General features: G+C 36.7%; 5 protein-coding genes, 4 non-coding genes and 1 pseudogene across 9 annotated transcripts; 5 read left to right on the forward strand and 5 right to left on the reverse strand.

Annotated features, from left to right (window-relative positions):
- Positions 1 to 4,702: 4,702 nt before the first annotated feature.
- On the reverse strand, positions 4,703 to 4,810 carry LOC148579635 (small nucleolar RNA R71). The gene has a single exon (XR_015899096.1). It is a non-coding gene; the product is annotated as a small nucleolar RNA R71 (small nucleolar RNA).
- Positions 4,811 to 21,799: 16,989 nt separating this feature from the next.
- LOC148579636 (uncharacterized) lies at positions 21,800 to 23,305 on the reverse strand (annotated as a pseudogene).
- A 643-nt stretch (positions 23,306 to 23,948) lies between these two features.
- Positions 23,949 to 24,052, forward strand: LOC148579637 (small nucleolar RNA R71). Its single transcript, XR_015897912.1, has one exon. It is a non-coding gene; the product is annotated as a small nucleolar RNA R71 (small nucleolar RNA).
- A 19,245-nt stretch (positions 24,053 to 43,297) lies between these two features.
- LOC148579638 (uncharacterized) lies at positions 43,298 to 44,143 on the forward strand. The gene is made up of 2 exons (XM_088490842.1): positions 43,298 to 43,795; positions 43,892 to 44,143. The coding sequence occupies exons 1-2, from the start codon at positions 43,298 to 43,300 to the stop codon at positions 44,141 to 44,143; spliced, it is 750 nt and encodes a 249-aa protein (XP_088346968.1).
- A 10,547-nt stretch (positions 44,144 to 54,690) lies between these two features.
- Positions 54,691 to 57,161, reverse strand: LOC148579639 (uncharacterized). The gene is made up of 3 exons (XM_088490849.1): positions 56,700 to 57,161; positions 54,988 to 55,402; positions 54,691 to 54,827 (listed from the first exon to the last, which is right to left on the reverse strand). Exons 1-3 carry the CDS (start codon positions 57,159 to 57,161, stop codon positions 54,691 to 54,693), a joined length of 1,014 nt encoding a protein of 337 aa, XP_088346975.1.
- Positions 57,162 to 63,156: 5,995 nt separating this feature from the next.
- On the forward strand, positions 63,157 to 66,099 carry LOC107622898 (putative serine/threonine-protein kinase-like protein CCR3). The gene has a single exon (XM_016324972.3). The coding sequence runs from the start codon at positions 63,475 to 63,477 to the stop codon at positions 65,914 to 65,916; it is 2,442 nt and encodes an 813-aa protein (XP_016180458.1). The 5' UTR covers positions 63,157 to 63,474; the 3' UTR covers positions 65,917 to 66,099.
- An 8,491-nt stretch (positions 66,100 to 74,590) lies between these two features.
- Positions 74,591 to 75,191, reverse strand: LOC107622899 (uncharacterized). Its single transcript, XM_021114557.2, has 3 exons — positions 75,003 to 75,191; positions 74,712 to 74,926; positions 74,591 to 74,615 (listed from the first exon to the last, which is right to left on the reverse strand). Exons 1-3 carry the CDS (start codon positions 75,189 to 75,191, stop codon positions 74,591 to 74,593), a joined length of 429 nt encoding a protein of 142 aa, XP_020970216.1.
- Positions 75,192 to 87,853: 12,662 nt separating this feature from the next.
- Positions 87,854 to 87,961, reverse strand: LOC148579640 (small nucleolar RNA R71). Its single transcript, XR_015899727.1, has one exon. It is a non-coding gene; the product is annotated as a small nucleolar RNA R71 (small nucleolar RNA).
- Positions 87,962 to 105,307: 17,346 nt separating this feature from the next.
- LOC148579641 (uncharacterized) lies at positions 105,308 to 111,063 on the forward strand. The gene is made up of 8 exons (XM_088490857.1): positions 105,308 to 105,496; positions 105,578 to 106,059; positions 106,254 to 106,344; positions 106,547 to 106,681; positions 106,847 to 107,010; positions 110,049 to 110,415; positions 110,518 to 110,586; positions 110,761 to 111,063. The coding sequence occupies exons 1-8, from the start codon at positions 105,308 to 105,310 to the stop codon at positions 111,061 to 111,063; spliced, it is 1,800 nt and encodes a 599-aa protein (XP_088346983.1).
- A 29,420-nt stretch (positions 111,064 to 140,483) lies between these two features.
- Positions 140,484 to 140,591, forward strand: LOC148579642 (small nucleolar RNA R71). Its single transcript, XR_015896242.1, has one exon. It is a non-coding gene; the product is annotated as a small nucleolar RNA R71 (small nucleolar RNA).
- Positions 140,592 to 144,179: the final 3,588 nt, after the last annotated feature.

Consider the following 144,179-nt stretch of genomic DNA (forward strand, 5'->3'; position numbering starts at 1 on the left):
TTAACCAAGAACACTAATAAGAGACTCTAGACTAAAAAGAAAAATTTTCCTAATCTAAGCAACAAAATAATCCGTCAGTTGTTCAAACACGAACAATCCCCGGCAACGGCGCCAAAAACTTGGTGCACAAATTGTGAATCACACTTTTCACAACTCGTACAACTAACCAGCAAGTGCACTGGGTCGTCCAAGTAATACCTCACGTGAGTAAGGGTCGAATCCCACGGAGATTGTTGGTTTGAAGCAATCTATGGTTATCTTGTAAATCTTAGTCAGGAAGTCAATTATGTTTATCAGTTGAATTGCAAATAAACAATAGAGCATGGATTAAAGGTTACTTGTTATGCAGTAATGGAGAATATGTTGGAGTTTTGGAGATGCTTTGTCTTCTGAATCTCTGCTTTCCTCTGTCTTCTTGTTCACGCACGCACGTCCTCCTATGGCAAGCTGTGTGTTGGTAGATCACCGTTGTCAATGGCTACCTTCCATCCTTCCAGTGAAAACTACGCTCACGTGCTCTGTCACAGCACGGCTAATCACCGGTTGGTTCTCGATCCGGTTGGAATAGGATTTACTATCCTTTTGCGTCTATCACTAACGCCCAGCCTTCAGGAGTTTGAAGCTCGTCACAGTCATTCAATCCTTGAATCCTACTCGGAATACCACAGACAAGGTTTAGACTTTTCAGATTCTCATGAATGCCACCATCAGTTCTAGCTTATACCACGGAGATTCTGATTAAAGAATCTAAGAGATACTCATTCAATCATATATAGAACGGAGGTGGTTGTCAGGCACTCGTTCATGATTTGAGGAAGGTGATGAGTGTCACAGATCATCACCTCCATCACAGTTAAGCGCGAATGAACATCTTAGATAGGAACAAGCGTGTTTGAATGGAAAACAGAAATACTTGCATTAATCCATTGAGACAAAGCAGAGCTCCTCACCCCCAACAAGGGGTTTAGAGACTCATGCCGTCAGATAATATAAAGTTCAGATCTAAAATGTCATGAGATGCAAAATAAGTCTCTAAAAGTTGTTTAAATACTAAACTAGTAGCCTAGGTTTACAACAAATAAGTAAACTATGATGGATGATGCAGAGGCCCACTTCTGGGGCCCACTTGGTGTGTGCTGGGGCTGAGAATTAAGCAATCTACGTGCAGAGGCCATTTGTGGAGTTGAACGCCAGTTTTTGTGCCAGTTTGGGCGTTCAACTCCAGCTTTTGATCCTTTTCTGGCGCTGGACGCCAGAATTGGGCAGAGAACTGGCGTTGAACGCCAGTTTATGTCGTCTATACTTGTGCAAAGTATGGACTATTATATATTTCTGGAAAGCCCTGGATGTCTACTTTCCAACGCAATTGGAAGCATGCCATTTCGAGTTCTGTAGCTCCAGAAAATCCACTTTGAGTTCAGGGAGGTCAGAATCCAACAGCATCAGCAGTCCTTTTTCAGCCTGAATCAGATTTTTGCTCAGCTCCTTCAATTTCAGCCAGAAAAATACCTGAAATTACAGAAAAACACACAACTCATAGTAAAGTCCAGAAATATGAGTTTTTCCTAAAAACTAATGGAAATAAACTAAAAACTAACTAAAACATACTAAAAACTATATGAAATTAACCCCAAAAAGCGTATAAAATATCCGCTCATCAATCTACGATCAGAGTCTTCGTGGTATAGGCTAGAATTATTGGCGGCCATTCTTTAGATCCGGAAAGTCTAAACCTTGTCTGTGGTATTTCGAGTAGGATCTGGGAAGGGATGGCTGTGACGAGCTTCAAACTCGCGAGTGCTGGGCATAGTGACAGACATAAAAGGATTACTGAATCCTATTCCAGTATGATCGAGAACCGACAGATGATTAGCTGTGCGGTGACAATGCATTTTGGACCATTTTAACTGAGAGGACGGGAAGTAGCCATTGACAACGGTGATGCCCTATATAAAGCTTGCCATGGAAAGGAATAGGAATGATTGGATGAAGACAGCAGGAAAGCAGAGGTTCAGGAGGAACAAAAGCATCTCTATACGCTTATCTGAAATTCTCACCAATGAATTACATAAGTATTTCTATCCTATTTTATATTTTAATTATATTTTAATTATCAATTCACCATAACCATTTGAAATCCGCCTGAATGAGATTTACAAGGTGACCATAGATTGCTTCAAGCCGACAATCTCCGTGGGATCGACCCTTACTCACGTAAGGTTTATTACCTGGACGACCCAGTGCACTTGCTAGTTAGTTGTGCGAAGTTGTGACAAAGAACTAAAATTATGAACGTGCGTATTAAGTTTTTGGCGCCATTTCCAGGGATTGTTCGAGTTTGGTCAACTGACGGTTCATCTTGTTGCTCAGATTAGGTAATTTTATTTTAATTTTACGCTTTTTGTTTTTATTCTTTTCGAAAAAAATAATTAATAAAAATAAATTATTCTATATTCTTCAGAATTTTTAAGAATGAATTCTAGAGTTTCTTCATGATTTGTTGAAGCCTGGCTGGCTGTCAAGCCATGTCTAAATTTTTGGACTGAGGCTTCCACCTATCATGGCAAGAGCCCTTGGACTCTCATCTAATCAGTTGTTATATGCCTGATTTGTATCTGCTGAAGCTTGGCTGGCTAGTGAGCCATGTCTAATTCCTGGACCGAAGCTTTAGACTAACATTGCATGATTCCTGTAATTCTTATTAAAAATTTTGAAATCCTTAATTTTCTTTTTCCAATTAATTTTCGAAAAAAATACAAAAAAAAATTTTAATAAAATCATAAAACCAAAAATAATTTTATGTTTCTTGCTTGAATCTAATGTCAAGTCATAAGTTTGGTGTCAATTGCATGTTTATCTCTTTCTTGCATTTTTCGAAAATTCATGCATTGCATTCTTCATGATCTTCAAGTTGTTCTTGATGAACCCTCTTGTTTGATCTTCATATTTTCTTGTTGTGTGTTGCATCTTGTTTTTCATATGCATTCTTGCATTCATAGTGTCTAAAGTTTGAAAATTTCTAAGTTTAGAGTCTTGCATGTTTTTGTTTTCTAAAAAAAATTCAAAAATAAGTTCTTGGTGTTCATCTTGACATTCAAAGTGTTCTTGGTGTTCATCTTGACATTCAAAGTGTTCTTGCATGCATTGTGTGTTTTGATTCATAATTTTCATGTTTTAAATCTTTTGGTTGTTTTCCTCTTTCTTCATTAAAAAATCAAAAATCAAAAAAATATCTTTCCCTTTTTCATCTCATAAAATTCGAAAATTTGAGTTGACTTTTTCAAAAATTTTTAAAATCTAGTTGTTTCTTATGAGTTAAATCAAATTTTCAATTTAAAAATCCTATCTTTTTCAAATCTTTTTCAAAAATCAAATCTTTTTCATTTTTTCTTTCATATTTTTGAAAATTTCAAATTGATTTTCAAAAATCTTTTTCTTATTTTGTTTCATAATTTCAAAATCTTTACTAACAATTAATGTGATTAATTCAAAAAAATTTTAAGTTTGTTACTTGCCTAGTAAGAAAGGTTCAATCTTTAAATTTTAAAATCATATCTTTTTGTTTCTTATTAGTCAAGTAATCAACTTTAATTTTCAAAATCAAATCTTTTTAAATTTCTTTTTCAAAACTTCTTCAAAATAAATGTCAATCACATCTTTTTCAAAATCAATTTCAAAATATTTTCTAACCTCTTATCTTTTTAAATTGATTTTCAAATCTTTTTCAAATTAATCCTATCTTTTTGTTTCAATCATATCTTTTTCAAAACCACCTAACTACTTTTCTCTCTCTAATTTTCGAAAATTACTAACCCCTTTCTCAAAAATTTATTTTAATTAACTAATTATTTTAAATTCTAATTTAATTTAATTTCATTTTTCTTTTTAAAACTTTTGAATTTTAACTTTAATTTTAAATTAAAAACAAAAACAAAAATATTCTTATTTTATTTATTTAATTTTCGAATTCTTCCCTCTCTCATCTCATTCTAATTATTTATTTATCTGCTCAGACCCCTCTTTCACTCAAAAATTCGAACCCACTCTTCTCTTCTGTGTTTGAATTCTCATCTTTTTCCTCTTCTATTCTTCTCTTCTTATACTTACATAAGGAATCTCTATACTGTGACATAGAGGATTCCATATTTTCTTTTGTGTTCTCTTTTTCATATGTGCAGAAACAAGGATAAGAACATTCTTGTTGAAGCTGATCCCGAAACCTAAAAGGACTCTGAAGAGGAAGCTAAGGGAAGCTAAAGCACAACTCTCTGGAGAAAATCTGACAAAAATTTTCGAAAAAGAAGGAGACATGGCCGAAAATAATAACAATACAAGGAAGATGCTTGGTGACTTTACTGCACCAAATTCCAATTTACATGGAAGAAGCATCTCAATCCCTGCCATTGGAGCAAACAATTTTGAGCTAAAGCCTCAATTAGTTTCTCTGATGCAACAGAACTGCAAGTTTCATGGACTTTCATCAGAAGATCCTTTTCAGTTCTTAACTGAATTCTTGCAAATCTGTGATACTGTTAAGACCAATGGGGTTGATCCCGAGGTCTACAGGCTTATGCTTTTCCCATTTGCTGTAAGAGATAGAGCTAGAATATGGTTGGACTCTCAACCTAAAGATAGCCTGAACTCTTGGGATAAGCTAGTCACGGCTTTCTTAGCCAAGTTCTTTCCTCCTCAAAAGCTTAGCAAGCTTAGAGTGGATGTTTAAACCTTCAAACAGAAAGAAGGTGAATCCCTCTATGAAGCTTGGGAGAGATATAAGCAATTGACTAAAAAGTGTCCTTCTGACATGCTTTCAGAATGGACCATCCTGGATATATTCTATGATGGTCTATCTGAATTATCAAAGATGTCATCGGACCATTCTGCAGGTGGATCTATTCACCTAAAGAAAATTCCTGCAGAAGCTCAGGAACTCATTGACATGGTTGCAAATAACCAGTTCATGTACACTTCTGAAAGGAATCCTGTGAGTAATGGGACGCCTCAGAGGAAGGGAGTTCTTGAAATTGATACTCTGAATGCCATATTGGCTCAGAATAAAATATTGACTCAGCAAGTCAATATGATTTCTCAGAGTCTGAATGGATTGCAAGCTGCATCCAACAGTACTCAAGAGGCATCTTCTGAAGAAGAAGCTTATGATCTTGAGAACCCTGCAATAGCAGAGGTGAATTACATGGGTGAACCCTATGGAAACACCTATAATCCCTCATGGAGAAATCATCCAAATTTCTCATGGAAGGATCAACAAAAGCCTCAACAAGGCTTTAATAATGGTGGAAGAAACAGGTTTAACAATAGCAAGCCTTTTCCATCATCCACTCAGCAACAGACAGAGAATTCTGAGCAGAATCCATCTAGCTTAGCAAATATAGTCTCTGATCTATCTAAGGCCACTCTAAGTTTCATGAATAAAACAAGGTCCTTCATTAGAAATTTGGAGGCACAAGTGGGCTAGCTGAGTAAAAGGGTCACTGAAACTCCTCCTAGTACTCTCCCAAGCAATACAGAAGAGAATCCAAAAAGAGAGTGCAAGGCCATTACCTTACTTGGTGTGGCCAAACTCAAAGAGGAGGAGGAGGACGTCAATCCTAGTGAGGAAGACCTCCTGGGACATTCACTGACCAATAAGGAGTATCCCTTTGAGGAACCAATAAGGAGCAATAAGGAGTATCCCTTTGAGGAACCAAAGGAATCTGAGGCTCATCTAGAGACCATAGAGATTCCATTGAACCTCCTTTTACCATTCATGAGCTCTGATGACTATTCATCTTCTGAAGAAGATGAAGACATTGTTGAAGAGCAAGTTGCTTAATATTTAGGAGCAATCATGAAGCTGAATGCCAAATTATTTGGTAATGAGACTTGGGAGGATGAACCTCCATTGCTCATCAAGGAACTAAATGCCTTGGTTCAGCAAACTCTACCTCAAAAGAAACAAGATCCTGGTAAATTCCTAATTCCCTGTAACATAGGCACCATGACCTTTGAGAAGGCTCTGTGTGACCTGGGGTCAGGAATAAACTTAATGCCACTCTCTGTAATGGAGAAACTTGGGATCTTTGAGGTGCAAGCTGCCAGAATCTCATAAGAGATGGCAGACAACTCAAGAAAACAGGCTTATGGACTGGTAGAGGACGTGCTAGTAAAGGTTGAAGGCCTTTACATCCCTGCTGATTTCATAATCCTAGACACTGGGAAGGATGAGGATGAATCCATCATCCTTGGAAGACCCTTCCTAGCCACAGCAAAAGCTGTGATTGATGTGGACAGAAGAGAGTTGGTCCTTCAACTGAATGAGGACAACCTTGTGTTTAAAACTCAAGGATCTCCTTCTGTAACCATGGAGAGTAAGCATGAAAAGCTTCTCTCACTGCTGAGTCAACCAAAGCCCCCACAGTCAAACTTTAAGTTTGATATTGGGAGGCCACAACCAAACTCTAAGTTTGGTGTTGAACCCCCACATTCAAACTCTAAGTTTGGTGTTGGGAGGTCCCAACAATGCTCTGAATATCTGTGAGGCTCCATGAGAGCTCACTGTCAAGCTATTGACATTAAAGAAGCGCTTGTTGGGAGGCAACCCAATGTTATTTAATTATATCTATTTATTTTCTATTGTTATTTTATGTTTTTTTTAGGTTGATGATCATGTGGAGTCACAAAAACTACTGAAAAATTAAAAACAGAATAAAAAAACAGCAAAAGAAACAGCACACCCTGGAGGAAGAGCACTCTGGTGTTTAAATGCCAGAAACAAGCATCTGTCTGGCGTTTAACGCCAGAAACAAGCACCAAGCTGGCATTTAACGCCAGAAACAAGCATCAACCTAGCGTCAAACGCCAGAAACAGGCTACATATGGGAGTTTAACGCCAAAAACAGGCAGCAGTCTGGCGTTAAACGCCAATATTGCATACAAAGGGCATTTTGCACGCCTAATTGGAGTAGGGATGTTAAGTCCTTGACCCCACAGGATCCCCACCTACCCTAACTCTCTCTTCACACCTTTTCATAACCCTCTTCCCCAAATACCCTTCACCAATCACCTCAATCACTCTTCCCCATCACCTCTTAACCACTCACATCCCTCCACTCTTCCCCATAAACCCCACCTACCTCCAAAATTCAAACTCTTTTTCCTCCCAAACCCAACCCTAATGGCCGAACCCTAAACCTCCCCCCGCTCCTATATAAACCCCTCATTCCTTCTTCATTTTCACCCAACACAACCCTTTCTTCTTCTCCTTGGCCGAATACACACCTCTCTCCCTCTCCTCCATTTTTCTTCTTCTTCTCCTTCTTTCTTTCTTCTTTTGCTCGGGGACGAGCAAACATTTTAAGTTTGGTGTGGTAAAAGCATTGCTTTTTATTTTTCCATAACCATTAATGGCACCTAAGGCCAGAGAAACCTCAAGAAAGAGGAAAGGGAAGGCAATTGCTTCCACCTCTGAGTTATGAGAGATGGAGAGATTCATCTCAAAGGTCCATCAAGACCACTTCTATGAAGTTATGGCCAAGAAGAAAGGGATCCCTGAGGTCCCTTTCAAGCTCAAAAAGAGCGAATATCCGGAGATCCGACAAGAGATTAGAAGAAGAAGATGGGAAGTTTTCTCTAATCCTATTCAACAAGTTGGGATCTTAATGGTTCAAGAGTTCTATGCAAATGCATGGATCACTAGGAACCATGATCAAAGTGTGAACCCGAATCCAAAGAATTGGCTTACCATGGTTCGGGGGAAATACTTAGATTTCAGTCTGGAAAATGTAAGGTTGGCGTTCAACTTGCCAATGATGCAAGAAAACGCATGCCCCTACACTAGAAGGGTTAACTTTGATCAAAGGTTGGACCAAGTCCTCATGGACATATGTGTGGAAGGAGCTCAATGGAAAGTTGACTCAAGAGGCAAGCCGGTTCAATTGAGAAGACCGGACCTTAAGCCTGTAGCTAGAGGATGGTTGGAGTTCATTCAACGCTCAATTATTCCTATTAGCAACCGGTCTGAAGTTACTATAGACCGGGCCATCATGATCAATAGTATCATGATTGGGGAGGAAGTGGAAGTTCATGAGATTATACCTCAAGAACTCTATAAGGTGGCTGACAAGTCTTCCACTTTGGCAAGGTTAGCCTTTTCTCACCTCATTTGCCACCTCTGCAATTCGGCTGGAATTGACATAGAGGGAGACATCCTCATTGATGAGGACAAGCCCATCACTAAGAAAAGGATGGAACAAACAAGAGATCATGGATCTCAACAAGAGCATGAGGAAATTCCTCACCATGAAATCCCAGAGATACCTCAAGGGATGCACTTTCCTCCACAAAACTATTGGGAGCAAATCAACACTTCCCTAGGAGAATTAAGTTCCAACATGGGACAACTAAGGATGGAGCACCAATAGTACTCCATCATTCTCCATGAGATTAGAGAAGATCAAAGAGCTATGAGGAAGGAGCAACAAAGACAAGGAAGAGACATAGAGGAGCTCAAGAGAACCATTGGTTCTTCAAGAAGAGGAAGACGCCACCCTCACTAAGGTGGACCCGTTCCTTAATCTCCTTGTTCTTATTTTCCTGTTTTTCGTTTACTATGCTTCATGTTTATTTATGTTTGTGTCTTTATTACATGATCATTAGTGTTTAAGTGTCTATGTCTTAAAGCTATGAATGTCCTATGAATCCATCACCTCTCTTAATTGAAAATTGTTCTAAAAACAAAAGAACAAGAAGTACATGGTTTCGAATTCATCCTTGAAACTAGTTTAATTATTTTGATATGGTGATAATACTTTTTGTTTTTTGAATGAATGCTTGAACAGTGCATATGTCTTTTGATATTGTTGTTTATGAATGTTAAATATGTTGGCTCTTGAAAGAATGATGAAAAAGGAGAAATGTTATTGATAATCTGAAAAATCATAAAATTGATTCTTGAAGCAAGAAAAAGCAGTGAATACAAAAGCTTGCGAAAGAAAAAAAGAAGAAAAAAAAATGGCGAAAAAAAAGGGGAAGAAAAAGAAAAAGCAAGCAGAAAAAGCCAAAAGCTCTTTAAACCAAAAGGCAAGAGCAAAAAGCCAATAGCCCTTAAAACCAAAAGGCAAGGGTAATAAAAAGGATCCAAGGCTTTGAGCATCAGTGGATAGGAGGGCGTAAAGGAATAAAGTCCTGGCCTAAGCGGCTAAACCAAGCTGTCCCTAACCATGTGCTTGTGGCGTGAAGGTGTCAAGTGAAAACTTGAGACTGAGCAGTTAAAGTCAAGGTGCAAAGCAAAAAAAGAGTGTGCTTAAGAACCCTAGACACCTCTAATTGGGGACTTTAGCAAAGCTGAGTCACAATCTGAAAAGGTTCACCCAGTTATGTGTTTGTGGCATGTATGTATCCGGTGGTAATACTGGAAAACAGAGTGCTTAGGGCCACGGCCAAGACTCATAAAGTAGTTGTGTTCAAGAATCAACATACTGAACTAGAAAAATCAATAACACTATCTGAAATCTAAGTTCCTATAGATGCCAATCATTCTGAACATCAATGGATAAACTGAGATGCCAAAACTATTCAAGAGGCAAAAAGTTACTAGTCCCGCTCATCTGATTGGAGCTAAGTTTCATTGATATTTTGGAATTTATAGTATATTCTCTTCTTTTTATCCTATTTGATTTTCAGTTGCTTGGGGACAAGCAACAATTTAAGTTTGGTGTTGTGATGAGCGGATAATTTATACGCTTTTTGGCAGGGTTTTTACATAGTTTTTAGTATGATTTAGTTAGTTTTTAGTATATTTTTTTTTAGTTTTTAAATAAAATTCACATTTCTGGACTTTACTATGAGTTTGTGTGTTTTTCTATGATTTCAGATAATTTCTGGCTGAAATTAAGGGACTTGAGCAAAAATCAGATTCAGAGGTTGAAAAAGGACTGCAGATGTTGTTGGATTCGGACCTCCCTGCACTCAAAGAGGATTTTTTGGAGCTATAAGAGTCCAAATGGTGCGCTCTTTTTTTTTTAGAAAGTAGACATCCAGGGATTTCCAGAAATATATAATAGTCCATACTTTGCCCGAGTTTAGAAGACGCAAACTGGCGTTCAACGCCAGCTTTCTGCCCTATTCTGGAGTTAAACGCCAGAAACAGGTTGCAAAGCAGAGTTAAATTCTAGAAACAGGTTACAAACTGGCATTAAACTCTACGGAATACCTCTACACATGAAAGCTTCAATGCTTAGCCCAAGCACACACCAAGTGGGCCCGGAAGTGGATTTCTGCATCATTTACTCATTTTTGTAAATCCTAGTAACTAGTTTAGTATAAATAGGACTTTTTACTATTGTATTTATATCTTTGATCAGACTTATGCTATCTTATACCTTTATGGAGGCTGGCCATTCGGCCATTCCTGGACCATTATCACTTATGTATTTTCAACGGTAGAGTTTCTACACACCATAGATTAAGGTGTGGAGCTCTACTGTTCCTCATAAATTAATGCAAAGTACTATTATTTTTCTGTTCAATTCAAGCCTATTTCTTCTTTAAGATATCCATTCGCACACAAGAACATGATGAATGTGATGATTATGTGATGCTCATCACCATTCTCACCTATGAACGCGTGCCTGACAACCACTTCCGTTCTACATGCAAACAAGCTTGAATGTGTATCTCTTAGCCTCCTGATCTATGATCAGAGTCTTCGTGGTATAGGCTAGAATTATTGGCGGCCATTCTTGAGATCTGAAAAGTCTAAACCTTGTCTATGGTATTCCGAGTAAGATCTGGGAAGGGATGGCTGTGACGAGCTTCAAACTCGCGAGTGCTGAGCGTAGTGACAGACGCAAAAGGATTACTGAATCCTATTCCAGTATGATCGAGAACCGACAGATGATTAGCCGTGCAGTGACAGCGCATTTTGGACCATTTTTACTGAGAGGACGGGAAGTAGCCATTGACAACGGTGATGCTATACATAAAGCTTGCCATGGAAAGGAGTAGGAATGATTGGATGAAGACAGCAGGAAAGCAGAGGTTCAGGAGAAACAAAAGCATCTCTATACGCTTATCTGAAATTCTCACCAATGAATTACATAAGTATTTCTATCCTATTTTATATTTTAATTATATTTTAATTATCAATTCACCATAACCATTTGAAATCTGCCTGAATGAGATTTACAAGGTGACCATAGATTGCTTCAAGCCGACAATATCCGTGGGATCGACCCTTACTCACGTAAGGTTTATTACTTGGACGACCCAGTGCACTTGCTGGTTAGTTGTGCGAAGTTGTGACAAAGAACTAAAATTATGAACGTGCGTATTAAGTTTTTGACGCCGTTACCAAGGAATGAACGATCACGATTTTGCATACCACCTAGTTAACCCCTTACATCGAGGAGTAAGTCAATCAAGCATAATTGACCTTAATTCATAAGTCCTAGCTAACTCACCAAACTAGTTGATAAAAAGCTAGCGTCAATGGAAACAAGAGTCAACTAACTACCTAAGAATTACCACTAAATATCGGACATTATGACTCTAGTACCCTAGGAACTCAAATCCCAAGCCAAGGTGTGAAAATCTACTCAAAACTCATAATTGGCATTTTTACAAACACCTTGTGTGCATAAAAGTAAAACATGGAAATTTGTAAGGGAAAATGGAAAACTATAACCAACCATTCACAAAATCAAATATAAACAAGCAATCAAACATAAAGAGAGCATAAAGCATTAAATTCATCAATCAAAACTTCAAGAAACTCAAAATTACAATTATGAACAAGTAACTTGAACCAAAAGGAAATGAAAGTAAAAGTTCTATAATTAAAGAAGAAATTGAGAGTACTTACAATCAAAGAAGCAAAATCCAAAATCAAGCTTGCTATAAAATGCTACAATGGAGATGGAAATGAAACCTTAGGAGAGCAATCTACTCTACTCCTACTCCTACTCCTAATTAACTATGCTAAAAAATGTAAAATATGGCCTTCTACTCTAATGCCTTCATATGGCTTCAATCCCCTTGATATAGCACTTCATTTCAGCCTTTCAGCCTTCCAAAATGGGCCAAGAGGCCTCAGAAATTGCGAAGCACGAGTTTCTTTAATGAAATCAAATGTAGAGTCCTGTGCATACGCACAGATGTGTACATACGCACACTTGGCTGAAAGTTGATCTGTGCGTATGCACAGGTGGTTGTGCGCTTGCACACATGGAAATTCCTTCTTGTGCGCATGCACAGTTGCTTGTGCACACGCACACTTCGCTGTGTGTGCTTTCCTTGTTTTCTTCATATTTTCTCCCTTGTACATGCTTTCTTCCACTTTTGGCTATCCATTCTTGCCTCTAAGGTCTGAAAGCACTCAGCAAATATGTCATGGCATCAAATGGAGTAAAAGTGGAATTAAATTGCTCGTTTCAAGCACAAAATTGCATGTTTTCACATTTATGATCAATTTGGGGACAAAACACAAAAGTATGCTATTTTGATGCTTAAGTGTGAGTTCATGTGCTAGAATCCATCCAAATTGAGTCAAATATATCATCAAATATGGACTCATCAATTCTCCCACACTTAAACAATAGCATGTCCTCATGCTAAACCAACAAGGAGAATGATCAAAAAGGGTAATCAACTTATTAAATGCAACTACCTATATGCATGCAAGTATGTATATACTATCCATACCTATATATCTATCTATGGTATCTATGTTAAATTGGTGAAAACAAACAATCAAATTCCCAAGCAAGTATAGAAAAATAGGGCTAAGCAAAGAATTAGCTCAATGCAATCAAAATCTAAAGAATTGATTCAACTATCAAAATGAAGCAACTTGCAAGAATACATGATAAGAGGTTTGGAAACATAGAGTCGAGTAATTGAACCCTTACTAGATGTGTATACACTCTAATCACTCGGTGTCTAAGGGTCAATTCACTCAAGTCTTCTCTAATCATGTTTCGAGAATTTGCTTTTCATCTAACAATCAACAACAAGTGATACATGAATGCACTTATCATGAGGACTTATTAGGGTTGTAATGGGGTTAGGGTCAAGGTGGGATAGATATGGCCAAGTAGACTAAAATGATTGAATCCTTGATTAGTTTAAGTATCCAACTCAACCTTTAACAATCCAAATCACAAAATATGCAACCTAACTTCCCCTTCTCACTTTTTACACATATTCATGTATGCTCTTTCATTTACATCACATATGCATTTATTATTTGTTTCCTTTCTCTTTGGGATAACTTTTGTCCCCTTTTTTATTGATTTTTTTTAGTAAAGATAAATGCATATGGTTCAATAGCTCATACATGAATGCACCCATTTTCCAAATTTTCAATGAAAATTCCAAAACAATATTTTCATTCACCACCAATGTTTCCCAAAATTCCCCCATACTTAGATAAAACACACTCCTCAACCTAAGCTAATCAAGAATACAATCCAAGGTAAATTCATGATTTTTCGCTTAAGGTTGTGATGTGCTAATATCAAGAACAATGGGGTAGATAAAGCTCAAAAGGGGTTAACAATGGTAGATGCAAAGGGTAGGCTATATGGGTAAAGTAAGCTTTTTATCAAAGATGACCTCAATCATACTCAATGCAATTCAAAACATCAATCATTGGACATAAATAATTAAGCAAAACCAGGATCACAATCATAAAAGGAGTTTATCACACAAGAACAAAATTTGTGGTTGAGAATGTGCAACCACTCAATTGAAGCTCAAATCTCACTTGGTATTTGTTCTTTACTCTTCTATGTTTCATAAAAATCATTCAAGCAAGTTTGAAAACAATTTTCCGATTAATTCAATAGAGTGCCCTTGAAACAAAATTCTTAGAAATCCTTGTTGTTTTTCACCAAAATTATTTCCTATATGTATGTATGTATGTTGTGATGGATGCATTTTTTCAAAAATTTCCTAGTTCTATTCCTAATTTTCAACATCCAAAAACTAACATGAACAATTAGGACAAAATTGAACTAGGTGCTATACTATTTACATCATCCAATCATAACTTCTATCTATAAAATATATACCATGCAAAAGGTGCAAAATGAAATAACTATGGATGAGCTGAGATGTATATATATATACTAGAAGAAAGTGCAATGCAACAATCAAAAACACTCCAAATATCTACAAGAAACATAGTAAGTGCAAAGTGTTCGGGAAAGTAAGTTTACGCCGCAAAATGATGAATCCTCCCCCACACTTAAGCGTTTCACGGTCCTCTGTGCACAAACACGTTTTGAGGAGAATGTCTCTAAGTTCCTCCACCTTCGGTTGGTGGATGTTGGGGCTTGGGTTGTGTGGAAATCGTCAAGTCCATTGTATGCTTGGCATCTCCCTCCTCGATGTCCTTCTCCTCTCCCAACTCCTTGCTTTCACGTCTCATCCTCAAAAAGAATGGATAAAGTATAATTAAGAATCAAAAGGCAAGTGGAACAAAAGGGTAAAGGGGTAAGCAAATAAGAATCTAATTGAGGAAGTTTGTATAGTTGTGTGGTATGATGAAAAGATGAGCCATGTGTGTATTTCAAGTGTGCACGCGGTTAGAATTCACACAACGGTCGATGAAAATGGCATCCACATAATCAAAATTTAAGCATGAGTTCCTCAATTAAATGGTCTAAGTTGAAAGCAATGAATGAGCATCAATTAAATACAAGCAAACCTAGGCAACTACAACAAGAGTGAATTGAATGTAGGACATATTGGATATTGAAATTGTGCAAGTGAAAGGATAAAATTGATATAAAATAGCACAACAAACAATAACCAATGTAATGATGAAGAAAAACTACCTATTCATCCTTAAGAATAAGGCAATAATAACATGGGAAGGTGCTTGCTACAAAAAGTGACAAGTCTTGATAGAATCAAGTTAAGTCAACTCAAATAAATGTAAAGCATTAACAAGGAGCAAATACCTTGTGATGTGATTATATTGACTTAAAGACCATGATGAACAAGGAATTCCATTCAATTTACTAAATTCAATATGTAATTGTTAAAAAATTACACCAAATAAGAGACAAAAAGTCAATTTCTAATCAATTTGGTGCTAGCAACTCAAGATAATGATTAGAATGCCAAACAAAGGTACGGTCTAACACATATGGTCATGACAACATATGAATAAGACAAAAAGTTCATTTAGGAAATATGTCAAATACATGGAGTGCAGTGCACAAATTCAACAAATTCAAGCATCAACGGCCCATAAGTCAAAAATTGAACACTTGCAATGAAAAAACAAATAAAGCATTAAGCAAAACTTAAGCTAAATACCCGAAGTAAAATAAAGAAAATAGAAATCAAGCAAGCAACTAAACATAACAAGAAAATTCAAATAAGAAAATTGAAAATATGAAGAATAGGAAAGAAAGGGATAGGCAACAGTGGCACCTATGTTAGCCACTGCAAGGCTCACGGCGACGGAGCTTCACCGGAGAAGAGAAGAAAGAGAGAAGAAAAAGAAAAAAGGAAGAAGGAATAAAAGAAAGAGGAAGGAGAAGAAGAAAAAGAGAAGAAACAGGGAGAGAGAGAGAGAGAGAGAGATGGTAGTCGTTCTGGCACCAGTGGCGGCGGTCGGACGGCGATGGTGGTGGTCGGCGGAGGATGGCTGGGTTGGGGGTGGTAGAAGAAGAACGGAGGAAAGAAGAGAGGAAGAAAGGGTATGGAAGGGACTGGCGTGACAGGGCACCCTTTTCTCATTATTGCATAGACCGCGACCCGTGCGTATGTACAAAGGTGTGTGCGTACGCACACCAGCAAAGATTTGCGGCGTTCAGATGCACCAGACGTGCGAGCGCTGCTGGCAGAGAGGGTTTAAAGATGTGTGTGTGCGCACAGGCCTGTGCGCAGGCACAGAACACTCTTCTTCTTCCTCTTTTTTTTTGCATAAAATGACTATGTGTGCAGACGCATGAGGAGGTGTGCGTGCACACAGAATGAAAATGTGGTGGGGTGCGCGTGCATAGAGGGTGCGAGCGCTGTGAACAGAGCGTGTGAAAATAGGTGTGTGTACGCACACTTCTGTGCACGTGCACAGATGGGGAAAAGCAGCGGAAGTATGCATATGCACAAGGCTGTGCTCACGCACAAGGCTGTGCTCACGTACAAGGCTGTGCGCACACACAGAACTCTATTTCTACAACATTTTTAAAGCCTCTAAGGCGCCAACCATGATATCAATCAAAGTTTTTCAAGTCCAAAACATCTCATTCATCAAAAACACATGATCAAACATAAAATACTACTAAATTAAACCTAAAATGCAATCAAACTATGCTAATCAAAGAGACGAAATTCAATAAACAAAGATTAAAAGAAATAAGGGTTGAAAGGATATTACCATAGTGGGGTGTCTCCCACCTAGCACTTTGGTTTTAAGTCCTCAAGTTGGACTTTTGATTGGAGCTCACATCAAGGCGGCTTGTGCTTCCATCCATCCTTGAGTTGCCAACCATGCTTGCTCTTCAAAAATCCTCCAGGATCTCACACAAAGTACATCAAGCTCTCAAGCAACCTCAAGCAAGCAATTGGGATCCAAAATTGTTGGTTGTAAAGATGTATGCCCGGATCCCACACTTTGGTTTCTCTATCATCCTCTTGTTGCCTTTCACTTGTGCCTTTGGATGAACAACCTTCCCAAGCACCTTTGAAGCACCCAATTGAACCTTGTGATCTTCCCAAATGGACCTTGCACCATTCATGCTTTGAATTTCTTTGGAACCCAACACCCAATCTTTCACCATGTAACACTCCAAGAAGCACCTTTAGTTGATAATCCGTTTCCAAGAGAGAAAATTGATGCGGGCCTATGAAGCTCATTGAGGATATTGTTACCCACTCAATTTGTCCTTGGGGTGGAGTTATCCTATCAAGCCCTTGCATGTATGCCTCCACTTCTTGGATGATCACCTCTTCCTCACCACCCATATCTCTCTCAAACTCAAAAGGAGAAGGTTCCTCAAGATCATTGAGGGGGTTGACCACGGTGGACAAAAAATCATTGATGATACAATCCACTTCTTGATCAAACTCCTTCAAATCTCCATTTACCTCTTCCGGTTCACTAGCTCTACCTTCCTCCTCTTGTGACTCAAGCCTTGGTTCCTCTTCCTTTCCTTGAGGCTCCATGTTCTCCTCCTCCCTACACTCCTTACTTGATCCTCCATCTTCTTCAAAGGGGATTTCTTGAATGGTTGACCGTAGTGAGGTTAAGCGGTTCACCGCTTCAGCTATGGTAGCCATAAACTCTCCTTGCTTCTTTCGAAACCCTTCTTGCTCTTGGAAGAATACTTGAAGGTCTTGTTCTTCTTGGGAGAAGAGTTGTAAAACTTCATATTGAGATGGAAAAGGAGATTCAAAGGTTGGGAGAAGGGTTGTATATGTGAAAGGTAGTTTATGTGGGTGGGGGTATTGAGGTGGTGTAAAAGGGGGTGATGGTTCATATGGTTGATGGTAAGGTGTATAAGTATCTTGATCCCATGGAGGTGTATAGGGTGGTACTTGAAGGTTTGGTGGTTGAGGATTGTGTATGGGGTATCTCTCATATCTTTGGGGTTGATATTCACAAAGGGAAAAGTTTGGCTTTGATAATGAAAGATTGAGTGTCGGTCTAGAATTTCTCTCATAGAAATAAGAACTTCGTTGTAAGCATAGCTCCAAACCAACAAACAATTCTCACATCAAAAATTTTAGTTGTCACAAGTACAAACCCCACAAGAATTAACCGAAGTATTTAAACCTCGAGTCGTCTCACAAGGAATTGCAATGAAGTGTTTAATTATTGGCTATGAAGATGCAAGGGGGTTTGATTTGGAAATTGACAAGAAAATATAAATGACAAGAAAGTAAAATAACAAAAACTAATAAAAGAAATGGAAAGAACTCTTGGCTAGACATAGGTAATTGAGATCACCATCCTTATCTACAAACCAAATATTGATAATTATGAGGAACCAAGCTCATTAAGTCTACTTCCAAAAGCCTTAAGTACGTTAAATCTACTCCTAGGCTTGAAGTACGTCAAATGGCTTGATCAACATCAATCCATAAGTCCTAACCTATCTACTAATTAGATTAGTAGTGGGTTAGTGTCAATGGGTATCAAATTGATCACCAAGGGTTCTCAACTCACCAATTCAATGAGACCCAATTTAGAAACTAAGAAAAATTATTAGTATTAATTATTTATAAAAAAAAATTTTAATAAAAAATTAAAAAAAGAACGAAAAACTAAACAGGGGAGGGGGGATGTAAACGAAAGGAAAAAGAGAAAAAAAAGTAACGTAAACAAAAGGAAAAAGAAAAAAATTAACGTAAAGAAAAGAAAAAAAATAACGAAAGAAAAAAATGCAAAATAAAAATTAATAATAATAGAAAAAATATAAAAAAAAATTATCTAATCTAAGCAATCAAACAACGAGTAGTTGTTAATCACAATCAATCCCCGGCAACGGCGCCAAAAACTTGATGCGGTATTTTTACAACCACACTTACTAACTGGCAAGTGCACCGGGTCGTACCAAGTAATACCTTACGTGAGTAAGGGTCGATCCCACGAGGATTGATGGACTAAGCAACAATAGTGTTTGATAGGCTTAGTTAGAAAAATAAAAATTGGTGTTGAGATGCAATATAATATCAAAAATATTGAAGAAAGGCAAGTAAATACTTTGAAAAAAAAATATAGAGAAGATAGTTAAGGTTTCAGAGTTATCTATTTTTCCGGATTAACTTTTCTTACTAACTAATTTAATCATGTAGGATTTAATTTATGGCAAACTATATGTGACTAGACCCTAATTCCTTAGACCTTCCTAGTCTCCTCTAAAATTCATCAACAGCCAATTCCTTGGTCAATTAATTCCAATTAGAGGGTGATAATCAAATTCCAGTTTATATGCCACAAAAACTCTAATTACCCAAAAATAAAAGGATTATATGTAACGTATCCCGTTAAGTCCAAATAATTAAAATTTAGGAGAATATGTTTTCAAGCTGTTGTTCAAGTAAAGAGCTTTTCCAAGTTTTACAAGAACTCAAATAGAAAGAGGGTCATACTTCCGTTCCACCCAAATTCATAAAATAAAGAGCGAAAACAATTCTTAAATTATAAATCCATACATAAATTAAAATAGAAAAAGCAATAAAATCAATCCATAGAAATAAACAGAGCTCCTAACCTTAACAGTGGAGGTTTAGTTGCTCATGGAAAAGAGAAAATAAGGATTCAGGTAAAAATGTACAGCGTTCAATCTGATGGCATCAGATCCCTTTTTATAACTAATCCTAATAAATTTAAAATCTAATATTTAAAATTAAACTTAAAATAATATCTTTTCCTAAAATAAGATTTGAATTTGAATTTGAATTAATTAACAGATTTTCAGTTGATGGGTGGGGACCACTTGTTCTGTCCATTCTGCAGCTTCTAATCTGTGTTTTCTGGGCTGAAAATTGAGTTAAAACAGCCCAGAAATCGCCCCCAGCGTTTTTTCTGCATTTTCTGCACGTGGCGCATGTGACGCGTCCGCGTCGTCCACACGTTCGCGTCATTTGTGCAGATTCCAGTCCACGCGATCGCGTCAGGCACGCGATCGCGTCATTGTGATTTCCTCCATTCCGCGCGGTCGCGTGAGCCATGCGTCCGCGTCGGTATTCGCTGGTCATCTCCTTGGCTTCTCTTTTTCTGCAGAAACTCCATCAAATTTCGCCAAATGCTACCTAAAATAAACAGTATTGCACAAAACTCAAAATAGCATCCATAGTGGCTAAAATGTAATTAATTCTTAATTAAACTCAACAAATTAGATGCAAATTCACTAGGAAAAGATAGACAAGATGCTCACGCATCACCCAACACCAAACTTAAACTGTTGCTTGTCCTCAAGCAACCAAAACTAATATAAGCTTAGGATGTGAATTTGCATGAGAATGAGAGTTCGATTAACCCATGTCTTCTCTTATAGTGGGGTTTACAACTGCAATCCTGAACAGTTTTGGCATCTAACTTTATCCTTTGAAGTTCAGAATGATTGGCATCCATAGGAACTCAGAATTCAGATAGTATTATTGACTCTCCTAGTTCAGTATGTTGATTCTTGAACACAGCTACTTTATGAGTCTTGGCTGTGACCCTAAGCATTTTGTTTTCCAGTATTACCACCGGATACATAAATGCCACAGACACATAACTGGGTGAACCTTTTCAGATTGTGACTCAGCTTTGCTAGAGTCCCCAGTTAGAGGTGCCCAGAGTTCTTAAGCACACTCTTTTTGCTTTGGATCACGACTTTAACCGTTCAGTCTCAAGCTTTTCACTTGACACCTTCACGCCACAAGCACATGGTTAGGGACGGCTTGATTTAGCTGCTTAGGCCAGGATTTTATTCCTTAGGGCCCTCCTATCCATTAATGCTCAAAGTCTTGGATCCTTTTTTTTTTCTGCAAGCTTTGTGTTTTTCACTGCTTTTTCTTGCTTCAAGAATCAATTTTATGATTTTTCAGATTATCAATAACATTTTTCTTTTTCATCATTCTTTCAAGAGCCAACAATTTTAACATTCATAAGCTTCACTATCAAAATTATGCACTGTTCAAGCATGCGTTCAGAATCACAGTAAAAAAATACCACCACATCTCAGTAAATCAGACTATTCTTAAAATTAACTCAATTTCTCATGCAACACATCACTTCTTTTTCTTTTCTTTTTAGATTCAAGTTCAGTGAGTGGTACATGAAACATATTTTCAGTCATTAAAGCAATTAAAATAAAACTAAACTAGTCCTAGGATTCTAACTAATAAAGGATCATGCAACAAACAAAGCAAAATAATAGGAAACTGGAACATAACATAGAAAAAGAGGGGAGGAATAAAAAATGAAAGGAACTCAACCACCTTAATTATCCTAGCGGTCACTTTTATTCTTCAGGTTGTGCTCCTTCGCGAAGATGATTCACCTCCCTTTTGTACTAGAAAACCTATAAGCGCAGCGTCAACACCAAACTTAAAGGTTTGCTTGTCCTCAAGAAAATAAGAACTGAAAATAAAGGAGACAAATATTAAAATGAAAGAAAAAAATAAAAGGATAAGAAAATAAGAGAGAATTAGGATTGGGAGAGAGAGAGAAAGAAAACTGGGCGGCGCAAGCGACGCGTTCGCGTGCAGCACGCGATCGCGTACGTCGCGCATTCTTCATAATGACGCGATAGCGTCAGGCACGCGTTCGCGTGGATGGCCATATATGCTACTGACGCGAACGCGTCAGTCACGCGTCCGCGTGACCAAATTTGTGCTTTTAGCACACTTCTTGCCCCAAGCTGGCACAACTCTCTGCCCAAACGCTCTTTTACGTCGAATTTGCAGGTGACGCAACCGCATGAATGACGAAAATCACAAACGACGCGAACGCGTGAGGTACGCGATCACGTGGGATCGTTTGTGCGAAAGGCTCCATTCTAGCGCCACTCCCGCGCAACTCTCTGTAACTTTTTATTTTTTTCTTGCACCCCTAGATGACGCGTTCGCGTCAGCGACGCTGGCGCATCGGGTGCTTTTTTTTATTTTAGCTTGAGGTGTTCGGTTCCTGGAAGAACATAGCTGCAAGATCAGAAAATTAGTAAGAACTCAAAAAAATAAAATAAAATAACTAAGAAAACTACTACTACGAAAAATAGCTAAGGATACGAATTTATCGAGTTGCCTCCCGACAAACGCTTCTTTATCGTCACTAGCTTGACGGTCAGCTCTTCTAAGGAGGAGGATCATAGGGGCTCAGCTCTTCACCCCTTACTTTGAACTTCTTTCCTGTGTCTCCATAACGTAGCTCAATATGCTCCAGAGAGAGGATTTTGATTACTGTATAAACCCATGCTGGATTGCTGGTCAACACCACCTTCATTCCTGGGGAGAAACCTTCAGTGGGGATCTTTTTATTTCTCCATCCTCTGGGTATTTTTTTCTTTTTGGGGACCTCCTCTTTGGTGGATGATGCAGTTTCAACACCAAACTTAGGTTTGATGTCAGGCAAAATTTTATCGGTTGTCACCACAGGAGGTTTGAGTTACAAATTCTGCTGTGCATCATCAGGGGGTTCTTGAAGGTTTGGATCAATAAGCTCAGCCTGCATGCACCTCTCTTCTTCACCTGTTGAATGTACATCTTTGGAGACATGAAAGACCAGTTGCTCATTATGCACTCTAAGCACTAATTCACCCACTTCTACATCAATCAGAGCTCTTTCAGTGGCTAGGAATGGTCTTTCTAGAATTATAGAGGCATTCTCATCCTCCCCTGTATCAAGAATCACAAAATCTGCTGGGAGGAAGAACTTACCCACTTTGACCAAGATATTCTCCACTAATCCGTATGCCGGCTTCATAGATTTGTCCGCCATCTGTAATGCTATCTTTGTGGGTTGTGCCTCTTGGATCTGCAGCTTCTTCATCACAGACAAGGGCATTAAATTGATGCTTGCTCCCAGATCACATAAAGCTTTCTCAATGGTTGTGCTCCCAATAGTGCATGGAATTTGAAAGCTCCCTGGATCTGGCATCTTTCTTGGCAAGTTATTCTGAATTACAGCACTACATTCCTTAGTCAGGACTACTATTTCATCTCCCTTTAAACGCTTTTTCTTTGACAACAGCTCCTTCATGAACTTGACATAGATAGGCATTTGCTCCAAAACCTCAGCAAAAGGAATATTGATTTGTAACTTTCTGAAGATTTCCAAGAACTTTGAGAACTGTTTGTCCTTGGTCTCCTTTTGAAGTCTCTGAGGATATGGCATTTTAGGATTGTATTCAGGAGCCTTTGGCAAAGTAGGATAAGTGTCAAGAGAGTCTGGGAATGGGTTGTCCGCACGCTTTGGAGGGGCGTGTTCAACTTCTTCCTTCTTCTCCTCTGGAGCTTCCTTTTCAACTAGCTCTTCATTGGCCTTGGTCTCAGAGCCAGCTACTTTACCACTTCTTAATTGAATACCCTTGCAATCTTCTCCTGGGTTCACCACTGTATCACCTTGAACTGTACTTGCAGACCTCTCAAGTATTTGCTTGCTCAGTTGGCCCACTAGCACCTCTAAGTTTCTAATGGAGGCCTTGATTTCCTGCATAAATTGTGCTTTCGCACTTGTCACTTGTTCACTTATTATGGTGATAGCCTTGCATTCCTCTCTTGGATTTAGAATTGTGTTACCAGGAAGGCTATTAGTGGTCCTCTAATCAATTTCATTGACCTTTGTGGCTAATTGACCCATTTGAATTTCCAGGTTCTTGATGGATGCTCTGGTTTCCTGTCTAAAACCTGTCAATATTGCTTCCAAATCATTGTTCTGCTGGAAACCACCCTGAGAACTATTGTTGACGTTTTGAGGTCTCTGAGGTTGGTCCCTCCATCCAAAATTTGGGTGATTCCTCCATCCCTGGTTGTATGTCTTAGAATATGGATCATTGTTGGGATTTCTAGGACCACTCCCCATGTAATTTACCTGTTCAGAAGAAGGTTGAGCATAATCATAATTATCATTTTGCATAAAGTTACCTGCCATGTCATAGGAGACTTCCTGTGGTGGATTTTGGGTGTTGATAGCTGAGACTTGCATGCCACCCATCTGTTGAGTAAGTAGATTTATTTGCTGAGACATCAGCTTGTTCTGAGCAAGAAGAGCATTAACAGCTTCTACTTCCAACACACCTCTCTTTTGAGAGGTTTCAGAGTTCACAGGATTCCTGTTAGATGAGTAGAGATATTGGTTGCTTGCAACTAATTCAATCAGCTCAATAGTCTCCTCTGGTGTCTTCTTCTTGAGCAATGAACCGCCTGCAGAGGTATCTAAGCTCATCTTTGACATCTCTCCTAAGCCTTCATAAAAGATATCCAGTTCGGTCCACTTGGAGAACATGTCAGGAGGGCATTGCCTAGTCAGTAGCTTGTATCTCCCCCAAGCTTCATAAAGAGTTTCACCCTCCTTCTGTCTGAAAGTCTGAACCTCCAACCTAAGCTTAGTCAGCTTCTTTGGTGGGAAAAATTTAGTGAGAAATTCAGTAACGACCTTTTCCCAAGTATTCAGACTCTCCTTTGGTTGGGAATCTAGCCATAGCTTTGCTTTATCCCTCAGAGCAAACGGAAAAAGCATGAGTCTGTACACCTCTGGATTCACTCCATTTGTCTTCACAGTATTACATATCTGTAGAAAATCAGATATGAACTGATTTGGATCTTCATGAGGAAGTCCATGATACTGGCAATTTTGCTGCACCAGGGTGACCAGTTGTGGCTTCAACTCAAAGTTGTTTGCAATTATAGGAGGCACCACAATACTTTTTCCATAAAGATCCGCAGTAGGGGCAGAATAAGATCCAAGCACTCTCCTCTGTTGATCATCCCCATTCAGATTTACCACATTGGCATTAGCATTATTATTTGCCATAGTGGATTCTGCAGCCTTGCAAAGTCTTGCTTGTTATAAACGTTGCCTGAAAGTTCTTTCAGATTCAGGATCAAAGTCTAAGAGATGTTCTTTGTCTCTATTCCTGCGCATACACAAGCAGAAAACAAGAAAAAAGGGACTCTCTACGTCAGAGTGCAGAGAAGTCCCTGTGAGGTAACCTGAATAAAGAGATAAAAATATTGAATAAAACAAACAAAAACTAAAATTCAAAAATTACTAAAAAAAGTTATTACTAAAAATTTTCAAAATTATTTGAAAAAATTAAAATAAGACTAACTAAGGGACACCAAACTTAATTTCAGAAATTAAGAAAAATTATTAGTATTAATTATTTATAAAAAATTTTTTTAATAAAAAAATAAAAAAAAGAATGAAAAACTAAACAAGGGAGGGGGGATGTAAACGAAAGGAAAAAGAGAAAAAAAAAGTAACGTAAACGAAAGGAAAAAGAAAAAAAATTAACGTAAAGAAAAGAAAAAAAATAACGAAAGAAAAAAATGCAAAATAAAAATTAATAATAATAGAAAAAAATATAAAAAAAATTATCTAATCTAAGCAATCAAACAACGAGTAGTTGTTAATCACAATCAATCCCCGGCAACGGCGCCAAAAACTTGATGCGGTATTTTTACAACCACACTTACTAACCGGCAAGTGCACCGGGTCGTACCAAGTAATACCTTACGTGAGTAAGGGTTAATCCCACGAGGATTGATGGACTAAGCAACAATAGTGTTTGATAGGCTTAGTTAGACAAACAAAAATTGGTGTTGAGATGCAATATAATATCAAAAATATTGAAGAAAGGCAAGTAAATACTTTGAAAAAAAAATATGGAGAAGATAGTTAAGGTTTCAGAGTTATCTATTTTTCCGGATTAACTTTTCTTACTAACTAATTTAATCATGTAGGATTTAATTTATGGCAAACTATATGTGACTAGACCCTAATTCCTTAGACCTTCCTAGTCTCCTCTAAAATTCATCAACAGCCAATTCCTTGGTCAATTAATTCCAATTAGAGGGTGATAATCAAATTCCAGTTTATATGCCACAAAAACTCTAATTACCCAAAAATAAAAGGATTATATGTAACGTATCCTGTTAAGTCCAAATAATTAAAATTTAGGAGAATATGTTTTCAAGTTGTTGTTCAAGTAAAGAGCTTTTCCAAGTTTTACAAGAACTCAAATAGAAAGAGGGTCATACTTCCGTTCCACCCAAATTCATAAAATAAAGAGCGAAAACAATTCTTAAATTATAAATCCATACATAAATTAAAATAGAAAAAGCAATAAAATCAATCCATAGAAATAGACAGAGCTCCTAACCTTAACAGTGGAGGTTTAGTTGCTCATGGAAAAGAGAAAATAAGGATTCAGGTAAAAATGTACAGCGTTCAATCTGATGGCATCAGATCCCTTTTTATAACTAATCCTAATAAATTTAAAATCTAATATTTAAAATTAAACTTAAAATAATATCTTTTCCTAAAATAAGATTTGAATTTAAATTTGAATTAATTAACAGATTTTCAGTTGATGGGTGGGGACCACTTGTTCTGTCCATTCTGCAGCTTCTAATCTGTGTTTTCTGGGCTGAAAATTGAGTTAAAACAGCCCAGAAATCGCCCCCAGCGTTTTTTCTGCATTTTCTGCACGTGGCGCATGTGACGCGTCCGCGTCGTCCACACGTTCGCGTCATTTGTGCAGATTCCAGTCCACGCGATCGCGTCATTGCGATTTCCTCCATTCCGCGCGGTCGCGTGAGCCATGCGTCCGCGTCGGTATTCGCTGGTCATCTCCTTGGCTTCTCTTTTTCTGTAGAAACTCCATCAAATTTCGCCAAATGCTACCTAAAATAAACAGAATTGCACAAAACTCAAAATAGCATCCATAGTGGCTAAAATATATTTAATTCTTAATTAAACTCAACAAATTAGATGCAAATTCACTAGGAAAAGATAGACAAGATGCTCACGCATCACCCAACACCCAATCTTTCACCATGTAACACTCCATGAAGCACCTTTAGTTGATAATCCGTTTCCAAGAGAGCAAATTGATGCGGGCCTATGAAGCTCATTGAGGATATTGTTACCCAGTCAATTTGTCCTTGGGGTGGAGTTATCCTATCAAGCCCTTGCATGTATGCCTCCACTTCTTGGATGATCACCTCTTCCTCACCACCCATATCTCTCTCAAACTCAAAAGGAGAAGGTTCCTCAAGATCATTGAGGGGGTTGACCACAGTGGACAAAAAATCATTGATGATGCAATCCACTTCTTTATCAAACCCCTTCAAATCTCCATTTACCTCTTCCGGTTCACTAGCTCTACCTTCCTCCTCTTGTGACTCAAGCCTTGGTTCCTCTTCCTTTCCTTGAGGCTCCATGTTCTCCTCCTCTCTACACTCCTTACTTGATCCTCCATCTTCTTCAAAGGGGATTTCTTGAATGGTTGACCGTAGTGAGGTTAAGCGGTTCACCGCTTCGGCTATGGTAGCCATGAACTCTCCTTGCTTCTTTCGAAACCCTTCTTGCTCTTGGAAGAATACTTGAAGGTCTTGTTCTTCTTGGAGGAAGAGTTGTAAAACTTCATATTGAGGTGGAAAAGGAGATTCAAAGGTTGGGAGAAGGGTTGTATATGTGGGAGGTAGTTTATGTGGTTGGGGGTATTGAGGTAGTGTAAAAGGGGGTGATGGTTCATATGGTTGATGGTAAGGTGTATAAGTATCTTGATCCCATGGAGGTGTATAGGGTGGTACTTGAAGGTTTGGTGGTTGAGGATTGTGTATGGGGTATCTCTCATATCTTTGGGGTTGATATTCACAAAGGGGAAAGTTTGGCTCTGATAATGAAAGATTGAGTGTCGGTCTAGAATTTCTCTCATAGAAATAAGAACTTCGTTGTAAGCATAGCTCCAAACCAACAAACAATTATCACATCAAAAATTTTGGTTGTCACAAGTACAAACCCCAACAAGAATTAACCGAAGTATTTAAACCTCGGGTCGTCTCACAAGGAATTGCAATGAAGTGTTTAATTATTGGCTATGAAGATGCAAGGGGTTTGATTTGGAAATTGACAAGAAAATATAAATGACAAGAAAGTAAAATAACAAAAACTAATAAAAGAAATGGAAAGAACTCTTGGCTAAACATAGGTAATTGAGATCACCATCCTTGTCTACAAACCAAACATTGATAATTATGAGGAACCAAGCTCATTAAGTCTACTTCCAAAAGCCTTAAGTATGTTATATCTACTCCTAGGCTTGAAGTACGTCAAATGGCTTGATCAACATCAATCCATAAGTCCTAACCTATCTACTAATAGATTAGTAGTGGGTTAGTGTCAATGGGTATCAAATTGATCACCAAGGGTTCTCAAATCACCAATTCAATGAGACCCAATGACTCAAGGTCACTCAATTCCCTTAGCCTAGGCCAAGAGTAAAGAAAACTACTCAAAAACTAATGGAAACATTTTATCAAACACCTAGTGTGCAAGAAAGGTAAACATCACAAAATGCAAGAATTAAAGAAACCCACAACTAACATAAGCAAGAAATCAATCATAACAATCAAGATCAACATAAAAGAGACATGGAAACATAAAATTGCATTAAAAGAAATCAAGATCCAACAATTGTTCATCAACATAAGAGAGAGCAAAATATGAAATTAACAAGAGAAAATAAGAAGATTAAGACAATAGAACACTAAAATATAAAGAGAATTAAAATCAAAGCAAGAATTGAAAGAGAAATTTGAGAGTGATTAACCTAACTTTACCCTAATTTCTATCCTAAATCTAGAGAGAGGAGAGAGCTTCTTTCTCTAGAATTCTACCCTAAAACATGATGAAAACTAAACTATGACTACTTGGTTCACCCCCCCCCCTCCTCAATCCTTGGGTTCAATAGCATCAGAAATGAGTTGGAATGGGCCCAAAATGCTTCAAAAATCGCTGGCCACGAGTTGCTAAAATGGACCCACGCTGATCCTGCAACGTGTGCGCGTGATGCACGCGTACGCGTCCTTGAACGCCAGGCAACCATAGCAAATTTTATATCATTTTGAAGCCCCGGATGTTAGATTTCTAACGCAACTAGAACCGCCTCATTTGGACCTCTATAGCTCGAGTTATGATTGATTGAGTAGGAAGAGGTCAAGCTTGACAGCTTTGCGATTCCTTCATTTCTTCATGAGTTCTCCCACTTTGCATGCTTTTCCTTCATTCTTTCTATCCAATCTTTGCCTTCTAAACCTGAAATCACCTAACAAACATATCATGGCATCGATGAAATTAAAGTGAGTTAAATTTAGCTATTTTAAGGCCCAAAAAACATGTTTTCACACTTAAGCACAAATTTAGGGAGAATTACAAAACCATGCTATTTCATTGAATAAATGTGAGAAAAGTTGATAAAATCTCCCAAATTAAGCACAAGATAAACCACAAAATTGGGGTTTATCAAACCTCCCCACACTTAAACCAAGCATGTCCTCATACTAAGTATAAAGAAGGACACAAAAAAGGGGTATGAACATTTATTCAATGCAAAGAAACTATATGAACATATCTACATGAATGCAACTAAATGCAAGATGCTTCTACCTACTTGATTAAAAGTAAATCAATCTCCAAGAACATATATGAACAAGTAGGGCTAAGATCATATGACGATTCATGAATCCTACCAATTCAAATATCAAAATGAAGTTCAAATAGACTTGCAAGAAGAAAGCTTATGAAATCCGGGAACAAGGAATTGAGCATCGAACCCTCACCGGAAGTGTATCCGCTCTAATCGCTCAAGTGTATAGGGTCGATCACTCAATTATCTTCTAATCATGCTTTCCATGATTTATTTTTTATCTAACAATCAACAATTATTCAATGCATGCATACCTTTATCATGAGGACTTATTCATTGGTTGTAATGGGACTAAGGTAAAGGTAGGATGTATATGGTCAAGTGAGCTTGAAATTTGAATCTTTAATTAACCTAAACTCTCACCAAACACATGAAACAACCTATACAATTCTAATACAATACATAGCTACCCATGATTCCCACTTTTTTTCACATACTCATGCATTCTCTTTAATTCACATTCCATATGCATTGTTATTGTTACTTTACTTTAGGGCATTTTTGTCCCCTTTTTATTGCATTTTTTTATGTTTTTGTTTCTTTTATTTTTTTTGTTTCTTTTTCTACATTTTTTTTCACATTTTTTTTCAATCTAAAATATATACAAGGGCATCAATGCATATGGTTTTACATATTTAATGCATGAATATGTACCCAATTTCCAATATTTTCAATCAAAAATACAAAATACAATTTTACCGCAACCAATGTCCCAAGTTTTCCATACCCAAATGATACACACCTTCACTAGCCTAAGCTAATCAAAGATCCAAATTAAGGGATATTTATTGTTTTTTCACTTAGGGGTAGTGATGTGCTACAATTAAGAACAAAAGGATTAAATAGGCTCAAAATTGGCTAACAATGGTTAATGAAAGGTAGGATATTTGGGTAAGTAAGCTAAATAAAATGATAGCCTCAATCATATAAATGCACGTATACATGGAATAATGGACATAAAGAATCAAACAAATCAAAGATTACAATCATAAAAGGAGAATGATACACACAAGAATGAAAATAAGTGGTTATATGATGTAACCACACAATTAGGCTCAAAACTCACATGCTTGTGTTCTTAGCTCAAAAACCATGTTCCAAAATGAATTCTTCAAGCAAGTTCAACAGAAAAAAAATTTTTGAATTGGTAGGGTGCCTTAAAACAATTTTTCTTGGAAAAAAAATCATCACCCTAACCAAGTAGTCCTAACATAAAAAGGAGTGGTAAAATATGTACAAATTTTAACTATCATGCAACCTATCATGCAATGAAACAACTAACTAACAAAGGAAATCAAGAATTAGTGTTGAAAGAAAGAGATTGTTACCCATGGAGGTCGGTCGGACAACCTCCCCACACTTAGAAATTTGCACCGTCCTCGGTGCATGCTGGTGCACGAAATTGTGATCATCAACAATGGCGCCAAAGGACTTGGAGCTCTTAAACGTGAATCACACTTTGTCACAATTTCGCACAACTAATCAGCAAGTGCACTAGGTCGTCCAAGTAATAAACCTTACGTGAGTAAGGGTCGATCCCACGGAGACTGTCGGCTTGAGGCAAGCTATGGTCACCTTGTAAATCTCAGTCAGGCGAATTCAGATGGTGATGGAGAATTGATAATTAAAAGATGAATAGAACATAAAATAAAGATAGAGATACTTATGTAATTCTTTGGTTGGAATTTCAGATAAGCGTATGAAGATGCTTTGTTCCTCCTGAACCTCTGCTTTCCTATTGCCTTCTTCCAATCATTCATACTCCTTTCCATGGCAAGCTTTATGTTGGGCATCACCTTTGTCAATGGCTACTTCCCGTCCTCTCAGTGAAAACGTTCTAAATGCGCTGTCACCGCACGGCTAATCATCTGTCGGTTCTCGATCATGTCGGAATAGGATCCATTGATCCTTTTGCGTCTGTCACACACCCCACAATCGCGAGTTTGAAGCTCGTCACAGTCATCCCTTCCCAGATCCTACTCAGAATACCACAGACAAGGTTTAGACATTCCGGATCTCAAGAATGGCCGCCAATAATTCTAGCCTATACCACGAAGGTTCCAATCTTAGATTAGAAACCCAAGAGATACGCATTCAAGCCATTGCTAGTAGAACAGAGGTGGTTGTCAGGCACATGTTCATGGGTGAGAATGATGATGAGTGTCACGGATCATCACATTCATCAAGTTGAAGAACGAATGAATATCTTGGAGAATAAATAGACTTGAGTTGAATAGAAAAACAATAGTACTTTGTATTAATTCATGAAGAACAGCAGAGCTCCACACCTTAATCTATGGTGTGTAGAAACTCCACCGTTGAGAATACATAAGAACATGGTCTAGGCATAGCCGTGAGGCCAGCCGCCAAACGTGTCTAAGATAGCATAAGACTTATCAAAGATGAAAATACAATAGTATAAGGTCCTATTTATAGAGAACTAGTAGCCTAGGGTTTACAGAAATCAGTAATTAATGCAGAAATCTTCTTCCGGGTCCACTTGGTGTGTGCTTGGGCTGAGCATTGAAGCTTCCATGTGTAGAGACTTTTCTTAGAGTTAAACGCCAGCTTTTGTGCCAGTTTGGGCGTTTAACTCCAGCTTTTGTGCCAGTTTTGGAGTTAAACGCCAGAATTCTTGAGCTGACTTGGAACGCCTGTTTGGGCCATCAAATCTCGAGCAAAGTATGGACTATTATATATTGCTGGAAAGCCCAGGATGTCTACTTTTCAACGCAATTGAGAGCGCGCCAATTGGGCTTCTGTAGCTCCATAAAATCCACTTTGAGTGCAGGGAGGTCAGAATCCAACAGCATCTGCAGTCCTTTTTCAGCCTCTGAATCGGATTTTTGCTCAGGTCCCTCAATTTCAGCCAGAAAATACCTGAAATCACAGAAAAATACACAAACTCATAGTAAAGTCCAGAAGAGTGATTTTTATTTAAAAACTAATAAAAATATAATAAAAACTAATTAAAATATACTAAAAATATACTAAAAACAATGCCTAAAAGCGTATAAATTATCCGCTCATCACATGCAAAGAAGAGCAAGGTGGACGGGTTGCTACAATTGATGAGCTCCTTCAAAAGGTTGTGCGGGTGAACTTGTTTGTTGGCCCATTTAGAAGCTTTTCCTTTTCCTCTTTTGGTGGCCAACCTAAAAGAAAAGAAAAAGAAAGAAAATTAAGCCTACAACAAGAATATCAAAGCAAATAGAACATATGCGGGGGCTAATGCCAAATAAGAGTAAGGTTCTCACTACATGTTAGCTACGCATGTAAGTGAGAGAACAATATAGGGAAAGGGCATATCAACTAATACTTGATGCAAGAGTAAAATCAAAGCATGAGGAGCATGTTGAGCATCAAGTTCAAACAAGAATTGACACGAACAAGATTAGTGATAAGCATGAAAGTATTTGGTCCCATCCTAACTCAATAATAATGAAGTACAAAAACAAAGAATAATGAATTAGGAGGGACTAAAGCACTAATCTTGTGTGTGGAACAAATATGACCATTAATGCTAAACAAGTCACGAAGCACCAAAACAATGCAAGAAGTTCTCAACAATTGAGTAAGAGAATTCAACACCATTATTAAAATGAGAAACGTAGAAAATAAAATGAGAACAAGCTATGAAAACAAAATTAAAATACAATTAATGAAAATAAGCAAATCCAATAAAAGAAAATGGAAGAAGAGAAAAAAAAGAAATTTTTTTAATATATTTTTTTATTTAAATATTATTATTATTATTATTATTATTATTATTATTATTATTATTATTATTATTATTATTATTATTATTATTATTATTATTATTATTATTATTATTATTATTATTATTATTAATTTTTAATTTATTTTTTTTTTTTTGGAGAGGAAAAAGAAGAAAGTAAGAAAGGAAGAAGAGAGAAAAAGAAAGGTAGAAAGAAAGAAGTAGACAAGAAAAAGGAAAAAGAAAGGAAGGAGAAAGGAGAAAAACAGGGTGCAATCCACGCATAAGCGCCATGCGTGCTTACGTGTGGATGCAGCAGGGACAATCCACGCGTAAGCATCATGCGTGCCTATGCGTGGATGCAGCAGGGGCAATCCACGCATAAACGTCATGCGTGCGTACACGTGGATTGCGTCAGGGACAATCGGCGCGTAAGCGTCACGCACGCGTACGCGTGGATTGTGCTTTTCGCACAGTGCTCGCACGTTGTTCGCACAACTCTCGGGAAAATGTACCAAGAGTTGCAAATGCGCAATCCACGCGTAAGCGCCATGCGTGCTTAAGCGTGGATTGAAAAAAAAAATTTTAAGGAAGCCTAAAACAGAATTGAACACTCTCCTAACCTATAAACATTCTAAAGTAACTAAAATTCAAATTTAACAAAAATCTTTTAGTTTTTGAAAAAATTTTCGAATACACTACAAACAAAACTTACACTTCAAGCAACCTACTTTAACAACAATCTAAACTAATCAAAACACACTACTACAACCTATTAATCGAAACAAAATGTATAAAAGTACAGAAAAGAAGAAAACTACCTATAATGGCAACTCAAATCACTTATTAACCAAATCTAAAAGAGAGTGGAAAGAGTTTACCATGGTGGGGTGTCTCCCACCTAGCACTTTTAGTTTAAGTCCTTAAGTTGGACATTTGGTGGGGGTCCTTGCTAGGGTGGTTTATGCTTGAATTCATCCTTGAATTCCCACCATTGTTTGCATCTTCAATGTCCACCGGGATCCCAAATTAGGCGCATAGAGCCCTCGAGTAGGCTTAAGTAAATGGGAAGGCCCCATGAGTTTTGATTGTTGAAATGAATTCCAGGGTCCCAAACCTTGTTCTTGCACCCATCTTCTCGTTGACTATCATAGTTAAATTTGGGTGACAAGGCTTGTGAATTCTCAATTAGGCATCCAAACATTCTCCTAGACCCATGCAATTTGGTTCTACACCAACCATTGCTATTCAACATTGAGCATACAACCATCATGAACTTAGAGTGATGTTTCCAACCACTACACAACTCTCTCCTACTCTTAATTCCACAAAGAGCTCTAAGTTGACCATCATTTTCACTCAAACCATATTCAAGGGAGAAGGTAAAGATTAGCGATAAGCATTTTACCCACTTGAATGTTGTGTTGGATGATGGTGACTTAGGGAGGGGTGGTCCCAATTATCTTGCAAGCTCCACTCCCTTGTGCTCTTCCTTGACTATCTCCACCTCTTTACAACTTTCCTCAACTTCAACTTCTTCCTCTTGTTGACTTCGTTCTAATTCAATCTCTTCTTCATTGCTCACCAAGGGTATGAGGGGTGAGGTATCTTCTTCCTTAATCTCCATGTCAAGCCCAATGGGGGAGGATTCAATTGTACATAAGAATTCATCAATGATTGAATCCATCTCTTGATCAACCTCTTCAAAGTTTTCCACCATGATATGCCTTGGAGGTTGTACACCCTCCTCAACATCAATATCAAGCTTATTGAAAAAGGGCTCTCTAATGCCACATTCCCATGGACTTCCAACATCTCCTAGGTCTTCAACCACTTCTTTTTTTCCAATTTCCTCAACTTCCTCTCCTTGTGACAATTCTTGCTTCCACTCTTCTTCTACACCTTGAAGCTCTAAACTCACTCCCTCACTATGCTCCTTGATTGCTTCTCCACATTCAACAATGGGAGTGCCTTGATCGCGTAGGCTAGGCGGGAGGAGACCATGTTGCGAACGGCTTCTGCCACGGTGGCAATCTTGGCTTCTAACTCCTTGAACTCTTTATCCGTCCCCTCTTGTTGCCTTAGGATATGAGATTCAAGAACTCTTAGTTCTTGCGTGAGGGCTTCATCGGGAGGCGATGGTGGAGGAGAGGGTTCATTATTTGAGGAAAAGGCATTATAGTTGGAAGGTGGTTCATATTGGTAGGGATATGGAGATGGTATATATGGAGGTGGTTCTTGGGAGTAGTTGTGTTGGAATTGTGGTGGTTCTATGTATGGTTCATATGGCTCATAAGGTGGTTGGTACGGTGGGTACGGATTAGGGTCATATGGGGGTGTTTGGTGAAAAGGGGCTTGTGAGTAAGGTGGTTCAAAATTATGTTGAGGAGGTGGTTCATAGGCATATGGTGGTGGTTGTTGACAATCACAATAAGGGTCACCACATCCATTAGATTGATATGCATTAGAATTGGAATTATACCTATAAGGAACCGGAGGTTGTTGCCAAGAAGGGTGATCAATCCCTTGAGGCTCCCTCCACCTTTGATTGTTACATCCTTGATGCATGTTATCATTATAGCTTCTATTCCCTACAACATAGTTTGAGCCAAACTCATAGCCAAAGGGGTGAGAATTCATAATAGCAAATAAAAAAAAAGCTAACAAAAATAAGCAACAAAGTCCTAAAGCTAACAAAAACTAACAAATAAGCAAAAGGCAAACATATTTACAATATTCACAATAGCCAATAATATAACACCATTGCAACTCCCCGACAACGGCGCCATTTTGATAATGAAAGATTGAGTGTCGGTCTAGAATTTCTCTCATAGAAATAAAAACTTCGTTGTAAGCATAGCTCCAAACCAACAAACAATTCTCACATCAAAAATTTTGGTTGTCACAAGTACAAACCCCAACAAGAATTAACCGAAGTATTTAAACCTCGAGTCGTCTCACAAGGAATTGTAATGAAGTGTTTAATTATTGGCTATGAAGATGCAAAGGGGTTTGATTTGGAAATTGACAAGAAAATATAAATGACAAGAAAGTAAAATAACAAAAACTAATAAAAGAAATAGAAAGAACTCTTGGCTAGACATAGGTAATTGAGATCACCATATATCCTTGTCTACAAACCAAATATTGATAATTATAAGGAACCAAGCTCATTAAGTCTACTTCCAAAAGCCTTAAGTACGTAATATCTACTCCTAGGCTTGAAGTACGTCAAATGGCTTGATCAACATCAATCCATAAGTCCTAACCTATCTACTAATTAGATTAGTAGTGGGTTAGTGTCAATGGTTATCAAATTGATCACCAAGGATTCTCAAATCACCAATTCAATGAGACCCAATGACTCAAGGTCACTCAATTCCCTTAGCCTAGGCCAAGAGTAAAGAAAACTACTCAAAAACTAATGAAAACATTTTATCAAACACCTAGTGTGCAAGAAAGGTAAACATCACAAAATGCAAGAATTAAAGAAACCCACAACTAACATAAGCAAGAAATTAATAATAACAATCAAGATCAACATAAAAGAGACATGGAAACATAAAATTGCATTAAAAGAAATCAAGATCCAATAATTGTTCATCAACATAAGAGAGAGCAAAATAAGAAATTAACAAGAGAAAATAAGAAGATTAAGACAATAGAACACTAAAATATAAAGAGAATTAAAATCAAAGCAAGAATTAAAAGAGAAATTTGAGAGTGATTAACTTAACTTTACCCTAATTTCTATCCTAAATCTAGAGAGAGGAGAGAGCTTCTCTCTCTAGAATTCTACCCTAAAACATGATGAAAACTAAACTATCACTACTTGGTTCACCCCCCTCCCTCAATCCTTGGGTTCAATAGCATCAGAAATGAGTTGGAATGGGCCCAAAATGCTTTAGAAATCACTGGCCACGAGTTGCTAAAATGGACCCACGCTGATCCTGCAACGCGTGCGCGTGATGCATGTGTACACATTCTTGAACGCCGAGCAACTATAGCAAATTTTATATCATTTTGAAACCCCGGATGTTATCTTTCCAACGCAACTAGAACCGCCTCATTTGGATCTCTGTGGCTCAAGTTATGATCGATTGAGTAGGAAGAGGTCAGGCTTGACAGCTTTGCGATTCCTTCATTTCTTCATGAGTTCTCCCACTTTGCATGCTTTTCCTTCATTCTTTCAATCCAATCTTTGCCTTCTAAACATGAAATCACTTAACAAACATATCAAGGAATCGAATGAAATTAAAGTGAGTTAAATTTAGCTATTTTAAGGCCTAAAAAGCATATTTTCACACTTAAGCACAAATTTAGGGAGAATTACAAAACCATGCTATTTCATTGAATAAATGTGAGAAAAGTTGATAAAATCTCCCAAATCAAGTACAAGATATACCACAAAATTAGGATTTATCAGGCTCGTTGTAGTATAAAGGAGGTGTTTGCCATGAGTGTTGCCCATACACAATTGGTTCCTCCCTAAATTGATTCTCCCACTCCATGAAGCAATCCCAATTTGGATTCATCATACCCTATAAAACATTCACAACCAAGCTCCAAGCAACAAGGGTGATAGCTCATAGAGAATGTAGCAAATAAAAACAAAGGACATTAATAAACAAGAAAAACAAAAACCTAAATATTAACAAAAACAACCAAATAACCAAAAAGTAAACTATTTACACTATCAACATATTCACAATAAAACCAAAAGTAAGCACTCAATTGCATCCCTGGAAACGGCGCCAAATTTGATAAGAGAAGAATTTATCGTCGATCTAGATTTTCACAAAATAGAATTCCGTCCTTGAGAGTATTGTCTAGACCAACAATGAATTCTCCAATCAAATGTTTTAAATTCAAAACGTAATAACCGAGAGTCTTTCAACATCGGGTCGTTCTCCCTAGGATACAATTGGAAGTATTAAACTTTTGGTTGTGAAGGCAAAAAGAGGTTTTGTAGTCAAAGAACGAAATATTAAAAGAACTAAGAAATAAAAGAACTAAGGAATTAGCAAAATTGGGAATTAATGCAAGTAAAGAGAAAACAAGATCAAAACTAGTGAAAATGCTAAGATATATAAAAGAGAGCCTTGGCTTGGGAATGAAAATCCAAGAAATCCTATCATCGCCATAACCACAACTATGATAATTATGATGAGTCAATCTCGCCTAGTTAACCCCTTACATCGAGGAGTAAGTCAAGCAAGCATAATTGACCTTAATTCATAAGTCCTAGCTAACTCACCAAACTAGTTGATAAAAAGCTAGCGTCAATGGAAACAAGAGTCAACTAACTACCCAAGAATTATCACTAAATATCGGACATTATGACTCTAGTACCCTAGGAACTCAAATCCCAAGCCAATGTGTGAAAATATACTCAAAACTCATAATTGGCATTTTCACAAACACCTTGTGTGCATACAAGTAAAACATGAAAAATTGTAAGGGAAAATGGAAAACTATAACCAACCATTCACAAAATCAAATATAAACAAGCAATCAAACATAAAGAGAGCATAAAGCATTAAATTCATCAATCAAAACTTCAAGAAACTCAAAATTGCAATTATGAACAAGTAACTTGAACCAAAAGGAAATGAAAGTAAAAGTGCTATAATTAAAGAAGAAATTGAGAGTACTTAGAAGCAAAATCCAAAATCAAGCTTGCTATAAAATGCTACAATGGAGATGGAAATGAAACCCTAGGAGAGCAATCTACTCTACTCCTACACCTACTCCTAATTAACTATGCTAAGAAAATGTAAAATGTGGCCTTCTACTCTAATGCCTTCATATGGCTTCAATCCCCCTTGATATAGCACTTCATTTCAGCCTTCCAGCCTTCCAAAATGGGCTAAGAGGCCTCAGAAATCGCGAAGTACGTGTTTTTTTAACGAAATCACGTGCAGGGTCCTGTACGTACGCACACATGGAAATTCCTTCTTGTGCGCATGCACAGATGCTTGTGCGCACACACACTTTGCTATGTGTACTTTTCCTTATTTTCTTCATGTTTTCTCTCTTGTACATGCTTCTTCCACTTTTGGCTATCCATTCTTGCCTCTAAGGTTTGAAAGCACTCAACAAACATGTCATGGCATCAAATGGAATAAAAGTGGAATTAAATTGCTCATTTCAAGCACAAAATTGCGTGTTTTCACATTTAGGATCAATTTGGGGACAAAACACAAAATTATACTATTTTGGTGCTTAAGTGTGAGTTCATGTGCTAGAATCCATCGAAATTGAGTCAAAATATATCATCAAATATGGACTCATCAAGTGACTTGTCTGCCATTTCCAATGAGATCTTGGCAGCTTGCACCTCAAAGATTCCCAGCCTCTCCGTTACAGAGAGAGGCATAAAGTTTATGCTTGACCCTAGGTCACATAAAGCCTTCTCAAAGGTAATTGTCCCTATGGTGCAGGCAATTAGGAAGCGTTCGGGATCCGGCAGCTTCTGAGGTAGGTTCTTCTGAACTAAGGCATTGAGTTCCTTGGTGAGCACTGGAGGTTCTTCCTCCAATGTATCTATTCCAAATAATTTGGCATTTAGCTTTATCAGAATTCCTAGGTACCGAGCAACTTGCTCTTCGCTAGTCTCATCTTCCTCATCAGAGGAGGAGTATTCTTCAGAGTCCATAATCTGCAACAAGGCTTTCAAGGAAACTTCTATAGTCTCTCATGAGCCTTGGTTTCTTGTATCCTTCACCTTACACTATACCTTACCCTTACATTTAAATCTTATGGATATTAGGTATTTGAACTTATGTATATATATATATATATATATATGTTGAGATCTCTTGCTTTTCTAAAAGGTTTTTTTTAAGGCTATGTATTATCTTATGTATTATTTTAATTTTCGAGAACGAAAATTTTTATAAGGTGGGTGGAATGTAAGACCCAAGACTTTTGAAAAGTCCTATTTTAAACTAATCTCAAACCATACATTATTTACAGTTTTATTTTCAAGAAATTGTTTTATTGAAAATAATTAAAGGCAGTTTTGATTAATTGGATTTGAGATAAATTAAGATTTTTATCCCAACTCACTACCAGAAATACGGACATTACCAACGGGAAGATACCCACGAACTAAAAAGAGTGGCAAATTTATATGATCGTGGTAATCACTTGCAACGTCTTGTATTTCCGTGGCCGAATTTTATGAAATTTTTCGACGATTTTGTTTGTTCGTGGCTAACTTGAGATGAGTTCTCTCAATGACCACAGACTCAATGATTACCGTAGCAAAATCGAACGATTTTCACTTTTAAATTCCGCGTTTAATTTGGTTTTGTCCTCCATCCCTCTCAAAATATTTTTATGCAGTTTTTACTTTTTCAAAATTTAAACCGTAACTTAAAGGTAAATTCGATTTATCATGTGCAGGCTTTTCCAATTCTTCAATTGTTGAATTCTTCTCCCTCCTTTTGAGTGCTGCCATGAAAAATTAATAAAGTATACTAATGGTTTGATTTTAGATGTTGTTGATGATGTGCAATTTTCTCACTTCGTATGATCCTTGAATTTGGCCATATCTCTGAATCATGTATTTTTTTACTTAGTATTAGCTAGGCGCTGATTTGATTAATTTTTTCTTTTTGATTTAAATGTAGTTTTTTAATGTGGTTGTATTATTCATTACTTGTTACTAAATCAGATTGTAATGTAACCAAAAAGACTAAATTATATACATACAATTTTAATATTTATATTTTAGTTGTTACATTTTTTGTGCGTGTTCTTTTTGGTCAAATGTAGTTTAAATTAGAGACTTTGGTGATAGAATAAAATGATTCAATTGAAAATAAATGTTAAAATTATAAAAAAGAGTACTTATAAAAAGAGTACATATTTATCTTTGATAAAATAGTTCTAACTAATTTTAGAAAGTAAAAGATACTAACTATGATTTTATTGAAATAATAACTAATTTAATTATTAATTATTTAATTACTCACTCTTAATTTATGGCAACATTAATAAACAGAATTTTAACTTTTAAAATTCAGAATATTAGTTTTATACCTATATTTTATTAATTTAATTTAAAAAATAAATTAAAATTATTTTTATGGGAGTTCATTTTTTAATTATGTACAAAAAAAATTTTTCTTCAATTTAAAGGTATCAAATTCTTAAGTTTTAAGTTTATTTATTTTAATTTTTACTGATGTCATTTTTTTTAAATTTAACGAGTAAAAATTTTAAATTCTAATTAATATGTGAAATTTTTTAATATAATTTAAAGTTGTAAATTTTACAATTTGATATTTTTTTATTAAAATTAAATTTTACTCTAAATTAAAAAGTTATAGTTAGTTCACTAAACAAAATTCAAATTAACATCTATAATAAGATGAAGCAATTTTGAGCGGCAATGTTAAGCACAACTTTTATTAAGTAGCCCACTCACCCAGTCTTAACAATAACTTCCTTCCACTATTTTCAAAATCCCTATTTGTTAGCTCCTGCAATTGATTCAAGTTTGATAACATGCAGCCAACCCTTTCGTTAATAACATTTTCTTCCGTTTCTCCCGATCGTAATTTCTTAACTCCTGCACTCAGATCAATTCAGCTAACCTTCAGAGTAATTCGCTCAAGACGTTCCTGTTTAGATTCTAGGTACGATCACATCGGACGTTCTGTGAAAGAGTAGGGACCATGATTTGCAGTTCGAGTACCGTCAGTTTGAGTCGCCGAAGAAGCAAGCAAAATCGGTGGAATCAGAATTCCGAATCGCGAAGAAGATTTTCATGACATCATTTTGTTTTTTATATTTCTTTTAGTTAACAATGAAAGTTAATTTTAGACTTTTTTTTTTTTTTATTCCAACATGCATTCTTTCTTTTGTTACTGGTTGTAGATAGATTCTAAATCACCAATTGGCATTTTGAAAGATGTTATGCAACTGACAATTGAAGGCCGCAAAGCAGCTGCAAATTACATCCGAAAAGTAAGTATTGTACCTTAATTTTTTATCATCTTCGAAGGAGTCAAATCATGACCTATTAATTTTTTAGCTTAATTCTTTATCTCTATTTTGCTTAACAGATTTTATTGGAGTACACAAAGCAACTGGAGTATCGACAGGGTGTATAATTTAGTGGCCGAAGTTATGTGTATTTTTTACTATTTACCTGAAAATATTTTTGCATGTGGATTGTCTGTGTAACAAGAAATGGAGAGCTTGATAAATTCATTATTTTGATACTTTCAAGATTTGTATCATTTTAGCAAAGTTTGATATTTATTTTGTAATAGTTTTATTTGAATATTTTTTTAACATTAAATCCATTAATCTAGGATATTTGCTTTTCAATACTAAGTATTTGTTAATTTTATATTTTTATACTATGGATAATACGTATAGGAATGTGATTAACTTTTTTAATATTATATGATGTAATTTTATATTAAAGAGCATTTTTATTATGATATTTTTTTTAATTTAACTTCTATCGTTAGCCACGGAAAAAAGTATGGCAAAAAAGCCCGGCCTGGTCAATTTTATCACAGGTAAATGTTTTATTTTGCCACAGAAAAGAGTGTGCCTAAACGTGCTAAAGTTGTGGCTAACCAAATGTCTCCACAGGTGTTAAAACCGTGGCTATTGGAGTAAAAAGCGTGGCTAACTAAAAACGCGTCGCCCTCCCTAGCCACGGATGTTCATTTGTTACAAAAGCATAATTGCCACAGTTTTTTTGGAGTTTAACCACGGATTTTTCCGTGGCTAAACCCCTTCTTTTTGGTAGTGACTCTATAATTATGGAGTATTTTACTATTTACAATTTAAAGTTTTAGAAATACGAAAATAATGAGGTTTGGCTATTTAAATCAGAACTTCATCTAATTTATGATTATTGAATTATTTTCTATATTTAAATTATAGAGTTGGTAGTTGTGAAATAATAAAGATTTTTATATGATTTGGACTAAATAATTAATATTTTAAAATATTGATACTACTATTTTGGAAAATAAAGAAATTAACTATATTATTTCTAATTTTTGGATTTGAACATTTTATTGAAAATAATTTGTAAAATTGATGATCGAATAGTATTTCTATATATTATTATTATTGGATTAGAATTTATTTCCAATTACCATATTATCCCTATTTTTATTTGAAATTACAGAACTACCCCTAACCCTAAATCTAACCTAACACCCCCACACACTCACCAAACCCCAGCCACCATAAAACCCAAGGAGCAGCAGCTGCTGCCCCACACCCTCACTCTCATCAAACAGCATAGTTTCCCTGTGAAAGAAAGGAAGGAAGAAAGAAAGGGGACAGAGGGGAAGGGAGCAGCAGGAAAGGGGAAGGGAGAAGAAGAGGAAGGCGGCGCGGTGGGTGTCACTGCCACCGCCGCCGCCGCTGTTGGCAAGGGATGGAGGAGATCCGAGACGGAAGGAGGGCGCCGGTGAAGAGAGGAGCCCGTGCCATCCTCGCGAAACGCCATTGCCGCCGCACCATCGAGAGTCGCGAGGAGAGGAAGGCGTCGCCGTTCCGTGTGGCCGCGCCAACATTGCCGTCAGGGTCTTCTTCGCCGCCGTCCTTGCTCGTCGTTTTCCTTAGAGTCATTGCCGTCGATCCTTGGCCCTGTCGCCGCCGCGAGTCGCTAACAAGGATCGGGGCTGAGGGAGAGGACAGTGTAAGGAGGGGGAGTTGTTGCTGCCGAAGACGCGAGCTGAAGGAGCCGCCTTCAGCCGCCGCCGTTGCGCCAGTCACCGCCGTATGCTGTCACTGCTGCGTGTGCCACCGCCGCCACCTCTGGTCTGTCACCGTTGAGCAGATCCGCGAAGAGAGAGAGAGAACCTGGGAAGAGGCCACTGCCGGAGGAGAAACCAATCTCGCCGCCGTGCCTGGCCGCCGGAAAAACCTCGCCGCCATCGCCGGAAAATTCTGCCGGTAAGGATTTAAGTTGGTCTTCGTTTCCTTTGGATTTCCAGAAGCTTCATTGTCGTTGTATGATTGGTTTCAGTTACCGTCGCCGGAGATCTGGTCGCCGCCACCACTCGAGGTGGTTGCCGGGGCTGCCGGCAAACCAATTCAGCTATCACCGCTGTTTCGTTTTCTTAGTTTGGTAAGTAATTGTGTTTCGAAAATCCCCGCTTTAGTGTTTGGTTATGTTTGGTTAAAGACCTTGAGGTTTGGTAAGGTAGGTTGGGTCCTGATGATTGCGTGTCGCATAAGTGTTGCTGTGACTGCTGTGCCGTTCCTTTTCTTTCTGTAAGTGTCTCGATCTCGAACCTTCGCCTTTAGCTTTCAGTTATGAGTTTTGAGATTTTGCGCAATATTGATGTGTTAGGAATTAGTATCCGAGCTTATATACGTGGCGTTGAGGCTGTTTCTGCTATTGAGAAAAATAAGCGGAGCTAGAATGTTGGTTGTTGGTTTCGGGCCGAGACGAAAGGCTTTCCTGTGACGCGTTTGGTTCATGTATTCGACGAGCCAAGGTAGGGGCTTTTTATACAAACTGATTCATTTTTAAAGTGGAAATTATTATAGATAGATATGCTTTACAAATGTATTTCTGGTGGTTATGTGAGTCTTATGAATTGTCTGGTTTTATCTTGAATGAATACGGGTGCCTGTTTGATTGAGCTAATGTCTGCTTTGGAAAATTGGAGATTTCTGGATTTGGTTGAATTGAAATGCTTTTTGATCATCTGAAAGTTTGAGTTTTTGGTTTTATTGGAAACTGATTTGGTCTTGAACCTGTCAGAAAGAGTTGATGATTGGTTTTGTTGGGACCCGAAAAGGGTGACAAGGTCCAAGTTTTAGGGGAGATGCTGCCGAAATTTCTAGAAAATCTGAGATTTTGATTAGAATTGTTATTTTGGAAAAGAATGAATTATGCTTTGACTTAAATGTTTGAGAAATAAATTATGTTTGAACTTGCCTTTTTAGGAAAATCTCTATATTTTGATGTAATTATTAAGAAAGGAATTATGCCTTAAAAAAAATTAATTTAAATATGAAAATTATGTTTTGGAATTTGATTTACATAAACAGATTTTGGAGGGGTTAAATGGATTTAAAATAAACATGGTTTTTAATTAATCTGTTTCACTTTACGAAATTTAGGAAGAGCTTGAAGTATTTTCGGGAACTTTGATTTATTAAAATTGAAACATTTCTCGAGCCCTTGGAAATAGATTTAAGAATGAAACTGAAATTGGTTTTCGGTTTAGAAATGATTTGGTTTCTACTTAAGTTTGGTTGGTTTTGAAATTGGTTCAGAATAATTGGGAACACGATTTGGTTTTGGGTTCAAACCCTATTCTATTTATCCAACTCAAGAAGTTAAAGTTTCGGAGGTTTTCAAGAAATTTAAGAAATGAGTTAGGTTATTCTCCCCTGAAGTCTTGAGACTCTACTGAGGAATCTTACGACCAAATCTTGATTTAGAAATGAATGATTGAGTCTTTCAAAGAGATTTTGAACTTGGCATGGTTTTGAGATTTTTGGAAGTGTTGGAAAGATGTGGAAAGTGGCTCCGTTTTAAAAAGTGATTCTTGGCTAACTGTGATTTGGCTATATTGTTATTTAAAAGTAAATGGGCCAAGAATAATTTTGAAATAAGATATTGATCCTGATTGATTGTGGATATCATCAAAATTGATGAGTTATTGTTTGGTAGGCATAACGGCCGGGTTCGTCCCGCTTATGCTGCGAGATTTGATAATTGACGAGATTGTTGATAAGTCGCTTGCGCCTGGCAAGGATGGTGGTTAATCCCGCTTGTCGAGGTTGCGACGCCCGCGTAAGGACGGTGGTTAATCCCGCTTACGTGTAGATGTGAGGTCGGAGGCAAAGTATCCCACTCACATCCTTTCGGATCACAGGAGTGTGCAGGCACTGACATCCTGGACCGTGTGACGGGCACGTTATCCCAGAGGGTTCCCATTTATACGTGACCGAAAGGCAACATTCCCATGGGAATGTGTCGGGTTGGCAATTGAACCGACAATGTGATATCACAGCCAGTAGGACATTCATTCATCATTTGCATCTATGTGATATTGTTTGGGTGTGCATATTGTATTTGGTTTGTCTATGTGAATACTTATGTTAACTGCTAACTGTTATACTTGTTGTAATTGCTCTTGATTGTTCTTGAACCACATTAATTGTGATTGTGTTTGAATTGATTGGTTTGTGATGAGTTGGTTGCTGATTGAGCTGTTTGGGCCGGGGGCCGTGTTGGATTGGATGGGCTTGAGGCCGTGATTGGTATATTGAGTCCTAGTTCTGTATAAAGTATCTGATCGGTTCAGCATAGACTTAATCAACCTATGCTTGGAACGGGATGATCATTTATACCGCGTAGGTAACTGCTTTCATGGTTGCGGTCTAGGAAAAACTTTTCAGACATTTTCTTTAAGAAAGGAAAAAGGTTTTGTTTTAGAATATTTGAGAAATTTAGCAAGTTTTCAAAAAGGAATTTTCTGGATTACGAATGTGAACCTATGGTTTTTGGAAAGACTCATAAGACGAGCAATGATCACTGAACTCTAAGAATGATTTTATCTTTACGTATCTTGTTATAGCAATTTCTGTAATCCTATAGTGAGAACAAGTGAGTACGACGTTCTCACTCCCCTACAGGTTATTCCTTTTCAGGATATGGAAGACGAAGTTTCAGGAGAGTTATGTTTATTTTCTGTTTATTCGGTCCTTTTGTATTACCGTAGCTATTGTTTTCCCTCGCCTTTATCTTTATTATGTTTGTAAGAGGGATAGGAAATTATGATATGTATATTTGTAAATTAGTGTGTGTGTGTGTGTGTGTGTATATATATATATATATATATCTTAAAGTTGTATCTGATTTTGCATGTACATGTCTGTTTAGGTTTTCACAAAAAGAGTTATCGAAAGGTTATGCGGTTTTAAGTTTTAAACAGGCTCATATTTTAGTCTTAAATATTATAAGAGTCGTGGTAATACTCGAGCTATCAGAGTGGCGCAGCCGGAAGCGTGACATTCTGATAGTTAGGGTGTTACAAAAAGCATATAAAATATCCGCTCATCAGATATAGAGAGAGATTATGACTTGTATTGGGAAGAACTAAGATTTTTGAGATCACTATAAATAGTTAAGATTTAGTCTGTTTTTCCTGTTTGGTTTAGCAAAATCCTAGGCTTGAACCTTGTGTTGATTGCAGCATAGGATTATCTAGCAGGATCATATATTTTTACATAGTCTCTATTTAGAATTATTACCCTACTGAAAACCTTCAGGTTCTCACCCGTTGTCAGATTTTGTTATTTTTAGATGCAGGACGTGACACACCTTGTTAAGTGTGCCAGACTCTCTTTGGAAAGCAAAGACTCTTTTGCATTTTATATCTAGTATTGTTATTCTCCACTTTTGTATAAGTAATTGTGTATCCCTCTTGAAGGTTTTACTTTGGAGAAACAGGATTGTATTTTGAGTATACTTCTGGTTTGTAATACTTTCTAGCCGACCTTGTCTTCGTAGTCGAGACTAGTATTTGCTATGTATCTCCTTCGAAATCTTATATATATATTTCTTTTGTTTCTATATATCGAGGTTGTATATCCTTGACGTTTTGTGTGAGATGCGCTTGTCATTTTGTTATTCTTTCTGCACAGGCTCCTAGCTATATTACTATCTTTAGAATATATGTATGTATTTTGCTTTTAGGCATCGTAATGCCTCACAGCCTCTGATTTACAACATAGCGTAAGACTTTGTGTGGTAGGGTGTTACATATTTCATCTCAATCACTATATGAAAAACAAGTAAACAAGGGAATCTTTTTACAACCAATCAGAAAAATGAAAGAAAACCAACTATTTGAAGTTGTAAAGTTCATGGCTTCTATTCATACCGAGTTCATTAAAAAAACTCTGAACTTGTCATTACATATCCTCAAAATCATTCTTGATTTTCAACTTTAAAGCCTTGAGATCCTAAAAAAATACAGGATGTTACAAGCATTATCACAGTAAATACAGAAAATCACTAAATCAACAAAACAGGCATAATCTTATTTAGCAATAACAAAACTTAAAATCCCAAAAATCAACAAACAACACAAATTCCAAAAGGACCCAACAACAAAAAAACATGAATTCTAATGTAGATCCACCGTCTGCCACCTTCATCATCATAGTTTATAACAGAAATAACACACAAACTGGAACAACCAAAAAACTTAAAAAAGAAATTGAATTTTAAATTAAATTGCAGGAAAAAGAAGGAAATCGAAAAAAAAAAAGTAAAGAAATATGAATTGGCTCACCAGAAAGGTGATCGGCCGCGCTGCGAATCGTGAGGGGAGAGGGGTTGCGGTGGTCGGGCAGCGCTTCTGCGAATCATGAGGGAAAGGTCGCTGCAGTGGTCGGCCGGCGCAGCTGCCAATGCAAGGGAGAGAGGTTGCGGTGGTTGGGAGACACTACTGCAAATCGCGAAGTGGAGTGGAGCTGCAGCGTTCGGTAGTGGCTGCGGCGCGCGAAGAGGAAGCCGTGATGGTGGACGGCGTTTGGCAGCGCTGCACCTTGCGGTGGTTAAAGCTACGGCGTCGTTTCCATCGTGGCGTGGTGGAAGAAAAAGGCATGAGTGTGATTATGAGGGATCTGTGTGAAGTGAGAGGCACATGGGGGATTGTTTTTGTTTTCGTTTTAGAGTTTTTTATTTTAAATTAAATTTTTAAAAAGTTGTTCAAGTTGGCTGGTTAGTGAATGGGTTTCCTATAACTTTTCCTTCTAAATAAAAAATTTGATTTTTGCTGGGCAGTGGAAATTCCATATTGATTTTCATATTTGGGCATTCCTGCATCTCTCCGGAAGCTACTTAATTGAAGGATGAAAAAATTGGTAGGCTATGTCATAGCCACTAGCCACTGAATATATACCAGATTTCTCCAATCCATAGGTTAGTGAATCTGTTGCTTGGACAATAAGTGTTTGTAAAATTGTTTATGCTACCTCTAAAATGAACATATTTGTGATTGCATGTCTTTTTTATCGTCTGTTCTGGTCGATTAGCTAGTGCACCCATTGAATATCTTCATGATTGTTCCTGATATAATCTATAGTGATAGTTCGATATTTTTTTATCCAAGGGTCAATGTAGACATTCACTGAATTTTCAGCCCCAACCTTCCATAATAGTCTTTTTTCTTGTACTTTGTGCCCCTCTAATAGGCTCCCCAAGTTGAAGAAGGATTTTGCCCAACATTTGCACCCAAAAAAGAAGTGTGTTTGAAATATTTGCTTCTAGAAACGTTAAAAATTAGTGAATTTGTCTTAGCAGTAAGTCTCTAACCCTGCTTTCATAACATAGCCAAGTTGAAAGCTTTTAGATCTTTAAAACCTAAGCATTTCCATATTTTTTTCCTACTGATTATGTCTTATTTGATCCATTGCATTCTATTTTCTACTTCTTTATTGTCCCTACCAGAACTGCATCATTATTTTTTGTAGTTTCTCAAGCAACGAGCCCAAAATTTTAAAACAGCTCAATGTATAGAGAGGTATTGTTATAGCCACTGCTTTAATTAGCAACTCTCTGCCACTGACTCAAAGCAACATCCTTTTCCAATGTTAAAGTTTTTTGCTGACTTTATCTTTGATGTATTTGAAGGTAGAATGTTTTGACTTGTGAGTAATAGATGGCAAACCAAGATATTTATCCTGGTGGCCAATATTAAGAACTTGTAGGATGTCAGCTAACTCTTCCTTAAACTCCTGTGGAGTATTCTTACTATGGAACATTACTTATTTTTGGAGATTTACAACTTGACCACTCACTTCACTATAGGATTGTAGAATATTCATTAGGCATTGACAGTTTTAAGGGTTGGCTTTGCTGAAAAGTATTGAACCATCATCGAAGAAAAGATATCTTATAAAAGGACACCAACAATTCAATTTCAGACTTAAAATTTTCTTTCTCTGTTCTCTTTTGTGGAACAAATAAATTAGACCTTTTGCACAAAACAAAAATAAATATAAAATTAGTGATATTTGATTTTTATTATGAAAAAAAAAATTCCATTAATTTAGTTCAACATAGCTAAAGCCTTATTATGATTCTATGAACCGATAGATTTCCTATGTCTTTAACCTTTTTTGTTAAAAAATAAAAATTATTTTTCAAAACTTAAAATCTTGAATTTAAAACTGTTAAGTAAAAGACCAAAATATTATTGATCACTTTAACTAATACGATGGTAAAAGAGGTGTATAGATTCTTGGAAAATAAATGTTTTGAATAAGATGCATAAAGGACATGAAGAATTGATGATGAGTAGGATAAGAATCAAGAAGCAAAGGAACGTTGGTTGTTTCCCCTAATTAAATGAGCCAAACCTCATCACCATTTGGTCCTCCACAAGCCACAATCCTAAAGAACCAAGCACCCACCCCTCATGTTTCATCTCTTTCAACAGTTTTTTTCCATTCTTGTTTTCTTCATCCAATTACTGACAAATTCTTGTCGTTTAGTTTGACCAATCTTTTATTATCTGGGTCCTGGTCTCAGCTTTGAATTTCAAAGATCAAACCATTCTACACATGGATCACATAAAAAAATAATATAATATAAATAATTAAACAACTCATTAGGTAATTTAGGTGAAAAGTTGAGATAATTGAACATCAAGTGTGAAAGACCAGTATTTTATATTTTCTATTTTAATAATCCACATCACTATGGATTAAGAAAATTAAAGAGGATTCGCAGTCATTTTACGATTTTTTTTTTTAAGAGAAACTTTTATATTTATTACGAGAAAGGATGATTTTTGGTCAAAAATTAATTAATTAATTGTTATAAAATAATTAAAAAAAAAAAGAAAACAATATGGAAAAATATAAGTGAGAGACTAAAATCAAATGTAAAGTAAGAATTTAATATTGATAAAAAACAAAATTTTATTTTTTTTAAAAAAAATTGGAATTATGGTCAAAACTCAAAACAAAACACTCACATTTATCACTATTTAAATCAAATTTGTATGTGATATTGACGAAAATTCCGTTGGAAAAACATTTATTTATTTGAAAGAATTTTAAATATTTGTAGAACATTAGCATTTTAATAGTTTTATTTATTAATTTTAATTATAAAAAATATATAATATATTAATTAAAATTAACAATAAAAATAACTGAAATATCGATATTTTAAAAGTTTTTTCTATTTATTTTAGAAAGTCATTTAAATAAAAACACCTAAAACGTCTTTTTTTAAAGATATTTTTTAATAATTAAATTTTAATATATGTAATCGATTAAACCGTGTTATTTCTATTATAATTAGATCGGACAAATCGATTTAGTTAAAAATTGATAAACTAAATTTTAAACTGGTCTAAATTAATATTTTTTTTATAGAAAATGACTACAATATTTCTATTGTAAAAAATGACTAAAATACTTTTAATATATATATTAATTTTAAAAATTCTAAATTTTAACCCTATCACAACACAAAAAAAATATGAGTAAATAGCCAAATTGGTCCCGAAAGATAGCCCATTCTTCAAACGAGTCCCCGTAAGAAAAAGATAATAAAATTAGTCTCCGAAAAATTTAAAATTGGTAACGTTAGTCCTTCCGTCAGTTGGATGATGACGTGTCACGTTAAGTGCCACGTGGCATGTGATGACGTGGAGGGCTAATGCCACGTGTCACAATATGATTGGTTGACATGTCAGATCGGTGACACGTGGCACTTGACATGTAAAAAAGTTATTTATAATCAAAATAGTCCTTGAAAGTTCAGACGTAAGTCATTTTCATCCCTAAAATTTTAAAAATTAATCAAATTAGTCCTTATATAATTTTTTTTTATTTTTTTTTGATAATATTAAATTTAAAATATTTTTTTATACTACTAATTTTAATAGAAATGTAATTGACAATCAAAAAATTAGTAATTGTATCTTTTCTTCTTAAAAATTTGTTCAATAAAATTATATCTCTTCTTTAATTCTTGTCAAAATCTCTCTATTCTTTTCTATTATAAAACCTTTTTCTTACATTATTACATTTTGTTGGAATATATATATATATATATATATAACCTAAACAAAGTTATATGCTCAAAATCAAAATTTATGTATGTTAATCTAAATGAAAGTAATAACGTAATGAAAAAAAAGATGTATAAATTTTTATTAAATTTGTTTAGGTTAACATACATAAATTTTTATTTTGAGCATATAACTTTATTTAGGGTAACAAATACATACATTTCAATTTTGAGTATATATATATATAGGTTTAATTACTCTGCAGGTCCCTATAGTTTCACCGAATTTTCAATTAGGTCCCTATACTTTTTTTCTTTTCAATTGGGTCCCTGTACCTTTTTTTTTTCAATTAAGTCCCTGTTAACATTTGACGTTAAAAAAAAACGTTAGTGAGCTATAGAATGACTTATTTACCCCCTGTCTTCTCCCTATAAACACTCTCGTTGCAGTATCTGAGGTTTCTCTTCTTCTCCCTTTTCCATTTTCAGTTTTCATATTCTCCAACTTTATGGCTCATAGTCAAGGAACCTCATTCATTCTCTCTTCGGGAAGCTGTGTTTCCAAGAGCTCGTACTCAAAGGAAAGAAGACACCTGTGTTTCTGTGGAGAGGCAGTAACCGTCCGACGTTCCTCAGCCGTTTCTGACCATGGTAGGAGGTATGTTACTTGTGGGAAGATACCAAAATGTAACTTTTTTGAGTGGATTGATGATTTTAATTGGATTGAGGTTGATGACGGTGCAAAGAATGGGTGGCCAAAGGAAAAGGAAAGGCGGGTTCACTGTTTGTGTGGTGACACTCTAAGTCTTCAAATTTCAGGAACAACAAAGAATCCTAATAGAAGATTTATTTCTTACCCTAACAGAAGATGCAAATTTTTTGAGTGGGTTGATGAAGTTGGTGTAAGCAGTAACGTGTCTGCTGCTGCTGTTGGAGTTGTTGGAACACAAAATTCTGCTAAGTTGGAAGCTGAAATGTGGAAATTGGATGCACAAGAAAGAAAGATAGAGAGGCTAAACGTGGAGATGGAGAGATTAATTGTTGAAGCCAAAGAAATAGATGCTTGTGTTGGTAGATTATGTGATGAGTTGAATATTCTCCAAGAACAAGTTGGGAGGTTGGATGACAATATGAAAATTCAATGTAAAATGCAATATATGCTATTTATGTTTTTGCTAGTCTTAATAATTGGAATGTGGTTTGCAAGAGTTTAGAGTTATATGTGCTATGAAGTTGTAATATAAGAGATTGTATGCCTTCAATCCAATTAAAGTTAATTAAGTTTAGTCTGAATCAATTTTGCACTTTGATGTATTTTGTGTGTATAACAAATGATAGTTGGGAAGCAACTTTATCAATGTGAATATTTAAATTTTCACAATTGACAACAACTTGCAGCAAGAAGTGGCCAGAAAGTATGCCACATATATTTTCATTAAGTGTTCCTGTAAACCATACTTACACAAAATATCAAACATAAATGGTCATATAATATGCCACATATAGCTAAGCCAAAATAAAGATTCAAGAAGTGCAACAACTAAAAGTGGTCCAACCTGATTACAAAATATCAAAATAGTGGTCCTATCCACCTAATAAACAGTGGCCACATAGATACAATTCATCACAAGATATACTATTTAACAGCAACGCCAACAACCCTAACTATAAATATAAAGAGACTTCAGTCATCACTTAGGTCTATATGTAGACTAGGTGCTCCTTTTTGCTTCATCACTCCTAACTTCAGCCGCCCATTTCTCCTCACACCAAACACCTTTGTCTTTGGTAAAGGTTGAGAAGATGCTTTAGGTGCTTGGTGAGATTTTGCACTTGCCACAGCTAGGAGAGGCTGGGAGGCTGGCCCTTCAAGAGGTAAGGCTTGTTGTGAGGTGGCTGTGGTTGGAGCCACTGCACCGGTGGATGTGGTTGGAGCCTGAGAAACTGTAGTTGCAAGTATGGGAGGTGGTTGAGTGGAGGCAGCAACAGCAGGTGTGGCGGGTAGCTGTTGGGAAGATGCAGGTGTAGTGGGGAGTGGTTGTGAAGATGCAGCTCTACCCCTTCCTCTACCCCTTCCCCTGCCCCTTCCTCTTCCCCTGCCTACCCCTGTTTGCCTTATTCGCTCAGATCTACGGATATTCACACCAGATCTGTTATCGGCAGGAGGATCAGTGTCAACAGCAGCTGCAGGATTAGCAGCAGCAACAGTAGTAGGCACAGTGTCAGCAGCATTCGGATCTTTTCCGTTGGCAGCAGCAGCAACACCAGGTTCTTAAATCAGGTAAACAGCAGATTGCAACATGAATATTCAGCTCTTTTTTCAATGAATTTATAATCCATTTACAATTTATTTATAACACAGCATAATCAATTGATAATCATCTTATAGTCTATTTATAAGGCAGCATAATCTGTTTGCAATCCAAATCAATTCACAACAATTTATAACACAGCATAATAAATTTTCATACACCTCAAATACCCTATAATTTCAAATTTAAAACAGTAAAACAACAGTTTGTAGGTTCAGATTTGCATGATACCTGACACTATTGGATTGGGACAATGCCTTCTATTATGTCCATATTGGCCGCAGTTGCTACATGTAACAGATGAACCCGTCCTCCTTAGCTTTGTCTGAGAACGGTTCTCATCAGGTTCTCTGATCCTCACCATCTGTGGTCTTCCTGGCTTCACCCTAAAGATGGGAGGTATGATGGTGTCACACTCAACCTTCGGCCACATATTTTTTCCATTGATTGGAGAAACTAAGTTACCATAAGTTGCAACATAGGCTGCTGGGCTATAGAAGTTACTGCAATAATCTTCTGGACTGTCCCCTTTCTCGAATATGGCACAACAAGCATGCGGGCAGGGCATTCCACATAACCCCCAAAATCTGCAGCTACACGTTCCAGCCAACAAGTCAACCACAAACCTCTCAACAATCATCCGGTTCTTATGAGAAACTTCGTATTTCAGTCCTCCAGCCCATCTTGCTTGCCACTCCATAGCTCGCGTAGCAATGACATCAAGCCTCTTTTTGGGTTTAGGCATGATTGTACCCTCATATTTTTCGGCCTTCTTCTTTTTTTCAGCAAACCGAGACATCCAATAACATCGAATCCACTCGAACATAGTAAGTATGGGCTTGTCTCTTGCCTCCAAGATCCTACTATTGAAAGCTTCAGATATGTTATTCATCAACATGTCGCTCTTAGCAAGAAACGTGAAATGGCTCTTGCACCAGAGCTTTGGATCCAATGATGATAACTTTTCATAGCATTGACGGTTGATGTTCATTAGTTGAGTCATCCTCCTCTCCCATTCCTCGACATATGTAGCTTTAGCTATTGATAGAATTAGATCCCGCAAAACAGTCCCACCTCCATATGTTTTCTTGCAATTCGCATACAGATGTCTCAAGCATAGTCGATGCTCTAACGCCGGCATCATCTCTTGAAAAACTTGCATCAAACCCTACAGCACAACATATATAATTCAGATTCATATAGTTGCATTATATCATATATAATAACTTTTTATAGAGCTGCAACATAGCATATATAATTCAGTTATAAAACGCAGCAACATATGAGCTAAATTTCAATTTTTAGCAGCTACAACATATCATATTAAAAGTAAATAAATTAATAAATAAATTAAAAAAAAGGTAAATTCTTATATCAATGTTTTTGTTTTTCCCCATAATAATAACTTTTCAAATTTAGACATAATCAAATGATGAATCGATGTAAAAAAAATGAGACTTGTGCATCTATGATTTAAGGGTCCACCATGATTACTGACAGAACATTTCAATAATCTCAAAAATCAAATAAAGAAACTTGATAAGAAAAGTGACATGCATTATTCTAGTGCTTAATGAGGTCTACATTATAGATATATTTTAACAGCAGTATTTATTGTGTGGCCAATGATAATTTTTGAAGAATAAAAAACTGTTTTAATAAGTCATCCACTATTTCTTGCAAGACCAAAATCCAAACCAAAAGTCACTTGTTAACACTATACAATCATGTTGGGGTCAAAGAAGATTTCCATTCTGGCTATAGATATGAATATTCTTCTGTGTTAAAAACTGTAGCTACATTGCAAGAACATAAAACTATAGCTTTTATAAGAACGATAATTAAGTAAAATTCTTCCACTAATCACCTTAAATAATCAAAACCCTTGAGCTGTACTCGCCCAACCAAAATCCCTTTTTATTTGTGGCTTTCTTTTTCTCATTGCATGCTCTGTTTTGACTTTTGACTATGAAATTGATTTTAAATTTAGGCAAATGTTTTCCATCATTTCCAATTCTTATCTATTCTAATCTGGAAGTTAGGCTGTGTTCCATTTTTTGTTCAAACACAAACAACAAATAATACATCTAATTTTCTGGCATAGACCTTTCTTTGCATTGTTTGCTAACTTATACTATAGCATTCAGCATGGGAGGATATATTTGAATTGTATTAAATGGAAGAAAAGTAAATATTAACAGAAATTTAAGAGGCCAAAGAGACAAGATCTAACATCTTTTGTTTTTTTTTTCTGCACACAAGTTAGAAAAATCACATTTACCAATGGAATTGTCAAAAACAAATAACAACAGGACAAAGATATACAAAGAATATATATATGTGACATTTTGAAAGCTGCTTGCAGCATGTGCCCGCCTACAAGATTTCAAGAACATAAATCATACACATGCTACATTGCAGCTTTTATAAACCTATTAAAATAGATTTAAATAGCAAATGCTAACCTTTTGTTGGTCGGACATGAATACCCACTTCCTTCTACTGACATCTCCAATATCATCCAATAACAGGTTTATAAACCAACCCCAATTGTCTCTAGTCTCAGCCTCTACAGCAGCAATAGCAATTGGAAAATAGTTATCGTTTGGATCTCTTCCGACAGCCACCAACAGTTGTTGACCATGATCACCCTTCAAGTGGCAGCCATCTACTCCTATGATAGGCCTACAACCAGCCAAAAAGCCTTGCTTGACAGAATTTAGACACATGTACATCTTCATAAACCTTGGCTGGTGTGTAATTGAAGGCCTGTCAACCAAAATCTGAGTAGTAGACCCGGGATTTGTCCTCATAATCTCTGCACAATAATCTCTGAGCTTGCCATATTGTAGAATAGCCCTGCCATGTACTTCTTCCCTCCCCTTTCTCCTCGCCCAATAAGCCTTTGTGACTGAAATATTAGCCATGTATTTATCCTGAATAGTCTAAATTACTGTTGCAATCTTCATCTCCTCCCCCCTACTAATATTGGTAACAATCTTCTGAAACACCCAACTACTTGATGCAAGCTTACCGCTGTAATCTCGTCCACAAGTGTGCTTTCCATTAAGGGTCTTCAGCCGAAAGCAATCGGAACCACCAACTTTGGATGCAAACGCCATCCACCTACACTTCCCTTTCTTTCCTCTACAGCCCACTCTACATCTAACCTTATCATTCTTGATATACCTAATATCCCTTCCATTCAACAGAGCATGCTCCCTAATAGCATCCTTAAACTGACCAAGTGACTTGAACTCCAATCCCACCTTAAACACATATTCCCTACTCATCTCAGCCTCATTGTATTTAGGATATCTTCTCTTCTTAATCATATCATCCGAATCTCCCTCATAGCTATCAATATCTTCAGTTTCATAACCCTCGGAAATCTCTCCAACCTCAACATCATCCCTAACGGCGGCGTCATTCACAACAGCATCAACACCACCAGTTTGAGCATTGTCATGTTCATTTAAAGGGTCATCGAATCCCCCAAAAGCATTTCCAACTCCACCATCATTTTCATCTTCAACGTCAAATCCAAAATGATCCTCGTGGTCTCCATCGTCTGCACTGTCATCAAATCTATCCTCCTCACTAGACGCTTTTGATTCACATTCAACCTCTACTTCTACGAAACCACTCTCATTGTACTCAGTTTCAGTTGGCACATAGTCCTTATCATTCGAACATATCTCAACACCGTTACCTTCCCTACAGCCATCAACAACATACACCGAGCAATGCTTAACAGTTTGCGACACTAATAACCTACCCATTCTCATGGCATCTCCATCACTCATCAACTCTCTGAGACCCGAGCTCAATTGACATCCTGGTTCACAGTACCAAATCCTGGCATTCCCTTTGTACCCTAACTTTTGCAACTCACTAACTATTTCTTGCAAACTCCATTCATCGAGCTCATAATGCATATCTTCCAACACCTTTCCCCCCAAATATTCTAGCCCGTTCCCTAAATCATGAAACTTGCCACCATGGTGTATGTCTATGGTAAAATCCTCCTCCCCCATCCCTACAGGTATTAAAAACAGAAACATAATCCATTTAAAGCAATATCGGCACAACCACAATAATCAACATTCAAGAATAAACAAAATTCATCATCCAATGCCATAGTAGCTCTATTCAATCACATAATTTGAAAAAAAGGTCGAGACTTTCATAAGCTGAAACCATCAGCATACATTACACTTTTACAAATCTCCCATTGAAAGCAAAATCTATTTAATAAAAATAGAAGTAGAATCAATTCAAAGCACCACCATCACAGTAACAACAGTCAAACAATGCCATATTTTTTTTTTCAAAAATTTAACATAAATATCAACTTTTAACACTGAAAAAATTAGGGTTTTTTCTTTGTCACTTACTTGCAGAAACTTCGACTGCAGGGAGATGGAGTAGAAGCGTGATCGGAGGCTCGGCAACGTGCGGCACGGTGACTCCAGGCGAGGGCCTTCACCGCGACGGAAGGAAGACGCCTTGGCCGGACAAATCGTGGAGAAGACCTCAGAGAAGAACAACGAACAAGGGCCCAGCGCAGAGAGAAGGCAACGGAGGGGATACCAGCAACCGTCTGTCGCAGTCGATGGCAGACACACACGCCGTCAACGGAGGCAGGAGACGGAGAAGATAGGAGAAACTTAGGGTTTCTTTTTTTCTTAGGAATGAAATGTGAGGGATTATTTGGGTATTAGGAAAAAATTCAGATTACTTCACCAAGCCTCTACAGCTAATTGCCAAGAATATTCCTTTTTTATGAAGAATATTCTGTTATCTCAAACGGTACACTGACGACAGGGACTTAATTGAAAAAAAAAATAAGGTACAGGGACCCAATTGAAAAAAAAAAAGTATAGGGACCTAATTGAAAATTCGGTGAAACTATAGGGACCTGCAGAGTAATTAAACCATATATATATATATATATATATATATATTCCAGCAAAATGTAATAATGTAAGAAAAATGTTTTAGAATAGAAAAGAATAAGAGAGATTTTGACAAGAATTAGAGGAGAGAGATAATTTTATTGAACAAATTTTTAAGAAGAAAAGATACAATTACTAATTTTTTTATTGTCAATTACATTTCTATTAAAATTAGTAGTATCAAAAAATATTTTAAATTTAATATTGTCAAAAAAAATAAAAAAAATTATATAAGGACTAATTTGATTAATTTTTAAAATTTTAGGGATGAAAATGACTTACGTCTGAACTTTCAAGGACTATTTTGATTATAAATAACTTTTTTACATGTCAAGTGCCACGTGTCACTGACCTGACACGTGGCATGCCACATGTCACCGATCTGACATGTCAACCAATCATATTGTGACACGTGGCATTAGCCCTCCACGTCATCATATGCCACGTGGCACTTAACGTGACACATCATCATCCAACTGACGGAAGGACTAACGTTACCAATTTTAAATTTTTCGGGGACAAATTTTATTATCTTTTTCTTACGGAAACTCGTTTGAAAAATGGGCTATCTTTCGGGGACCAATTTAGCTATTTACTCAAAAAAATATTGTAGTCAACTTTTATAAAAAAAAATATTAATTTAAATCGACTTAAAATTTAATTCACTAATTTTTTAACTAAATTAATTTATCTAATCTAATTTTAATAAAATATAATATAATTTATTTTATTATATATATTAAATTTTAATTACGAAAAAATATCTTAAAAAAAACATTTTAAGTCAATTTTTTTCTAAGTGTCCCCTTATTTTATTGTACACGTGGTCGACGTGGATGTGGGCGGTAGCGGTACATCGTTTGGTGAAACTTACGACTTTATGAATTATGATTCTCTTCCTTCCTCGAAGTCCTTTTTTTTTTTTATCCATTCTCTTTATGTCCATAAGGCCATGTTTGGTTCATTCATCACTCATCTCCCAGTGCACAATAATTAATTTACTAATTTAAAATTTAAAAGTAAAATAGAGCTATTTTTGGATGCTAGGTTAAAAGTTAAAACACTTTGATTTAGCAGTGCTTATAAACTACGTTGTTTTGTTAAGTTTAATTTTATATAAGCTAATAGTCTAGTCCTTTAAAAGATCAAATTTGCATCAATTGGTTATTGAAAAATTAGACACTTTAAATTAGTTTATTAAAAATATAATTTTTAAGTCAAATAATTAATTATTCTGTCAATTAGATAATAATACGTGATATAAATTATTTTATGATATGTTACTATTTTATTGAAAAGGAACCAACTTAATTTACTATTGCATTTTTTGAAAGTTAATTATGAAATATTTGTAGACCAAAATAACTCACGTGTAATCTTTTGAAATAATTTTAATATAATCATTAGCTCAATTTTGTATATATTGTTGATTTAGATTGATATTCATTTAAGTGTGTGATTGACTCTCATAATTATTCTTTCAAAAATAAACTATTTTTCCCCTTTTCTTGTTTGATTGAATAATGTTAACTTTAAAAAATTTGTACTAATAATTGTCAGTCACCTTTATTATATAGAATACATAAAAGTATTTATTTTTCTAAATGCCGGAAAAGTCAATCTTTTTTAAAAATACATAACGAATATCAATATAAATTTATCGATTCAGTCACCAAAAATATAAAGAGAATTATTTAGATAAAGACGCTTAAAATATTTTTTTTAAAGATATTTTTAAATAATTAAAATTTAATACATATAATTAATTAAACTATGTTATTTTAATCAAAATTAGATCAGATAAATTAATTTGACTAAAAAATTGATAAATTATATCTTGAACCGGTCTAAATTAATATTTTTTATAAAAGATAATTACAATATTTTTATTATAAAAAATGACTAAAATATTCTTTTATATATATATATATATCCTAAATTCTAATTCTTTTTTTTTCTTTGTGTTGTTATAGGGGTAGAATTTAAGATTTTTAAAATTAAAAAAATATATAATAAAAATATTTTACTCATTTTTTATAATAAGATTATTGTAGTTATTTTCTATTAAAAAGAATATTAATTTAAATCGATTCAAGGTTTGGTTTATCAATTTTTTGACCAAATAAATTTGTCTGATCTATTTTGACAAAAATAATATAATTTTTAATCAATTATATGTATTAAATGTTAGTTAATAAGAAACATCTTTAAAAAAAGACATTTTAAACATCTTTATCAAAATGTCTCCCAAATATAAATTTATCAATAAAGGTAATACATAAAAATAAAAATAAAAATCCTTCGGTTGTAATGGATAACTGAATTGAAGGTGTACATGAGTTTGAGTATGTTATCTATCTACTAGTCAACAAAATTAAATGGAGAAAAAATCCAGAATTTACGTAAAATTAAAAAAATAAATTAAGTTTATAAAATGTAAAATTCTATTCAGATTTAAATTATAAAATTGTTAAATTTAATATAAATTTTATAAAATTAATTAATTAATTTAAAATTGTAATATAAAAAATTTTAAAAATTAAATCAAAATTTCACTTGCTATTATTCATCTGCTTTATATTTTCATCGTCTCTGAATATAAAACTTGTTTACTCTCTTCTCTTAAACAGCTAAATGATTACAATCATCCATGAAACAAGGAGTATTATAAAAATTGAGATTTGAAGAAGTTGGTCAAGGATGATAAAAATGTCTCCCCAATTAATCAAATTGATTTTCTAAATTTTTAATCTATTAAATTAGATTTTAAATTTTTTTAATAATAATTTCGTTCATCCTTATTTAACTTTTTTGTAAATATACGTTATTTTTAACTCATTTATGAGATTCTCAAATTCACAAAAAATTATGATTGTATTTTAAGATTTGAAATCACACAAATTTGTGGTACAATTTAAAAAATAAATTAAAAATCCTCATAAAATTACGTAATTCCAAATTTCCAATTTTCTCTGAAAGTGTAAATTTATGAACTCCCAAAATTAAATAAAAAATGAAACGGAAGGAAAAAAGTACGATGTAAAAAATTTAATAAGTGTGATAGTAGAAAGAACATGAGAATAAGAAGTAGAGGAACTAATAAAAATAATTTAAAAATTATAATTCACAAAAATATTTACAGAAATTAATTAATATATTAGGAAGCAAGATGTGATGGGCAAGGCCATAGAAAGTTAACCGAAGTTAAATTGGTCTCCTAGTTAGTTTATTAGCTGACTTAAATACATATTAGAGGTTTGAATTTTGCCTTTTGCATGTAACAATTTATTAGTCAATAATAAATCTTTAAACAAAAAATATCATAAAAAAAAGTTAAAAATTAAATGCATTTTCTCCGCATATGCTATAAATAAATCTGATGGTTCGATTTATTTGATTACATGTAAAATTGATATTTATATATTAATAATCTAATTATTTAATTTGTAATTCAAAAAATTTTAAAAATTATATTTTATGAAATTTGATCTCTTCATTTGTATATTCTAAAATTTTAAAATTCAGCTTTTATTTTATAAATTTTATTATCACTCAAGTCTGATGATTTGATTTATTAATTATAATTAAAAAAATTATACTTCATATTAAAAAAAAAATACGCAAGCTAACTATTCTAATAGATAATATAAAATTTTCATCGATTTCAAAAAATTAGCCAAATATTTAATCGAGGTTGATTTAAAATGGTCACAATTCAAAAAAAAATGAGTGAAAATAAAGAGTGTGATAGTTGGAAGTCAATTATTCTTTTCAAGACTTGCATTAAGTTGAGTTGAAATAATTAAATTCTTAATAATTAAAATTTAGTAGAAACCAATAATTTCATTCAAAACTCAAATAAAAATAGAAAGAGATAGCTAAATAAGTAGTAAATAATAACAGAAAAAGAAAAGTTGTCTTTGTGTATAAAGGAGAAGCAAACAAGTCTTATAAAGGCAAACAGTAAGCAGCTTTGATCAGAGATTAGAGAGGCTGAAAAGCCACCTTCACTTCTCTCTCTCTCTCTCTCTCTCTCTCTAAATTCAACATTCCACAACTAACAAACATTTAAAACTCTTTTTTCTTCTCACATTCTCTTTTCCTCATTCCTTTTCTTCCAGAGCCCCAAAGAGAGAAGGAAAAAAAAAAAGACATCACAACTTCAATTCGTTTCTTTCTTTCTTTCTTTCAGAAAACACCACCTGCAAATGAGGCACCTGAAACCGCCGCCAACCACCGCCGCCGCCGCCGCCACCTCTCACTTAAAAATCCGTTCTTTTCGATGATGACACCACTTTCCTCCTCCGAAATCCTTCGTCTCTCCGCCGCGGTGATATTCACGCTCTCTCTACTGATTCCCACTTCCCATGCTCTCGGCTCCGGCGCTACCCTTGCCGTCACCGACGCCTCCGACACCGTCTGCGGCGTCGTCGCCGGGGAATCCACCCAACGCATTGAGTGCTCCCGCCTCGGTAGTCAGCTTGTCCCCGCCGTTCCCCCTAACATCTCATTCTCCACCGTCTCCGGCGGCGCCACCTTCTTCTGCGGCCTCAGGTCCGGCAACCGCACCTTGCTCTGTTGGAACACCATCACCACCACCAACGGAACCTTCACACCAAAGAGACTCTACAACAACGACACTGTTCTATTGGAGAATCTCGCCGTCGGAGAAACCCACGTTTGCGCCACCGTGGTCGGCGCCGGAACCGTTACGTGCTGGAGAACCAGCAAAACGTTCAAGTCCCCATCTAGGTCTCTTCAATTCTCTTCAATCTCATCTGGGTCAGGATTCTCTTGCGGGATTCTGAAGAACAGTTCTCAAGTTCGATGTTGGGGTGAAACGGTAATTTCAAGAGTGATTGAAAATGGGTTTAAGAACATGTCTATGTGGAGCATTGTCGCTGGTGGTTCACACGTTTGTGGGTTGAATTCAACTGGATTTCTGGTTTGTATAGGGAACAACGACAATTTTGGGCAACTTGATGTTCCAAAAAATGAAGCTTGGGAATTTGGTGAATTAGCACTTGGTGCTAGCCATGGATGTGCTTTGAGAAAGTTGAATGGAACTGGAAGCGTTGTTTGTTGGGGTGGTGATGGTAATTTCACATCGGAAGTAACAAAAGGTGTTTCCTTCGAGGTAATTGTTTCTGGGTCTAACTTCACTTGTGGATTAGTGACACGTAATCTTAGTGTTCTTTGTTGGGGTCCTGGTTGGCCTAATAATAATGGTTCAAGATTTGAACTTCCATTGCCTAGTGTTCTTCCGGGTCCTTGTGTTCAATCCTCTTGTGATAGTTGTGGTCCATATCCTGATTCTCAATCTCTGTGTTCCGATTCTGATAGCAACATTTGCAAGCCTTGTTGGCCTCCAATTCAAGCTCCAGCAGCGGCAATGGTTCCATCTTCGCTGCCACCGGGGCCTGCTCCTCGGCAGAGGTCGCGGTCGAGGACATTGACTAGGGGTTTATTGGCATTTGCTATTGTTGGATCAGTTGGTGCTGTTGCTGGAATTTGCACAATTGTTTATTGTTTGTGGAATGGTGTTTGTTTTGGGAAGAAGAAAGTGCACAATTCTGTGCAGCCAACAATCACAAGAGGTAGTAGTACTTCAAGTGGTGTTTCCAACAATAGTAGGAACAATAGCAGGCCTCTTTCGAGGACTTCCACAATTATGCGACAAGGTTCGAGGATAATGCGGCGCCAGAGGAGTGGCACCTCATCCACAAAACACCCTGATAGGGCTGAGGAATTCGCCTTGGCCGAGCTAATAGCTGCAACGGACAATTTCTCGCCTGAGAACAAGATTGGGGCTGGAAGCTTTGGAGTTGTGTACAGGGGAAAGCTTGTGGACGGCCGTGAGGTGGCGATCAAGAGGGGCGAGATTGGCTCTAAATTGAAGAAGTTTCAAGAGAAAGAAAGCGCGTTTCAGTCCGAATTGTCCTTTTTGTCGCGGCTACACCACAAGCACTTGGTTAGGCTAGTTGGTTTCTGTGAGGAGAAAGAGGAGAGGCTCTTGGTTTATGATTACATGAAGAATGGTGCATTGTATGATCATTTGCACGCCAAGAACAATGTGGAGAAGAGTAGCAGTGTCTTGAATTCGTGGAAAATGAGGATCAAAATTGCCTTGGACGCCTCCCGGGGGATAGAATATCTCCACAATTATGCGGTTCCATCCATAATCCATAGAGATATCAAGTCTTCCAACATCCTCCTCGATGCGAATTGGACTGCTAGGGTATCTGATTTTGGATTGTCTTTGATGAGTCCAGAGCCAGACCGTGATCATCGGCCGATGAAGGCAGCCGGAACGGTTGGATATATTGATCCTGAGTACTATGGCCTAAATGTGATAACAGCAAAGAGTGATGTCTACGGCTTTGGAGTAGTTCTTTTAGAACTATTAACCGGAAAGCGAGCGATATTCAAGAATGGTGAAGATGGCGACACACCAATGAGTGTGGTGGACTTCGCGGTGCCTGCAATTTTGAGTGAGGAATTGGCGAAGATTTTGGACCCTAGGGTTGGACCACCAGATGCAAATGAAGCTGAGGCAGTGGAATTGATGGCAAAGATTGCAATGCTTTGTGTGAATTTGGAAGGAAAAGATAGACCAACCATTTCTGATATTGTTACCAATTTAGAGCGTGCATTGCTTCTTTGTGAAGGTTCTCATCATCATGATAGCAATTCCAGTGGTATAATCTCCATTGTCTCAGATTGAGATTACAGTTTATGTTCAAAGTTTCAAACCCCATTAATTAAAGAGACTAAAAGAGGGGAAAAAGCATATTGAATTCTTTTGTCAATTTTTCATTGATTCTTTTTGATAAATTATATGAATATAGTGTTCTGCTGTAAAAATTGTCCCTTGATTCTCAATGTATTAGTTAGCGTTCGCATCTAACGTGTAGCGTAGATTGTAGAATTTTTGCTATATTACTAATAACCAAACTAAAAATGGTTAATTTTACCTTTTTTTAATTTAATTTTAATACACTATTAATGTAAAAAAATAGTTTTACATATATATCTAATTACATAACGCTATATTAATGAAAATAACTATATTTTACATTAATAGTATGAATGATCAAAATTACATAACGCTATATTAACGAAAATAATAGATGAGATGGATGATTATGTAAAATATTTTATATTAATATATCAAAATTAAACTCTTTTTTATAATGTAGCATTATTTGATTGTAAAAATAATTTTTTTTTAATATTTTTAATATATTAAATACATAAAAAAATTTTAATGCACGATCAGTGTAACGCAGTTTTACAAGTATATTTACTAAAAAATAATTGTTATTTTTATTGATCATATTAATGGTAATTCAAAAAGACAGATGTAATTATACGACTTTATAAAATATTTTACACTATTAATATATTAAAATTAAACTTTAAAACGAATTTAAAAAACATTTAACATTATTTTTTTAACAACTGTCATAAAATACTTAAATCTTTGCATAAATAATGATCATCACTGGATCTATCAATATATTCTATCTTAAAATGAAATAATAAGTGGGTTGTGAATTATTTTATTTGCATTAAAAAATAAACTTTATTCAACAATGAGTGAGTTGTATGCCAATCCAACACACAACGATGATTATGTTATGGAAAGTATTTTCAGGGTCATGGCAATTAAAAATTTAAATGTGAATAAAACAATTTGCAACCCTTGTATAAAATAAAGGTATTCACACATGGCATGAAAATATAAATATTCACACACGGTGTGATATATATTTTAGTATATGGTGCATGTGTACGTGTACATATATTTATGGAGTGATTATTGATATAAAGATGTTTATATATGAAAATGATAATTAAAAATGATTAGATAATTTAATATAATTTATATCTACATTTTAATTATTTTTACATAAAAGGATTCTATATAAATAATTATTATTTATTGTGCCAAAAGGGATAAGGGGGAGGGGAAATAAAAATAAAGAATGCGGGGTTGATTAGGAAAGAATTTTAAGTATTAAAAATTGTAAGCATTGTTTAGTCGCGTTCATACGGAGGAAGCTACTTAGAGTTTACTAAGTCAACTACGACCCCATTGATGGGCACGTAAGAAAAAGGTTGATAAGAGTGTGAACCAAGTTTGACGTTTACACCATGAAAATACAATGCGCAATTATGGCCTCATTCATCATATGGCCCCAAACCAAAGAGGTGATAAGGCTAGTGTAAAATATTGTATATACACTATAGCATAGTAGTTAGTTACATGAATTAGACATAAAAGACAGTTACAGTAGTATGTACACAAGTTAGTTAGGATAGGTTTTAGTCCTTACCACAATTGGCACTCTCACTACATCACTCTTCTAGGAGAAGTTAAGTTTCTAGCTTCCTCTTTGATCAAATGCAAGAATAACAACTCTCCCTTCTATTCTATGATCATATGCAAGAATATATCCTTCTCCTATTGTTTGTGTAATTGTGTTTATAATAAAACTTTTAAGTTTATAGGTAATTAAAGAATTAAAACCAAACATTTTTACCAAGGGGGCATACTATGCCGTTTATAGTCACAGTAGTTATACAATTTTAGCAATTCGTAGAATTAAAGTAATAATTTTTTATTATTTAATAATTTTTAATTTAAAAAATAGTTTTTTTTTATCGAAATATAAAAAATATTATTTTAATTTTAGCATTATTTAACGTTTAGCCAATAGCCAAAGATACCATAGAGTCCATCTTTTATTAATACATTAATATATAATTAAATATTTGTATAACTATTTTTAAATTTATTTCATTTTTGCTTACATAATTTGACACGTGAAAAATAAATGTCGAAATTTATTAAAGAAGTATAAAGTATGTGTTGAGTTTTTTTCTCTCCTTTGTGAGGCCCCAAGCCCAATATTTTGAGGGTTTTTCTTTGCACCCATTATGTCACAATCCTAATCAGATTTTGGGGTTATTATGAGGTAGAGAGTATAGCCACCAAGTGAGAGAGAAGAGGGAAAAACAGAATTCCCGTTTTTATGCAAAACAGTAAATTTCAAATGACAGTTTCTCATTTGTTCACCGTTGGATTGCCTTAAAATTTTAACTGCGTGTTTTTATCATCTTGTTCTTCATTCTGGTCGGTGGAGATATTGATTGGAAGTTTGCAGTGGGAGAAATTGGCTTCACAAAAGAGAAATTATGTTTTTCATTTTTACACAGAGTAGTAATCTTTGAACAGCAATTTCTCATGCTTTCACTGTTGGATCGACGTGAAATTTGTACTGTAGATTCTTCACATCTTGTTCTTCATTCTGAACGGTGAAGATTTTAATTGGAGGTCTGCAGAGGGAGAAATTGGCTTCGACAGCAGCTCTATTTTTTTGGATATATTTCATCTTCTTGCTTCTCATTTGAAAGCTTTGGTGCTTTGATGTTTTGGTTGGTTATATGCACATTTTTGTGCTTTATTTGAGATTCTCTTGTACCTCATTTGATTATAGTGGGGCTATTTCATTGGTCTAGACGACCCGTGGTTTTTACCTCTCACATTGAGAGGGTTTTCCACGTTAATATCTCGGTGTGTTCTTGTTATTGCTTTACTTGCTATATTTGCTTGTTATAGTTGCTGCCATATTATGTTGTGAGTGCTTCCGTATTATTCTTGTGTTGGATATTTGTGTTGTTTCCGCTGTTAGGCTCTTTCATGCTGGCATCAGAGCTTGTTGGTATTTTTTCGCTGTTAGGCTCTTTGAATGATACCTATGAGTTGGTGAAGCTACCGAAGGGTATGCGAGTTTTGAAGAACAAATGGGTATTCAGAATCAAGAATGAAGAACACAATTCTAAGCCTCGGTATAAGGCTAGATTGGTTGGTAGAGGCTTTAGCTAGAGAAAAGGTGTTGATTATGAGGAGATCTTTTCTCCTGTTGTGAGGATGTCATCCATTCGTGCTGTGCTTGGATTAGCAGCGTCTCTTGATATGGAGATTGAGCAAATATATGTGAAGACAGATTTTCTTCATGGTGATTTAGACAAGGAGATCTACATGGAGCAACCGGAGGAATTTGTTGTTAAAGGAAAGGAAGATTTTATGTGCAAGCTTAAGAAGAGTCTTTATGGGTTGAAGCAAGCTCCAAGACAGTGGTACAAGAAGTTTGAATCTGTTATGGGGAAGCATGGTTACCGTAAGACAACTTCAGATCATTCTGTATTATGCAAAAATTTTCTGAAAATGATTTTATTATTCTTTTGCTTTTATGTGGATGATATTTTGATTGTAGGTAAGAATGCTTTGAGGATTAATGAGTTAAAGAAACAGTTGAACAAGTTCTTTGCTATGAAGAACTTGGGTCCTGCCAAACAAATTTTGGGCATGACTATTACTCGTTATAGAGATTCCAAGAAGCTTTATTTGTCACAGAAAAAGTACATAAAGGAGGTGCTTCAAAGATTTGGCATGAATGATGCCAAATGTGTTGCTAGTTCTTTTGCTCCTCATTTTAAGTTGAGCACCAAGTAGTGTCCAACCACTGATGAGGAGAAACAAGCAATGGATGAAATTCCTTATGCCTCAGCTGTTGGAAGCTTGATGTATGCTATGGTGTGTACTAGACCAGACATTGCTCATGCGGTTGATACTGTGAGTCGTTTTCTCTCTAATCCAGGTAAAGAATATTGCAATGCTGTTAAATGGATTATGAGATATCTCAAAGGTACAACTAACTTGAGTTTGAGTTTTGGTGGTGAGAAACTTTTGCTAGTTGGCTTTACTGATGGAGACATGGCAGGAGATATTGATTCTCGAAAGTCTACTTCAGGTTATTTGGTCAAGTTTGCAGGGGAAGCTATTTCATGGCAGTCAAGGCTACAAAAGTGTGTTGCACTTTCTACCACAGAGGCAGAGTTTCTTGTAGCAAATGAGGCATATAAAGAGTTGTTGTGGATGAAGAAGTTTCTTGCAGCACTTGGTTTTAAGCAAGACCGTTATGTGTTATTGTGTGATAGCCAAAGTGCTATTCATCTTGCCAAGAATTCTACTTTTCATGCAAGATCTAAACATATTGATGTTAGGCATCACTGGATACGAGACATGTTAGATTCCAAGTTGTTGGAACTTGAGAAAATTCACAGTGATGACAATGGTGCTGATATGATGACAAAAGCATTGTCAAGAGAAAAGTTTGAAACATGTTGTTTGATCGCCGGAATGGCGAGAGCCTCCACCTAGTCGAGAAGGGGGAGATTTGTTGGGTTTTTTTCTCTCCTTTGTGAGGCCCAAGCCTAACATTTTGAGGTTTTTTCTTTGCATCCATTGTGCCACAACCCTAATAAGATTTTGGAGTTATTGTGAGGTAGAGAGTATAGCCACCAAGTGAGAGAGAAGAGGAAAAAACAGAATTTTCGTTTTTATGCAAAGCAGTAAATTTCAAATGGCAGTTTCTCATTTGTTCACCGTTGGATCGGCTTGAAATTTTAACTACGTGTTTCTATCATCTTGTTCTTTATTCTGGTTGGTGGAGATGTTGATTGGAGGTTTGCAGTGGGAGAAATTGGCTTCACAAGAGAGAAATTAGGTTTCCCGTTTTTACATAGAGCAGTAATCTTTGAACGGAGATTTCTCATTCTTTCACCGTTGGATCGATGTGAATTTTGGACTGTGGATTATTCACATCTGTTTCTGCATTCTGAACGGTGGAGATTTTAATTAGAGGTCTGCAGTGGGAGAAATTGGCTTCGACATCAGCTCTATTTTTTTGGGTATATTTCATCTTCTTGCTTCTCATTTGAAAGCTTTGGTGCTTTGATGTTTTGGCTGGTTATATGCACATTTTTGTGCTTTATTTGAGACTCTCTTTTACCTCATTTGATTATAGTGGAGCTATTTCATTGGTCTAGACGATCCATGGTTTTTACCTCTCACATTGAGAGGATTTTCCACGTTAAAATCTCGGTGTGTTCTTGTTATTGCTTTACTTGCTATATTTGCTTGTTATAGTTGTTGCCATATTATGTTGTGAGTGCTTCCATATTATTCTTATGTTGGATATTTGTGTTGTTTCCGCTGTTAGGCTCTTTCTGTATGTACACTTTATTGAGTTGTCGGATTCGCATAACGGACACATTCAGACACGATATTCATTGATACTCATTTGACACGTGTGTCTTAATAAAAAATAAAAAATTCTTTTTCAAATATTTTTGGACACATCTAAATATAATTACATGTCAGAGTATTCAGTTTTATTCTTAAAATATATTTTTGAAATAAGTTTAAAAATAATTTATATTATTAAAAAATATTAAAAATAGTTAAAAAATTAATTTATATTTGATATTAATAAAATATTAAAATATCATTATAATTTATCTAAAAATACTTTATATATATATATAATGTCTTCATGTCGTATAAGAATCTAAAATTCATATATCTGTGTATTCCGTGTCGTATTCTATCTCATATCTGTATTAAAAAATACTTCTTGTCTTTTAAAGTTTAGTTTTTGGTCTGTCTTAAAATTTAATAATATATTATTTTAATTTTTTAATTAATTATGTCTCCTATTTTTAAGAATTTATTATTATTTAATTAATTTAAATACTCACTTTTACGGTACTAATTATTTAAAAATTCAAAAAATATTTGTTTTTTAATTTTTTTCTCTTCTAAAAATTAAATAAAAAATAATATTTAAAAGATATCTAATTGTACTTATCTGTATTAGTATTTGTGCATTATCGATAAAAAAAAAATAACAATAATAATGGTAATAATTGTATGTGTGTGGAAAGTTCTGAAATGGAAATTTTCCTCGTGAGGTTCTTGTGTTACTTAGTCGTTAGTCATTACCCATCCCTAACACGATAACATCATACCATAATTTAAATAAAATTTTCCTTTTGTGGACCATTTTAAACGGTCCGCAGCACATGTTAGAGACTTGTCTAATAAAATGTAATGTAATCTAATCAATTTGATTTTTATTTTTTGGAAAAAATAGATACATATATTTTGTGGCTTCCATGATGGGGACGAGTTTGACCAAAAGTGAAACGAGGAAAGAAACACCATCAAATAATTAAGCAGTGTATTGGATTATTGGATAATGCATTGCATAGTGTTATTTCATTATTTATTTTCGGCTTCTTTATTTATTACACGGCATGGAGGGTTGGGAGAATAAGGTGCAATCTAATGACCCACACAAAGGTTTTGAATTGTCAATTTTGATGCGATTGCTAATCTTAAAGGACTTGGTCTCATAGCCTCCCTTGTTCACAAAATGAAGACTTGTATGATTTTCATTTTAGTTTTCTTTTTTAAACGTAACATCAGGTAATGTATTAGTTTTATGATTTATCAGCACTCTAATACTTTTTTTTTTTTTTTTATCTAGTGTAGAAGTATTTTATATAGGTATTAATCTATGTATTACTAGCAATTTATCCGCACGATGCACGGACAAAATAAGCGAAGAACATAATGAGATAAATAAAAAATATAATTTGGATATTATTTGGTGTAAAAAATAAAAGAAAATTGATATTGTTTGAAATTTATTTTTATGGTTAAGATTTGTGAAGAATATTTCGAAATATAAATAAAGTCTAATAAATTTAACAGAGAAAAAAATAGTTTAAGCGTTACAATAAGAGTATAATGTATATGAAATTGTTAGTGAAGTACTAACACATAGACACTAACAAATAGAATGGAATTCTTAGAGTTTAATACATACGAAAATGACATAAGTTTGATATGGATATGAACGAAAAATTGAAAAAGAATTATTGAAATGAGGAATATAATTATTAATGGTTTGTGAGAGTAAACTATTTTATGTGGCAAAATGTATAGCATTTAGCATTGAAGTTGTGGATCTTGCAGTTGAATCTGTGACATTGAGAAAATTATAAGAAAGTTAAACACTATGATATAAATTTTCCATGAAGAAAAGATGTTTGTGAAATGTAATATGATGACTGATAACAAAATCAAAACAATAACAATGAAAAAAATATAAGTTTATTGAACAAGCTAATTGATGTTTCAATATATGAGATAATTGTAAAGAAATATCTCATGTTGAAGACTTTATCACAAATTTCGGAAGATTTTCACTACAAGAGAAGTGGAATTTAGCAGCGATTTATATAAGGATTAGTGGCGGTTTTTAACCGCTGCAAAACGAGTTATCAGCGGTTCGAAAACCATTGTAGTATAGGACGTGGAGATTGGATTTGGCGGAGGTTTTCTTGAACCGCTGGCATAACTGCCGCGGAACCTCTTGAATGGCGTCGATGGATTTAGCGGCGGTTTGAAACCGCCGCTATTTCGCCAACATTAAATTCGGTCACACTTTCTCGCGGTTTTGAACCACTGCTGTTCTGTTGACCGTTGCCTTTTTTAAAATGTATTTTGCGGTGGTTTCAAACCGCCCCTATCTGATGTTCCAAAAATTTAAATTTATCATCGGCCATTTTGTAACCACCGCTATTTTTTCGTCTAAATGGCTGCAAAAATACTCATATTAATCCAAATAATAATAAAGTATATTCCTTACTAAGAGTTGCATAGTCAACATTAAAAAAGTGTATATTTAAATTACAGAATAAATTTCAAATCCTTGGTTCTACTCTCTATTCTGTCCCTCCAATGAATTCATCCATGCAGCCACGTCTGGTGATAGCTCCCCACCTTACCTTTGAACTGGACATATCAGAGTACTCTCCATTGCCTGCCTTTTCGTCTTCTCGACTGCTACTTCATCCTCCATTGCCTTCCTTTTTAATTTCTCAGCCACTAGCTCTGTTTGTAGTTCAAACAATACCCTTTGGGTCTCCTCCCTTTGAGTTCCAATACTCGGCTGATGTGAATTCGTACCGAACACTTGACTAGTAGTCGGTTCGATACCCATGCCACGCACTCTACTCGGGTGCTCCTTTCCAAGAGCTGGAGCAAGTGAATCATTCTGAGACAACAGTCTAGATGATTCATCATGTTGCTCAATCTCCGTAATTCTTTCCTACACAGTTAGATAAGCGAACATAAGCATTTATTAGCTAATTGCTAACCGAACAAACTTTTAACACAATTTTAACAAACAAAACCTATGGGAAATAACATCGCGATTCTCAACACATTATTTACACCAATAGCCTTAGCTGCATCATGGAGATAGGAACCATTAGACCATTTGTGCGTTAAGACAAACAACTCCCCTCTAGTAACTGGACGCCTTTGTCGTTCTGACTGCAATAATATAGCTTAAATAGTGAATAGGTATACGTAGAGAAGGTTCAAAAAGTGAGTCAACCGTAAATTACCTTTTCTTCTGTGAGCCTTGCCAAACTTTTCGATCCGCCAGTATGAGTGTATAATTGTTTCGATCGATTCACAGCATTTTTCCTACACTTCTCCTGTTATGCCATCAAAAGTAAGAGCTATTACACTATTTCTGACTAACTCAATGTAACATAAATAGAATTTTTTAAGTATGACAAAAAATATATTACCTTTGTTTCTTCACTGTTGCATAATCAAGGTTCCATCTCCAATGATCCGCAGTAATTCCCGGTGGATGACCTTTAATATTTTGTTCAAGAGTTAATTCTGAATCGTAAAAGTGATGGTACAAATGGTTCCTCGTGTCCTTCCAAGCCCTTCCTAGCATTTTCAATATTGTACGCTTGATAATTCCTCTATTATCTTCTTCAAAATGGAACAATTCCTGCAAGAGTAAAATTAAATTGTTAGTAGGTGTCGAATTAAGGATTCTGGGACTCTACCAAAATATATCGTTTTACCTTTACACATTCATTATAGATCTTGTCCCTAGAGCAAACCTTTCTCCAGTCCTTCTCGCAGATTGGGAATTTGGTGTAGTTAGATCCTAGCATTCTGAGAACGCCGCTCAGTATACCAGCTTCATTTTCAACTGGTTGCAGTCTATCGTTGAACCTGAGTACGATATTTCTACCGTTAGGTGGCTTCATAGCATCTTTCACACTTAAATGAAGTTTCTTGATTGTCCCATCGGACTCTGTTTTTCATAGTTAGTCTGTGTGAGTAACCACTATGGCCAATATGCGATGAGATCATAGAAAAATTACTCGTAAGAAAATACATGGGATAAATTCTTGTATACCAATTGTTTTAACATCCCAAAATTCGGTGGTCTTGCGTCCCTTGCGCTTTGAAGCCTCCGATGCAGCAAACAGGTTGTCAACGTGTTACTCAAAAGAATCTACCTCATCTACCTCTGGGTCTAAGTCTTCATCGCTTGGCTCCAAGTGTTGAGCACCATTCGTACAAGTCTATGGAGCAGGCAGTGGTTCGGTACGGGATGGTCGAAAGGGGCATAAAGCAAGGTTCGGAAAACCGGACCGGTCATTAAACCGCTCTAACTACTGGTTCACTGGTTTACTGGTCCAACCGGTCTAACCGGTGGTTCAACCGAAAAATTGTTTTAAAATAAAATAATAAATAAATTATAAATAAACATCCTAAAATATAATTATAGTATAATATAAATATTAAAATAGTTTTAAAATTTAAAAAACTACATTAAATGTCATCAATCAAATTCATATAATCTTATTAATATACAAACTCAAGTTAAATAGTATAAAGAAATATCAAATATTAAATGTCAACATAAAGATTTATCAATTATCAAAACCTCAAGATGTTCTTGTGAGTTTTTTTTTGGGATAATTATTTAAACATATTATGTAATTATGATTGTGATTTCAACTATTATGCTAAAAAAACCTTCAAGTAACAAGGGTATGTTGATGGTGGTGGTGTCTTCTGAGGCATCAATGTCTCCTCATCCAGCCCCTCCAATTTCTTCGGCTAAAGCCATAACAAAAGGAATGGTACCAGAAAATGAGGTAGTTAATGGATCATCAAATGAGATGCTTTTTGTTATGCAAGTGAAGATGAACAGGCCAATGTACAGGTTTGAATGTAGCAACTTAACAGAGCCAGAAAGAAAAAAGAAACAGCAACAAAAGTTAAATACCAGCAACAAATAATCACTCTAAACCTTGAAATCAATAACTATTTCAACAAAAATTCAGAAACATCATACTTAAAAATTAAAAAACGGCAACAGCAGCATAACAAATTCATTTTAATCAACAATTTCAATAACACAAAATCAATGATTTAATTAATTTCAGATTCAGAAATCATAAATCAGAGTATCAGACATTCAAAACACTAAAACAGACTCATCAGTGATGACACTAAATTAAACAGAGCATTAGCAAAGAAGAAGAAGAAGAACATTAGCAACATTATTTGAACAAAAAATTCAGAAATTAAAAGTAAGAAGAAGAACCGAGCATTTAGAAACTAAACAGAGCCATCAGTAACTAGAGAAAAATTAAAAGAACCATCAGAGTAACAAAACTTCAAACATTCACAGCAAACTTCAAACCAACAGAGTAACAGATCCAGAACCAAACTTTCAGAGTAACAAAATTTTAAACATTCACAGCAATTAGAAAACAGAGTAACAAAACATTCAGAACCAAACTTCAAGGACCATCAACAACAGCAACAGATCCAGAACCAACCTTCAAAAATTTAGAATAAAACTTCAAACCATCGGCAAATACAAGACAGATTTGAATAAAACTTCAAAAATTGAAGAAGACTTGAACCAAGACCGAAGCAGACTTGAACAAAAATTGAAGCAGAGTTGAACAAAAATTGAAGCAGACTTGATCCAAGACCGAAGCAAACTTGAAGAAAAATCAGAAATGGAACAAAAATTGAAGAAGAAGACCAAAGTGAAGATGAAGAAGAGAAGCCACTAACCTGGGTCCGTGCCGAGAAGCCAGCGAAGATGAAGAGCCGAAGAGGAGCTGGGTTAGGCAGCGACGATGGAGGGCTAGGCGGAGGGCAACGCAGCTAGGGTTTCTTTCATTCAGAGTTCTCCAGAACATGGATGAATGAATGATTGGGGGAAGAGCGGGAGGGGGTGGGTCACTAGGGATCACTGGATTGGTGGATTCGTTTCTTCTTTTTTTTACAAGTTTAAAAATGGCGCCATTTTTTCCGAACCGGTCAGTTACCGGTCCAGCCCAACCGACCAGTTCTCGGTCGGTTCGCCGATTTTCCACCGATTTTTCTTCGAACGGTTATAAGGAGAGAACCAGACCGCTTGCACTGTCGGTTCCCAGGTGAACCGGTTCAACTGGCCGGTCCGATTCAGTTTTCAGATCCATGGCATAAAGATGAGATTGCGGGGGCACTATTACCACCGGAGGGGAGAATTAGGCCATCCACTTGGGACACGGATGAAGCTGCAGCGGATCCTATTTGAGATTACTGACATGCTGAGTCTAACTTTGATTTCTTCGTGTAACGACCTATCCTGGGCATCTTTTTAAACTGGGTACCACCAAGGGTATCACTTATACTATTATCAAAATGTAAAAAATAAACAAAAATTCTAAAGCATTAAATATAAGTAAATAATTTGACACGTACAGCAAAAAATATCTCAACTTATACTTGGTAAAAGAAATAGTAATAGGCTTAATATTTTTAATTGGGAGCAATATGCCTTTTCAATAACGAAGTCAATTATATTTCTCTGAACAAACAGCCTCAATATAAATTAATAATAAATTGGGGTTCAAATAAAATAAAATAAAATACCTCTTTGGTGGCCTTCTCAATTTTGAAATATATAAAGCATATAGAACTTTATAAAATTCCTATAAGCAACTATATATGCATGGACATTCGAATGTACATGTAAAAGCAATAGTTACGACTTTGTTGCATAAACACAATAGAAGCATTATCAAATTTCAAATCAAAACCAAAGACATGATTAAAAAAAATTATATGCAAGTTAATAACTCAAAACTTTTCACTAAGAGCCTAAGTATTAATTATCTTTTGAAACCCAAATCAAGCAAACAATAATTGCCTTCAGCGAGTAATACATTCCTCAAATTAAGCATATACCCTGTTTACATTTGAGAATGATCAATATATGTTAAGTCTCTAACCCTTCATATAATAATGTCTATACTTAGTCAACAAGTCAATTACAATCTATGCAAATAAACAAATTTAACTACATTGAAGAAATCATTAAGTTAAAATTCTGTAATTCACTGTAGAATCTTAATTTGACCTCAAATATAAAAACACATGTTTTTTCTTTTAATTATTTAAACTACTCAGTAATAATATCTTAAACTTGTGTTTTATTTGATAACTTGAGATACGAATGTATAAATAAACTCCTCTCTTTGACCTATATTAATATATCATTTCATATTATAATTTTCTTTTTTCTACCTACATTAAAGAGGAAATTTAGACATGGTTTGACTTTGTAAATATTTTGAGAAAAAGGAGAATGCTGTTTATTTTTTCTGCCCTTGTCATAGTTAAAGCTATCACAAAACCCACTGAAATAAAGTGGGTAAAGAACGTGTAAATTTAAAATTCTGGAAATTGAAAAATCATAGACAAATTATATGCACAGTTACAACAATCACATTTAAAGCTATGAACTGACTAAATAGTTAGGGGGAAAACAGGGCAAAGAGACCCTTTTCTCATAATCCTAAACTGTTCAAAAGTGTAAAAGCATATTACATAAATGAACTCCTAAATTATAGTAAAAACAATTCAGATCAGAACACAACAATTGTTGATATGAAAACAACATATAACCTTCTTACTAATGATAATCAAATGGTTAGTAGAATAATAGGAACAAAAAACACTACTAATAGCGGCAAACCAAAGTTAAACCAAATTAATGGAGAATCAAATATGTTATACGAGTGCAGTATGGCAACAATACTTTCTTGAAGTTGAATTTTTTAATTAGTGTTTTCAAACTAATGTCACAGCAAAAAGGGAGGAAATTGATCATGGAGACACAAATCAAAATCCATAACTAAGGGTTAAGTAACTTGATTACTCTCAATGGGCAAATTAAATACCACACAAGTCAACTAGTGGTGCTTACTGGCAGCAGGAGGAAGGTTATCGCCGACAAATTAGGAGCACCTCACGATGCAGCTGCTTGACGGATGGGTGGACACATCTCTACGACATTGATGAATTTTGGCCTCACGACGTCCACGGATACTCCAACGTGATGATATCTGAAGACTGCTTAGAGGAGGAAATTGGGTCCAACGGCAACGGATGGAGGTGCTTCTCGTGGAAGGCTTTAGCGGTGAAAGAAATTAAGATTAGAAAAGTGGTGGGGTTTATGGCTTTTGAACATTAAAAGAGTGAATTTCTAATTCTCCTGATAGTGATAACAATAATAAAGGGCTTCACTCAGTGTAAATATATAAGCCTCAGAAGAATAATAATAAACAATATATATTTTTTTTATATGCGTAAGCCTAATAACAAATTATTGGAGTATATATCACTGCTAACAGTATTAATAAAATTCATCGATAAAAAATAAATTATTTAGGGGTTAAAAGAATGCGAATAATAATAATAATAATAATAATAATAATAACAAAAAAGCATCTAACCGTAATAGTAACGATAATAAAAATAATTGTGTTGTCACATACGAGATATCAATAATGTCGCGCCTAATAATAAATATAAAATTTACTATTATAAAAAAACAAATATATTTATTAAAACATTGCCAATGAATCTCAAAAATATTTATAAAAGACACATATTATTAGTTTAAATATGAAAAATATATTATACGTCTTAACTATGGTACACAATACAATCACCGAGAGATAAAATTATATATGTAAATATTTTGAAGAAAAGGAGAATGGTGTGTACTTGTTCTACCCTTGTCACAAGTAAAGCTATCACAATACCCATTAAAATAAAGAGATGAAAGAACTTGTAAATTCACCACTGTGGTACACAATACAGTCACCCAGAGATAAAATTATATATGTAAATATTTTGAAGAAAAGGAGAATGGTGTGTACTTGTCCTACCTTTCTCACAAATAAAGCTATCATAATACTCATTAAAATAAAGAGATGAAAGAACTTGTAAATTCACAATTTTGGATATTGAAAAACCAAAGACAAATTATAGACCCTATTCTGGAAAAATAAAAATCATAAAATTCTAATTAGACATAGAAAAAGAAAAACACAAATGAGTGATAAAAAGAAAGATGGACTAAATCAAATTAAAATATGTGAAAGAAAGAAAGAGAGAAGAAATGTTATGTCTTAACTCTTAAGTGTATGATATTGTTATGCAATACTAGGTATTTTATAGTGATTTTTTTGTCCCAAGAACTTAATAGTGATAAAATGTTGTGCTTATGAAAATTTTGATAGATACATGTGCTCATTACTTTGATAGAATGATATGAGCCTAGCAGTCAACAACTAGTAATCCATTGTACTATCTTATAGCAGATTCATTTAACGGGGACTATATTTCTATTTTTTTAATACCATTATTTCATACTAAGAAAATTTATGAAAGAATAGGCTTGGCTATCAATTGAATCGTGTCTCAGAACAATTTCAGATAACAAAAGACTAAGTGGGAGATTTAACTTTTAACATATTCATTCAATCTTGAACGTGTTCCTTGTAAGAACTGCAATTAATCAACCGATTAATTAAGTAATTAATATTGCCCAAATTAGATTTCGAAAATTTAGAGAGAGAATTTGAGGATTTAAAGGTGATTTTTGGACTCAATGGATTTTTCTGAGTCAGAAAATGTGCCTTCTGCGAAAAATCGCAAACCGGCAGTTGAACCGATTCAAGTCTGCCCGGTATCGCACAAGAAAAAGTGAAAACCGTCAAAAATCTTAGAAAAACATTAGAAATAGAAAACCGGGCGTTAATTTTAAAGGTTTGGCCCGAAGTTGGGCCAAACGGGCTAAAAATGCTAACGAGTTTGACCGGGCCCAAGTTGGGCCCAAGCCCAACATATAAAAGGGTTCATAAGTAAACCTATTTTAGCATAACACACATAAACACAACACCACACCAGCTGGGAAGAAGAAGGAGAGAACTTCCATTTTCACTATTCATTTCAATCTTCCAAAACTCATATCTTGAGCTAGAGAGCTCCGATCGCCGAACCGTTTGCGGCTCTGCGTTCCTCGTGAAGAGCTCTACAAAACCCATACAAGAGACTGGAGAGATAACCACGAAATCCTTTCTATTCTTCTCTCCAAAATTTCGGTTCATAGGGTTTGTGATTAAGTGAGTTTTTGTGATTTTGGATGTTTAGGTTCACTATAATCTTTGCTTAGCTTTGGGTTTTGATATCCAAATCGGTTGGAAAAGGTAAGAGCCACTAAATCCTTATGAATTTATGTTTAATTGGAACCCTAGGTTGATTTGAAGTGATTTATATGCGTATAGTTTGATTATTGTAGCTTTGGGAGCTATTGGAACTTAATTGTTCTTATTGGAGTGGAATTGAAAGCTTGGATTGTGGTTGGGAGCTTGTTTGTAAATTGGAGTTTTGGTGCATATAGGGAATCGGCCAAGGTATGGTTTCGGTTTCCTCTATATAGTATATAATATTCATGGACACTTAGGCTATTGACCTATAGGATAAGTATGAATTTTAATGATTAATGAGTTTGTGAATATTGATGTATCATGCATTATTGTGAATTAGTGAGGATATGGTGATGATGATTGATTATGTGAATTTGAAAAGTGAATTGTGATAATATGTGTGATGTTGGAATTGATGAATTGGTAAAGTGGTTGAAAAATGTGAAGGAAGTTTGATTAGAATGTGTTATATGTGATATATTGATGTTGAGAAGGAGGAGGATGAAATGTGAAGGAAAATGTGATAAGATAGGTGTAGAATGACAAAGAGGGTAGATATTGATGAGGAATGGAATTTGGAATTATTTGGTATGGTTTTGATTGTGTTTTATGAGGAGTTGGGGAAATTGTGAAGTTTGGTAAAAATTAGGTTTTTGGTAAACTTTGTTCGATCATAACTTCTTCCTCGGTTTTTGAAATTGATTGAAATTTGTTTAGAATTAAAGATCTTTGAAAACCCTTTAAATCGATTTAAAGTTTGTGAAAATTGGAATTTTGTAGAGGAAGTTATGCTCATTCAAAGTTTGTGTTAAAAATATGAAATTTTGCAAAGTTGCAGAATTTCATGATTTCTGATATGTGCGAGCGCACACCCTTGTGCGGACGCACACCCTTCAAAAATTTTGACCTGTGCAGACGCACAGGCAAGGAAATACGTTCTGTTTGTAGCGCTAACACAGCTTGTGCGCGCACATATCTAAGGATGAATTGCAACCTGTGCGTCCACACACACCTGTGCGCACACACACATTGGGAAGGCCAGTCTATAAGTTTTGCCACCTGTGCGAACGCACACCTCTGTGCGCATGCACACATTTTAAAATTTTTTGGAGCATGCGCACGCACACACCCTTGTGCAGCTGCACACGACCTGTTTCTCAAAATTTTCTTTGTTTTCAATTATTCCACCTTCCCAACAAGGTTGTAAGCTCCTTTAACACTATTTTTAGACTCTTGGGCCTAGTTTTGGATATTTAAAACATGGGAAAGAATTTAATGGATCTAGGTGATATTATTTGGAAAACTTAGAAAACGGAGGCCTAGGTTTCTGGCGTGCTGAGAATGGTTTGACGTTAGGTGGAGGATGAGTGATATATGAGATGAGGAATGATGAACTACTGATATTTGGAAACTGAGTTATGAATGGGCAGTGGTTGAGATGAGTCAAGGACTCTGAATGAGATGATGGATCCATGTATACTAAAAAAAATTTCTGAAAACCATTGAAATATTGTTTTTACTGAGATTATGAGACGCTATGCGCCCGGTAGGGACGGCGGTTGGATCCCGCCTGTCGAGGTAGCGGCAGTGGCGTAAGGGCAGTGGTTTGTCCGGTTTGCGTTGAGATGTGAGGTCTGTAGCAAGAGTATCTCGCTCGCATCCCTTCGAATCTATAGAGCGTGCAGGCGCCGGTACCTGGACAGTGATCCGAGCACTATATCTCGGGGGTTCCCATATGAGAATTCCGAAGGGAGACGTCTCTATGGAGATGTGCCAGGTTGGTAGTTGAACCGACAATGTGATATCACAGCTAGTAGGGCAGGCAGTCATCATATGCATTTCCTATCTGTTTGCATGCTTTGACTATTTGAAATGGTTTGCCTATTTGTATAACATGCCTATTTGCTATTTGAATTATTGCCTTATATGCTTCTACTTGTGTTTTACTTGCATTGTATATTACCTGTGTTTTCTACTGGGATTGAGGAGGTTCAGAAGGCGGTGGCGATGGGATCGCATGGAGGATCGATTGGTGAAGGCTGTGGGACAGCGGTGTTTGGTTAGAGTAGAAATCCCCTAAGATAGATTACCCGGTTTATTTAAGTTAATGTTGATATAATTATGCTTATTTGTTTTAGAATGTTTAAGTTTGAATCTTGTGATGGATATGGAGCTTAGGATTGCCTTTGGCGTCCCGGGGTCTTATATCCTATATCACTGGGCACTGTTACCATACTGAGAACCTCCGGTTCTCATACCATATTTCTGTTGTGTTTTTTAGATGCAGGTCGCAACCCACCTCGGTGAGTTACTTTGGATGGTGACAGAAGCAGAGGATCTTGGATTTTTTTGGAGTCTTTTTGGTTTATTTTGTTTATAGATCTCTCCTTTTGTATTTTGTTTTGCCTAGAGGCTTACATTTGAGAGAACAAAACTTGTATAAGCTGTTTTCACTGTATGATTCTGTATACCTGTATATGGCTAGCCAACTTAAACTCTGCAAGCCATGGCTATTTTCCTATGATATTATATACTTATCTTATGTTATATCTTATTTGTTTTTTGTGCCTTGATGAGCGGATAATTTATGCGCTTTTTGGCATTGTTTTTACATAGTTTTCAGTATAATTTAGTTAGTTTTTAGTATATTTTTATTAGTTTTTAAATAAAAATCACATTTCTGGACTTTAATATGAGTTTGTGTGTTTTTCTGTAATTTCAGATATTTTCTGGCTGAAATTGAGGGACTTGAGCAAAAATCAGATTCAGAGGTTGAAGAAGGACTGCAGATGCTGCTGGATTCTGACCTCCCTGCACTCAAAGTGGATTTTCTGGAGCTACAGAACTCCAAATGGTGCGCTCTTAATTGCGTTGGAAAGTAGATATCCAGGGCTTTCCAGCAATGTATAATAGTTTATACTTTGCCCGAGTTTAGATGACGCAAACTGGCGTTCAACGCCAGTTCCATGCTGCATTCTAGAGTTAAACGCCAGAAACAGGTTGCAAAGTGGAGTTAAGCGCCAGAAACAGGTTACAAACTGGCGTTCAACTCCAAGAGAAGCCTCTACACGTATAAAGTTCAATGCTCAGCCCAAGCACACACCAAGTGGGCCCCGGAAGTGGATTTCTACATCATTTACTCATTTCTGTAAACCCTAGTAACTAGTTTAGCATAAATAGGACTTTTTACTATTGTATTTACATCTTTTGGACATCTTTGGATATCTTTGGATTATCTTTTGATCCTTTGATCACGTTTAGGGGGCTGGCCATTCGGCCATGCCTGGACCTTATCACTTATGTATTTTCAACGGTAGAGTTTCTACACTCCATAGATTAAGGTGTGGAGCTCTACTGTTTCTCATAAATTAATACAAAGTACTACTATTTTTCTATTCAATTCAAGCTTATTCCTTCTCTAAGATATCCATTCGCACCCAAGAACATGATGAATGTGATGATTATGTGACGCTCATCATCATTCTCACCTATGAACGCGTGCCTGACAAACACTTCCGTTCTACATGCAAACAAGCTAGAATGAGTATCTCTTAGATATCTAATACAGAGGACCGAGTCCAAGATATTAGAATCTTCGTGGTTAGAACCCATGGACGGCCATTCCTGAGATCTGGAAAGTCTAAACCTTGTCTGTGGTATTCCGAGTAGGATCTGGGAAGGGATGGCTGTGACGAGCTTCAAACTCATGAGTGCTGGGCGTAGTGACAGACGCAAAAGGATAGTAAATCCTATTCCAGTATGATCGAGAACCGACAGATGATTAGCCATGCAGTGACAGCGCATTGGACCATTTTCACAGAGAGGATGGGATGTAGCCATTGACAACGGTGGTGCCCTACATAAAGCTTGCCATGAAAAGGAGTAGGAATGATTGGATGAAGACAGCAGGAAAGCAGAGGTTCAAAGGAACGAAAGGCATCTCTATACGCTTATATGAAATTCTCATCAATGAATTACATAAGTATCTCTATCCTAGTTTATATTTCAATTATGTTTTAATTATCAAATCTCCATAACTATCTGAATCCGCCTGACTGAGATTTACAAGGTGACCATAGCTTGCTTCAAGCTGACAATCTCCGTGGGATCGACCCTTACTCACGTAAGGTTTATTACTTGGACGACCCAGTGCACTTGCTGGTTAGCTGTGCGGAATTGTGACAAAGTGTGATTCACGTTTGAGAGCACCAAGCCATTGGCGCCATTGTTGAAGATCACGATTTCGCATACCAAGTTTTTGGCGCCGTTGCCGGGGATTGTTCGAGTTTGGACAACTGACGGTTCATCTTGTTGCGCAGATTAGGTAATTTTATTTTATTTTTAAGCTTTTTATTTCTTATTTTCGAAAATAATACAAGAAAAAAAATTTCTTATTTTTCTTTTTCCAATTAATTTTCGAAAAAATCCAAAAAAAAAAATTTTATAAAATCATAAAATCAAAAATATTTTTGTGTTTTTTGTTTGAGTCTAGAGTCAAGTTTTAAGTTTGGTGTCAATTGCATCTTTTTTAATTTTCTAAAAAAAAATTATTTTTGAAAATTTCATGCATTGCATTCTTCATGATCTTCAAGTCGTTCTTGGCCAGTTTTCTTGTTTGATCTTCATATTTTCTTGTTTTGTGTCTTTCCTTGTTTTTCATATGCATTCTTGAATTATTAATGTCTAAAGAATAAAAATTTTTAAGTTTGGTGTCTTGCATGTTTTCTTTTCTTGAAAATTTTTCAAAAATAAGTCTTGATGTTCATCTTGACATTCAAAGTGTTCTTGGTGTTCATCTTGATATTCAAAGTATTCTTGCATGCATCATGTGTTTTGATCCAAAATTTTCATGCATTGAGTCTTTTTGATGTTTTTCTCTTTCTTTATTAAAATTCAAAAATCAAAAAAATATCTTTCCCTTTTTCACTCATAAATTTTCGAAAATTTGAGTTGACTTTTTCAAAACTTTTTAAAATTTAGTTGTTTCTTATGAGTCAAATCAAATTTTCAATTTAAAAATTCTATCTTTTTCAATTCTTTTTCAAAAATCAAATCTTTTTCAATTTTTCTTTCATATTTTCGAAAATTTCAAATTAATTTTCAAAATCTTTTTCTTATTTTTATTCATATTTTCGAATTCAATGCTAACAATTAATGTGATTGATTCAAAAATATTAAGTTTGTTACTTGCCTAATAAGAAATGTTCAATCTTTAAATTTTAAAATAAAATCTTTTTGTTTCTTGTTAGTCAAGTAATCAACTTTAATTTTCAAAATCAAATCTTTTTAAAATTCTTTTTCAAATCTTTTTCAAATTAAATTTCAATCACATCTTTTTCAAAATTTAATTTCAAATCTTTTCTAACTTTTTATCTTTTCAAATTTGATTTTCAAATCTTTTTCAATTAACCATTTTACTTTTTATTTGATTCTTATCTTTTTCAAAACTACCTAACTAACTCCCTCTCTAATTTTCGAAAATCCCTTCCCTCTTTCTCAAATTTCCTTTTTAATTAACTAATTATTTTGATTTTAATTTAATTTGATTTCAATTTTAATTTTCGAATTTTAACTTTAATTTTAAAATATTTTTATTTTATTTTATTTAAATTTTCGAATTCTTCTCTTCCTCACCTCCTTCTATTTATTTATTCATCTACTAACACTTCTCCTCCACCCAAAAATTTGAACCCCATCCCCCTCTCTGTGTTCGAATTTTTCCTCTTCTCCTTCTTACATTCTTCTCTTCTTATACTTGCATAAGGAATCTCTATACTGTGACATAGAGGATTCCATATTTTCTTTTATGTTCTCTTCTTTTTCATATGAGCAGGAACAAGGATAAGAACATTCTTGTTGATGCTGATCCTGAACCTGAAAGGACTCTGAAGAGGAAGCTAAGGGAAGCTAAAGCTCAACTCTCTGGAGAAAATCTGACAGAAATTTTCGAAAAGGAAGGAGACATGGCCGAAAATAATAACAATGCAAGGAAGATGCTTGGTGACTTTACTGCACCAAATTCCAATTTACATGGAAGAAGCATCTCAATTCCTGCCATTGGAGTAAACAACTTTGAGCTTAAACCTCAATTAGTTTCTCTGATGGAACAGAACTGCAAGTTTTATGGACTTCTATCAGAAGATCCTTTTCAGTTCTTAACTAAATTCTTGCAGATCTGTGATACTGTTAAGACCAATGGGGTTGATACCGAGGTCTACAGGCTTATGCTTTTCCCATTTGCTGTAAGAGACAGAGCTAGAATATGGTTGGACTCTCAACCTAAAGACAGCCTGAACTCTTGGGATAAGCTGGTCACGGCTTTCTTAGCCAAGTTCTTTCCTCCTCAAAAGCTTAGCAAGCTGAGAGTGGATGTTCAAACCTTCAGACAAAAGGAAGGTGAATCCCTCTTTGAAGCTTGGGAGAGATACAAGGAACTGACCAAAAAGTGTCCTTCTGATATGCTTTCAGAATGGACCATCCTGGATATATTCTATGATGGTCTGTCTGAATTATCAAAGATGTCATTGGACCATTCTGCAGGTGGATCCATTCACCTAAAGAAAACGCCTGCAGAAGCTCAAGAATTCATTGACATGGTTGCAAATAACAAGTTCATGTACACTTCTGAAAGGAATCCTGTGAATAATGGGACGCCTATGAGGAAGGGAATTCTTGAAATTGATACTCTGAATGCCATATTGGCTCAGAATAAAATATTGACTCAGCAAGTCAATATGATCTCTCAGAGTCTGAATGGATTGAAGGAATCATCCAACAGTACTAAAGAGGCATCTTCTGAAGAAGAAGCTTATGATCCTGAGAACCCTGCAATAGCAGAGGTGAATTACATGGGTGAACCCTATGGAAACACCTATAATTCCTCATGGAGAAATCATCCAAATTTCTCATGGAAGGATCAACAAAAGCCTCAACAAGGCTTTAATAATGGTGGAAGAAACATGTTTGGCAATAGCAAGCCTTTTCCATTATCCACTCAGCAACAGACAGAGAATTCTGAGCAGAATCCATCTAGCTTAGCAAATATAGTCTCTGATCTATCTAAGGCCACTGTAAGTTTCATGAATGAAACAAGGTCCTCCATTAGAAATTTGGAGGCACAAGTGGGCCAACTGAGTAAAAGAGTCACTGAAACTCCTCCTAGTACTCTCCCGAGCAATACAGAAGAAAATCCAAAGAGAGAGTGCAAGGCCATTGATTTAACCATCATGGCCGAACCTACAAGGGAGGAGGAGGACGCGAATCCTAGTGAGGAAGACCTCCTGGGACGTCCAGTGACCAATAAGGAGTTTCCCTTTGAGGAACCAAAGGAATCTGAGGCTTGATTAGAGACCATAGATATTCCATTGAACCTCCTTCTACCCTTCATGAGCTCTGATGAGTATTATTCTTCTGAAGAGAATGAGGATGTTACTGAAGAGCAAGTTGCCAAGTACCTTGGTGCAATCATGAAGCTGAATGCCAAGTTATTTGGTAATGAGACTTGGGAAGATGTACTTCCCTTGCTCATCCATGAACTGAGTGATCTGGATCAACTGACATTGCATCAGAAGAAACAGGATCCTTGAAAGTTCTTAATTCCCTGTAACATTGGCACCATGAACTTTGAGAAAGCTCTGTGTGACCTGGGGGTCAGGAATAAACTTAATGCCACTCTCTGTAATGGAGAAACTTGGGATCTTTGAGGTGTAAGCTGCCAGAATCTCATTAGAGATGACAGACAACTCAAGAAAACAGGCTTATGGACTAGTAGAGGACGTGTTAGTAAAGGTTGAAGGCCTTTACATCCCTGCTGATTTCATAATCCTAGACACTGGGAAGGAAGAGGATGAATCCATCATCCTTGGAAGACCCTTCCTAGCCACAACAAGAGCTGTGATTGATGTGGACAGAGGAGAGTGATGCCAGGGCATTTTGGCCAGTTTCACTGACCTTTTCTTTACAGTTTTTAAGGTAGTTTCATGCATTTTCTTAGGAAATAAGCTAGTTTTGGGTGGATATTCACTTACATCTTGATTCAAGCATACATTGTGCATTTTACATGATTTCATCAGGATTTTGCATGAATTATATGATAAATTGGATGATGCATGATCCATGATTAAGAGCAAGACTTTGATGCACTTTGTTTGATTGATTTCAGGCCAAAAGAAGAAGAGAAGAGCCACGTTAGTTACACTAACGTGGGCACTAACGTGGAAGGAAGGAAAGCCACAACGTTAGTGAGAAAAGTTAGTGGCATTAACTTTGAAGAAAGGAAATGGAGCCAACGTTAGTGACACTTAACATTATCACTAACGTTGGCCAATGCTCACAAGTGGCCACGTTAGAGTCCACGTTAACTTAGTTAACGTGGCCTCTAACGTTAAAAGGGGGAAAGGAAGCAAACGTTAGTGACATTCAACATTGTCACTAACGTTGGCCTAAGTGCACAATGCCATGTTAACTCCCACGTTAACTTGGTTAACGTGGAAGCTAACATGAAGAGGCAAGAGTGGTCGACAACGTTAGTGACACCCAACATTGTCACTAACGTTGGAAGCAACCACATATCCCTAAGAAGCCACGTTAACTCCCACGTTAACCTAGTTAACGTGGAAGTTAACGTGAAGAAGAAAAAGTTGTCGACAACGTTAGTGACACCAAACATTGTCACTAACGTTGCCAACACAAGCCACAAAGAGCCACGTTAACTCCCACGTTAACTTAGTTAACGTGGTAGTTAACGTGGGCAAAAGTCCCACCTAGCAGCTTGACCATGCCTTCTTCAAACAAGAATAACTTGAGCCACAAAACTCCAAATGAGGTGATTCCAGTGGCATTGAAAAGTAGGATTCCAGAGCTTTCCAAGCATATATGGCATTACATAGTTGACACTAAATTTGAGGGAGAAAACCTGCCCCGAAAGTATAATGATGAACATGGTATCAGCCTGTATTTTGGCCAACTGACCTCTTCACCTTCCAAGAAGTATAAATCGAGTTGTAGAGCTCCAAATGATGCGCTTCCAAAGGCATTGGAAAGTAGACATCCAGGGCTTTCCAACAATATATAATAGTATGGGGTGGACACTAAGTTTGAGCTTCAGAAACATGAAAATCGCTGGCGTTATTGGCAATCAACATTTCCAGTAACGTTGGCATATATGCCAGCGACCATGTCCACTTCAAAGGAGCATAACTTGAGTTACACAGGTCCAATTGAGGTGATTCCAGTTGCGTTAGAAAGCTGACATTCAGAGCTTTCCAACGATATATAATACTCTATAGTGGGCATGAAATTGGAGCACAAACAAGAGGCATCTTTTAAGCCATAAAAACACCAACTGGGCAGCAAGTGCAACGTTAGCCACAATAACTTTAACACTAACGCCACACTTGTAGCGTTAGTTTGGCTAACTTTGGCACTAACTTTAGCACCTAGACCTCAACTTGACTCACTTCTCTCTCAAGCCCACTTCAAAACTCAAGCAAGCAAGCCCACAATTGTCAACCAATCAAGGCCACAAGAAGCATCTAGAATAGGAATTTTCATTTAATTGTAATTTGCTTTCATTTTGTAATTTAGGAGAGCCTATATAAAGGCCTTTGTTTTTACATTGAAATCATCTTAGGCTAGACAAGGCTGGGAATTCTGGAAGGAGGGATTAGAGAGGGGTCTTCGGACTCCCTTCCCTCACACACTTTTCCTTTTCTTTCTTTGTACTTTTTATTTATGAATGTTGAAGTTTTATTTTCAGTTTTTATCTTCATCTTTACTTTTCTGCACTTTCTTTCTTTTCTATTTTTGTAGAGCAATGATCAACTAACTCTTTACATTGGGTTAGAGAGCTCTATTGTGATTCAATGGATCAATTGTAGTTCTTAGTCTTCTTCTTCTTTCTTTTCTCTTGATTTTACTTGAAAGCTTTCGGTCTTCATCCAATTGGGTAGTTATCTTGGAAAAGAAACTATTCATACTTGGATCTCTTCTGAACCTTGGAAGAGGAATGAAGAGATCAAGCTAGAAATGCTTTCTCATGCTGGACCAAATTGGGTTTGGATGGATATGTGACTATAATCCTCTAAATACTTGATTTGAGAAATGCATGTGGTATAATCAGTGACCATACTTCATCTCTTCTCATGAGTAATTGACCAAGGAATTGGCTATTGATCAAGATTTGAGAGATTGAATTACAAGAAATTGTAATTCAATCACTTAAGATTGCCAAGGAGATCAATGAGTGCATTGATTGAGGAAGAGATGGGAATGAACTTGATCCGGAGGATTGCAATATCTCTTGATCCCAATGTTCATTTTATTTTTAGTTCTTACATTTACTTTTCTTGCCATTTTACTTTTGTGCACTTTATTGCTTTCTTTACTTTTCTGTCAAATTACATTTCCTTGTTACTTATCACTCCATTATGATTTGTCTAACTAGGAGAATCAATTAACCATTGATTGCTTAATCCGTTAATCTCTGTGGGATTCGACCTCACTCTATTGTGAGTTTTACTTGACGACAATTCGGTATACTTGCCGAAGGGAGATTTGTTGAGAGACAAGTTTTCCATGCATTAGAGAGTTGGTCCTTCAACTGAATGAGGACAACCTTGTGTTTAAAACTCAAGGATCTCCTTCTGTAACCATGGAGAGGAAGCATGAAAAGCTTCTCTCACTGTAGAGTCAACCAAAGCCCCCTCTGTCAAACTCTAAGTTTGGTGTTGGGAGGTTGATGAGAGAACTTTTGCGTGGCCTAGAATTTTGTGGATAAATCCTCGTTGCAAGTATAGTTTCTAAACCTTCAAAAGTTCTTTCATACAAACGTTTTTGGTTGTCACAAGTAACAAACCCCTTTAAAATTGATAACCGAGTATTTAAACCTCGGGTCGTCTTCTCAAGGAACTGCAGGGAAGTATGTTCTTATTATTGGTTATGGAGGTTGTAAAATCGGGGTTGAGAGTGAAGAGTAGATATGACAAATAATTTAAATGGCAATTAAAATAAATAAATATTGTAAAGCAAACTTTTGGCAAGGTAAGAGAAATTGGAAGTCCAACTTAGTTATTCCTCTCAACAATAGTGAAAGTTGAATCTTAATTCCACTTATTTAACCTTTACTAAAGTAAAGGAAAGTCAATGGACTAATTAGTTTGACCTTCGAATCCTATTTATTTCCTAAGAAAAAGTTGGGATTATTGAAGTTCAGTTCAATTAGCAAGATAACGATTATCAATTATGCTGAGTTTAATAATGTTGAGTTACTGATTTCTTAACCAAGACCAAAAAGGGAAAAAGTAAAATTGTTGTAATAAAAATGTCCTTAGATGGGAAGCAATAATAACTTAAATTAAAGAGAACAATAATGAACTGAAATACCTCAAATAATCATTAATTCAAATAATAATCTGTAACATGGAATAATTCATAAGCCAATTGGGCAACATCTGTAGATACAAATAAAAGAATTAAAGTAAAAGTAGCATAGAAACATAAATTAAAGTAAATATTAAACCTAGATCGAGAGTCACTCTTAAAAACTAAGAGAAGTCCTAAATCCTAATCCTAAGAGAGAGAGGAGAGAATCTCCCTCTCAAACTAAATCTAAATCATGGAAAGTAAAAATTGGCGAGCTCCTCTATGAATGAATGCAATCTCGCACTTTATAGCCTCTAATCTGTGTTTTTTGGGCCGCGAACTGGGTCAAAAACAGCCCGGAAATCGCTGGAGAAGAATTCAAACACGCTGATTTCCGTCACTGCGACGTGGCTGCATGGAGCACGTGGTCGCGTCGCCTAGCGTCAGGGCAACTATGGCATATTATATATCAAATCGAAGCCCCAAACGTTAGATTTCCAACACAACTGGAACCGCTTCGTTTGGACTTCTGTAGCTAACGTTATAGCCATTTAAGTGCGAAGAGGTCAGGCTGGACAGCTTAGCAATTTCTCCAACTTCTTGTATTCCTTCCACTTTTGCATGCTTCTTTTCCATCCTCCAAGCCATTCCTGCCCTATAATCTCTGAAAGCACTTAACACACATGTCAAGGCATCTAATGGTAATAAGAGAGGATTAATAATAAGCAATTATAAGATCAAAGAAGCATGTTTTCAATCATAGCACAAAATCAGGAAGAAAATATAAAACCATGCAAATATTATGAATAAGTGGGTAAAGAGTTGATAAAATCTACTCAATTGAGCACAAGATAAACCATAAAATAGTGGTTTATCAACCTCCCCACACTTAAACACTAGCATGTTCTCATGCTAAACTCAAGAGAAGTTATAAAGATGAAAAGGAATGGTAGAATGCATGAAATGCAACCTATCTGTATGAATGCAACTATATGCAAAATGTTTCTACCTACTTGGTTAAAAGTAAACAAATATTTTAAGAACATACATGAACTGGATTTCACTAATTCAAATCATAAAAATGAAGTACAAATAGACTTGCAGAAGAAAATAGCTCATGAAAGCTGGGAACAAAGAATTGAGCATCGAACCCTCACTGGTAGTGTATACACTCTAATCACTCAAGTGTTTAAGGTTCGATTCTCTCAATTCTCTACTAACCTTGCTTTCTAAGTCTTGCTCTTCATCTAACAATCCGCATAAATTTAATGCACAATACACAAATCAAGAGGTCTTTTAAGGGTTGTAATGGGGTTAAGGTCAAGGTAGGATTGTATTTGGCCAAGTGGACTAAAATCTGAATCCTTAATTAACTTAAACTTGCCACCTAACTTTAGACAATCCATGTAATCATAATATAATATCTAACTATCCATTAACCATGTTTTCCACATATTCATGCATTCTAATTTCGAGTACAATACATATGCATTGCTTTCACTTACTTTGGGGCATTTTGTCCCCTTTTTACTTATTTGCACTTTTTTTTTCTTTTCTTTTTCTCTTTTTTTTTTCAATGCATATGATTAAGATATTGAATGCACGAATCATGTTCTAAACATTTCTTTCACATTTTCATAAAGATATATAATACCCAATTCTTAAACCAATTGGTTCCAAACCCAATTTTCCCACACTTAAATCATAAGCACTCTCACTAGTCTAAGCTAACCAAGGATTCAAATTAAGGACATTATTGTTTTTCACTTAGAGTTAATGATGTGCTAAATAAAAAGAACAAAGGGGTAAAATAGGCTCAAAATTGGTTTGCAAGGGATAATGAAAGGTAAGGCTATATGGGTATGTAAGCTCAGTGAAACAAAGGTCTCAATCATGTAAGTGTATGCATACATCAAATTATGGAAATATAGAATTAAGAAAGACAAAGATCACAATTTTAGAGAGAAAAACACACATCAAAAATAAAATATTGGTTGAAAAATGCAACCAATTCAAATAGGCTCAAAATCTCACAGGTTTTGTGTGTTCGAGTTCTAAATCATGTTCCAGTATAATATCTCTTTAAACAAGTGTAACATTAAATTTTATTCAAATTAGTGAAATACTCTTAAAAGGTTTCTTGAAAAAGAAAATATTACTTTAACCAAGTGGTAAAATATGCAAAAAAAAAAAAATCAAATAATCATGCAATTAAATATGCAAATGCAGCAATTAACAAAGAAAATATTGGTGTTGAAAAGAAGGTAACTAACCCCTGGAAGTCGGTATCGACCTCCCCACACTTAAAAATTACACCGTCCTCGGTGCATGCTGAGATATGCAGGTGGAAGGGTTGTTCCAACTAATGCTTTTCTTCAAAGAATGTGCAGATGGACTTGTTTGTCTCCCCTTTTAGAAGTGTCTCCCTTTTGCCGTCTTCGGTGGCCAGCCTAAAAGAAGAGAAAAAGAAGAAAAGTAACCCAAAAGATAGAAAATAAATAAAATATGGGTGTTAATGCCAAATGATAAGGGTCTCATTTACATGGAAGCTACAACATGTACGTGAGAAAACAATAGAAGCCATGGCATGCCAGTGGTATAAAATTTGTATAGGAGATGAGTGTGGGTAATGGAAGTATCAATACAAGCTCATGTCAATGCAAATGGAGTGCAAGTATCATAAAAGATTGGCATTGGCAGATAATTAATATAATCCCACAGTGTAAAACAAGTTACCAAAATAAATTCAAGAAAAGATGCAACAGTTGAATAAAAATTTTTTAACACCAATAGAAAAATAAAAAATTCAGAAAAGAAAATAAAAATATGCACAAATTTAAAATACAATGAAAGAATATATGTAAATAAATTAAATAAAATAAAATAGAGGTGAAAGAAAATAAGAAAGGAAGAAGAAAGAAATAAGAAAAGATAAGAAAAATAAGGATTAGAGAAGAAAAGATAAGAAATTTGGCTGATCTGGATATTCTGTGCGCTGCTTGTGACGCGGACGCGTGAGTGACGCGGTCGCGTGGTGCGTGATAAGGTCAGGTGACGCGGACGCGTGGGTCACGCGATCGCGTGGCCTGTTTTGTGCGATTGGCACGAGTGCAGCCTCGCGGTCGCACAACTCTCTGTTCGAAACTCTTTTTGCCAAAAATCTGGGTGACGCGATCGCGTGGTTGACGCGGTCGCGTGGGTGACCATCTTTTGAAAACGACGCAAACGCGTGGGGCACACGTTCGCGTGGGAGGGCTTGGGCTTCCAGCACGAGTCCAGCCCAACTCCAGCTCAACTTTCTGCCATGCACCCATTTACGTCGACTTCTCAGAGCCACGCAGTCGCGTGGGTGACGCGATCGCGTGGATCAATTTGTGCCATTAGCGCACCTCCAGCCACGCTTTCGCGTGACTCTCTATTCAATTCTTTTCTTCCCAACGCACACACGACGCGGACGCGTCGGCGACGCTGTCGCGTCGCGTGCGAAAAATCCTTTTTTTTTTAATAATCTGAAAAATGAAGAATGCAGTGTTAATATGAATGTGATGCAAAACTCCAAGTTCAATATAATAAAATAAAATAAAATAAAACTAGAAAATAAATAAAACTAAATAAAAATGAAAAAGGAACGATCCTACCATGGTGGGTTGTCTCCCACCTAGCACTTTTAGTTAAAGTCCTTAAGTTGGACATTTGGTGAGCTCCCTGTTATGGTGGCTTGTGCTTGAACTCATCCAGGAATCTCCACCAATGTTTGTAATTTCAATGGCCTCCGGGATCCCAAACTTGGCGCAGAAAGCCTTCAAGTAAGTTAAAGCAAGTGACAAGGCCCAAGAGTGCTGATTTCTAGATTGAATTCCGGGGTCCCAGACCTTGCCTTTGCACCCATCTTCTTGTTGATCATCATCATTTTTCCACTTGGGTGGTGAACAATCAGAATTCTCACTGAGACATCCAAACAGCTTCTTAGACCCATTCAGTTGAGCTTTATACCAACCTTTGCATTTAAACTTTGAGCACACAACCATGTTGAACCTTGCCTGACAATTCTTACCACTGGCCATCTTCCTCTTACTCTTAATGCCACAAAGAGCTCTAAGTTGACCATCCGTCTCCAGTAGCCCATATTCAAGTGGGATTAGAAAGCTAAGGGATATGAATTTTACCCACTTGAATGTTGTGAAGGATGATGGTAACTTAGGGGGAGGCATCTTTAATGGAATTGCAAGCTCCACTCCCTTGTGCTCTTCTCTGATAACTACCACCTCTTTGCAAGCTTCTTTAATTTCAACCTCTTCCTCTTGGTAGCTCTCTTCCAATTCAATCTCCTCTTCATTGCTTTCCAAGGGCATGGGAGGTTGTGCTTCTTCTTCTTGAATCTCCATCACTTGATCAACCTCTTCCAAGTCTTCAACTGTGATATGCCTTGGAGGTTGTACACCCTCTTCAACATCAAATGCAACCGTCTTGGAAGGAGGCTCTATGTCTTGACTTTCCCATGGAGGTTCAGCATCTCGCAAGTCCTCAACCACTTTTTCCTCTTTAATAATTACTGCTTTGTCCAGTAGTTTTAATATAAAATCGTACTCATCCTTGATGATTTGCTTTCCATGACAACTCCTTTCAATTGTTCTTTCATCTTCAAGGGTATTTACTACCTTCACCTTTAGGGCCTCTTCTAGCTCCTTATGAAGTATGGATTCGCGAAGATGATCCCTTCTCTCTTGTTCCATGTCACTAGCATCATTGGGATCATGTTGCTCTTGGATTGATGGATGTGGGTGCTCTTCCATGGATGGTGGTGATGGGATGGAGAGATCATTCTATGGTTGAAAAGGAAGTACACTAGAGCTTGAGGGTTGATTGTTGAAGGTATTTGGTGGTCTGATTTGGGCGACGAGAGCTTGTATAGTAGAGTTTAGATTGGCAAGTGCTTTCTCCATGGAGGTTTGGAGTGGATCTATGTATGGTTCATTTGGTTCATAAGATGGTTGGTATGGTGGATGTGGGTTAGGGTCATATGGAGGTGAATGGTGGAAAGGGGCTTGTGAGTATGGTGGTCCAAAGTCATGTTGAGAAAAGGGTTCATAGGCATATGGTGGTGGTTGTTGATAGTCCACTGGAGGTGGTTGTTGCCATGAGGGTTGATCAAATCCTTGTGGCTCCTCCCATCTTTGATTGTTCCAACCTTGATGCCTGTTCTCATTGTAATTTCTTCTTCCTGCAACATAATTGTAACCAGACTCATAGCCAAAGGGGTGAGAGTTCATAGTAGCAAAATAAAATTAAAAATGAAAATAAAAACAAATTTAAATTAAAAGGTTATTTAAATTTTGAATTTGAAAATTAAATTTTGAAATTTGAATTTCTGAAATTTGAATTTTTGAAATAAGATAAGATAAAATAAAAAGTTTAAAATAAAAACCAATAACCTCTTAACTTAAGAAAAAGTAAAAATAAAAACGAAAATAAAAATAAATAAACAAGCAAAAATAAAATATTTACAATAACCAATAATAAGGCACACGTTTGCAATTCCCCGGCAACGGCGCCATTTTGATGAGAGAACTTTTGCGTGGTCTAGAAATTTGCGGATAAATCCTCCTTGCAAGTATAGTTTCTAAACCTTCAAAAGTCCTTTCATATAAACATTTTTGGTTGTCACAAGTAATAAACCCCTTTAAAATTGATAACTGAGTAATTAAACCTCGGGTCGTCTTCTCAAGGAACTGCATGGAAGTATGTTCTTATTATTGGTTATGGAGGTTGTAAAATCGGGGTTGAGAGTGAAGAGTAGATATGACAAATAATTTAAATGGCAATTAAAATAAATAAATACTGTAAAGTAAACTTTTGGGAAGGTAAGAGACATTGGAAGTCCAACTTAGTTATTCCTCTCAACAATAGTGAAAGTTGAATCTTAATTCTACTTAGTTAACCTTTACTAAAGTAAAGAAAAGTCAAGGGACTAATTAGTTTGACCTTCGAATCCTATTTATTTCCTAAGAAAAAGTTGGGATTATTGAAGTTCAGTTCAATTAGCAAGATAACGATTATCAATTATGCTGAGTTTAATAATGTTGAGTTACTGATTTCTTAACCAAGACCAAAAAGGGAAAAAGTAAAATTGTTGGAATAAAAATGTCCTTAGATGGTAAGCAATAATAACTTAAATTAAAGAGAACAATAATGAACTGAAATACCTCAAATAATCATTAATTCAAATAATAATTTGTAACATGGAATAATTCATAAGCCAATTGGGCAACATCTGTAGATACGAATAAAAGCATTAAAGTAAAAGTAGCATAGAAACATAAATTAAAGTAAATATTAAACCTGGATCGAGAGTCACTCTTAAAAACTAAGAGAAGTCCTAAATCCTAATCCTAAGAGAGAGAGAGAGGAGAGAATCTCCCTCTCAAACTAAATCTAAATCATGGAAAGTGAAAATTGGCGAGCTCCTCTATGAATGGATGCAATCTCCCACTTTATAGCCTCTAATCTGTGTTTTCTGGGCCGCGAACTGGGTCGAAAACAGCCCGGAAATCGCTGGAGAAGAATTCAAACACGCTGATTTTCGTCACTGCGACGCGGCCGCATGGAGCACGCGGTCGCGTCACCTAGTGTCAGGGCAACTATGGCATATTATATATCAAATCGAAGCCCCGGACGTTAACTTTCCAACGCAACTGGAACCGCGTCGTTTGGACCTTTGTAACTAAAGTTATAGCCGTTTGAGTGCGAAGAGGTCAGGCTGGACAGCTTAGCAATTTCTCCAACTTCTTGTATTCTTTCCACTTTTGCATGCTTCTTTTCCATCCTCCAAGCCATTCCTGCCCTATAATCTCTGAAAGCACTTAACACACATATCAAGACATCTAATGGTAATAAGAGAGGATTAATAATAAGCAATTATAAGATCAAAGAAGCATGTTTTCAATCATAGCACAAAATCAGGAAGGAAATATAAAACCATGCAAATATTATGAATAAGTGGGTAAAGAGTTGATAAAATCCACTCAATTGAGCACAAGATAAACCATAAAATAGTGGTTTATCAGAGGTTCCAACCTTGCTCTGATTATCTGTGAGGCTCCATGAGAGCTCACTGTCAAGCTATTGACATTAAAGAAGCACTTGTTGGGAGGCAACCCAATGTTATTTAATTATATCTATTTTATTTTCTCTTTGTTATTTCATGTTTTATTAGGTTTATAATCATGTGGAGTCACAAAAACTACTGAAAAATCAAAAACAGAATGAAAAACAGCATTAAAAACAGCACACCCTGGAGGAGAGGCATGCTGGCGTTTAACGCCAGAAACAAGCACCAAGCTGGTGTTTAACGCTAGAACCAAGCATCTACCTTGCGTTAAATGCCAGAAACAAGCTGCATTTGGGCATTTAACGCCAGAAACAGACAGCAGTCTGGCGTTAAACACCAGGATTGCACAGCAAGGGCGTTTTACACGCCTAATTGGGGCAGGGATGTTAAGTCCTATGGACCCCACAGGATCCCCTCAGAATCTGTAGACCCCACAGGATCCCCACTTTTTTTTCTCTCCTCTTCACACCTTTTCATAATTCTCTTCCCCAAATACCCTTTACCAATCAACTCAATCACTCTTCTCCATCACCTCTTCACCACTCACATCCATCCTCTCTTCCCCAAAACCCCCACCTACCTTCAAAATTCAAACTATTTTCCCTCCCAAACCCAACCCTAATGGCCGAACCTTATCCCTCCCCCACTCCTATACAAACCCCTCATTCTTTCTTCATTTTCACACAACACAAACCTCTCTTCTCCCCCTTGGCCGAAACAACCTCTCTCTCCCTCTCCTCCATTTCTCTTCTTCTCCTTCTTCTTTCTTTCTTCTTTTGCTCGGAGACGAGCAAATATTTTAAGTTTGGTGTGGTAAAAAGCATTGATTTTTGTTTTCCATAACCATCAATGGCACCTAAGGCCAGAGAAACCTCAAGAAAGAGGAAAGGAAAGGCAATTGCTTCCACCTCTGAGCCATGGGAGATGGAGAGATTCATCTCAAAGGTCCATCAAGACCACTTTTATGAAGTTGTGGCCAAGAAGAAAGTGATCCTTGAGGTTCCTTTCAAGCTCAAAAAGAATGAGTATCCGGAGATCCGACTTGAGATCCAAAGAAGAGGTTGGGAAGTTCTCACCAACCCCATTCAACAAGTCGGGATCCTAATGGTTCAAGAGTTCTATGCAAACGGATGGATCACTAGAAACCATGATCAAAGTGTGAACCCGAATCCAAAGCATTGGCTTACCATGGTTCGGGGGAAATACTTAGATTTCAGTCCGAAAAATGTAAGGCTGGCGTTCAACTTGCCAATGATTGAAGAGAACGCATGCCCCTACATAAGAAGGGTTAACTTTGATCAAAGGTTGGACCAAGTCCTCATAGATATATGTGAGGAAGGATCTCAATGGAAAATTGACTCAAGAGGCAAGCCGGTTCAACTAAGAAGGCATGACCTTAAACCAGTGGCTAAGGGATGGCTAGAGTTCATTCAATGCTCAATCATTCCTACTAGTAACCGGTCTGAAGTTACTATAGACTGGGCCATCATGATCCATAGTATCATGATTGGAGAGGAGGTGGAAGTTCATGAGATTATACCTTAAGAACTTTACAAGGTGGCTGACAAGTCCTCCACTTGGGCAAGGTTAGCCTTTCCTCACCTCATATGCCACCTCTGCAATTCGGCTGGAATTGACATAGAGGGAGACATCCTCATTGAAGAGGATAAGCCCATCACTAAGAAAAGGATGGAGCAAACAAGAGATCATGGACCTCAACAAGAGTATGAGGAAATTCCTCACCATGAAATCCCTAAGATGCCTCAGGGGATGCACTTTCCTCCACAAAACTATTGGGAGCAAATCAACACCTCCCTAGGAGAATTAAGTTCCAATATGGGACAACTAAGGGTGGAGCACCAAGAGCATTCCATCATCCTCCATGAAATTAGAGAAGATCAAAGAGCTATGAGAGAGGAGCAACAAAGACAAGGAAGAGACATAGAGGAGCTCAAAAGCACCATTGGTTCTTCAAGAAGAGGAAGACGCCACCCTCACTAAGGTGGACTCATTCCTTAATCTCCTTGCCTATTTATTTTCTGTTTTTGGTTTCCATGCTTCATGTTTAATTATGTTTGTGTCTTTACTATATGATCATTAGTGTCTAAGTGTCTATGCCTTAAAGTTATGAATATGAATCCATCACCTCTCTTAAATGAAAACTGTTCTAAAAACAAAAGAACAATAAGTACATGGTTTCGAATTCATCCTTGAAACTAGTTAATTATTTTGATGTGGTAGCAATACTTTTTATTTTCTGAATGTATGCTTGAACAGTGCATATGTCTTTTGAAGTTGTTGTTTATGAATGTTAAATATGTTGGCTCTTGAAAGAATGATGAAAAGAAGAAATGTTATTTAATAATCTAAAAAATCATAAAAATGATTCTTGAAGCAAGAAAAAGCAGTGAATACAAAAGCTTGCAGAAAAAAAATTGACGAAAATAAAAGAAAAAGAAAAAGAAAAAGCAAGCAGAAAAAACCAAAAGGTTTTTAAACCAAAAGGCAAGAGCAAAAAGCCAATAGCCCTTAAAACCAAAAGGCAAGGGTAAATAAAAAGGATCCAAGGCTTTGAGCATCAGTGGATAGGAGGTCCTAAAGGAATAAAATCCTGGCATAAGTGGCTGAACCAAGCTGTCCCTAACCATATGCTTGTGGCGTGAAGGTGTCAAGTGAAAACTTGAGACTGAGCGGTTAAAGTCAAGGTCCAAAGCAAAAAAAAAAAGAGTGTGCTTAAGAACCCTGGACACCTCTAATTGGGGACTTTAGCAAAGCTGAGTCACAATCTGAAAAGGTTCACCCAATTATGTGTCTGTGGCATTTATGTATCCGGTGGTAATACTGGAAAACAAAGTGCTGAGGGCCACGGCCAAGACTCATAAAGTAGCTGTGTTCAAGAATCAACATACTGAACTAGGAGAATCAATAACACTATCTGAACTCTGAGTTCCTATAGATGCCAATCATTTTGAATCTCAATGGATAAAGCGAGATGCCAAAACTATTCAAGAGGCAAAAAGCTACAAGTCCCGCTCATCTGATTGGAGCTAAGTTTCATTGATATTTTGGAATTTATAGTATATTCTCTTCTTTTTATCCTATTTGATTTTCAGTTGCTTGGGGACAAGCAACAATTTAAGTTTGGTGTTGTGATGAGCGGATAATTTATACGCTTTTTGGCATTGTTTTTACATAGTTTTCAGTATAATTTTGTTAGTTTTTAGTATATTTTTATTACTTTTTAAATAAAAATTACATTTCTGGACTTTACTATGAGTTTGTGTGTTTTTCAGTGATTTCAGGTATTTTCTGGCTGAAATTGAGGGACTTGAGTAAAAATCAGATTCAGAGGTTGAAGAAGGACTGCAGATGCTGTTGGATTCTGACCTCCCTGCACTCAAAGTGGATTTTCTACAGAACTCCAAATGGTGCGCTCTCAATTGCATTGGAAAGTAGACATCCAGGGCTTTCCAGCATTATATAATAGTCCATACTTTGCCCAAGTTTAGATGACGCAAATTGGCATTCAACGCCAATTCCATGCTGCATTCTGGAGTTAAACGCCAGAAACAGGTTGCAAAGTGGAGTTAAACGCCAGAAACAGGTTACAAACTGGCGTTCAACTCCAAGAGAAGCCTCTACACGTGTAAAGCTCAATGCTCAGCCCAAGCACACACCAAGTGGGTCCTGGAAGTGGATTTCTGCATCATTTACTCATTTCTGTAAACCCTAGTAACTAGTTTAGCATAAATAGGACTTTTTACTATTGTATTTACATCTTTTGGACATCTTTGGATATCTTTTGATTAACTTTTGATCCTTTGATTACGTTTAGAGGGCTGGCCATTCGGCCATGCCTGGACCTTATCATTTATGTATTTTCAACGGTAGAGTTTCTACACTCCATAGATTAAGGTGTGGAGCTCTGCTGTTCCTCATGAATTAATACAAAGTACTACTCTTTTTCTATTCAATTCAAGCTTATTCCTTCTCTAAGATATCCATTCGCACCCAAGAACATGATGAATGTGATGATTATGTGACGCTCACCATCATTCTCACCTATGAACGCGTGCCTGATAAACACTTCCGTTCTACATGCAAACAAGCTAGAATGAGTATCTCTTAGATATCTAATACAGAGGACCGAGTCTGAGATATTAGAATCTTCGTGGTATAAGTTAGAACCCATGGACGGCCATTCCTGAGATCTGAAAAGTTTAAACCTTGTCTGTGGTATTCCGAGTAGGATCTGGGAAGGGATGGCTGTGACGAGCTTCAAACTCGCGAGTGCTGGGCGTAGTGACAGACGCAAAAGGATAGTAAATCCTATTCCAGTATGATCGAGAACTGACAGATGATTAGCCATGCAGTGACAGTGCATTAGACCATTTTCACAGAGAGGATGGGATGTATCTATTGACAACGGTGATGCCCTACATAAAGCTTGCCATGGAAAGGAGTAGGAATAATTGGATGAAGACAGCAGGAAAGCAAAGGTTCAGAGGAACGAAAGGCATCTCTATACGCTTATCTGAAATTCTCACCAATGAATTACATAAGTATCTCTATCCTAGTTTATATTTCAATTATGTTTTAATTATCAAATCTCCATAACTATCTGAATCCGCCTGACTGAGATTTACAAGGTGACCATAGCTTGCTTCAAGCTGACAATCTCCGTGGGATCGACCCTTACTCAAGTAAGGTTTATTACTTGGATGACCCAGTGCACTTGCTGGTTAGCTGTGCAGAATTGTGACAAAGTGTGATTCACGTTTGAGAGCACCTAGCCATTGGCGCCATTGTTGAAGATCATGATTTCGCATACCATGCCTTAAGATAATATCTTCGTTAATACGTTTTGAGCTTTTGAAATCCTGTTTTTGAGCTATATCATTCATCGGGCTTCTAGATTATACTATTCTTTCTATATATGTATTATGTATGAGCTTAGAACTGTCATAATCTTTGATTAACCTTTGCTTTACGACACGAGGTAAAGCTTAGGCTAATTAGGGTATTACATTTAGTGGTATCAGAGCGGTTCATCCTCGTGAGCCTGAGGAATGGACTGATTGTGCTTCATTGCATACTCTGTGTGTCTTTTTATTTGATGCTATTAGGTTATCAGTTTGATATATGCATAGCATGCTTGTTTGTGAGTGCCTGTTTGGGATAATTGAAGCACTAGACTTTTGATATTGAGACTGATCACCTTGATATCGATTGTTTGGTGTAGACAAAAACCCTACCTGGCCACTCGCGGACGAGGTTGAACACGTACACGGGAAAGTAGGAAAGTAGGAATGAGCAACCCACTGACAATCATGCGGAATTCATGGCGGCAATGGCAAATCTCGCTAATACCATGGAAGTTAATGCTGCTGCGACTCTGCAAGCTGTGCAGAGGTTAGGCCAATCGGTGGGGAATGGCAATGGGAACAGAGAAGGAAATGCCAATGATAATGCTGAGGGAAATGGCAATAACACGGGAGGAGTTTCGATGACCTTGGCGACGTTCCTCAAGGCTCATCTGCCAACTTTCCGAGGATCCACTAACCCTACTGAAGCGGATCACTGGTTTCAGGCTATGGAGCGTGCTCTATAGGTGCAGCATGTTCCCCTCAATCAATATGTCGAGTTTGCCGCTTATCAGCTAGCCGGAGAGGCCCAGCCCTGGTGGCAAGCAAAGTGTCGCTTGCTACAACTTCATAATGCCGACATTTCATGGGAGGTGTTCCAAACGGTATTTTACAAGAAATACTTTCCTGAGTCTACAGGGGAAGCAAAGGAGACGGAACTAATGCAGCTGAAGCAAGGTTCCCTATCTGTGGCAGATTACACCAACAAGTTTGAGGAATTATGTAGGTTTTCAAGGGTATGTCAGGGTGCCCCGGAGGCTTATGAAAGTTGGAAGTGTATTAAATACCAAAGGGGGCTAAAGGACAACATTATGACGGCTGTGGCGCCTATGGAGATCCGTGTCTTCTCAGACTTGGTGAATAAGACTAGAGTAGTGGAGGAGTACGCCAAGACCGTGGCGGCGTCTAAGGACAATCATGGAAGGAGCTCTAATCGGGGGTGTGGCAAGTATTTTCATACTAGAGGGCAAAGCTTCAAGAGAGGAGGATATGCGCCTCAAGGTCAAGGAGGCTTTAGAAAGAACATCCATGATTAGATTCAGCGTGGCAAAGGGAGAGGAAATCAGAGTAAGAGTTCTTCAGATTTAGCTTGTGATCGTTGTGGACGTTTTCATCCATATGAATTTTGCAAGATTGGTATAGGTGGGTGCTTCAACTGTGGCTTGCCTGGTCATTTTGCGAGGGATTGCACACGTGGGAAGAACTAAAGTGCAGGTCAGAGTCAGCACCAGGGGTGAGTTTTTGCTGTGAACGCCAAGGATGCTTCCAAGACGGATCCGTTGATGAGAGGTATATGTCTAATTGGTGATAAATCCTTAGTTGCATTATATGATACTGGGGCTTCGCATTCGTTTATTTCGTTTGCTAAAGTTGAGGAATTAGTCTTGAAAGTGTCATAGTTACCTTTTGATATGCATGTACATACTCCGTATCAGACGGTTATGACTAGGTCAGGGTGTAGGCAAGTAGGTTTCAAACTTGAGGATAGAGACTTTGTGCATGACTTGATCTATTTGCCAATGGTTGGATTGGAGATGATTTTAGGGTTTGATTGGTTGTCGAAGAATCAGGTATTGTTAGATTGCTTTGAGCGGTCAATTCGGTTTATGCCGGAGGGAGAGAATGGAGCAGTAGTAGCTACGGGGTATTACTTGAACTCTGTAATGGTGCATTGTAGTGGGAAGGAGTGTCAGGGTTATATCCTGTTGGATGCTAATGCGTTGGGTGATGCTTAGAACTTGGATCAAATTCCGATGGTTAGAGATTTTCCAGAAGTGTTCCCAGAAGATATCCCTGAGTTCCCACCTCAAAGGGAAATTGAATTTGCGATTGAATTGGTGCCGGGAGCCGGACCAGTGTCGATTGTGCCATATAGAATGGCTCCGATAGAGCTGGCAGAGTTAAAGACTCAGTTGGAAGAGCTTCTAAACAAGAGGTTCATTTGTCTGAGTGTATCACCGTGGGGAGCACCAGTTTTATTGGTGAAGAAGAAGGATGGAGGAATGCGATTGTGTGTGGATTACAAACAGTTGAATAAAGTGACTATAAAGAACAAGTACCCGCTGCCAAGGATAGATGACTTGATGGATCAATTGCAAGGAGCTGGAGTGTTTTCTAAGATTGATTTGAGATCCGGTTACCATCAGATAAGGGTGAAGGAGGACTGATGATTTGACTTTTGTGTGGTTTAGAATTCACAAATGAAAGCTCGTTGCAATATAGTTTCTAAACCAACAATAGTCCTTTCATACAAAAATTTGGTTGTCACAAGTAACAAACCCCTAAAATTTATAAACCGAAGTATTGGAACCTCGGGTCGTTCTCCCTAGGAATTGCAATAAAGTGTTCTTGTTATTGGTTATGAAGTATGTTTGGGGTTTTGAGATTTTAGACAAGAAACATAAATGGCAATGAAAATTAACTAACAACTAACAAGGCTCTTGGCAAGGTATCAGAAGTAGAAGTCCTATCCTAGTTATCCTCCTCAATTGTGACCACAAATTATCTATTGCTACCACTTAGTTAACCTCTAACCATGGAGGAAAGTCAAGTGGATGAATCAACTTGATTCCACAAGTCCTAGCCAACTCCCAAGGGAAAAACTAACGTTAGTGGTATCCAAATTAATTAGCAACTTCTAATTATCAATCGACAAAGGAATTAGATAATTCAAGCATCACTGATTACTCTACCATAGCCAAGAGGAACAAAATCTACACTAAAATCCAACCAAGCATTTCATCAAACACTTGGAGGGTAATAAAGGAAAGCAAGGTAAATCGATCAACAACAATGAAATCTAACAACTACTTATTGCAAGGAATTAATAACAACAATCAAAGGAAACAAGATCTACATGAATTACCTCAAATTGCATTAAAAGAAAATATAATGAACAAGAGTAGATCTACAAACAAAATAGAAGAAAGAAATAACAACAATAGAAGAATGATGAATGTAACAACATAAAATTGAAAGGTAGAAGAAGAGGAAAGCATGAATTGAAACCTAGATCTAAATGTTGATGATTGGACTTTTGTGTGGTTTAGAATTCACAATAAATTCTCATTGCAAGTATAGTTTCTAAACCAACAATAATCCTTTCATACAAAAATTTGTTTGTCACAAGTACAAACCCCTAAATTTATAAACTGAAGTATTGAACCTCGGGTCGTTCTCCCTAGAAATTACAATAAAGTGCCTTGTTATTGGTTATGAGGTATGTTTTGGGGTTTTTGATAAGGGACATGAAAGATAAATGACAATGAAAATAAACTAACAACTAAAAAGGTCTTGGCAAAGGTTGGTGGTCAAGGATCTCTATCCTAATCACTAACCACAACATGAGAATTGGCAAGGATCAACCCCACTAAGTCATCCTCTAACTAATAAAGGAAAGTCAAGTGAGCTATGTCAATCCAAGACCATAAGTCCTAGTTCTCCACCAAATCAATTAGTGAGATCTAGCGTTAATGGCTCCCAATCGTCAATCACTTGGACATTAATAACTCAAGAGTTCCTAAGTTACCTTCCTAAGCCAAGAACATAAAATTCTACTCTAAAATCCAACCAAGCATTTTATCAAACACTTGGAAGGCACAAAAGAAAAGCATAGTAAAAAGTGCAAGGAAAGTAAATCTACACTACTCAATTGCAAAAAATTAAACAACAACAAATCAAATGAACAATAAAGGAACATGAAAACATAAATTGCATTGAAATGAAAATAGAAGAAACAAAAGTGCATGAACATAAAAGTAGAGAATCACAAGAATGAAATACAAAATTAGAGAGAGGAGAAGAAGAGGAACTAGAAATTGTAAAAGGAAAAGTAAATCAAAGCATGAATTAAACATAGATCTAAGAATTCCTAATCTAGATCTAACCTAATTCTAATTCTAGAGAGAAGTGAGAGCTTCTCTCTCTAAAACTAACTTTTCCTCCAAAAATTAAACTAAACTAAACTAATGTGTGAAAGTATCTAAAAGTATATTGATTCCCCTTCAATCCGTGGCTTAAATAGCATCAGAAATGAGTTGGATTGGGCCCACAAGGCTTTAGAATTCGCTAGCCACGTATTACATTAAGTGGATCATATGGCAGCAATAATGCGTGCCCGTACAGTGCACGTACGCATCACCATACGTGTAGAAACTATGGCAAATCTTATATCGTTTCGAAGCCCCGGATGTTAGCTTTCCAACGCAACTGAAACCGCATCATTTGGACCTCTGTAGCTCAAGTTATGGCCGATTAAGTGCGAAGAGGTCGGCTTGACAGCTTTTGCGATTCCTTCATTTCCTCATGAGTTCTCCATTTTTACATGTTTTTCCTTCATTCCATTGATCTAATCTTTGCCTCCTAAATCTGAAATCACTTAACAAACATATCAAGGCATCTAATGGAATCAAGGTGAATTAGATTTAGCTATTTTAAGACCTAAAAACATGTTTTCACCCTTAAACATAATTAAAGGAGAAGTTATAAAACCATGCTATTTCATTGGATAAATGTGGGTTAAAAGGTTATAAAATCCTCTAAATTCAACACAAGATAAACCCTCCAAATGGGGTTTATCAAGGACGATATCCCCAAGACTGCGTTTAGGACGCACTATGGACACTACGAGTTTGCGGTAATGTCCTTTGGGTTAACGAATGCACCTGCTGTTTTTCATGAAATACATGAACAGAGTCTTTCGTCCCTTTTTGGACAAATTCATTGTGGTTTTCATAGACAAGTAGGTAAGAGACTTTGTGCATGATTTGATCTGTTTACCAATGATGGGCTAGAGATGATTTTGGGGTTTAATTGGTTGTTGAAGAATCGGGTTTTATTGGATTGCTTTGAACGGACAATTCGGTTTATGCCAGAAGGAGAGAATGGAGCAGTGGTAGCTACGAGGTATTACCTGAACTCTGTAATGGTGCATTGTAGTGGGAAAGAATGTAAGGGTTATATCCTGTTTGCTGCTAATACGTTGGGTGATGCCCAGAACTTAGATCAGATACCGGTGGTTAAAGATTTTCCAGAAGTGTTCCTGGAAGATATCCCTGAGTTCCCACCTCAAAGGGAAATTGAATTTGCGATTGAATTGGTGTCAGGAGCCGGACCAGTGTCGACTGTATCATATAGAAAGGCTCCGATAGAGCTGGCAGAGTTAAAGACTCAGTTGGAAGAGCTTCTAAACAAGAGGTTCATTTGTCCAAGTGTATCACTGTGGGGAGCGCTAGTTTTATTGGTGAAGAAGAAGGATGGAGGAATGCGATTGTGTGTGGATTACAGACAATTGAATAAAATGACTGTAAAGAACAAGTACCCGCTGCCAATGATAGATGACTTGATGGATCAATTGCAAGGAGCTGGAGTGTTTTCCAAGATTGATTTGAGATCCGGTTACCATCAGATAAGGGTGAAGGAGGATGATATCCCTAAGACTTCATTTAGGACACGCTATGGACACTACGAGTTTGTGGTAATGTCCTTCGGGTTATTAAATGCACCTGCTATTTTCATGGATTACATGAACAGAGTCTTTCGTCCCTTTTTGGACAAATTCGTGGTGGTTTTCATAGATGACATCTTGGTCTATTCTAAGACGGTGAAAGAGCATGAGGAGCACTTGAGGATTGTGCTGCAAATCCTATAGGAGCGAAAGTTGTACGCTAAGTTGTCGAAGTGTGAGTTTTGGAAGGAGGAAATAAAGTTCTTACGCCACGTGGTGAGCAAAGGAGGAATAGTTGTAGATCCTTCTAAGGTAGAAGCGGTGATGGAATGGGAAAAACCGACGACCGTGACGGAAGTGAGGAGCTTTTTGGGTTTAGCTGGATATTACCGAAGATTTATCCAAGGATTCTCCCGGATTGCACTACCTATGACGAAATTGACAAGGAAGGAAGTGCCATTTGTGTGGACGTCAGAGTGTGAAGAGAGTTTTCAAACCTTGAAGTAGAAGTTAACTTCAGCGCCAGTTTTGATTTTTCCGGAACCGCATGAACCATTCGAAGTGTATTGTGATGCGTCACTGAAGGGTTTGGGTTGCGTGTTGATGCAACATCGGAATGTGGTGGCTTACGCATCGCATCAGCTGAGATCGCATGACGTGAATTACCCCACTCATGACTTGAAATTAGCAGCGATTGTGTTTGCATTGAAGAGTTGGAGACACCATTTGTACGGAGTAAGGTTTAATGTCTTTTCTGATCATAAGAGTCTCAAGTACATCTTTGATTAGAAAGAGCTTAATATGCAACAGAGGAGATGGACAGAGTTGCTTAAGAACTACGATTTTGAATTGAGTTATCATCCTGGAAAGGCGAACGTGGTAGCAGATGCATTGAGTTGTAAATCGTTAACAATTGCTTGGATAAGGATCAAGGAGGAGGAGTTAGTGGATAGGTTTGTAGACCATAAGTTGGATATTGGTGAAGTTACCGGAAGAGCTTGTTTGAACCAGTTACAGATCTCAAGCATGTTTAAGACAGAGACTCAGAAGGCTCAGCAAGATGAGCAAAAGCTTCAGCAATTGTTTCAACCAGTTGGTGAGAAGAGGCGTGAAGAATTCGCTAAGGAGGTGAAGGGTTGTGGAGATATAAGGGGAGAATTTGTGTACGAGACGTTGGGAGTTTGAGGCGAGACTTATTGTCAGAAGCTCACATCAGTGGGTTTTCCATTCATCCTGGAAGCACGAAGATGTATTATGACTTGAAGAGGATGTTCTGGTGGCCGGGGATGAAAGGTGATGTAGCAACAATGGTAGCCAAGTGCCTCACATGTCAGAAAGTGAAGATAGAGCATCCAAAACTATCGGGAATGTTACAGCCACTTGAGATTCCTCAGTGGAAGTGGGAAGGAATTGCGGTGGATTTTCTGACCGGTTTACCGAGGACTAGGTCGGGATTTGATGCGATTTGGGTGATCGTAGATCGCTTAACCAAGTCCGCTCATTTTCTACCTATTCGAGTGAAATGTTCTATGGAGGAGTTAGCAAGATTGTACATCAAAGAGATAGTAAGGTTGCATGGTGTACCATCGAGCATAGTGTCGGACCGTGATCCCCGATTCACTTCAAGGTTTTGGGGAGCTTTCCAAAGAGCTTTCGGTACGAAGCTATGTCCCAGTACCGTATATCATCCGCAAACTGATGGACAGTCGGAAAGGACTATTCAAATCTTGGAGGATATGCTGAGAGCATGTGTTTTAGATCAACCCGGAAGTTGGGACCGATACATGCCATTGGTGGAGTTTGCGTACAACAACAGCTTTCATGCGAGCATTGGGATGGCTCCGTATGAAGCCTTGTTTGGACGAAAATGCCAATCTCCACTTTGTTGGTATGAATCTGGTGAAGCAAGTGTTTTGGGTCCTGATTTAATAGCAGAGACTACTGAGAACATTAAGAAGATTCGTGCAAGAATTCTAACTGCTCAGAGTCGACAGAAAAGTTATGCGGACCAGAGGAGCAAACCATTAGAGTTTGAAGTGGGAGAGCACATATTCCTCAGGGTCACACCGACAATTGGGATTGGAAGGGTGATTAAGACCAAGAAGTTGAACCTAAGATATATAGGACCGTTTGAGATTTTGAAGAGATTCAGGCCGGTGGCGTATCAAGTCGCTTTGCCACCTCATCTGTCTAACTTGCATGACGTATTCCAAGTGTCACAACTCCGTAAGTATACATCGGATGCGGCTCATGTGTTGGAGCCTGAATCGATCGAGTTGAAAGAGAACTTGACTTTTCAAGTAACGCCAGTGAAGATCGATGACACTAGTGTGAAGAAGCTGCGAGGAAAGGATGTTCCATTGGTTAAAGTTGCTTGGGAGCGAGCAGGAGTTGAAGAGCACACTTCGAAATTGGAGTCCGAGATGCAAAAGGATTATCCCGAGCTTTTCTCAGGTAATTCAAATTTTGAGGGCAAAATTTCTTATTTGGTGGGGAGAATGTAAGAACCGCAATTAATCAACCAATTAATTAAGTAATTAATATTGCTCAAATTAGATTTCGAAAAGTTAGAGAGAGAATTTGAGGATTTAAAGGTGATTTTTGGACTCAGTGGGTTTTTCTGAGTTAGAAAATGTGCTTTCTGTAAAAAACCGTGAACTGGCAGTTGAACCGGTTAAACCGGTTCAAGTCTGCTTGGTACCGCACAAGAAAAAGTAAAAACCGTCAAAAACCTTAGAAACGAAAAACAGGCGTTAATTTTAAAGGTTTGGCCCGAAGTTGGGCCAAACGGGCTAAAAATGCTAACGAGTTAGACCGGGCCCAAGTTGGGCCCAAGCCCAACATATAAAAGGGTTCATAAGTGAACCCATTTCAGCATAACACACATAAACACAACATCACACCAGCTGGGAAGAAGAAGGTGAGAACCTCCATTTTCACTATTCATTTCAATCATCCAAAACTCATATCTTGAGCTAGAGAGCTCCGATCACCGGACCGTTTGCGGCTATGCGTTCCTCGTAAAGAGCTCTACAAAACTCATACAAGAGACTGGAGAGGTAACCACTAAATACTTTCTATTCTTCTCTCCAAAATTTCGGTTCATAGGTTTGTGATTAAGTGAGTTTTTGTGATTTTGGATGTTTAGGTTCACTATAATCTTTGCTTAGCTTTGGGTTTTGACATCCAAATCGGTTGGAAAAGGTAAGGGCCACTAAACCCTTGTGAATTTATATTTAATTAGAACCCTAGGTTGATTTAAGGTGATTTATATGCGTATAGTTTGATTGTTGTAGCTTTGGGAGCTATTGGAACTTAATTGTGCTTATTGGAGTGGAATTGAAAGCTTGGATTGTGGTTGGGAGCTTGTTTGTGCTAAATTAGAGTTTTGGTTCATATAGAGAATCGACCAAGGTATGGTTTTGGTTTCCTCTATGTAGTATATAATATTTATGGACACTTAGGCTAGTGACCTATAGGATAAGTATGAATTTTAATGATTAATGAGTTTGTGAATATTGATGTATGATGCATTATTGTGAATTGGTGAGGATATGGTGATAATGATTGATTATGTGAATTTGAAAAGTGAATTGTGATAATATGTGTGATATTGGAATTGATGAATTGGTAAAGTGGTTGGAAAATGTGAAGGAAGTTTGATTAGAATGTGTTATATGTGATATATTGATGTTGAAAAGGAGGAGGATGAAATGTGAAGAAAAATATGGTAAGATAGGTGTAGTATGACAAAGAGGGTAGATATTGATGAGGAATGGAATTTGGAATGATTTGGTATGGTTTTGATTGTGTTTTATGAGGAGTTGGGGAAATTATGAAGTTTGGTAAAAATTGGATTTTTGGTGAACTTTGTTCGATCATAACTTTTGCCTCGGTTTTTGAAATTGATTGAAATTTATTTAGAATTAAAGATTTTTGAAAACCCTTTAAATTGATATAAAGTTTGTGAAAATTGGAATTTTGTAGAGGAAGTTATGATCATTCAAATTTTGTGTTAAAAATATGAAATTTTGTTAATTTGCAGAATTTCATGATTTCTGATATGTGCGAGCGCACACCCTTCGAAAATTTTGACATGTGCGGACGCACAGGCAGGGAAATGCGTTCTATTTGCAGCACTAGCACAGCTTGTGCGCGCACATATCTAAGGATGAATTGCAACCTGTGCGTCCGCACACACCTATGCGCATGCACACGTTGGAAAGGCTAGTCTGTAAGTTTTGCCACCTGTGCATATGTACACCTCTGTGCGCGCGCACACATTTTAAAAATTTTCGGAGCGTGCGCTCACACACACCCCTGTGTGGCCGCACACGCCCTGTTTCTCAAAATTTTCTTTGTTTTCAATATTCCACCTTCCCAACAAGGTTGTAAGCTCCTTTAACACTATTTTTAGACTCTTGGGCCTAGTTTTGGATATTTAAAACATGGGAAAGAATTTAATGGATCTAGGTGATATTATTTGGAAAACTTAGAAAACGGAGGCCTATGTTTCTGGCGTGCTGAGAATGGTTTGACGTTAGGTGGAGGATGAGTGATATATGAGATGAGGAATGATGAACTGCTGATATTTGAAAACTGAGTTATGAATGGGCAGTGGTTGAGATGAGTCGAGGACTCTGAATGAGATCATGGATCCATGTATACTGAAAATGTTTTCTGAAAACCATTGAAATATTGTTTTTACTGAGATTATGAGATGCTATGCGTTCGGCAGGGATGGCGGTTGGATCTTGCCTGTTGAGGTAGCGGCGGTGGTGTAAGGGCGGTGGTTCATCCCGCTTGCGTTGAGATGTGAGGTTTGTGGCAAGAGTATCCCGCTCGCATCCCTTCAGATCTATAGGGCGTGCAGGCGCCGGTACTTGGACAGTGATCCGAGCACTATATCTCAGGGTTCCCATATGAGAATTTCGAAGGGCGACATCTCCATGGAGATGTGTCGGGTTGGCAGTTGAACCGACAATGTGATATAACAGCTAGTAGGGCAGGCATTCATCATATGCATTTCCTATCTGTTTGCATGCTTTGACTATTTGAAATGGTTTGCCTATTTGTATAACATGCCTATTTGCTATTTGAGTTATTACCTTATATGCTTCTACTTGTGTTTTACTTACATTGTATATTACTTGTGTTTTTTGTTGGGATTGAGGAGGTTCGGAAGGCGGTGGCGATGGGATCGCATGGAGGATCGGTTGGTGAAGGCTGTGGGACAGCGGTGTTTGATTAGAGTAGAAATCCCCTAAAATAGATTACCCGGTTTATTTAAGTTAAGGTTGATATAATTATGCTTATTTGTTTTAGAATGTTTAAGTTTGAATCTTGTGATGGATATGGAGCTTAGGATTGCCTTTGGCGTCCCGGGGTCTTATATCCTACATCACTGGGCACTGTTACCATACTGAGAACCTCCGGTTCTCATACCGTATTTCTGTTGTGTTTTTCAGATGCAGGTCGCAACCCACCTCGGTGAGTTGCTTTGGATGGTAACAGAAGCGGAGGATCTTGGATTCTTTTGGAGTCTTTTTAGTTTATTTTGTTTATACATCTCTCCTTTTGTATTTTGTTTTGCCTAGAGGCTTACATTTGAGAGAACAAAACTTGTATAAGCTGTTTTCACTGTATGGTTCTGTATACCTGTATATGGCTAGCCGGCTTAAACTCCGCGAGCCATGGCTATTTTCCTATGATATTATATACTTATCCTATGTTATATCTTATTTGTTTCTTGTGCCTTAAGATAGTATCTTCGTTAATATGTTTTGAGCTTTTGAAATCCTATTTTTGAGCTATATCATTCATCGGGCTTCTAGATTATACTATTCTTTCTATATATGTATCATGTATGAGCTTAGAACTGTCGTAAGCTCTGATTAACTTTTGCTTTACGATGCGAGGTAAAGCTTAGGCTAATAAGGGTGTTACATTCCTTGCTACTTCATTAAGTACACATCAATGAAAGAGACACATCATTCAAGCCAAGTATATCAATTACATGCCAATTTTACAATAACCAGATCCACTCAGAGTCCGCAAAAAATCAGATGTATCTAACAAAATCAAATTAACAAGTCCAACCAACATGACTCAAATGACCCCATTCTCTGCTGGTGTTTTATTGAGGTCAAAAGTAAGCATTGGAGCATTCTTTACAGTAGAAACAACCTCCTCAGAACTATTGTCATTCATATCGTCTTCTTCCTGCATCGAGTCTTGAACCACCTCCCCTGTTTCTTCTGGAGTCTCTCGAACATTCTCTCGAGATAAACCTGAAATTACATCAGCGCCAAGTAAATCCAATGTGTGGTCTACCAATTGTACAAAAAAACATGGTTAAGCATAACACTGTAAGTTTATTGTTTGTGTTACGGTCCCAAAGTTGTGCAAGCCTTCTCTCTATAAGAATGAATTCCTCCCGAGACGTAATATCAAGTTCAACAGAAAGAGGATTCTCATAACGTGTCTGCACGGTGTCCAACAGTACATACATAGTTATTGATAAGTTATTGTCTAACTAATAATAACAGTATCACAAGTCTTGATATTTATTTCATTAATAACTAATATAATGGTGAAGAGATTAAAAAAATATTGAGGAATCAGGTACGAGTGTTAAGAACACAAATCTTACCAACACCTCATCCAGTATGGAATAAAATAAGATACTTAACAAAGATATAAAAGGATAAAGACACAAAGAATTTGATCAAAGGGGATATGGATTTAGTGAATGAATATTATTGAATTGCATTTGTTACAATACATGCAGCCACTGTGTAATTGGGTTCAGTCTACGTTTTACTTTAGGTGATTAATTATTAATAATTAATCACTGATGTATGGTGTTGACCGTTGATACAAAGTTCTCTATTATAAGCCATCAAGACATCAACCCACGAGCTGTCAAATATTTGAGTTCAAGACTTATAACCCAAGAAAATAGAATTAAAGGTACAATGTATCTGCAGCCTAATCAAATAAAGGTTTAAGACTTAAAATGATTGATTGATAGTATATGAACAAATTAAAACACTTCCTCTCTGTACATGTTCCATCACTCTCATATAATGTTATTAAGTTGTACAGTATTGCAATGTAGTTTTTTTTTTGAATTCCATTTAGGTATACTGATATAATTACCTAATCAGAAAATTCAGATAATTAACCGTGTTTTAACTAATATATATATATATATATATATATATATATATATATATATATATAAAGATAGACTATTATAAACATGATAGATAGATAATTAACTATGTGATGGAAATTAAGGTCTCATCATAGCAGCAAAGGTTCTACAGAGGGAGAAATGATGATTTCTCTATTTGTTTTTATTCCTTTTTATCAATCATACTATTTAGCTCCCTTTTGTTTTATGCTATTATCAGATGATGAACTATAAAAATGAGTCAAAATTCAAGTCCTAGGTATGAAGAGAAATCTTACACCTTTATCAAAACTAACCATTATATATATATATATATATATATATATATATATATATATATATATATAGAAAAGTATTATTTCTTATTTCATACTATTACTATTTGTCAAAATTCATGATGATTAATTGTGGTTATATAAATGTGGATTCCAAACCTAGTGTACTATAATTGATTCTTGAATCTAAATCTTACCTTCACCTCCTCCAGTATTTGGTGCGACAGCTTCTTGTCTGTACTTGTTATGAATACAAAGCCAAATTTCCTCCGGTACTTTCTTCCGAATTGCTCCAATTTCTGCAGTATTAAGAGACTCGAACAATGTAAGATCTTGGGTAGTGTCCTATGTTTATAGGATAATAAATTCACTCAAATTACTGTTGCAGTTTGAAAAAGTAAAAGGACCAAACTGTTATCAGACATATCAGAGCGTACCAACATAATGGGCCCAGGCGCAAACTTAGTAGCTTGGTCTATGTGCAGGTGTACAGAGAATACATTCAGCCATGATTGAATAGGTGACTTGTTGAACCATAAGTCCCTTGAAAATGATGTTGCATGCTCCAGCGAGGAGAACGGAGATGCTTGAATCATTGCCCTGAAAAACCAGATGTTAGTGCCGCAAAGAAAGAAGTCTCTCTCTTCCAATTTCCCTGATAAGTCCCATCATGAAACAAGTGAGCTAAATAGTAGAGAAATAAAAAACTAGGATCATATATATCACACCGTATTATATAAATGAACCCCTTTGCAAAAAATATTTAATTATGAACTACCAAGCTCGGCAAATAAATTTAATTAGGAGCAAATATTCTACAAGAGAATTATTAACAACCAGCCAATTCTAGAGGCAAATTAATTCGCATAATCTTAATAGCACTTAGAAAAATAGTTTTCTAGTCTTCTTCGTTGGTAAAGGGATCAGCCTCATCGCAAGTATCGAAGACATCATTGGTGGATTCTTCTACTTCGCCCTCCCTTATGAGCGACAAACCTTCCACAGTTCCACGTCACACTCAGCCAACCCAGTTATACTCGGTTGGGGGGAGAATTCTACCTCACAGTGTTCATATATATCACCCATGTCGAACAAATCTCTTGGTTTCACATGGACCATTACACTCCATTCCTTGTCAACTTCATCATCCACATAGTATACAAGGCGAGCCTCTGATGCAAGAATGTATCGTTCGTCATCCTCTCAGTCACCAGTATGTATCAGATTAGAGAAATTGACAAATGTGTGGCCTAAAACATCTTGTTTTATGCTTCTACCAGATGTTGTGTTTGACCAGATACATGTAAACAAAATGACTGTGAATTGACTACTGTAATTCAACTCAATGATGTCCACTAGTTTTCCATAATATGAGACGTCACCAACCGCAACATTACTGTCACGCTTGCTTGCATAACTTCTAGTATCGGAAATGACATGAACCCCGCTATTCTAAGTTTTCAACCCTTCTTCTCTCGACAGGGTCCTAAACCTAAATCCATTTATGTTGTAAGCTGTAAAGCGGCTAGCTTGAACATTGGGGCCACATGCAAGCCACTGTAATTTGCTCGAATGCCTGATGCTTCCCAAGGGAACCTGGTAGGGAACAATTACACGTTTCATCAGTTTTGGTTAAAAACAACAGGATACCATCGACTACAGGATTGATCATAACAGGCTTTACCTCACGCTTGAATCACTTGGGAAATTCTCTGTGCACAACACTATCTATGTGAGACTGGGACCTTGTCTTGCTTCGCAAACTCCTCTTTGTGATGGCCCTGAAATCACTGGATAGATCACAGCAGTTTCATGTCAAATCTCCATCTAGAGCTTGTAATTTTTGTATTCCATAATCTCAATTGAACTTACTTTATGAACTTTTCCACAACTGGGGAGTTGACCAAGACGTGACGGTGAGCTTGAAACTTTTCAGTTGGTGTGAGATTGTAAAATGAAGTAGCCTCCACAGCCTTTCCTAACCCTGGGAACATGGCTGCACTTTCACTATCCATATGTTCACACGGTCGATCGTCAAGACGCATTGGTCAATTGATCCTACTCTCAATGTTATCGAGGTATCTTGAATAGAATATGAGAATCTCCTCAGATAAGTATCCCCTTGCGATTGAGCCCTCTGGTTGTGATCTATTACGCACGTACTGCTTGAGACGACATAGGTACCTTTGAGAATATAACACGTGACTTAGTCTGTACGGGTTATCGGAGTAACAAACATAAACGATAAATTGTTTGATGATTACCTTTCAATTGGTTACATCCACCGATAATGAACTGGGCCACCGAGTTGCACCTCCTCGACTAGATGCACTATCAAGTGAACCATGACAGTGAAGAAAGAAGGAGGGAAAATCATCTCCATGCGGCACAAAGTATGGACCACATGATCCTGAAGGATAGGAAGTTGTTGAGGGTCAATGGATTTGCTGCATATTCGACGAAAAAAGGATGATAACTCCGCTAGGACAGAGGACACGGGTAGGCAAAGCATTCTTTAACGCAATTGGCAATAGATGCTCCATCAGAATGTGACAGTCGTGGCTTTTCAATCCCGACATCTTGCGCTGACTTAAGTCGACACAACGGGAAATGTTGCTAGAGCACCCATCTGGAAAGACCACATTCTTGATGGTCCTAAAAAAGACATCCTTCTGTTGATTGGTCATAGTAAAGATGGCGAGTGGGTACTTTCCATCTTCCCGTGGCCACAGATCCTGCTTGATTCCCATCAATTGGAGGTCTTTTCTTGCCTTAAGGTGGTCTTTAGATTTACCTTTCTCGTTCAGTATGGTGAAAACTATGTTGTTGCATACATTCTTCTCTATGTGCATCACATCAAGATTGTGACATAATCCATTATTTTCCCAGTATGGGAGCTCAAAGAATATACTTCTCTTCTTCCAAGGAGACTCATGATGTACGGCGGTTTGCTGTCCGCATGTCCTTTTCCCAGTAACCGATTGCACCTTGCCAAGGTGGACATGCATATCCTGTAGTTGTCTCGCAATGTCTCCACCAAAGAGCTTGACAGGTGGACCTCTATCCTCTATCTTTCCATCAAATCTATCCTGGTCCTTTCTATATCTGTGGTCAGGATTCAGAAAGCAACGATGACCTATGAAACACCATTTCTGACTGTGTGTGAGCCGGTTAGTCTCAGCATCTAAATTGCACGTAGGACAAGCTCTCCCACCGTACGTGTTCCACCCAGATAAGTTGTCCAAGCCTGGAAAATCAATGATTGTCCATATTAACGCAGCATACATCTTGAAGATTTTTTTTTCGCAAGTATCGTACGTTTCAACACCGACCCATAGCTGCTTCAACTCATCAATCAAGGGCTGCAAGTAGACATCTATATCATTTCCAGGCATTTTAGGCACATGGATAATCATGGAGAGGATAAAAGAGGTGGGTTTCATGCAACTCCAAGGGGGCAGGTTGTACGAAATAAGAACCACGGGCCATATTGAGTACTTCGTGCTCATGTTTCCATAAAACCATCGCTAGCCAAGGCTAAGCGAACACTGCGCGGATTGCAAGAGAAGTCAGAATACGTTCTGTCAAATGCCTTCCATGCCTCGCCATCCCATGGAAGCCGATAAATACCATCACCACTATGACCTCTCTTATGCCACAGCATATCAAGGGCTGTCTTACTAGACATGTATAACCGCTGCAATTGTGGAATAAGGGGGAAGTAGCGAAGAGTCTTTGCCACTTGCGATTTTCCGTTCTTCTTAACAACCCTGTTGATCTTCACTCTGGAGTTCTTATTAGTCTTTTGCTTCCATCTCGATGTCCCACATCGCTTGCATTTAGACAGATCTTGGTCGCTGTCCTGATATAGCATGCAGTCATTTAGACATGCATCTATCTTCTTGTACGCAATACCGAGCTTTCTTATGATCGTCTTGGCATCGTGCATAGTGCTCGAAATCATTGCATGCTCAAAGGCATCCGCCAGCAACTCTAGTATCATTCCGAAGGCCTTGTCGCTCCCTTCACACATGGACTTTATATGATAGAGCCTCACCAAGAAAGATAGCTTAGAGAAATTTGAACATCCTAGGTATAGCTCTTGCGCTCCATCTTCGAGCAGGTCATGCAAGTTGCAGGACTCGCGACTACTTTTATTAGATAAGTACGGAAACTCCTCTAGATCCATGCTAGCATGTTCATTCACTGAATCTTCTTCGTCGCCATGAAGTCCTGAGAAGTTGAATGCCTCTTGAACCATGTCAAGCATTAGGGCATTGATGTTTCTATCAGGTTCTACTTCATGTCCTTCACTAGAGCTCTCTAGCACCCGTCTCTCACCGTGATGTACCCAAAATACATAACTAGAGGGGAAGGGTTTTATCATCCAATGATCGTACGCATCCTCTCTAGTTTGGAAAAGGTGAAACCTGCACTTCGTACATGGACAATGTATCATCCCATCAGATGATGCATTGGCAAATGCAAAATCTAAGAATCTGTTCAAACCATCCCTATAATCTGGACCATCTCGTGGCTTTGAAATCCAACTCTTATCTATGTCTAAGTAAATGATATAATAGAACAACAAAAAATCAACTAATAAAGTTAGACTACCAGAAAGAGAAAAAAATAATAACTCATAAATATAACAAGAGAGTAACTAATATGATATGGTCATACTGTTTGAAATAAATTGGGAGAATAACTCTTAAAATGAAAAACAGAAAACACAGTTACTAGCATCAAAGATAATACACACTGACAATATTATTCAAGAAAGTTGCTTACTCATTCTTTGAAATTCTGCACTTTCAAAAGAAAGTACTGGAAGAAAGAAACTCTGGGTCCAATGCCAAAAATTGAAATGGAAAATAAAAACCTTCATTAAAAAAAATGAAACGGGGACTGTAAGTTAGATATAAGAAAATAATTAAGTAATGGGCATTATGGCCTTATATAGATGAAAGAAAATATATACAAGAGGACTGCAAAACTGCATTTTCTATATAGAAGAAAAAGGCATTTTGGTCTTATGTTCTAATTTGGTTTGGCATAGTTTATGAACCTTTTTATTAACATATGTACTAGAAATATACAATATAGAACTATAAATAAGTGCATCAAAAGGATAAATTAGATAACATGGAGGATAGTTTTATGCTTGGAAACACCCAATATAAAAGTATCAAAATTTTTTGAAATGCTAAACTAATTAATGTTCTCTGTCTTTGTTATTCTATAGCAGAAAGATCACATATGTAAATGCGAAGTTCATAATTGCATGTAAGACTCTATTCTTTGTAGCATTTAAGTTTGCTCAGCTGGTCCTACTGGAGAAGGCCACACAGTATAACGAGAGAAACCACAACTAAGCCATGTTTTACTTGCACAATTTAGCAATAACTTGCACCCTTGAACATTATGGATAGATAGTAGTGTAAGATGATCCAACTCAAATATGTATTTTTTTTTCAGTAAAAAGGATAAATACTAATGCTTAAAAAATAGTGCAGTATAAGTTAAAAGGATATTTATTTCAACAAACAAAAGAAGGATTAAGTATAAACCTCACAATTTTCTACATAAACTTACGAGGACCAATCGTAACCTGGCTTTGCGCATTCAAGATTCACTCTCACAAAGTTATCCAACACTATCTGAAATGCCTACATCATCATCATGCAAGAAGGAGAAAATGAATATTCTCAATTTCATGCACTTTAAAGTAACACATTGCCTAAAGTTATGCAACATGTGATGTAATTGGATTTGACTGGTTTAGTTAACAAACTATAGATTTGAAGGACCATACAGTAGCCTGAAATTAGACTAAGAAATCTCATTAACCCAACTTCATATATTCTCTCTCGTGATGCATGAAATTGAACTAAAGACTCAACACACATGCAGGGTAACAAATGCCTGAAACTCATGCACTAAAATAATTATAAGGATAGAGACTTAGAAAAAAAAAGATGTGGTCATCAAAGTATATTTGGAAAATCTGTCCTTCTTGAGGAAGGAAAACTAAAAATTATAAAGTACATCTAAATGAAACAGGACCGTCAAGATTGTTTTAATCGCTTGATACCAACAAATGGAAAAAGAGCTTGTTCAGTCAGAAAATCATAATGAGGTTCAATCCAAACTAAAGAATGACCCATAGTAGAAAATACAAATACTAAATTAGAAATAAATTCTCATCATGTAACTTGTGGAATGCAAATTTGAGCAAAATTAATCAACCTTGTTCGTACCAACACTCAGAAGACACAGGGATGAAATTTGATGCAAAAATTAATTGATCAAAACCAAACGAATTAAATTGGGGCAGGGGTTCAAACCATACAGGCAAACAAATTGGAAACAAGCAACCCTCAACTAAATTGGTATAAATTATGATACATAAGAAGAGACAAATATATGATTATGTTCTCATGATAGTAAGTGTATCCATCCTAACATTCTGTATTATGTGATGAGAATAGGGTATTTCCCAAGCACACCCACAATTGCAAGGAAGAAGATGCCAACCGAGGAACCAACTTAAAAGGAAAGGGAAGAATTCATGAAGAAGCCAGAGATGGCATTGATAAAGTGCTTTCCGTCACAGATCCAAGCGACAATAGTGATGGCAGTGTTAGACATATTGTCAAGCCACTCGAGGAAGTGTATTTGGGTGAAACCATAGAGCCATCATAATAAGAGGACCCACATTGTAAAAGGAGCGTTTAAGAAGTTTAAAGGGAACTTGAAGGAGAGATTGATAGGAGGAATGCCGATAGACAGAAAAAGAACATAAATGGTGCTTCTCCTGTTGCCGTATCAGCTTCTCATAAGTTACATATAACTTAACAAGTATTTGACTTGAGAAACTTAACTAAATTATGTTCCTCCAATTCAGTTCTATGAGGATGCAGGGTTTCCTTGTCCAACAAGAAAGAACCCTTCTGAGCACTTCCTTCGTTACGTCACCCCCGAATTCGATAGTGTTCTAACTTTGATACAGTCTAAGAATGCCAATAATGTTAGTCACTAGTCACATGAATTTCATCTGTGTATCAATATTTTCTTCTATTCGTTATTAGTATTAGGAAGCACCATCATCAAGGAATTCTCTAATGAATATGACAACAAAGGAGATTAAATGGAAACTTATAAAATGTTTCAAGAATTCTAGGCAGTTAGCAAATGCAATGGAAAAGATAAGAGAAATCAAACTAAGAGTAAGCCATAACTCTTTTGTCCTTTTTAAATTGGTTCTATTTTTTAGTGAAATAATTAAATAAATTCCATCTGATTGCAGAAAGAACCGTCATTAGAGAGGACATATGATACTAGTACACTGAAGCAGCTATGCACATTGACTCATAGTATATTGTAGGTTTCTAGGCATGCCAACCCTTCAAGTCACTCACTCACTATTAAGACTTCTTATGCTGCCAACTACTTTGGCCTTACCTCTTCTTTTGAAAGTATTTCATTATTGTAATAATGATCCTCTGCTCACCCCCATTAACTTCCCATAGCAATTATGGTTAAACGGAGCTTCTCTATAATTCCTAAGAAGAAATTTTTTAAATGATAAAAAGGTGTTAATGACTTCTTATTCTGTATATATAAAAAAAACTATATGCCTAGGATTTTAAAAATTTATGAACATTTATCTAAAACTTTATCAATGGTGAGGTTCTTATTTGGGACCATGGTGGGCTGGAGCAGTACAAATCAAGTAACATATTTGTGTACACTAGCTATAGTTTGTTTCACTATGGGAATTTAAATATTTAAAGGGAATATGTTGGAGATATATATCAATTTATATATCTCTGCTATTCTTTTAAAAATAAATACTTAAAATATATGTCATTTTTTAAGTTCAAATCCCTTGTTTGACAAAAAAAAAAAAGCTGCAGTAGCAATGAGTCAATTTAAGAAGACATTTTTGGGATATAATTGAAAAGGTTTAAAAACCATAAATGGAATACTTCTTACAAACAAGTATATATAGCATAAAGCTATTAGTATTTGGAAAAGTTTCAAACACTCGGAATCATCATGATTATCATTGGTATAATTCATAACTTAGATAATGAGCTAGATTAAATAATATTTAGTTGCAAAGCAGAAAAGAGAAGTGAAATTTGTCTATCTATGCAAGCCATATCTTTAAGATTTCTCTAAGGAGATTATTGGTCTAGTTTTAGTTTTGCTTATTCTGTTTTTTATGAGATTTATTATTTTATATCAGTGTATGTAAAAGCATATTTACTTTTAAATTCTCTATGAAATTTAATTTTTTCTTAGTATAACTAAGAATGTTATATTTTAAGCTAAAAATTGCAGAAAAATATACTCAATTCACAGCCAGAATTATAGTTATGTGGACACAATTCAAAGTCACACTGCATACAAGGAAAACACACTTACATCCATAAATTTAGCCATGGTGGAATTTTGCTACGAATGTTAACAAAGTTCACACATGATCTTAGATATTAGATAACATTTAGATATAGCTCATTGCAAATCTTATGCATTTTAACAATTAAATCAACCCAATCATGGTTGTATCTAACAGTTTCATGTGATTGAAAACACAATCAGCAGGAAAAAAAGAGAACATAGAACTCTGTTTTATAACTCTCTCATTCTTTATTATTTTTTTTGTATCTTTTCTAGTAAAAATTTCTGACTTGGTTTCTTGCTCCATTGACCTACCACAGAGGGAAAACCTGAGAGTGCTCTTGGATAATTGGTACTAATCACATGGCTTTGGGTGGTTTTAATTATCAATTCAAACTATATAGCTAGCCTAACATCCATCCTCACAGTGTAGCAGTTATCATCCATATATTTTTCAGCAAGGAATTGGGAACAATTACATTGGGATTAGGGTTCAAACCAGATTAATAACCGAACTTGGAACAAGTAATATAACTAAATTGGTGGAAATAGATTCGATCAACAATAAAAATTATTCAATTCAAACAAGGGTACGAGGACAAAAGATGAAATTGGAATAGCAAGAAAAAGGGGAGAAAGCCAACCAGGACACAGAGAGAGGATGCGTTCGAACGACGCACAACAGGGTAGGGAGAAGGTTGAGGATGACGACACGGGGGCGGTTGGGAAGCCACGTGACGACACCGGGACGTGCACGGTGGAGGAACAAACAATGGACGTGCCTTTCCACCTTCCTTTTGCGTACGGGAGATATGCGGCAACTTGGGGAGATCTGTGACCTGGAACATGTAGCGGCTGTAGCTGATCGACTGAATGTATACTGCGGGAGTGAGTCTTGGACCGAGTGATTGGCGCCTTTGCCCCCTTTTGGGTTCGCGCGTAACCGAGGAAAAGTGGATCTGGCTTCCTCCAATTTTGGGTCTTTTGTCAATCTGAGCTTTATGTTTTTTGGAGCGGTTGGGGCACAAAACCACAGCTACTGTGACCGGTCTTTGACGGACACAATATCCGCTACAAGAACCACAGCTTCTCCATCACTTTGTGGCGGTCTGGCGAGACGCAGGCAATTCGCTGCTGCTAAGCGCCGGTTCTCTTGTAGTGTTTTGGGTAGACAACATTCTCTGTTTCAGTAGTATTTTCATCATGAGCAATAAGAATCTTCAACAGTATTTTGTTTGTGACTCGGCAACATAAAGTTGGCCATGCTGAAGACAATTTTTTTCAGTAACAATCCTACGTTGTCCAGTGATTGTCCTTGACTTTTGTTTATGCTTATTGTGCAACATCCCAATTACCCTAAGTCTTACTTCATGCCATAAAGCAAATGTTAATTAAAGGTAACAACAATTCAAAGGCTTATACATAATATATTTAGAAAGAAATAGTAATTCTAGAAGCCCAATTAAGATATAAGCTCAAAAACAGAGTTACAAAAAACACGAAACGTTCACACGAAACGTTCACACGAAACTATAAACTTAAGGCACAAGGTATAGATACAACATAAGGAAGCATAAATAGATATATGAGTATAATAGTCATAAGAGACTAGCATCAGCCCGCGGAGTTTAGGCCGACTAGTTATATACAGACATACAGAGTTTTGAAAATTAAAATAGCTTATACAATATCTTTTTCAAGTAAGCCTCTAATAAAAATATAAATATAAAAGTGAGAGAATTAAAACAAAAGTAATAAAAAGATTTCAAAAGACCATCAAGATCCTCCGCTCTGTGAAAGAAGGTTACCGTCGGTTAGGAATTTCACATAAATTAATTCTGTTGCAAGTATAGTCCAAACTAGCAAACAACCTTCAATCAAAGTTTAATTTTGTTTGTCACGAGTGCAAACCAATAAAAATAACCGAGAGTATTATATCTCGGGTTGTCTCTCAAAGAAATTGCAGTGAGGTATGCACATTATTGGTTATGAGGTTCAAAGGGTGGTTTGAAATAAGAGGACTACAATCTAAATAACAAGAAATTTAAATGACAATAAAAGTGAATCAACAACTAAAGATAACAATTACTAAAAAGAGGCATTCATGACAAGGATTGAGAATCAAGAATTTCTATCATTATCATTAATTATCATACAATAGTTGTCAAGAGCTAATTCTGTTTCGTCATCTCCAGCATCGGAAGAAGGTATAATGTTATCTTCACATTGAGAGAAAGTCAAATAGGACTAGTTAATCCCAATTCATAAGTAGTGTTAACAGATACAAGACTAACTAATCACTCTAGATCACCAATCTAAATTGGGTATTAATGACTCAAGATTGCCCAATTTCTCTTTCCAAGCCAAGAAATCTCAAAAACTACTCTAAAGTCCAACCAAGCATTTTGTCAAACACTTGGAAGGTATAAAAGAAAAGCATAGTAAATTGAAAGAAATAGTAAATTCTACAACTATCCAATGTAAGAAAATAACAACAATAACTCAATTAAGCAACAATAGACAAAGAAACATCAAATTGCATTAAAGAAAAGTGAAATTAACAAGAGTTCATATAACATAAAAAGTGGTAAGATAAAGGAAATAACAAGAGAAATTAAGAAGATTAAAGCAAATCAACAAGGAAAAGTAAAGGAAACTAAATCAAACAAGTAATTAAACCTAAATCTAAGAGAAGACTAAACTATAAACCCTAATTTCTAGAGAGAAGTGGGAGTTTCTCATTCTAGAACTAACCTAAGGCATGTTTCCTACACAACACTAATTGCTCCCCCTTTCTCCCTCTGATTTCTACATCAAATAACTTCAGAAATGAGTTGGACTTGGGCCTGGATGGCTTAGAAATCGCCCCAGCGTATTCACTTTAATAAGGTCATGTGACCAACGTCACACGTGCGCGTGCGCGTCGCCTGGCAAATCCCCTCCTTACGCATACGTGTGGATGATGTGTGCGTGTGGCCTTGAATTCAGCAAATCCTCATTTCTTTATAAATTCTCCACTTTGCATGCTTTTCTCTTCACTTCTTTGATCCAATCCTTGCCTCTTAAACCTGAAATCACTCAATAAACATATCAAGGCATCGAGTGGAATCAAAGTAAATTAAAATTATCAATTTAGAGGTCTAAAAAGCATGTTTTCACTCTTAAGCACAAATTAGAGAGAATTACAAAAGCATGCCATTTTATTGAATAAATGTGAGATAAGTTGATAAAATCTCCTAAATTAAGCACAAGATAAACCACAAAATTGGGGTTTATCAAACCTCCCTACACTTAAACTAAGCATGTCCTCATGCTAAACTCAAGAAAGAGACAAGGAGTATCAAAATTTATTCAATGCAAACTATCTATATGCACTCTATCTAAATACAATCTATCTAAATGAAGGCATACAACTACTTGGTCAAAATAAATCAATTCCCTAGAAAGCATATATGAACATGAGGGCTAAAGGTATTAACAACCAAGTCAAATCCACAATTGAGTTGAGTTATTAAAAAGAATTATAAACTTGCAAGATAAGAGATGATCATGGGTGAAAACATGCAATTGAGCAATCGAACCCTCACCGGATGTGTATCCGCTCTAGTCGCTCAAGTGTATAGGGTTGGTTCACTCAATTCTCCTCTAATCATGCTTTCTAAGATTTGTTTTTCATCTAACAATCAACAATTATTCAATGCATGAATACAAATACCACGAGGACTTATCCATGAGTTGTAATGGGGCTAGGGTCAAGGTAAGATTGTATTTGGTCAAGTGGACTAGAATTTGAATCTTTGATTAACTTAAACTTCCCACCAACCTACAACAACCTATTCAATTCTAATGCAACCTAACTACCCGTTCTTCACTTTTTCACACACTCATGCATTCTCTTTTTTTTATCACATCCCATATGCATTGATATTATTACTTTACTTTGGGGCATTTTTTCCCCTTTTTATTGGTTCTTTTTTCTTTTTCTTTTCTTTTTTCTTTTTTTTTCTTTTTTTTTTTCTACATTTTTTTTTATTTTTTTTGTTTTTCTCTTTTTCTTATATAAATAGGCATTATGCCTATAGAAGTACTCTAGCTCTCACCGATTCTTCTTCAATTGCAGACCCCTCCCACTCCACAAACTGACAACCAAACCATGCACTCTAAATTGGACAGTCTCGAGGGTAAAGTAGAGCAACTCTCTGAGAAGTTTTCACAAATCCTGAAACACTTGGGTAAGCGCCCTGTAGGATAGAGCTAAGCTCGACCCCTTCCTAACTAAGAGGGATAGGGGAAGAGAACAAAGACATGACCTGACTCCCGAGCTTTCTTCTTTAAATGAATCCTATCACCGGTCTTGTCTTAAGGCAGTTGGAGAGCGAAGAGCTGCACCTATTTCTAAGCCAGTTTCAGCTGTAGTTTTCACTTCTGCTTTAACTGAATTGGAAAGGAGAGTTAATGTTTAGATGAATTATATACAAAGGTACCAATGCATATGGTTTAAATATTTAATGCATGAGTATGTATCTAATTCCCAAGATCTTCAACAAAATACAAAAACACACTTTTGTCCCAACCAATGTTCCTAAATTTCCCACAATTGATTGATAAACACTCTCACTAGTCTAAGCTAATCAAAGATCCAAACAAGGGACATTTATTGTTTTTCAGTTTAAGGCTTGTAATGTGCTAAAATTAAGAATAAAATGGGATTAAAATAGGTTCAAAGTTGGCTAACAATGGTAGATAAAATGCAAGGCCATTTGGGTAAGTGAGCTAATGAAATGAAGGCCTCAATCATATAAATGCATTCATACACAAAATAATGGACATAAAGAATCAAACAAATCAAAGATTACAATCATAGAAAGAGAATAATACACACAAGAAGGAAAATAGTGGTTAACATGATGTAACCACACAATTAGGCTCAAAACTCACATGCTTATGTGTTCTTAGCTCAAAAACATGTTCCACAATATATAATTCAAGCAAGTTCAATGAAAAATTTTTTTTTTACTCAAATCAATTGGGATCTCAATGCCCTATTGAGAATGTTTTTCTCGAAAAATTTTATTATTTTGACTAAACTTATTATATATATATGCAAACTAAGGGAATGAAACTAAAAATTCCAAATGACCTAAAAATTTAATACGAAAGTGTTGGGATTAGAAATTTGTTACCAAAAAATGGCTGATTTGTCGGACAACCTCCGTACACTTAAAAGTTTGCACTGTCCTTGGTGCATTTAAAGATGAGCAAGGGGGTATGACGACTTTTCGTATTGCCACCTTCAGCTGGTGGATCAGCCGGTTGCTGCGTGTTCTTTCTTCTGCTTCCATTTTTGCTTATGACAAATCATCTGAAAGATAGAAAATAGGAGAGTAAGACAAGTAAATGCAAAAGCAAGGAAGCATATCTCGTTGGAATGAGGTGATGATCACTAAAATGAAGTGAGTGAATCAATATGTGACATTAAGGAAAATAATGTGTGAGTTCTAAGTTACATGCGATTTAGAACACATACACACTAGTTTTTAAAAGCTATGCTACATTTGTACAAAAGAGGTGTACCTTCACTCATTCTAGTGTGCTTGAGATACTCTAAAGAAAACTGGTAGGTCAAGACAACCAAACAAGTAGTGAAGAAGCATGAAAGCATGAAAGCAAAAATTAAGCGATTGTGAAATGGATGATGAATGGATATTGATTGATGTGCAAGGAAGCTTAATGAACAAAATAAAATATGAAACTTACACATCAATCAATGACACACTTTGAATTTTGGTTTACATCACCTAGTGGACATAGAATGGGAAACATGGTTGCTATGCAATGTAGTAAAAGAGAACTAGAAGGGAGAATCAATCACACAGGAAGCAGGGTCCATATAGCTTGAAAATTTCAAAAGGATGTCCCTAGTTGAGCTTACAATCCAATTTCACAACTGAAGCATTATGCCAAAATGACTAGTGTTAAGTATGTGTAGAGCACATAGTTAGACAATTAATGGTCAACATGTTATTAAGGCATAAGCATACATATGGATGTATATGATCAAGCAACACAATGCATTAAGGTAAATGCACAACATCTAACAAGAATTTTCCTAGTCAAAGTAGAGAATTCAAATCACATAGTGGCCAAATCAGGAAATTCCAAAGATATAGAAAGCTTTGAAGGCAATTCATAAGTGCTTGGTATGCACAAATATTAAGCATGAAAAACTCAAAGCTAAGTAACAAAACCTCAATAAAGAAATCCAATAATGAATGTTAACAACAATGATGCTAAAATAGCATCCTATCAGTAATCAGTAGCAACAAACAGTAAACAAGATTAATAATCCAATACTTAGCACCAAAAATAAAAATTAAACCAACTAACTAACTAATTGACTAATTAATTAACTAATTAACTAAAGAAAATAATGGTCAATGGTGGTGGTAGATGATGGTTGAAGGATGGAAAGAAAAGAAGAGAAGAGAGAAGAAAAAAAGAAATGGGAAGAAGAGAAGAAAAGAAGAGTGGTGAAACAGAGGTGGGGGTCACGCGTACGCGTCACGTCACGCATATGCATGAGTGGCAGAATTGGGATGCGACACGTATGCGTTAGTCATGCGTACACGTGAAAGGAATGAAAATGGCAGTGACGCGTACGCTTGGATGATGCGTACGCGTGGGAGGTAGAAAAGAGAAGGTGATGCATAAGCGTCGGTCAAGCGTGCGCGTGGAAGCTTTTCGTGCTCAATGCACGATACCTGTATGGTACCATCACAACTCTCTGGATTTTGTACTATGCAGCAGCAGCAGCATTGTGACACGTAGGCGTCGCTCACGCACATGTGTGGGCTAGGAAAAACACCTAATGACGCCTACGCGTCAGGCACGCGCACGTGTGAGATGCCTCTCTCTTTTTTTTCAAAAGAAGCATAAAAACAGAATTTGATACTCTCCTAACTTATAAACACTCTAAACCACCCAAAATTCAAATTTAACAAAAAATCTTTTAGTTTTTGAAAAATTTTCAAATACAGTGCACACAAATCTTACACTTAAAGTAAGATGCAATTCGAAAACAACTATTCTAAGCAAAGCATGAACCTAACAAGCAACCTAGCAATCAAAGCAAGATATACAAAAGCATGAAAAGAAGAAAACTACCTAATAATGATAACCCAATTCATTCATTGATTATATGTACAAGAGAATGGAAAGAGTTTACTATGGTGGGGTGTCTCCCGACTCCCACCTAGCACTTTTATTTATTGTTCTTAAGTTGGACAATCGACGGGGTCCTTGTTATGGTGGATTATGCTTGAATTCTTCTTTGAATCCCACCAATGTTTACATATCCAATGTCCACCGGGATCCCAAATTAGGCGCATAAAGCCTTCAAGCGAATTGAAACAAGTGACAAGGCCCCAATTTTGTTGATTACCAAATTGTATTTCGGGGTCCCAAACCTTGTTTTTGCACCTGTCTTCTTGTTGACTACTGGTGCACGAAATTGTGATCATCAATGGTGCCAACAACTTGGTACACACAATTGTAATCTCAACTCTTTGCCACAACTCCGCACAACTAACCAGCAAGTGTACTGGGTCATCCAAGTAATAAACCTTACGTGAGTAAGGTTCAATCCCACAGAGATTGTCGGCTTGAAGCAAGCTATGGTCATCTTGTAAATCTCAGTCAGGCGGATTCAAATGGTTATGGAGAATTGATAATTAAAAGATGAATAAAATATAAAATAAGATAGAGATACTTATGTAATTCATTGGTGAGAATTTCGGATAAGCGTATGAAAATGCTTTGTTCTTCCTGAACTTCTGCTTTCCTATTGTCTTCATCCAATCATTCATACTCCTTTCCATGGCAAGCTGTATGTTGGGTATCACCATTGTCAATGGCTACCTCCTGTCCTCTCAGTGAAAATAGTCCAAATGCACTGTCACCGCACGGCTAATCATCTGTCGATTCTCGATCATGTTGGAATAGGATCCATTGATCCTTTTGCGTCTGTCACTATGCCCATCACTCGCGAGTTTGAAGCTCGTCACAGTCATCCCTTCCTAGATCCTACTCAGAATACCACAGACAAGGTTTAAACTTTCCGGATCTCAAGAATGGCCACCAATAATTCTAGCCTATACCACGAAGGTTTTAATCTTAGATTAGAAACCCAAGAGATATACATTCAAGCTTGTTTGCATGTAGAACGGAAGTTGTTGTCAGGCACGCGTTCACAGGTGAGAATGGTGATGAGTGTCACATAATCATCATATTCATCATATTCTTGAGTGCGAATGAATATCTTGGAGAAGAAATAGACTTGAGTTGAATAGAAAAACAATAGTACTTTGCATTAATTCATGAAGAACAGCAGAGCTCCACACCTTAATCTATGGGGTGTAGAAACTCCACCGTTGAAAATATATAAGAACAAAAGGTCTAGGCATGGCCGAATGGCCAGCCCCGAAACGTGAAAATATAAGTTCCAAAGATGAAAAGTATTCCAAGATGTAAAAGTATGAAAATACAATAGCAAAAGGTCCTATTTATAGAAAACTAGTAGCCTAGGGTTACAGAAATAAGTAATTAATACAGAAATCTTCTTCCGGGCCCACATGGTATGTGCTTGGGCTGAGCATTAAAGCTTTCACATGTAGAGACTTTTTTTGGAGTTAAACGGCAGCTTTTGTGCCAGTTTGGGTGTTTAACTCCAGCTTTTATGCCAGTTCTGGCGTTTTGACGCCAGGAATTTTATGCTGACTTGGAACGCCACTTTGAGCCATCAAATCTCGGGCAAAGTAAGAACTATTATATATTTCTGGAAAACCCAGGATGTCTGCTTTCCAACGCAATTGAGAGCGCGCCAATTGAGCTTTTGTAGCTCCAGAAAATCCACTTCGAGTGCAGTGAGGTCAGAATCCAACAACATCTGCAGTCCTTTTTCAGCCTCTGAATCAGATTTTTGCTCAGGTCCCTCAATTTCAGCCAGAAAATACCTGAAATCATAGAAAAACACACAAACTCATAGTAAAGTCCAGAAATGTAATTTTTATTTAAAAACTAATAAAAATACAATAAAAACTAACTAAAACATACTAAAAACTACCTAAAAACAATGCCAAAAAGCGTATAAATTATCCGCTCATCACAACACCAAACTTAAATTGTTGCTTGTCCCCAAGCAACTAAAAATCAAATAGGATAAAAAGAAGAGAATATACAATGAATTCCAAAAATATCTATGAAGATCAGTCTTAATTGGATGAGCGGGGCTATTAGCTTTTTGCTTCTGAATAGTTTTGGCATCTCGCTTTATCCTTTAAAGTTTAGAATGATTGGCATCTATAGGAACTCAGAATTTAGATAGTGTTATTGATTCTCCTAGTTCAGTATGTTGATTCTTGAACACAGTTACTTTATGAGTCTTGGTCGTGACCCTAAGCATTTTGTTTTCCAGTATTACCACCGGATACATAAATGCCACAGACACATAAATGGGTGAACCTTTTGAGATTGTGACTCAGCTTTGCTAGAGTCCCCAATTAGAGGTGTCCAGAGCTATTAAGCACACTCTTATTGTTTTGGACCACGACTTTAACCGCTCAGTCTCAAGCTTTTCACTTGACACCTTCACGCCACAAGCACATAGTTAGGGACAGTTTAGTTTAGCCGCTTAGGCCAGGATTTTATTTCTGTGGGCCCTCCTATCTACTGATGCTCAAAGCCTTGGATCCTTTTTTTTTACCCTTTCCTTTTGGTTTAAAGGGCTATTGACTTTTTCTGCTTGCTTTTTCTCTTTTTTCTTCTTTTTTTTCGCATATATTTTTTCTGCAAGCTTTTCATTGCTTTTTCTTGCTTCAAGAATCATTTTTATGATTTTTCAGATTATCAATAGCATTTCTCCTTTTTTCATCATTCTTTCAAGAGCCAACAATTTTAACATTCATGAACAACAAATTCAAAAATATGCACTGTTCAAGCATTCATTCAGAAAAACAAAAAGTATTGCCACCACATCAAAATAATTAATCTATTTTAAAATTCGAAATTCATGTACTTCTTTTTCTTTTTGCAATTAAAAGCACTTTTTTTTTAAGAAAGGTGATGGATTCATAGGACATTCATAGCTTTAAGGCATAGACACTTAGACACTAGTGATCATGTAATAAGACACAAACATAAATAAAACATAAGCATAAAAATCGAAGAACAGAAAAATAAGAACAAGGAAATTAAAGAACGGGTCCACCTTAGTGATGGCGGCTTGTTCTCCCTCTTGAAGATCTTATGGAGTCTTTGAGCTCCTCAATGTCTCTTCCTTGCCTTTGTTGCTCCTCCCTCATGACTCTTTGGTCTTCTCTAATTTCATGGAGGAGGATGGAATGCTCTTGGTGCTCCACCCTTAGTTGTCCCATGTTGGAACTTAATTCTCCTAGGGATGTGTTGATTTGCTCCCAATAGTTTTGTGGAGGAAAATGCAACCCTTGAGGCATCTCAGGGATTTCATGATGAGGAATTTCCTCATGCTCTTGTCCATGAGTGGGCTCTCTTGTTTGCTCCATCTTTTTCTTAGTGATGGGCTTGTCCTCATCAATGAGGATGTCTTTCTCTATGTCAATTATAGCTGAATTGCAGAGGTGACAAATGAGATGAGGGAAGGCTAACCTTGCCAAAGTAGAGGACTTGTCTGCCACCTTGTAGAGTTCTAGGGATATAACCTCATAAACTTCTACTTCCTCTCCAATATGATGCTATGGATCATGATAGCCCGGTCTATAGTAACTTCAGACCGGTTGCTAGTAGGAATGATTGAGCGTTGGATGAACTCCAACCATCCGCTAGCCACAGACTTGAGGTCATGCATTCTTAGTTGAACCGGCTTCTCTCTTGAATTTCTCTTCCATTGAGCGCCCTCTTCACAAATGTCTATGAGGACTTGGTCCAACCTTTGATCAAAGTTGACTCTTCTAGTGTAGGGACGTGCATCTCCTTGCATCCTGGGCAAGTTGAATGCCAACCTTACATTTTCTGGACTAAAATCTAAGCATTTCCCCCGGACTATTGTAAGCCAATTCTTTGGGTCCGGGTTCACACTTTGATCATGGTTCTTGGTTTTCCATGCATTGGCATAAAACTCTTGAACCATTAAGATTCTGACTTATTGAATGGGGTTGGTGAGAACTTCCCAACCTCTTCTTTGAATCTCATGTCGGATCTCCGGATATTCACCCTTTTTGAGTTTGAAAGGGACTTCAGGAATCACCTTCTTCTTGGCCACAACTTCATAGAAGTGGTCTTGATGAATCTTTGAGATGAATCTCTCAATCTCCCATGACTCGGAGGCGGAAGCTTTTGCCTTCCCTTTCCTCTTTCTTGAGGTTTCTCTGGCCTTTGGTGCCATAAATGGTTATGGAAAAACAAAAAGCTTTAGCTTTTGCCACACAAAACTTAGAAGGTTTGTTCGTCCTCGAGCAAAAGAAGAAAGAAGATAGTAGAAGAAGAAGAATTTAGGGGAGATGTAGGGTAGTGGAGGTTCGGCCAAGGGGGAGAAATAGTGTGTATGTTGTGTGAAAATGAAGGAGTGAAGATTGGTTTATATAGGAGTGGAGAGAGGGGTAGGGTTCGGCCATGTATGGGTGGGTTTAGGAGGAAAAGTGGTTTGAATTTGAATGGTGAGGTAGGTGGGATTTTATGATGGATGGATGTGGATTGGTGAAGAGATTATGGAGAAGAGGGTAGAATTTGATAGGTGAGGGGTTTTTGGGGAAGAGGTATTAAGGTGATTGGTGAAGGGTAATTGGGGAAGGGTGTTATGGGAAGGTGTGAAGAAGAGAGAGAGAGAGAGAGAGGAGGTAGGTGGAGATCCTGTGGGGTCCACAAATCCTGAGGTGTCAAGAATTTCTCATCCCTGCACCATATTGGCGTGTAAACGCCCCTTCCTGTGCCTATCCTGACGTTAAATGCCAGGTTGCTGCCCATTTCTGGCGTTTAACGCCAGCTTTTTTCCCATTTCTGGCATTAAACGCCAGCTTTTCTCCCTTTTTTGGCATTAAACGCCAGCTCTATGCCCATTTCTGGCATTAAACGCTAGTCTGGTGCCCATTTCTGGCATTAAACGCCCAGAATGGTGCTAGACTGGGCGTTTAATGCCCATTCTGCTACCCTTACTAGCGTTTAAACGCCAGTAGGCTTCTCCTCCAGGGTGTGCTGTTTTTAATACTATTTTTCATTCTATTTTTGCTTTTTCAGTTGTTTTTGTGGCTTTACATGATCATCAACCTACAGAAAACATAAAATAACAATGGAAAATAAATAGATATGATTAAATAAAATTGGGTTGCCTCCCAACAAGCGCTTCTTTAATGTCAATAGCTTGACAGTGGGCTCTCATAGAGCCTCACAGATACTCAAAGCATGATGATGGCCTCCCAACACCAAACTTAGAGTTTGAATGTGGGGGCTCTATTTGACTCTGCATTGAGAGAAGCTTTTCATGCTTCCTCTCCATGGTTACAGAGGGAGATCCTTGAGCTTTAAACACAAGGGAATCCTCATTCACTTGAAGGACCAATTCTCCTCTGTCAACATCAATCATAGCTTTTGCTGTGGCTAGGAAAGGTCTGCCAAGGATGATAGATTCATCCATACACTTCCCAGTGTCTAGGATTATGAAATCAGCAGGGATGTAGTGGACTTCAACCTTTACCAAGACATCCTCTACAAGTCCATAAGCCTGTTTCCTTGAATTGTCTGCCATCTCTAGTAAGATTCTTGCAACTTGTACCTCAAGAATCCCTAGCTTCTCCATCACAAAGAGTGGCATGAGGTTTATACTAGACCCCAGGTCACACAGAGCCTTCTCAAAGGTCATGGTGCCTATGGTACAAGGTATTGAGAACTTGCTAAGATCCTGTCTCTTCTGAGGTAATCTCTGCCTAGTCAAATCATCCAGTTATTTGGTGAGCAAGGGGGGGTTCATCCTCCCAAGTCTCATTACCAAATAACTTGGCATTTAGCTTCATGATTGCTCCAAGGTACTTAGCAACTTGCTCTTCAGTAACATCTTCATCCTCTTCAGAGGAAGAATACTTATCAGAGTTCATGAATGACAGAAGTAAATTCAATGGAACCTCTATGGTCTCTGTATGAGCCTCAAATTCCTATGGTTCCTCATTAGGGAACCCCTTGGAGGCCAGTGGATGTCCATTGAGGTCTTCATCAGTGGAAATTACTGCCTTTCCCTCCTCTATGCATTTAGCCATGTGGGACGTGTTTATGGCCTTGCATTTTCTCTTTGGATTTTCTTCTGTATTGCTTGGGAGAGTACTAGGAGGGAGTTTAGTAATTTTGTTTCTCAGCTGACCCACTTGTGCCTCCAAATTTCTAATAGAGGACCTTGTTTCAGTTATGAAACTTTGAGTGGTCTTAGATAGATCAGAGACTACAGTTGCTAAGTCAGAGTGGCTTTGCTTAGAATTCTCTGTCTGTTGCTGAGAAGATGATGGAAAAGGCTTACTATTATTAAACCTATTTCTTCCACTATTACTGTTGTTGAAGCCTTGTTGAGGCCTCTGTTGGTCCTTCCATGAGAGATTTGGGTGATTTCTCCATGAAGGATTATAGGTGTTTTCATAGGGTTCTCCCATGTAATTCACCTCTTCTATTGCTAGGTTCTCAGGATCATAAGCTTCTTCTTCGGATGAAGCTTCTTTGGTACTGCCTGTTGCTGCTTGCATGCCAGACAGACTCTGAGAGATCATATTGACTTGCTGAGTCAACATTTTATTCTGAGCCAATATGGCATTCAGAGTATCAATCTCAAGAACTCCTTTCTTCTGATTTGTCCCATTATTCACAGGGTTCCTTTCAGAAGTGTACATGAATTGGTTATTTGCAACCATCTCAATGAATTCCTGAGCTTCTGCAGGCGTCTTCTTCAGATGAAGAGATCCTCCAGCAGAGCTGTCCAATGACATCTTGGATAGTTCAGACAGACCATCATAGAAGATACCTATGATGCTCCATTCAGAAAGCATGTCAGAAGGACAACTTCTGATCAATTGCTTGTATCTTTCCCAAGCTTCATAGAGGGATTCACCTTCTTTCTGTTTGAAGGTCTGGACCTCCACTCTTAGCTTACTCAATTTTTGAGGTGGAAAGAATTTGGCCAGAAAAGCATTGACCAGCTTTTTCCAAGAGTTCAGGCTTTCCTTAGATTGTGAATCCAACCATATCCTAGCTCTGTCTCTTACAGCAAAAGGGAAGAGCATAAGTCTGTAGACCTCAGGGTCAACCCCATTGGTCTTGATAGTGTCACAGATTTGCAAGAATTCAGCTAAGAATTGATGAGGATCTTCCAATGAAAGTCCATGAAACTTGCAATTTTGTTGCATTAGAGAAACTAATTGAGGCTTCAGCTCAAAGTTGTTTGCTCCAATGGCAGGGATAGAGATGCTTCTCCCATAGAAGTCGGGAGTAGGTGCAGTAAAGTCACCAAGCACCTTCCTTGCATTGTTGGCATTGTTGTTGTTTTCGGCTGCCATGGCTTCTTCTTGTTTGAAAATTTCTGTTAGGTCCTCTCCAGAGAGTTGTGCTTTAGCTTCTCTTAGCTTTCTCTTCAAGGTCCTTTCAGGTTCAAGATCAGCTTCAACAAGAATGCCTTTATCCTTGCTCCTGCTCATATAAAAGAGAGGAGAAGAAAGTATGGAATCCTCTATGTCACAGTATAGAGATTCCTTGAGATATCAGAGGAAAAGAAGAATAGAAGGAGGAGGTAGAAAGAAGAATTCGAACTTATAGAGAGAGAGTCCGAATTGCTGATAGTGGAGGAGTGTTAGTCCTTAAATAGAAGGATGTGAGAAGAGGGGAAGAATTTTCGAAAAAATATTTTGAAATAATTAAAAGAAATTTTGAAAAAAATTGATTTATGATTTTTGAAAATTAAAATTGAGAAAGTAGTTAAGTGATTTTGAAAAAGATTTTGAAATCAGAAATAAAAAAGAAGATATGATTGAAAATTATTTTGAAAAAGATGTGATTGAGAAGATATGATTGAGAAGATATGATTGAAAATCAATTTAAAAGAATTTTTTTTAAAATTAATGACTTGGCTAACAAGAAATTTAAAAGATATGATTCTAAAATTCAATTATTAAACCTTTCTTAACAAGGAAGAAATTTTTGAATCAAATCACTAATTGTATAGCAAGGATTTTCGAAAATAGTAAAAAAAATTGAAAGGAATTGATTTTGAAAAGATATGATTGAAAAGATATGATCTGAAAAAGATTTGATTTTGCAAAATTATGAAAATTTGAAAAAGATTTGAATTGAAAACAAAATCTTCCCTCTTGTGCCATCCTGGCGTTAAACGCCCAGAATGGTATCTATTCTGGCGTTTAACACCCAAAATACTACCCTTTTGGGCGTTTAACGCCCAGCTAGGTACCCTGGCTGGCGTTTAAACGCCATTTTTCCTTCCTCACTGGGCGTTTTGAACGCCCGCTTTTTCTGTGTAATTCCTCTGCTGCATGTTCTGAATCTTCAATTCTATGTATTATTGACTTGAAAAGACATAATTTTGAAAATTTATTGAATTTTTAATGATGAGAAACAATAAAATGAAACTAATCATGGAAAATCAAGATCAAAACAAATAATGCATGCAAGACTCCAAACTTATAAATTTTTATATTAGAGACACTAACAATTTGAGAATGCATATGAAAAATAACAAAACACACAAGACAAGAGAATTTAAAGATCAGAGCAAGGAAATCATCAAGAATAACTTGAAGATTAATGAAGAACATAATGCATATATTCGAAAAATGCAGGGAATTAAATAAAACATGCAGGACACCAAACTTAAAAATTGATACTGGACTCAAACAGGAAACATAGATTATTTTTGGTTTTATGATTTTATAAATATTTTTTGTAATTTTTCGAAAATTAATTGGAGAAAGAGAAAATAAGGAATTCAAAATTCTTAATGAGAATTCTAGGAATCATGCAATATTAGTCTAAAACTCCGGTCCAGGAATTAGACATGGGTTACTAGCCAGCCAAGCTTTCAGTGAAAGCTTCGGTCCAAAACACTAGACACGCCCAATGGCCAGCCAAGCTTTAGCAGTTCATTACATTCAACAGCAAAATTGATAGAAATCAACAAGCTCTTGTGAGGATAAGTTGAAACCTCGGTCCAAACGGTTAGACATGGCTTCACAGCCAGCCAGACTTCAACAGATCATCATGAAACTCTAGAATTCATTCTTAAAAACTCTGAAGAACAAAATAGAGAAATTTTTTTTTTCAAAAATTAAAAGCTTAAAAATAAAATAAAATTACCTAATCTGAGCAAAAAGATGAACCGTCAGTTGTCCAAACTCGAACAATTCCCGGCAACGGTGCCAAAAACTTGGTGCACGAAATTATGATCATCAATGGCGCCAACAACTTGGTACGCACAATTGTAATCTCAACTCTTTGTCACAACTCCGCACAACTAACTAGCAAGTGTACTGGGTCGTCCAAGTAATAAACCTGACGTGAGTAAGGTTCGATCCCACGGAGATTGTCGGCTTGAAGCAAGCTATGGTCATCTTGTAAATCTCAGTCAGGCGGATTCAAATGGTTATGGAGAATTGATAATTAAAATATGAATAAAATATAAAATAAGATAGAGATACTTATGTAATTCATTGGTGAGAATTTCAGATAAGTGTATGAAGATGCTTTGTTCCTCCTGAACTTCTGCTTTCCTATTGTCTTCATCCAAGCATTCATACTCCTTTCCATGGCAAGCTGTAGGTTAGGTATCACCGTTGTCAATGGCTACCTCCTGTCCTCTCAGTGAAAATGGTCCAAATGCGCTGTCACCGCACGGCTAATCATCTGTCGGTTCTCGATCATGTTGGAATAGGATCCATTGATCCTTTTGCGTCTGTCACTACGCCCAACACTCGCGAGTTTGAAGCTCGTCACAATCATCCCTTTCCAGATCCTACTCGGAATACCACAGACAAGGTTTAGACTTTCTGGATCTGAAGAATGGCCACCAATAATTCTAGCCTATACCACGAAGGTTTTAATCTTAGATTAGAAACCCAAGAGATACACATTCAAGCTTGTTTGCATGTAGAACAGAGTGGTTGTCAGGCACGCGTTCATAGGTGAGAATGGTGATGAGTGTCACATAATCATCACATTCATCATGTTCTTGAGTGTGAATGAATATCTTGGAGAAGAAATAGACTTGAGTTGAATAGAAAAACAATAGTACTTTGCATTAATTCATGAAGAACAGCAGTGCTCCACACCTTAATCTATGGGGTGTAGAAACTCCACCGTTGAAAATACATAAGAACAAAAGGTTTAGGCATGGCCAAATGGCCAGCCCCCAAATGTGAACATATAAGTTCCAAAGATGAAAAGTATTCCAAGATGTAAAAGTATGAAAATACAATAGCAAAAGGTCCTATTTATAGAAAACTAGTAGCCTAAGGTTACAGAAATAAGTAATTAATGTAGAAATCTTCTTCCGGGCCCACTTGGTGTGTGCTTGGGCTGAGCATTGAAGCTTTCACATGTAGAGACTTTTCTTGGAGTTAAACGCCAGCTTTTGTGCCGGTTTGGGCGTTTAACTCCAGCCTTTATGCCAGTTCTGGCGTTTTGACGCCAGGAATTTTATGCTGAATTGGAACGCCGCTTTGGGCCATCAAATT

The sequence above is a fragment of the Arachis ipaensis genome, chromosome B10 (genome assembly GCF_059453495.1).
Source record: "Arachis ipaensis isolate K30076 ecotype BB chromosome B10, ASM5945349v1, whole genome shotgun sequence".
NCBI classification, from domain to species: Eukaryota; Viridiplantae; Streptophyta; class Magnoliopsida; order Fabales; family Fabaceae; genus Arachis; species Arachis ipaensis.

Bases quoted from the DNA above. Each gene is read 5' to 3' on its own strand.
- LOC107622899 (XM_021114557.2), bottom strand. From the start codon at position 75,191: ATGAAGCCACCTAACGGTAGAAATATCGTACTCAGGTTCAACGATAGA. The intron at 74,927-75,002 runs GTAAAACGATAT...TTACTCTTGCAG, and splicing joins TCTATAATGAATGTGTAAAG to GAATTGTTCCATTTTGAAGA. The intron at 74,616-74,711 runs GTAATATATTTT...ATGGCATAACAG, and splicing joins GCAACAGTGAAGAAACAAAG to GAGAAGTGTAGGAAAAATGC.
- LOC148579639 (XM_088490849.1), bottom strand. From the start codon at position 57,161: ATGGCTAATATTTCAGTCACAAAGGCTTATTGGGCGAGGAGAAAGGGG. The intron at 55,403-56,699 runs GTTAGCATTTGC...GTTGTGCTGTAG, and splicing joins TCATGTCCGACCAACAAAAG to GGTTTGATGCAAGTTTTTCA. The intron at 54,828-54,987 runs GTACAATCATGC...TGGAACGTGTAG, and splicing joins GAAGGCCGAAAAATATGAGG to CTGCAGATTTTGGGGGTTAT.
- LOC148579638 (XM_088490842.1), top strand. From the start codon at position 43,298: ATGGAGGAGATCCGAGACGGAAGGAGGGCGCCGGTGAAGAGAGGAGCC. The intron at 43,796-43,891 runs GCCATCGCCGGA...GATTGGTTTCAG, and splicing joins GCCGCCGGAAAAACCTCGCC to TTACCGTCGCCGGAGATCTG.
- LOC148579641 (XM_088490857.1), top strand. From the start codon at position 105,308: ATGGCGGCAATGGCAAATCTCGCTAATACCATGGAAGTTAATGCTGCT. The intron at 106,345-106,546 runs GTGAGTTTTTGC...ACTCCGTATCAG, and splicing joins GGTCAGAGTCAGCACCAGGG to ACGGTTATGACTAGGTCAGG. The intron at 106,682-106,846 runs GTATTGTTAGAT...GGTGATGCTTAG, and splicing joins ATTGGTTGTCGAAGAATCAG to AACTTGGATCAAATTCCGAT.
- LOC107622898 (XM_016324972.3), top strand. From the start codon at position 63,475: ATGATGACACCACTTTCCTCCTCCGAAATCCTTCGTCTCTCCGCCGCG.